Source organism: Panicum virgatum, chromosome 1N (genome assembly GCF_016808335.1).
Source record: "Panicum virgatum strain AP13 chromosome 1N, P.virgatum_v5, whole genome shotgun sequence".
Classification (NCBI taxonomy): Eukaryota; Viridiplantae; Streptophyta; class Magnoliopsida; order Poales; family Poaceae; genus Panicum; species Panicum virgatum.
The window spans coordinates 53,221,972-53,329,331 of record NC_053145.1 but is presented as its reverse complement, the minus strand read 5'-3'; the positions used below and the strand labels follow the sequence as shown (position 1 = coordinate 53,329,331).

Below are 107,360 nucleotides of genomic sequence, written 5' to 3'. Positions count from 1 at the left end.
TCGAGCTCGGCTCCGCCTCCATGGCGCGCACGCTGCCGTGGACCGGATCGGAGCACCGCCGGACCTAGGAAAAGCTAGCTGGCCGGGCCTATTCAAGGCGAAATGGAACGTGCCTACTTGAGGATCTTGCATCGCTGCATTATCAGCAGGACAGCAGCAGCAGCAGCGCCCGCCTAATGCAAACACAAGGAGACCAGGCAAAAGGGCTGGCGATTAGAGTCAGGTGAGAGAGATGATCAGGCGGCCGCGCCGCGCCGGCCGTTGATCAGGTCACCACGCCGCGACCTGGTCACAGCTCAGGCGGCTGCGCCGCGCGCGCGGGTCGCGTCAAGTCGGTTGTCCTGGTTCGTTCCCAGGCTGTGTTTATATCATGAAAAAGTGGTAGAAAAAGTCACATCAGATACTGTAGCACAGTAGTATTTTTTTGTTTGTAGTAAATATTATCCTACAATGATCTAACTATGCTCAAAAGATTCGTCTCGCAACATACATAAAAATTATGCAATTAGTTTTTTTATTTACCTACATTTAGTACTCCATACATGAATCATTTGCTATATTTAATATTTTGATGCGATGGAAATATGATGGAAAATTTGGATTTTGGGAGGGTTTTTGGGCATCTAAACACACCCCAGTGGCGCGCCGCGCCGCGCCGCTCACATGGCTGGTGGCTCTCTGCCGCTCGGGGTGGAGGGGCGCGAACAAGTGGAGGAGACGTGACGAGGTCAGGGCCTGTCCCGCGCAGGGCCGGCAAGGGCGCCCAGGCTCTGCTACCCCCGCGGCCCCGCCCACTCCTCCCGCCGCTCCACGCCGTCCCCACCTGCCCACCCCGCGGCTCGCCGGCCGCGCGGTTCTTCTCCGGCTCTCCGCCATCACACCAGTGACCAGTCACGCGTCCCCTCCTCCCTCCTGCCGCGCGCTCTCCCGGCGAGCGCTGGGACTGGGAACGCACGGCGGGGGACGTGGAGGCCACAGGAACGAAGGGGCAGCGACGGTGCGTCCGTGCCCCCGGCCGCAGAAGAGCATCTCGGTCGCCATCGCGGCGGCGGGCTCCACCGCCTCCCCTTCGTCAACGCGGGGCGGCCGGCCAAAGCGGCAGCACGTAAACGTCGCGTCGCCCAAACTGTTTCTCATGGTTGTGCGGGCCTTAAAGTAATCCAAGCCCAGACTCGCTTCCATTTCACCCAGGGCCCAGTGGGTGGTACGAAGGGACCTTTGTTTTTTACTAGCATGAACAAAAACTCAGGAGTCAGGAGGGATGCTCCTCAAATCTACAGTGCGTGTGTGCCCAAAAAAAAACTACAGTGCGTGTGTGCGGCCTAACTCGTCTGGGTAGAACCAGTACTAGAAGGGGATGACGTGCCCAAATAATCGACGCCATGATCAGATTAAAAGGAAGAGCTCAACCGTGCAACCACTTGACTTCCCAATGGCAGCAAGCACACGTCCAAGCAGCTGCATCAGCCGGACTAACCACTTCAAATTGTCAGCTTCTGCCTACCCAGCATCCACTCTGAGAGCAAAGTTCCTGCCTTTCGTTTTCGCTTGCTGCAGTTCTTCTGAAACAATGTTTTCGACCTTTTTCTGTTGCCTGCTGCAATTCTGCAAACAATAGAAAAGCTAGTACTACTCATACTACAGTGAAGTAGGGATCGGACAAGTTTCTGAAGGTTTGGCGTGTGGCACTTGCGAAAGGAAATGGAAAAGGCAGAGGCGAGCTTCAGAGCGGCTGGAAAGGTACAGTGCAAGCTATACGTAGCTTGCAGCATCCGTCAATCAAATGCTGGCAGGTTTTGAAAAGGGAGCTAAGGCTGACCACAGCGGAGGGAGCAAGAGCAAATTTGCTCCCTCCTTATTTCCCACGCATTCTCTATCTACAGTGCCAAATAGTGCATCCACAGTGTCAAACAGTGTATTTGCTCCTTCATTTGCTCCCTCCACTGTGGACGGTCTAACACCGAGAAACACGGAAGGGGGGCCAATGCGGCAGACTGACTGACTGACTGCTTTGAGAGAATGAGACCTGGGGTGTGTTTTAGATCCCCAAACTCCTCCAGGGCGTGGTTAGTTGGCTCCCGTAATTTTTTTGAAAATACATCTTTCTATATTTGAAGTACTAAACATAAACTAATCACAAAAATAATTACAAAACTCGTCTGTAAATCCCGAGACAAATCTAATGAGACTAATTAATCCGTCATTAGAGGTCATTTACTGTAGCAATTTAGCATCTAATTACAGCCTAATTAGGTTCATTAGATTCGTCTCGCCATTTACAGACAGCAGTCGCAATGCGTTTTTTATTTCGTCTAGATTTAAGTCTCCATGCAGGTGCCGGAATTTTTTTTTGGAATTTTGGTTTTCGCAACCAAACACGGCCCAAAATTTCCAAACTTTCCATCCCATCGAAACATTAAATATAGCAAATGATCCATGTATGGAGTACTAAATGTAGGTAAATAAAACAACTAATTGCATAGTTTTGATGTACGTTGCGAGACGAATCTTTTGAGCCTAGTTAGGTCATGATAGGATAATATTTACAACAAACAAACGAAAAAGTGTTACAGTGTGCTACATTGTCAGATGTGACCTTTTATACCTGTTTTCCAAAGATCTAAACACAGCCCTGAACTTTTTTAGGCTCTGTTTAGGTCCGTAAAATGATGGTAAAAAAGGTCACATCGGATACTGTAGCACACTGTAGTATTTTTTATTTATTTGTGGTAATTGTTGTCCTGCCATGATCTAACTAGGCTCAAAAGATTCGTCTCGTCGTGTACATCAAAACTATACAATTAGTTTTTTTTATTTACCTACATTTAATGCTACATGCATGAGGTAAGAGATTTGATGTGATAGGTGAATAGTGAAGTTTGGAGAGAGAAATTTTAGAACTAAACACAGCCTTAGTTGCCTTTTGTACTTTATACTTTAGTTGACCTACACCGTAAGCTACAACCGGCCTCATCGAGGTTAATTTCCAGTGCTACAAGTCTTGGTCAAACAGTTCCTGCAAACACTGTGAAGAGTTTTCGGCTGTAATTTGCACCTTCATTTCGTAGTTCCTTTTACTTTCTCACGTGGCATGGATTAAGGTGCACATACAGGCCACATTGCAACTTCTTAGTAGTTTCTTTTATTAGTTACTAATAAAATTGCTTAAGTAGAAAGAGATCTTATGATGGTCGCTAGACTAAAATACCCTCTCTTCTCTCTACAAAGCAAGAGTATCTTGTAAATGATTTTTTATTTATTGGCGTTGTACATGGCTTGATAGGTTGAATAAAAATATGCTAAAAGATCCTCAAACATATATGCTAAAAGGCCAATCTCAATAGGAGTGTCATGAGCATTAAATTTACTGGCATGACTGAAGCGAGAGAAGACGAAGTGTCATAAGATGTGAGAGGAGTATCATCACCATAACACTCTTCCGGTTCGGTTACCTAGTTCACAGTTTTGGTAACCGTGCAATGGAACTCCCCATTGAGACTGACCTAATAGTCTTCACTTACAGAAGGTAGCCAAATGATTTGGTGGGTCAAACATGAAGCAACCACTACTACAGTCATACTTCACAGTAAATAACAAAAAGGAAATGAGAATGCTTTACCTCATACGTCCGATGGCAACAAAAAATCAGACGGACACGTGGCTCTTCCAGCACAACATATCCTTTGTTGCCTCGAGCACCACATATCGTTTGTTGTCTCCCATGTTATTTTTTTAGACAAAAGGATAAGCATCTGTCAGCTTCTCTCCTCCCTTTCTCACGAGCTTCCATCCTCCATAATCATGACATGGCTGATACTTCTCTCTTCTCCATTCCCCTCGAGCCAGTGGAGATGATGCTGAGCCAACGGTCCTGGAGAAGCTCCCGGCCTAATGCCTCGTGGCAGCTCGGCTGTGATGCGGAGGCCCGGTCGGCGGGTACATTGGGGCCAACAGGGGACGGTGCGGCATGCTCTCCCTGGTCCCTCCTCTGAAGCCTGTCGCCGCCATGCCCCTGAAGCCTGTCGCCGCCCAGCCTTCCTCCACTCGGGAAGCCCGTCGCCTTATCTAGATGTTGCAAACATGATTTTACCATGTTGCGGTCATGATTTGACTTTTAGGCCCCGTTTAGATTGCGAAAATTTTCAACCTGGCCCGAAAATTTTCGCACACGCCTGTTTGGGAACTAAACGGTGGCCAAAAAATCTCGGCCTTCTACTGTTCATTCACGGGACATACAGGCAGCCGGCCCACCCATCGGCGATTTTCCCCCTCCCCCCACCCTATCCATTCGATCGTGTCAGATCGCGAACTAAACGCCACCCAAAATCCTGATCGCGAACAGACTTTCCATGGCATCTTGACAGTGTCAGATTCTTTGCTTTGGCCAAAAATTTTCGCAATCTAAACGCGGCCTTAATTGATTTTGAGATGTTGCAACATGAATTTTTTGTGATGTTCTAACAATGATTTTGTGATGATTCACCTGTGATATAGCAACTTGATAACTTTACACTCAAAAATAAATTTTTGTGATGTTGCATGTCTTTTTTGATGTTGCATCAGTTTTTTTTTATGTTGCATATGTTGTGGTGGGAGTTTTGTGTGGCAGACTCGGATGTTAGCAACGGAAGCTGCTCAAAAGGAAATGCAGATCATTAGCTAGGGAGGTAAAAACTGGAATGAAAAATGCTAAGCACAACAAGTGGTGTACTTTCATTCAGAATTCATCGGAATCAGAAACCATTAACAAATTTGATACTGCTAACCACGCCTGCCACGAGGTGCCCGTCTGCATCACCGATGTGGTACTGTACCGAAAGCCTTTCCTGTATTATGATGAGTTGCCTCGGCATTGCCGATGGCCCAACCATGCCGAAATCAGGGGCCCAAACTCCTCCTTTCCCTTCTCTTCGGCCCATAGATTTGCTGGACAAAATTACAAAGCACAGCAACGACTTTGAAAAAGTGAGCTGCTGCTGCTGCTGCTAGATGCGCACTGTGCTGTGCTGCCCGGCCCTAGCCCTAGCACAACGCACATCCTACTGCAGCAGCCAGCAATGAGCAATCCGCTCCAAGATTGTAAATCGGCTTGCAGGTGGGGCGGGTTGCGGCTGTCCACTTGCCCACTACGCTTGCGCAAAGTAATTAAGCGGGTTTGTGGCTGTCCGCAAAATAATTAAGCCGCTTGCTTCCATCCGGTGGGCTTAGTGGCATGTACGCGGCAACCCGCAAGGTACGGTGCCACCATCGCATCGCATACAAGTAGCATTCAAAAATGAATATGAGAAAGCAAGACTTGAATTGACAGACAAGACAAAGAAGACATCATGAGCCGAGACAGATAAGGCAAACGACTTCATATTTAAAGATTAAAGGTAAGGACGACCAATGATACATACCAAAAACAAGCGATCCACGAACACAAGAGCCAAACAAAAAAAACCTCGAAATGGCACAGAGAATGCTATCCACGAACCACACTCCGCAACAAGTATCAAGGGTGTTTGACTAAAGCCACACAAGCTTCTCTCTTCTCTAGCTAACAACCAGCACAGAGTTAACTAGGTTGCCAAAGTTGAATGACCCAGCTTACTAATAAAGCTACTAACTGATAAACTGTGGTATGCACCACAACTCAACATGCATTACATCATTTTGATGCTGTCCACGCTACTTGATGCTGAAAGATCTTAGAAAATAGATGCTATCTTAGAAAATTAATCAAGATCAATTGGAAACAACAAAAATACTCTATAGCCATCCTACCGAACAGCAGTACCTCAGTCTTTCACAAGTGGCTGAAACGGCAAAGAACAGGGCACTGCTTGCTATCTGAATATTTTTTTTACCAAGCATATATACTTTCCATAATACCTCTCAATACCAACTACCCTTGTGCTGCTAAATATGGTCTATATGGTGCAAGCATATGATGTTTGTGCCAACCAAACTACACATCTTTTCTGGTTGTAGGGGCACCAGCAGAATAAAAATGGTATAGTTGCTTACAGCCATGTTTAAAAGGAACCTGGCAGTAGGTGAGGTCAATTCGGCCCCATATAAGATTGAAATGGACCTCCCAAAAATTAAAGAACAGGGCACTGCTTGCTATCTGAATTTTTTTTACCAAGCATACTTTCCAGATTAATTAAACATTCGAGTGACCACAAGCATTGACAAGTGCTCTATGACTGGAATTGACAGGTGCTAGTTGCATACATGAGGCAACTGATTTTCAGTATAAACAAATTACAGAAAAGCTAACTAACAGCTACAAGGTTTCTCTCATGTCCAAAACAGGACAGCAGAGAAGGAACTCTGCTGCATAACAGATTCAAGAAGAAAAAAATACCTGTTATTCTAACTGACCCTCATCATCGCTAATATCACCTTCTGCAATCTTGAAGTTAGTATGGCCTGAAATAAAATGAAGAGGTGAGCATATACTATAGAATTACAATCTTGAACAAGCATATTATTTAAACAATTAGCAAAAGGTTACCTTCTGCTCTCAACCAGTCCTGGAGGCAAATTAATGCTTCTACATTCTTGCTTGTCAACCGGCTTCTATAGTCACTAATAACTCTCCCACTAGTAGAGAATGCAGACTCAGAAGCTACAGTTGATGCAGGTGCTGCAAATAGATCCCTTGCCATACGCGAAAGCACAGGGTATTTAGCAGAGTGCATCCACCACCATTGTAGAATGTCGAAATCCTTTTGTCGAGGAAAAAGGTCATCTTGCAAATATACTTGAAGCTCATTTTTCACTGCGTTCTTTTTTTGTGCAGTAAGGTGTTGTTCTCGGTCTGCCCAGGGGTCATCTTCATGGATGGTCTCATCATTGGATTGTGGCTGATAGTTGTTGTTTGCATCAGGTGTTTCTGAAGAACTAGAAAGACCACGCGGCCTTGTCGCGTGGACCAATATTTAAGCCGTGTGTAACCTTGAGGGAAAATAAAGAGCGAATTTACGGAGGGCAGTTCCTGAAACCAAACTTTCATTTGTATAGCAGAGCACGATACAATAGATATAGCTGATACAACCAAGTCATAGAGAAACCAAATATGAAGGCTCAAGTTTGAGATTCTTAAGTGAGTTTCATGCATATTCAGTAGTCATATTTGTTCAAACAACAGCTATGTTACTAACAACATCTTGTTGACCACCAATACTGTATGAAACTGAAGAGTCCAACAGAGAACTAAATTCATTACTACGAAATGTGCATACAGTTGTCATATATAAACCTCTTTTATCCATATCGACAAATATCTTCCTGGCATGGCTCGCGCAGGGGAAATTGTCATTGAACCTGAGCCTCCTCGCTGGTGGCGAGCATAGCCCCTTTCCTTGACGTGCTGCACCACAGCATTGCCTTGTCCCTGCGCACGGCAAAGAAGTGGAGCAGTCCCCTGTCACGCAAAAGATCATTGTTTTAGATAGAGGGCATCAGCAAGCTTATGGAGAAGAGGAAATCTTTTTAGCTGAAGGCATTTGGTTGAACATATTGCCTACATAAACTGCTATGCATTGTAGTTGCTACGTCCTATCTGCTATTCCCAAATTAACCAACATATACATAGGAATTGAGTTTAAGAAAGATAGATTCACTCTATACAGGCAGTAGAGACAGAGTATATTTACGGAAGCTGATTGTATTTAGTTGTGTAGTTGAGGCCTTGCCCCCATGATATAAAAAGTCCTACTGAATGTGTCTCACAAAGTTTAATAAACAAATAAAAAGGACATTTCAACAGACAAGGATGTTATTAACATCTGATCTTCTTTATGGAGGTCAGTATTATGAATGGCTATTTACCATGCTTGTTCACTAACATCCACTTGATCGAAAGAATTATAATAATGACAACGAATTATCGAGAGTTGTGTATTCTGTAGTGGATGATCCAATAATTAGATTGCCGGAAAGAATAAACCAAACATATATAATATTAGCTAAGTACTCTAGATGTTTCTCGTAGGAGACCCCATACTTATTTGTATTGTAAGCAAATAATACACAGACGTTGCAGTCGACCGACTAACCGTGTTGTCCACGCCCTCTCTCACCTTGGGGCTTTAGCTTGGGCAAGTGGATGTCGATGTTGCTGGCATCCTGGTGATCGGTGGCTCCCGTCAAGCTCGGAAAAGCTTCCCGGCACTTCTGAGAACCACATGGCTGCCGCTACAAGCGAACTTCTCAGAAATGCCAAGTAGCATGATGCTTTAACCCTTCCAACTTTACCATGAAATCAAAAGCTTTGCAGGAATGTTGGCAGATGCAGCTACAGACTGAATTTGCAAAAATCAGCAACTTGTAATTCGGTTGATGCTCCATATCACAGTTGGTCACATTTTTCATATCTTTTTTTCGCGAACGTGCCGAAGCACGTTATTTCATTAAGCGGAAAGAGAGCGACCAAGTACTAAGATCACCTAAGTGATCCTGGCACTTAAGAGTATTACATGGCGCCGAGCGCCGCCCCCTATCTTTAAGGTTTAATTACACAACAACGCTGAGCGACCTAAGGGACACAAAACCAGCTAAGACCCACACCGAGATCTCGCTCGCTACCTTGGAGCAAACCACAGACGGCTGCTCCGATCTACCCTCAAAGACACAACTATTACGCTCCTTCCAAAGCGACCAGCAGACGAGGGTGACAAGGGAGTCAAACCCTTTCCGATGCGCCTTTGGGACCTGCTTCCGAGCTGCAAGCTACCAATCTGCAAGTGAATCTACCGGCAAGGGAGCTAGAGCGGCCAAACCCAGCGGGTTTAGAGTCCTGAATCAAACCTCCCTGCTAAAGACACAACCAAGCAGGAGGTGGTCGATGGACTCGTCCTCCTGCGCGCAGAGGGCGCACTCCGCTGACTGCTGAAGGTTGTGGCGTCGCCGACGCTCCCCAGTCCAGCACCGATCTTGCAGTGCTAACCTCTCAAGAGGAGTAAATTATGCTCATGTAAGATTCCAAATAAAGATTACCTACTCAATGCTGCCTAATCTCCGGCAAAATTGAGTTACCCGGCCTACTCGGACAATTCTTTTCTGGAATAGAAGCTGCATGATTGCATCAGAGGTTAGCAAACTGAAAAAAAAGGTTACCAGTTTTTTTCTTTAACCAGTCAGCAGTTACAGATCATGCTTTACAGGTTCAAGTAGGAAATATGACAGCAACAATGATATATTGTGGTATGTCAAATGTGAACCAATATCAGGCAGGACCAACAAGCCTGACTTATTCCCTAAAAATAATACCTGAACTTAAATACTCGTTAGATTAGGATAAGAAAAGTTGCTAACCTCACAGACTGTGGTGCCAACAAAATAACCTTTTTCATCATCTAGCATTCCAGTTGGAGGTTCCAAACAAAATTTCCAATAACTCTAACCTAGAAATTTAGGAGCTGTGTCAATGGAAGAATTTACTAACTGAACATCATCTATGTGCCCTAAATCATGATATTATACCTGCTCAGTAGAATCAACACAGCAATGCAGGTCCTCTTGCAAAGACAATTCCAGGAACCTAAATATATTGTCAAAAGACTTGTCTTCTTAGTGCCAGATACTACTACGCAAACATTTCATTGCTGGATATAGGAAAGATATCTTACAAAGATTTTTGATAAGCACATAACTGAACAACATGCTTTAGACAACTTCAATGATCATGGTAGGTGGTGAGCCTCATCCAATAGGGTATGAGCCATTATACCAGAAGCAATGAATCATCTAGAGTTGGTAATGGATGCATCTAACTAAAAGAATAAGTGCTTAAAACTTAAAAGTATGATAAAGATGTTGTTGGCTTGTGAAATTCAGCCTCCTCTTGGTCATAATTTTCAACATAGACTGAAGTCTTAAATTCCTCGATAGCTTTAACTATTCCTAGCCTGAGGTAAGAGTGGCAGGGAACATACAACAGAAGGCACAAGTAAGATAAGATCAAAGTTGACTATTGCATACTACTTCGAGTTCGAGTGTTTGGAAGTTATGTTTCATCTGTCCTGTTTGAGTTGAATGATAGCACCAACACGATTACCGATAGTAATTCAACAGTTTATCTTTTCATGATGCATCAAGAACAAACTTGTTTATGTTACATACCTGTTAACTTTTATTTCTTTTTAATTTGGGATAGGTTGTTCTTTTGGCTTCCTGAAAGTACAAAGCAAATTTGAATTATTATATTGTTACTGTAAGTATAGATAAACACGCATTACAATTAGTGATTGGTTTCCAGTGAAGTGCTACAGGATAGATCAAATCTAACCAAAGATACACAATAGAGATGAGGCCGCAGCACTAAATTCGATTTGCATGTCAGGCTACAAAATTACTACACATTAACTGAATAGTACTAATTTATACAGATTAAACTAAGCGGAGGGCAGCCACAGTGATCTCTAACAGCTAGGCGGCAGAGAGGAAAACAAATTACCTAGACAATTTATGGTGGTTGGGTACCAGGCTCCCAGCGAAGAGCTTGCGACGGTGTTCCTTCGGAGTTCCTTGCGAAGATCTGGGCAAGAGAAAAAGGCAGGGGAGACTGGGTCCCCTCCCCCAACCTTGGGGCCGCTCTGCTGGAGGAGCCGCCGGTGGCGTGGCCGTGGGCCGCCGACGCGAGGAGCCAGCTGCGGGGGGGCCTCCCCTCGCGCTCGCTGCTTTTTTGCTGGAGGAGCCGGCCGCGTGTTCCTCGGCCATCGCCACAAGGAGCCAGCCACAGGGGGGCCTCGGCCAGCCGGTGGGGGAGAAGCGGCGGCCGTGGAGGGGATAGGCCGGCCTCGGAGCGGGTCCGCGAAGGTTCCCGAGTCCCCGGGTGAGTGGAATAACGGGCGACAGACCCAGCCCGAGCCGCATCGGACGGTCGAGGCAGCGAGTTAGGTGGATCGGACGGTTAACGGGTTACAGGCGACGTGGCCCCGCTCCACGGCCCGGGAATCGCGGCGTTTTCGTAAGTTAGAGATATGCAGAAAATAAATCCTCCAATGGTGACTTCACTTTTGCAGATCTGCTTGCAGGAGCAGAAAATTAATTAGCTAGGTGGTCGTGCGCTCGCGTGTTAATTTGATCGATCGATCGCTTACCCGGCAGTGCCGAACTCGTAGAGCTTGCCGCGGCTGGGGAAGATGATGAGCACGACCTCGGCGTCGCAGAGCATGGAGAGTTCGTAGGCCTTCTTGACCAGGCCGTTGCGGCGCGACCTACTGGATGTAGTCCGCGCGGGTTGGAGATGCGGCGCTGGCGGGCGGGCGGAGATGCGGGCGAGCTCGCGCCGGCCCTGGCCACGCGCGCGGCTGCGATGGGGACTGCGGCGCTAGGGTTGTTGCAGCTCTTGCGGGTTTCATCTATTGTTCACGGGCTTCAGCGAGCTGTTCAATGTTGGGACACAAAAATATTGCAGCTGGGCCGCATTGACCACAAAACCTATTTTTGCGGGGCGGATTTGCGGGTTCATTTTAAAACCTGCCCCACCTGCAAGCCGAATTGCAAAGCAGTACCTTCAGGGACTTGCGAACAGTAAGTAACACACGCTATGCTCCGTGCCTTTCCGTGCACCGCGCCAGGATGCGTTTCTGCCAGCTAGCAGGCTGCTGCAACCACTCCCAAGTTCAGCAGTACGTAGTAGCTCAACATTTCGTTTCAAAAAAGGAAAAAGAAAAAAAGAACAGTGTAGCTCTCCAGCGTTCCAAGCCTGCGCTGCAGGCACCTGATGAGAAGCGCCGACGTGTGCCGCTGAGAGGAACCGGCCCGACGCTAGCTGGTGGGACTCGACGGCACGGCCGCACGGGCGCGTAGGGCGGTAGGGGGGCGTGTACGTGTGCAGGGCCGGCCGGCGAGGGGACCGGGTCGATCGGGAGGCGGCCGTTGTATTAGCCTACCACGTGGGGGCTATTCGACCGTTTTTACTACGGGTCGCCGGCATGCAGGGTCTCGATCGTTCACGCCTGGCGTGTGCAGCGATTTACTACGCCGCGAATTAAACTCGCCGTCGTCCGAGAGGATAGATGATGATTGGGTACGGGTCTCTGCGTGCGTGCGCGCATGGTCTCGGAGTCGTCAGAGCTTGCCGATGCCGGACACCCGGAAACGAAGGCAAATGGCGGCTGCCACTACCACTAGAATTCCGTGTGCCATTAATTCCCGTGGGATCTGTTTGAAACATGGTCATTCATTCATCTTTAGACCAGTTTCGTGGAAGTTTCATAGGCACAGTTATCTAGACTGAAAGCTAGGTAACTGTACCGGATGAGTTTCATGGTGATGAAACTCTCCTCATATCCCATGAAATTCTATCCTTCTCTCTCCTTACCATATCAGCAATTGATGATATTTAATGCTATGAAATTCTTTATGAAATTTTCATTAAGACTTGCCTTAAAAAGATGAATGGAACGAATGTGGAGTGAACTCGCACTTCAATTATTTTGTAGCAGGGATTGAGCCGTAGCTCAAGCGGTTAGCGCTCCAGGTGGTGGAGCGGCCGATCGTGGGTTCAAGCATGGCTCGGCCCATGATTCCCAGTGTGAGAGTCTCGTCTATATTGAGTCCGATCAGTGTGTTACATGACTCCCAATGGTCCTGGATGCTTTTAAAAAAAATAGATTTTGTACCGTCCAGGGAATGTTGTTAAGTGTACTACATGCGTTTGCAATTAGTGGGCACGTTTCCCTTCTGACCTTGTCTGAAATTTATACTCCAATCTTCTCGTCTCTGGCATGCTTAAACCAAGCTTCTTGGCATGCAACGCGCGCGGAGCAAGCTCTTTAACCATTAGAATTGATAATGCACGGTTCCTTTCTTGAAACTTTGGAGCCTGGTATTATTCCTGATCGAAAACAAGTGGACACACTCCGACACGGGCACACGGCCTATACAGCCTGCCTCGACACAAATAAAAGGAAAACGAAAATAAATATCAGAGTAGTACGTCTAGGACCAGCAAAGTAGTGTCCAAAAGCATTGGGGGGAAGAAGAACAAGGCAGTGAGTGGTCCTCTGTAATGCAGGGGTGTGACACATTCAAGGATGCGTAGACAGAGACGTTGCAGCACCACATGATGACCACCTCCCGTAGCTCTTTCGTTGGCACCCTACGGATCCCAAAATTTGCAAAACAAACTCTGCACACATAGTTCCGTCAATGTACAAACACAGCACCAACCGCCTCGATCTCGCAGGGAAATGTAAGCAGCTCCAGTATCTGTCTCAACAGGGCCCTTGGCGTTGCAGTGATCCGGCCTGCCTAATTGACTTTCTGGGGAATGTGAGTACTCTATCCTGCCTGTGATGAGTGAATTGTCAACTATACGGTGTGATCGTGCGCTTGGTCTTTGGATTGCAGGTACACGGGTGTCGAGTGTTGACGGGGAGCTGCCGTGGAGGTGTTGTGGCCGATGGACCGTGCGGTGGACGGCGGTGAAGGGCAGCCGGGACCGGAGCTCGGACCGGGCGGCAGCTGTGGCGTCCACTCCTGGATCGAGGGCGCAAGCGGCGACGGAAGGCAGGTTTCTTGGTTTGCGCCACAAAACCAAGGAGGCGGACGGCGGTTGAAGACGCCAAGTCGTGGAGGCACGGGCGTCGGTCTCGGGACTGACGGAGGCGACAGGCGTCGACGACGTCTAGGGCCTCGCTGCGGGCGAGGAGGTGACGGGTGTCGGGCGGCGTCTAGGGCCGTCAGAAGGCCGAGGCGGGAACGCCGTCTAGGGCCACGGCGTAGAGGCGGGAATCTTCCCGCGCGTGAGGTTTTGGCGGTTTTCTCAAAACCGGCCACCTACCCGGGTTTCGCGGACCCTTCAAAACCACGGACCTGATCTTCATCAAGATGGCGGCATCGCGGAGAAGACTTTGTTTCGAAGAAAGAACCTCGGCCGTCGGATGAGATCGTATACAGGGGGTGCTGCAGGCCAACCGGTCTGACCGGTCCCTGGCACCGGTCTGACCGGTCCAGCGTACCGGTCTGACTAGTCCCGCGGGTATAAATACCCCTTTACTTGTGTTAGGTTATGTGTGACTTTTGTAATCTGTTCGTAGACTCCTCTGTTCTCCAGGCCGCCGCCCCTGGTTCTCCCACCCTCTGTTCTTCTCTTTAGAGTAGAATTAGTCCATGGATTTGTGAGAGTTTGTATTGGATTTGATTGGGAAAGGAGGCCCCATCCTCCTTGTGCCCTCTGGGCTTTTGAATCGATCCAATCTCGTCGTTTTTGTGCCCGTTTGTGATGGATTTTGGTTTTGTTTTTGATGCACACGATTGCGACGATTCCATGAGCTCTTTGTAGTGGTTCCTTTGCTTCTAGCCTCGTGCCAAACCTTCTGGAATTACTAGCTCTTCAGAATTGGAGTTCTTGAGTTTTTGAGAAAACCCCAATTCTTCTTGGTCTCCCCTCGAATTCTCAAGATTTGTTGATCTTTAGGACGAGATCTCTTAGGGATATATTCACGGGGTAGGGGCGAAGCTATCCCCCAAGTTTCATCGATTTTCGTGGTCGTTTGGTTGAGATTCATCGTTTAAATCCAAGTTTTTGGGGGTTTTCTGGGTGCCACCGGTCAGACCGGTAGGCAAGACCGGTCAGACCGGTCTGCTAGTTTTCGAACAGCCGCGACCGGTCAGAGTGCACCGGTAAGACCGGTCCTGGCAGATCAGTTCTGCGGTTTCTCTCGATTCGCTTCCGATTTGCTTCGTGGTTTCGCTCGCACGTTCGAGACCTTTTGTGTTGGTTTAGCTTTTCAATAGATACTCCAAACTTTGGTCAGAACGCTTGAGGGTTTGGGTGATTTTGGGACATAGGCCGACGATTCGAATTTCGAAGAAATTTTGATCGGCTCCCATTCACCCCCCCTCTGGTCGCCGGCTTCGGTCCCTCAATTGGTATCAGAGCTCGGTTGATGTTTTCAGTACCTTAATCGATTCGAAAACCACTCGGTGACCAAGGCGAGTCTTAGTAAGATCCCGGTATTTTCCGGCGAGGACTATGCCTACTGGAAGGTTCGCATGAGAGCCTTCCTGCAGAGCATGGGAGCTGATGTCTGGGAAATTACCACGAACCAGCTTTACGAGGTGCTTGCTGTTCGGATCACACCTCCCCAGGTGACCCAGCACGAGGCTAACGCCAAGACCGTCAATGCCTTGTTCGCTGGCGTTTCTCGTGCGGAGTTCTCACGCGTCCATGGTTTTCAGGAAGCCCACAAGATTTGGACGTGCCTTGAGAACTATCACGAGGGTACACCTCAGGTGAAGGCCAGACTGTTCGAGACTCATCGACGTGAGTACGAGAACTTCACACAGGAGCCGGGTGAGAGCATTGATTTGATGTTCAGTCGTTTTCAGTCGATTGTGAACAAAGTCAATGCGAACAGATCTGCTGGTGCCCTTGAGTACACAGAGCACGAGAAGGCTCTCAAGTTGCTCTACGCACTTGACCGCTCTGTGTGGGATCTCAACGTGAACACGATCATTGAATCTGCAGGCTATGAGACTCTGATCGTGAATGAACTTTTCAGCAAGCTCAAGGCCACGGAGGTGGATAACCAGACATGAGCCAAGCTCAATGGTGCCCCTCCTTCCAAGAGCATCGCTCTTGTGACTGGCCCAGGTGGAACGAGCTCTAACGCTAACTCAGCTCTTGGCCTTTTTCTTGCCTCTTTGCCTTCTGTTTCAGATGAGCAGCTGGAGACGCTGGGCGACGACGACTTGTGACTCCTCATCAGCAAGTTCCAGCGCATCTACCACAACAGGTAGAGAAAGAAGAACCCCGGGTGCTACAACTGCGGCGATCTGAACCACTTCATCGCCGATTGCCCCAAGAAGTCCGGCGGTGTCCAGAACAACTCCTTCGACTACTACCGCCACCTTGACCGCGACGAGGGAGGCTCCAACAAGGAGCGTCGGCGCCACAAGCACCGCAGTCGTGACCGGGGAGGACGCTTCAACAAGGAGTCGCTCAAAAAGCGCTTCCAGTACAAGGCCAAGAAGCGGGAGAAGGCCTTCCTGGCGCAGCTCAGCGACCTCGACAAGAGCTCCGACACCGACCGCTCTTCTTCACCGACCTCTGACGACGATGACAAGAAGAAGAAGAAGAAGCGGGACAAGGAAGCCACCGGCTTCATCGGCCTTTGCTTGGCGGCCAGTCGACGCAAGAGCTTCTGCACCATGGCGGGCGAAGCCGATGGTGTTCGTGCGTCTTCGGGTGAACATGCTACACCGACGCACTCCGGCTCTTCTCCTGGATCCGAGAGCGATTCAGAGGTAAACTCCACGATCGACCTGCTTGATATAGAGGTTAGGGAGTTGTACGCCGCTCTCGGCAACCAGAAGAGGCTGCTTAAGGAAGCAGCTAGAGAGCGTAGAAAGCTTAGGGCTGAGCTGGCTTGTGCTAGGGAGAAATCTAGTGAGGATGAGTGCGTTGGCTATATATCTCACATGAATGATCTTGTTGCTCTCCGTGCCAAGCATGATGAGAACGTCGCGAACTTAGATGTTGCTAAGACTTCGCTTTTTGGCGTGTCTCACGAGCTAGCCAAGGCCAAGCATGAGCTTGAACTTGTCAAGGACGCTTCCATTGTTAGTGATGTGCTTGAATGCGATGAGTGTCCTATTTTCAAGTCTGATCTAGCTTCTTTGCAGTCCAAGTTTGCTACTGTTGTTTGTGAACTAGAGGAGCTTAGATCTAGGCCTGCTTTGCTTGGCGCTTGTAAGCTTTGTCCCACGCTTAGGTTGTATGGTAAGATTGGCAAGGCTGCTGGAAACACTGCTAGCACGAGCACGCAGCCTTCGCTTGTTGACCCCGCAGATGGTGTGCTTAAAGAACCACCGAAAGCACCTCCGCAGAAGCAGGTTTGGGTTCCAAAGCCCAATGCACTGAGGAATCCCCTCGACACGCTCCTTGCTGCCACAGCCCAGGTTGCCCAGAAGAAGAGGGCTGCTCCTCCCCGTCCGCAGGCTAGGCCTCCACCTCCCAAGCGTGAGGTGAGGTACCACTGCGAATTCTGTGACAGGGAAGGTCACCTAGAGGAGTTTTGCTTTAGGAGGAAGCGGGCTGTGAGGAGAGAGCAGGAGAGACGGAACGCGGACATGTAGGTGGAGGTCAGGGAGACGGTGGTGGTTACCGTGCTCCAGCGGGTGGTCGCTTTGCCGGTCGTGCTCCTGGTCGTTTTCAGTACGGCTATGGACCACGGGACCGAGGCTTTGAAGGAGGTTTTGAGGCTCCACGCTTTCCTCGCGGTGGTGTTCGTTAGTCATGCGGTAGACGGGACGGGGGATACGCTTTGCCTGATTTTGCTAACCCTTCTGTAGAGCAAATGGCTCGACACTGGTTTGCTTCTCACTTTGCTAACCCCAGTGTTGAGACATTTGCTCACCCTTTGTCTCACTACTGATGTGCAGGTCGGAGGCTTGGAGAACAGGTGGATCATGGACTCCGGTTGTTCGCGCCACATGACCGGAAATGACAAATGGTTCTCCAGCCTCACCCCGATGCGCTCAAAGGAGTACATTGTGTTCAAGGATAATGGAAGAGGAAAGGTACGTGGACTTGGCACTGTTCGAGTTTCTGATCGCTTTACCCTGAGAGAAGTTGCTTTGGTTTCGAATCTTGGCTTTAATTTGCTCTCTGTTTCGCAACTTCTTGATGAGGGGTTTGTGGTTCGCTTCAAGGAGGGCTGTTCGCGTGTTCTTGATTCCAGAGGAGATTTGGTTTGTCGGATTACACCTCGCGATCGGGTTTTCTTGGTTGACTTCTCTGGAACTCCTCTTGGCCCGTCTCGTTGCTTGTTGGCTGGTCCTTCTTCTGATTTGTGGAAGTGGCATAGGAGACTTGGACATTTGAGCTTTGACTTGTTGTCGAGACTGAGCTCACTTGGCCTGATCCGAGGATTGCCCAAATTGAAGTTTGAAAAGGACCTTGTTTGCCATCCGTGTCGCCACGGGAAGATGATTGCCACTTCACATCCGCCTGTTAATCAGGTGATGACCTCTCACCCTGGAGAGTTGCTACACATGGACACTGTCGGTCCTTCTCGGGTGATGTCTGTTGGTGCGAAGTGGTACGTTTTTGTGATTGTGGACGGCTTTTCTCGCTATTCTTGGGTCTTTTTCATGAGAACCAAGGATGAGGCTTTCGAGTTTGTTCGAGACTTGATATTGAGATTGAAAAACGAGTTACCCCAGGCCATGAGAGCGATCCGCAGTGACAATGGCACATAATTCAAAAACGCTCGTTTTGACGCCTTTTGCAGTGATCAAGGGCTTGAACACCAGTATTCTTCTCCCTACACTCCACAGCAGAATGGAGTTGTAGAGCGGAATAATCGGACGCTGGTTGAGATGGCGAGGACGATGCTCGATGAGCATAGGACTCCTCACAAATACTTGGCTGAGGCGGATAACACCACTTGTTACGTGTCCAACCGCATTTTCTTGCGTGCTCTCATGCACAGGACTTCTTATGAGTTGCGGTTTGGACGCCAGCCCCGTGTTGGCCATCTCAGAGTTTTCGGTTGCCGGTGCTTTGTGCTGAAAGATGGAAATCTTGATAAGTTTGAGTCTCGCTCGTCTGACGGTATTTTTCTCGGTTATGCTTCTCACTCTAGAGCGTTCCGTGTGCTAATTATTGATACTAACATCGTCAGAGAGACTTGTGAAGTCACTTTCGACGAGACTGCACCGTGCAATTCTTCTGTCTTTGAAGTTGCAGGAGATGATGAGCTCGGCACTTCCATCTTTGAAGATGAGGAGGAAGAAGCTGCAGATGGCGAGGCTGAGGCTACCACGCGTGCTGTGGACCCTGCCGTCTCTGCCACGAGCTCGGACGATGACGACGGCCCCGATCCGACTACGTCTACTTCCCGGGGGCTGATCGAGGAGGTGACTCAGGCTTCACCAGCTGCACCTGAGGAGGCACCAGCTTTGGTTGAGGAGGAGGCGATTTCGACACGGGAAGCACCGCGACACATTCAGCATCGCCATCCACCTCAACAGATGCTAGGTGATCTCAACGAGCGAGTCACCAGGTCCAAGGTAACAAGTATCGCTGGCTTTGCTCATTCAACATTTGTTGCCTCTTTTGAGTCCAAAGATATTGGACACGCTCTTTCTGATTCTAATTGGGTCAATGCCATGCATGAGGAACTTGAAAATTTTGAAAGAAACCAAGTCTGGGTCTTAGTCGAGCCTCCACCTGCTTGTAATCCCATCGGAACGAAGTGGGTTTTCAAAAACAAGCAGGGTGAGGATGGTTTGGTTGTTCGAAACAAGGCTCGTCTTGTTGCCCAGGGGTTTTGCCAAAAAGAGGGTATTGATTTTGAGGAAACTTTTGCTCCTCTTGCACGTTTGGAAGCTATTCGAATCTTTCTTGCATTTACTGCTTGCAAGGGTTTTAAGGTTTTCTAAATGGATGTGAATTCTGCCTTCTTGAATGGTTTTATCGAAGAAGAAGTTTATGTGAAGCAACCCCCTAGTTTCGAAAATCCCAAGTTTCCGAACCGTGTTTATAAACTTCAGAAAGCTCTTTACGGTTTGAAACAGGCACCTAGAGCTTGGTATGATAGATTGAAAACCTTTTTGCTGGCTCAGGGCTTTAATATGGGATGTGTTGATAAAACTTTGTTCCTCATGCGATCTGACACTGATTTTCTTTCAGTTCAGATATACGTGGATGATATTATCTTTGGTGGCTCTTCTCACGCTCTTGTCTCCAAGTTTTCTGATCAGATGTCCAGGGAGTTCGAGATGAGCATGATGGGTGAGCTGCAGTTCTTCCTCGGGCTGCAGATCAAACAAACTCCTCTGGGCACTTTTGTCCATCAAGCCAAGTACACTAGAGACTTGCTGCGGAAGTTCGACATGAGCGACCTGTCTCCTCAGCCGACTCCGATATGCACATCGACGGCGCTTGATGAGGACTTGGACGGCGAGGCGGTGGACCAGAAGGAGTACAGGAGCATGATCGGCTCTCTCCTGTACCTGACGGCGACGCGGCCAGACATTCAGTTCGGCGTCGGCCTTTGTGCGCGGTACCAGGCTTCACCGCGCACCTCCCACAGGCAGATGGTGAAACGCATCTTCATGTATCTGAAATTCACCCCTAAATTTGGTCTTTGGTATTCTGCGGATTCTTCTCTGATTTTGGTGGGCTTTTCTGATGCCGATTTCAGTGGGTGTCGGTTGGATCGCAAGTCAACATCCGGCACTTGTCAATTTCTCGGTACATCTTTGGTGTCTTGGTCCTCTCGCAAGCAGGATAGTGTAGCGCTTTCTTCTACAGAAGCTGAGTATGTTGCCGCTGCTAGCTGCTGCTCCCAGATACTTTGGATGAAACAAACCTTGCAGGATTATGGCTTGAGTTTCGGTAGGGTTCCCATCTTTGTAGACAACATGTCAGCCAGTAGCATTGCAAAGAACCATGTCCTGCACTCCAGAACCAAGCACATAGACATCCGATTCCATTTCCTACAAGACAACCATGAGAGAGGACACATAGACCTGATCCATGTCCCTTCAGAGAGACAAACATCAGATATCCTCACCAAAACGCTAGAGCAGGACACCTTTGCTCGCTTGCGAGGGGAGCTTGGGGTTTGTTACCCCTTTTGATCGTTGACTTTTATTTCGGTTAGCTTGGTAGGTTTTTGTTTTGCTTCTCTTGGTTTTCTAGGTTTGGTAGTTGCATTGTGCATATGCATTGTACATGTTTGCATTTTGCATTATCTCACTTGCACTAGCATTCTTGTATACATTGCTATGATCTTCTAGTGCCTGCTAGTGTGAGTTGATAAATTTGATCATGTATAGCTTGCTCTATTGTGTATATGACATCATCTGAGTTAAGCTATTTTGATTTGAAAATCTGAAAACATGATCACCTTGTCTTGGCTACTAGCATGTTAGGGCGTGTGGATATGCTTTGCTATCTTATTCATGCTAGTGTAGCTTTTCGTTCAGTAATTCATACTTGAAATGATCTAAATTTGATAAAAAAAATTTGCTTGAACTGTTCTTGAAATGGAATGAAAAGATCCAGGTGGGATTGCTTGTCGCACTGATCGAGCTTTCGGGACGGCTCACTTTGCACTTGTGAGAACCCGGGCAAGGCTGTGCATGACTGAAATGAGTGCTTTAAGCTTCTAATTGTCTTTGACATAGACTTGGCCTCGTTGCTAAGTAAAGCATGACAAGCTTTCAACCCCTGGTATTAAGAATTGATTGCTATAAATTTAATTGAAAAATAGATGTTGGCAACTTGTTTTTGGCTGGTTTGGCTCACCTGTATGAGTTTGATTAGTACTGCTTTCCATTTTCTACTTGTTAGTGCTAGATCATGGGTGATGCTTTTATTTCTCCTAAAACTGAACTTGCCTAGCTCTAGACTGATTTGATATACCCTGTTGAGCTAGATGCAGGTCCTGTTTATGGATGCACACGTGCTTGTGACTAGATATTGCTCATATCCTTGTATCCCTGAATGCTTTCACTTACACCTCCTGCATTGTATTCATTACATAGCATCTGTTCAGGGGGAGTCTCAGTTTCAGGGGGAGTTTTAGGTCTTTTTAGGCTTGATGTGTGCATGTGCCAACAAGTGGGAGAATTTTGGGAGAAGTGATCCAACAAGGGGGAGACTTGTTTGATTTTTGAAAAACCTGTTGTGCACAGGGCTTTGAGAGTGCATCATTTTGGGAGAGTTGCACTTATGAGAGGGAAAAACTTTGCTTGGGGAGTTTCTGCTTTGTTCTTGGCTCCTGGTTTTCCTCGTTTTCCCTTTGCTTCTTGCATGACTGCGTCGAGCGTTACATCTGTCTTTGAGGAGTCATGTTTTGGCTTTTGATCGATTGCGTCGAGCCTTTGTCCTTGTCTTAGGGGATCGATTTTGGTTGAGTAAGTGATTGTTCTTGCCTTTCTGAGCTTTTCGTCACTTGCTTGTGCTTCTTTGTTCTTTTTTTATTTCACTTCTCTTGGTTCGTTTGTGGTGTGTTGACAATACACTCATCAAGGGGGAGATTGAGGAATGTGAGTACTCTATCTTGCCTGTGATGAGTGAATTGTCAACCGTGCGGTGTGATCGTGCGCTTGGTCTTTGGATTGCAGGTACACGGGTGTCGAGTGTCGACGGGGAGCTGCCGTGGAGGTGCTGTGGCCGATGGACCATGCGGTGGACGGCGGTGAAGGGCAGCCAGGACCGGAGCTCGGACCGGGCGGCAGCTGTGGCGTCCACTCCTGGATCGAGGGTGCAAGCGGCGACGGAAGGCGGGTTTCTTGGTTTGCGCCACAAAACCAAGGAGGCGGACGACGGTTGAAGACGCCAAGTCGTGGAGGCACGGGCGTCGGTCTCGGGACTGACGGAGGCGACGGGCGTCGACGGCGTCTAGGGCCTCGCTGCGGGCGAGGATGTGACGGGCGTCGGGCGGCGTCTAGGGCCGTCAGAAGGCCGAGGCGGGAACGGCGTCTAGGGCCACGGCGTGGAGGCGGGAATCTTCCCGCGCGTAAGGTTTTGGCGGTCTTCTCAAAACCGGCCACCTACCCGGGTTTCGCGGACCCTTCAAAACCGCGGACCTGATCTTCATCAAGATTGCGGCATCGCGGAGAAGACTTCGTTTCGAAGTAAAAACCTCGGCCGTCAGATGAGATTGTGTACAGGGGGTGCTGCAGGCCAACCGGTCTGACCGGTCTAACCAACCGGTCTGACCGGTCCAGCGTACCGGTCTAACCAGTCCCGCGGGTATAAATACCCCTTCACTTGTGTTAGGTTATGTATGGCTTTTATAATCTGTTCGTGGACTCCTCTGTTCTCCAGGCCGCCGCCCCTGGTTCTCCCACTCTCTGTTCTTCTCTTTAGAGTAGAATTAGTCCATGGATTTGTGAGAGTTTGTATTGGATTTGATTGGGAAAGGAGGCCCCATCCTCCTTGTGCCCTCTGGGCTTTTGAATCGATCCAATCTCGTCGTTTTTGTGCCCGTTTGTGATGGATTTTGGTTTCGTTTTTGATGCACACGATTGCGACGATTCCATAAGCTCTTTGTAGTGGTTCCTCTGCTTCTAGCCTCGTGCCAAACCTTCTGGAATCACTAGCTCTTCAAAATTGGAGTTCTTGAGTTTTTGAGAAAACCCCAATCCTTCTTGGTCTCCCCTCGAATTCTCAAGATTTGTTGATCTTTAGGACGAGATCTCTTAGGGATATATTCACGGGGTAGGGGCGAAGCTATCCCCCAAGTTTCATCGATTTTCGTGGTCGTTTGGTTGAGATTCATCATTTGAATCCAAGTTTTCGGGGGGTTTTTTGGTGCCCACCGGTCAAACCGGTAGGCAAGACCGGTCAGACCGGTCCTGGCAGATCAGTTCTGCGGTTTCTCTCGATTCGCTTCTGATTTGCTTCGTGGTTTCGCTCGCACGTTCGAGACCTTTTGTGTTGGTTTAGCTTTTCAATAGCTACTCCAAATTTTGGTCAGAACGGTTGAGGGTTTGGGTGATTTTTGGACATAGGCCGACGATTCGAATTTCGAAAAAAATTTGATCGGCTCTCATTCACCCCCTCTGGTCGGCTTCGGTCCCTCACTTCCAAATTCTTATCGCCTCGGAGACCGGAGAGGAGCAGGCCCTGCCCCGGCTGGCCGGGTCCCGGCACGGCGGCGAGGCCACACGCCAGGCAAAGGAAGGGAAAGGGAGCCAGCGCTGGCGGGCCGCTCCCGGCGCCGGTGCCCGTCCATTGATGGCGCCCTGCGCCCTCCCCTCCCCTGTTCCTTTGCCCCCCACCGGTGTCGCGAGCGATGGCTGGGGGTGCCTGCGGCCGGGCCGGCCGGCCGGGCATGCATTTCTGACCTCCCCCAGGCCTGCCGGCTCGCGCGCACCGCCTGCGCCTGCAGCGGGGCGTTTCCTTCATTCCTTGGATCACGCATCTGTCTGACAGGATCACATCTGGCCATCTATCCACTCGCTCGCTGCTCTATGATTGCGTTAATTTGGCTCATTAAACATGTGGGTTGTGCAGCGCAGCTTTGCAGCATCTATCGTACTAAGTGTAGCCATGTTTTTCGAACATTTGGTTTTGCCTTTGGCAGTCTCTTTTTTTTTTTGAAAATAACATGAAGAGGACTTTAGCTTGGTAGCAGCTGACAAGTGCGGGAACGTGGAAATAACATCCAATGCCAAAATGAGACGTAGGACACACCAGACGCACCAGATGTCACAGATACTAATGATATTTTTTTTTTAACTCTATCCACTTTCCGCAGTTACCATGGATGGTTGTGCAATGTAGTCATGTGACATGGATCTACAAATGTGCATCCAATTTTTTTAAAAAAAATCATAATTAGGATGATATACTAACTAGGATGATTAGATCTAGTTATGAGTCTGAACTCACAAAGTGTTTTTATGCTCCCACCAATAAGAGCAAATATTATAGTAGGCTGAATGATGTGTGTGTGAGAGAGAGGAAGCGGCCTCTAAACTTACAGCTAGCTTCGACACAAGCACCAAAAAAATTTGTTTGAAAGAGACACGTGGACCATATATTAATGATGAACAAACTAATCACTATACGAGTGGGCTGAGATGGAGGCTGCAAGTATCATTGCAGCCTGCAGCCGGCTAAATTATTATCATTGCTCTAAGCTAAGCTAGCAGAATATATTGTCCTACCTCTCCCGTTGGCCCATATTCACAATCGGATGTCTAATGCCCAATCTCCAAAGATGAGTATGCATTTGAGAGTTTGAGGGCTCTAAGCAAGCAAACAAAATTCTTTACTCTCGAATTTTGCACTTCCTTATGTAGATCGGACGGACCCATCCACCTCCAAACATTTTGCTTGAGTCCCCTTTAATTTTCTCCACCGTTAGGGTCCGCCCATGTCCACTTCCACATTGCCACATGCACTGCTCACAACCGCTACACTGTACTTATCAAGGAGCTAATGTGTGGGCAACCCTGATGAGGATGCTTCTTGCTATGTTAGAGAGGCTGCAAGAAAATAGTTTGTGCTACTAGACGGGCCTAAGGAGGGCATGTTTGTCTTTTTTTTGTAAAATTTGGGAGCAACTCTTAGTACTTGTGTACTATAATATTTTTTACTAGACTATTTTCTTAGAGTAATTTTTGGGAGATGTTGTAAACTCTAAAAACCTGTGTCTAGCAATGGTTGTCATTGGGCCCCTTCCTCTCTAAATAGAAATAAATATAAACATTGGTCACATCGGGTTGTAGTCTACATAAACTTTCATGCACTACATAAAGAAGTCGATAGTGATGAGGTTATGATGTGTTTGAGAGAATTGAAGGCTCAATAAGATCATTAATATGCTAATTTTTATTAAAACTTAGAATTGAATAGTGCTTCCGAATGCAAAATCATGATTTTTTATCATTTCAAAAATATGAGGAAAAATGAATTATGTCTTATGTCCTAGAAAATTATGAATTGCCAAAACAGATCAGATTAAACAATGATTAATGGGAATTTGGTTCATGCTCAAGTCTACTTACCTTGGCCAATATATATGCATACATCGATACTGCTACACTGTCATGTTGAAATAATTAAAAACAAAACACATTGTCAAATGAGTAATAAATCAAATTTGAGGACATTGCAATGATTTCACACATTTAAACTGTATATGGGTGTATTACCATGAATTTAGTTCAAATTCATGCCCTTGGGTGTTGTGTTTACAATTTTTAAAAGAAATATCTTTCTGTAATTCCATCCAACACCCACCTATGATACACAACTGTCGAATTCAGGACATTATTTGTAGGTATATATTCATTATTCAATCTAGCATATGAATCTAAACTTTTGAATGGGTTGAACCAATAGTTGTGAAGTCTAAAATTCTATAATTTACATATTAAATTATAACTAACATTCTTTCTCAATAAAATTGTATCTAAAGATAGATATAGGCGTATATAGCACACATTATCTATATATATCTAACATATATGAAATGAATTAGACAGATAAAAAAAAATCTATGTCCTTTTGTTCTTGGAACTTGGATATCTTTTATAGGAGGTACCTATACTTACTCTTGAAGATGGAATGACCCATCCTATCCCTAACATTTATTGAATGAATGGTTGACTAAAATGAAGATATTTTACAAAGTTGTGTATCTCATGTGGAGACATATATATAATCTCCCAACAGAGGCATACCCATATCTAACATTTATGAAAGGAATCCAATTGACACAAAAAATGCTGATATTTCTATGTCCTAGAGCTTGAATAATCTAATTGATATGCACATATAATTACTCCAGGGAAGCGAGGCCATATTTGGTATCTCTAATATTTATAAAAAGCACATATATCTTGCTTGCATAGTCTATAAATAAATCTTGTGAGGGAGATACATACATACATACAAGAAATCTTAAAGGCATTAGTATCTAGTGGAGTTTACACATGTACCATACCCCAGCCTCCCCTTTGTAGAGGCTCTTGGCTTTCTCTGCCTGCCCTCCACCCTCCTTTGCCTCTTTCCAGTTGTCCATGACCCCATCCCATCCCTTTCACCACCGTCCCTCTTCCTCCTCCCCTAGCTGCACTGCCCCTCGCGGCCACTTCCCCTCATCATAACCCGCCATCCAGGGTAAGTCCCTAATCTTCCTTGCGGCACTCACTCTCCCTGTGCCGAGAGAGAGAGACGGGAGGGAAACGGGGGCTGAGAGAGATGGGTGCAGAAGCAAGAATTTTCCCCAATTCAGAGCCCGGAATTGCTCTCCTGACTAATTGTAGTTGGTAGGACGTACTTGTAGGCCGGAGGCGAGAGAGTCACTGCTGGGTAGTCGCTGCACCGGTCAAGTGATGCTGCTGCAATTTTCTATTGCCTAGGCCCCTGCGAGGTGGTAGATCAACGGAATTTCGTGTCTTGGGCAGGGGAAGGAAAGGTGGCGGCGGCCATGCTGCACCACCATGGTGGCGCCGGGTCCCCGTACATGGCCCCGACGACGGCCGGCACGGACCCGTTCTCGCCGACGCCGACGGGGCCCGCGTCCGTCGCCGCCATCATCCCTCCGCCGCCGATGGTGTTGCAGGCTGCGGCTGCGGGGACGACGAGGGGTAATTTCGAGGAGCTGCCAGCGGGCGGCCCCAGCGCAGCCGCCGCGGCCGGCCTGCAGGACGACGACTTGCCAGCCGACGTCGTCGGCGCCGGCGGCGCGGGAGCTTCGGGTTCCGGCGGCGGCCACCGGTGGCCGCGCGAGGAGACGCTGGCGCTCATCGGGATCCGGACGGAGATGGACGCCGACTTCCGGAACGCCCCCCTCAAGGCGCCGCTCTGGGAGGACGTCGCCAGGTGAGAATCAAGCACGCCGCAATTCCTCCCCTTCTCTCTCTTTTCCCTCCTGCGGAATGCGGCTAGGCTAACGGTTCCCCGGAATTCACCTCCCCGTCCGGCGTCGCTGGTGAAATGATGGCGAAGCTATCCTGTCATCTCTTTACCACCCCCTGACTTTCCTTTTCCGGCGCTTTTGGCGTAATGCTCCCCGTTTTCTGTGAGACACTGGTGCGTAGTAGTGAAGTGGTAGGATAAGGATCTGGGCGCCGCGGCGTGATTGTGCGTCGTGCAGCGGCAGGCCGCACAGAAATGGCAGCAGCTGCAGCCTGCAGGCTAGCTGCACTGCTTTTTTTTTTCTATTCCTCTCGTCCTCTTAAAGCACTACGGTAGATGCGCTCAGGTTTTTCATCAAGGAAGAAGATGAAAGGAGCCATTTTGCTGCCGTCACCGCCTCACTTAGTTTAAGTTCCTCGGACAGGATGCCATCAACTTGACATCATCAGTTCATCACCACATCTCCGCTTCTGGTTGCTAGCACCAGCGCTGCTGATCGGTGATCGGTGATCGCTGATGCTTTCTTTTCCTTTTCCTCGTCGTCGCTTTACCTGTCTGGGATCCGCTTCCAAATTCCAATTCCTCCTTCCGCGTACGTCCGGTCCCTTTCACAGCGGAGGAGGACGGGATGATGATGGTGAGCTCTGACTCGCCCCCTGCACTCTCTTTGATGAAAGATACTTGTCCGCACTGCGCGTACAACCAAGTCATCACCACTTCATGACCCGCTTGGCTGAGACGTGAACGCGAGAAAGAGCTAACGGGTGCGCGCGCGCGCGTTTTGCAGGAAGCTTGCGGGGCTGGGATACCGCCGGAGCGCCAAGAAGTGCAAGGAGAAGTTCGAGAACGTGGACAAGTACTACCGGCGCACCAAGGACGCCCGAGCCGGGCGCCAGGACGGCAGGAGCTACCGCTTCTTCGCGCAGCTCGAGGCGCTCCACGCCGCGGCGCAGCGGCAGGCCACGGGCATGGCGGCCGCGGCGCGAGGCGACCATCAGCCGTCGGCAACAATGGCGTGGACGGCTGCCCCTGCGGAGGTAGCAGGCCCTCCCGCCGGCGCCGGCCTGCCGGACCTCAGCTTCTCGTCCATGTCGGGGTCCGGATCCGAGTCCGAGTCGGACGACGACCTCGACGCAGGGGTGGCGGGCCCCGACAAGGGCGAGAGCGGCGGAGGCGGCGGCGACGACGGGGAGATGATGGCCATCTTCGAGGGGATGATGAGGCAGGTCACGGAGAAGCAGGACGCGATGCAGCGCGTGTTCCTGGACACGCTCGAGCGGTGGGAGGCGGAGCGCACGGCGCGGGAGGAGGCGTGGCGGCGGCAGGAGGTCGCCCGCATGAACCGCGAGCGGGAGCAGCTCGCCAGGGAGCGCGCCGCCGCGGCCTCCCGCGACGCCGCGCTGATGGCGTTCCTCCAGCGCGTCGGCGGGGGGCAGCAGGGGGAGCCCGTGCGGCTCCCTCCCCCGGTCGCCGTCGCCCTGCCCATGCCCGACCGCACCCCTCCGTCGCCTCGCCATGACGCGGCGGTCCAGGCCACTTCGCTTCAGCCGGTGCCCGCGGCCGCGCCTTCCAAGCCGGAGGAGGCCCGGGCGTGGGCTGGAGGCGAGGGTAGCGGCAGGTCGATGCCGTCGCGGTGGCCCAAGGAGGAGGTGCAGGCGCTGATCCAGCTGCGGACCGAGAAGGACGAGCAGTACCACGACGCGGGGGGCAAAGGGCCGCTCTGGGAGGACATCGCCGCCGGGATGCGTAGGATCGGGTATAACCGGAGCGCCAAGCGCTGCAAGGAGAAGTGGGAGAATATCAACAAGTACTACAAGAAGGTGAAGGAGAGCAACAAGAGGCGCCCCGAGGACTCCAAGACTTGTCCCTACTTCCACCAGCTCGACGCCATGCACCGCAAGAAACGCTTCGCCGGCGGAGGCAGCAGCGCCGCACCGGGAGCGTATAAGGCCGCCGGCGCCGGCGCCGGTGCCGTCACACTGCAGGAGAAACCGAACCTGCGCGAGCTCGAGGGGAAGAGCAGCAACGATGCTGACCGGTTGAGGAACGATGGGCAGGGAAACGTGCATGCTCCTCCCCGTCCCGGCAACGGCGAGACGGCACCAACGACCACCGAAAACAAGGTAGTACTCCATGAAGCACTCCCCGTACCGTGAAGGTTTCCATACTTGGAAATCAACTAATTGCTCTCTGGCTAATCAAAATTCAGAATTGACGTTGCACAGACGGCAGACGAGACGGAGAGCGACGACAACGACATGGGAGGCGACTACACTGAAGAAAGCAACGATGAAGACCAAATGAAGTACAAGATGGCCTTCCAGAAGCCTAATGTGATCGGGAGCAGTGGCAACAATGCTGCACCTGCACCACCAGCGACGGCTGCGGCACCGACGAGTTCAGCTGCCCCCACGAGCAGCACCTTCCTTGCCGTTCAGTAGACGGCAATGCTGCCGGACCCGAAGCCAGCTGATCAGCACCTGCGCATCACCACCTTTTCCGGCTCATAATCACCAATTATACTTGTTCTGCCTGTGATACTGGCACCATCCGCATACCATTTATTTGATTTGTTTCTGCAATAACCAATAAGCATCCAATCATGAAAGACAAAAAACAAGGAGAGTGAGACTGAAGAACAGAGGAGGTAGCAGAGGCGCCTAAACAAAAAGTTTCTTTTTTCCCCTTACCATAGTTCATGTTATACTTAGCTTATTTCCAACAATTGTACATTCATGTGACAGTCTTAACTTCTGTAGTAATTTCCAATACAATTTGGTCAGGAATTTGGAGCATCCAATTTCAGCTATTTCTGGATGTTTCAGATTACATTTTGCCGGTTTCTGGCCTTGTTGTCAGGCTTAGGTCCCGTTTCAGGTACTGGACATGGAGTTGCGAATTCGAATTGAGTTCCATTCATTAGGGTGTTTGGTTACATGCAGTCCTTTCTTACTCATGTGCATCAGGGACATTGGTCCTAATGAATGGTAACTAAAACATGAGGCGTGATAACAGACAGACATGCCAAACAGTTGACGACAGGAGCCACCACATCACCACAGATTTAACTCAAGATGGGCATAAATCATATCCAAGTATATACATTATAGATTATAACAGGGAGTGAAACATCAATTCATCATAACTTCATCTGAGAGAGTTCATCGGTTCATGCACACGGTAACTGTACGAATCTCAATAAGTCTGCCATTGCAAAACCAATTACACAGTAACTGCACATCGACCATTACACATGGGGAAAATTGTCCATGACTCCATGTAAGACTGCAGTCGAGCTTTCTGTAGATTTCTTTAACATCTTCGTTTCCTATTCAAACAGAGCTTTCTGTAGATTTAATTTGATTTAAGATCTGGACGCAATTGCCTAGAAACCAAGTTTTCAATGTGTTACAATCTAAGAAATAAAAGTATATTCTTATTTGTACTCCTACCAAATCATTATCATTAGACTGCACAGATGAGCTATGAATTATGAAGGTGAAAAGAAAATATAAGTTCAGAATTGAACCAATGTTACTATAATAAAACCAGTTACGTTCAAAAAAAATTACATTAAAAAACTATAACAAAACCAGTCTTAAGTTGTACATTTAGAAACGTTGTATTTCATGATCAATATCCTTGCACTCAACTTGGACTTGCTGAAGCAATCGAGCTGTCGCCATCTATGCATAGCCCTGAAGATCAAAGCTTCAAATCCAGAGGTTAATTGATGACCAAATCCAATCGTATCGCAAGAGCATAGGTATGTGTAGCTCAAATATGGATGCAATCTATGTTGGATTTGACTCTTCTGCTATAGTCTTCTCCCCATGTCTCCAATCACACATGGATTTGGCTTATCAAACTGAGTAATTCATATTGAAATCCCTGTGTCATAAACTTTGTAGGCCATACCAAATTAGCACAGAGTTACCTGAAGCACTTTAGAAATCCAACACTAATCAATGATGAATCAAGCACAACTTTGATCGGGCACAGGGCGAGCAGAAAAATATTGCTTACAACATGCATTGCAGATAAATGTATAGCTCCAACAAAATAAACAGATAATCCAGCAAGCATTGCAGCATGCTCATGATTTCAGAAACACTGATATGCCATAAAGATTTTTTTTTCCATGGCGTCGAAGTTCAGGTCTCAAACTCTCAATTCTTGGTGTTTAAACAATAATAAGAATATTCTGGCACTACATGAAACATGTCAAGAGACCTTTGCTCTCCTTTGCTAAATTAGTGGCCACCATCCTTAGCTCTCCTTGATATATGGCTTCATAAAGGTTATTGTAGCCATCATTTTAGATTTAGTTTGGTTAAATTCCGTCCCCATCTTGCGGCGAGAAGACTATGCTCTCGATCAACAACTAGACCATCAGTTTGACATTATCCTCTCCCTTATACCTTTAGGTGTTGTTCAACTACTAATTCTTATGGATAATTTCACCTTCCTTTTTATTGGGTGGCAACTTTTGGCCACCGTGGACGGAGCATGATCGAGTACATTGCAGACGATTTGTTAAGCCTAAATAAAAAAAATTGGACACTGTAAAAAGCAAAAGGAAACTATCCGCTGAAGAGTGTATTGTACGACAAATAAGTACAGCCCGTTTTGTGAACCACATAATAATCACCGTTTCAGATGACCGACATTAGAGCATCTCCACCAGTCTCCCAATAATCTTTTTTTAATAACTAGTATTGGGAGATGTCCCAATAGCAGTTTTAGGATTATTGGGGGAGTTGCTTTTGCAGTCTCCCAATAACCTTTTCCCAATCCAACTATCTTATTGGGAGAGTCACAATTTTCCCTTTATTTAGGGAGAGATGAGGTGAATTATTGGGATGTCCCAATAACTATTGGGGAAAGGGGAAGGTTTTAGGAGACTGCTGGAGCACTAGTTTCATATCTACTCTCCTAATACGGTAGTTGGATTGGGGATTGGAAGACTGGTGGAGATGCTCTTAGGCGGCCCTAATGTCGCAGACTCATAGTAACTAACAAATCTCTAAGCGCCAGTTTCGCGATCGGCATAAGATACTAAGATCTACGCTTCATTCTGTTGGGATTTTTTCTCTTCTAGTAAATCAAATGGCACCGGAGCGGCGGAAGACAAGAAAACAAAGAGAATTTTAACAATGATTGAAAAAATAAGAGCCGTCAATTTAATAGAATCGTACTGTGGTCAAGGTAGGAACTACCGGAAGTAATTAGACTAAAGTATCCAGTGGTAAAAAATATAAACCAAATACTAAAAAATAGGATCAAATACTAATTTAATTTATTTTTTGTAAATACCTTCTATTGATCAATGGTTGGAAAAAATTTCAAGGCAAAAGTAAATGAAAGTAGCCATTGGTATTTTACAATCATCATGGTAACAAAGCTCAAAAACAAAACAGAAACCTGCAGGAACCAACGAAATCGTAATCAAGGACACGAAATGACGAAAAGATCAATGTAAATTAGCCGCATGCCACATGTCCCAATCAGATTAGTTGCATTGCAGTCCCCCGATCTGCTCTACAGCTTCCGTCTGGCCGGCAAGCAATGCAAATTTGCGAGTTCGGGTTTTCTTCAGAACCAACAGCCACGTTTTCTGCGAACGGTAGACGCGTTTAATCTTCCCAAAGCATGTTCAAGTGCCGTGGGGGCTCCCGGTTAGTCAAACTGCACCGCCTGCAGCTCCCGTTTCATGGAGCTGCACGGGCAGTCAGCACCACAAGCGCGTGCACGCGGGTGGGGTGGGGCTCGCATGTGGCGGTGGCGTCCTCCCCGTTGTTTCTGAACCCTGCACAGCAAATTCTTCACCGGCAGTCCGGCGTGTGAACGTGATCTCCACTTCCGTATTTACCCCGGAAAAACATGTGCGTTCCGTACTCTAGCAAACCGTTATCTCCCATACTCCCAGGCTCCCAGCAAGACCCGGTGACGAGACGACTGGTAGTGGCCGGGCGCCGAGATCTGGCGGGCTACAGGAATCTCAGTGGGGGCATGTGATGTGCCCGCGCGGCAGTGGGTTTCACTCCCTGGCCGCCGCGGTAAGCGAGCGGAGCAGAGCACGCCGTTGAAAAAGCGGGACGCCTGTCGCCGGACATTTCCGCTTGGGACGTTCCGCTCGCCATCGGATTCCATGCAGTCAATCGTCGACTGTCCACCGCTCACCGGAGGCGATGGGCGGGCGCTCTGCTCTGACAGACGGCAGCCGGGGAGAGAAAAAATAGCCCTCAACTTGGTGCCGGTAGCACGTCGCCCTCCACGTTACCCCATCGTCGCGTCCCCACTGCTGACACGGGAAAAATACGGGCAAGATCAACATTCCGGACACTGTGTCAGAGCGCATTTTGTCCGTAGTTTACCGGCGCGGAACACATGCCGAGAGTGAGCATGAGACATGCAGATGCAGGCGTGACGCTCCGGCGGAAGAAGAATTATATTGGGGGGGTTGTGGGCGTGAGACCGTGACGATCGCGCGCGGAAGCATCACGCATCTCGACGGGGAGGAGGACGGAGGACCTGAGCTCAGCCCGGCGCCCTTTTGTTTATGCGCGGCGCCCGCCCGCGCACTGATTAGTGGAGGTCCACCCCCGGCGTCGTATATAACGCGGCGGCGGGTGCCGGTAGCCGTTCCGTGATCTGGCCTCCCGAGCGCGGCCAAAAAGGCGCCCCAACGCCGCGCGGCAGATCGAGCCCAGCTCAGCATCAGCCTCCCCCGGCGAGCCAGCGGAGCCGGGAGCGGTCGTGCCTGGTGCTACGCGCCGCGAGAATGCTGCACCGGTGCGGGCTGCTCCCGTGCCTCCGCGGCGACAGCGGCGAGGCGGGCCGGCTGGACCCCCGCGTCGCGGACGAGCCGGGCGCCGGCGCGTCGTCCGCCGCGCCGGCCAGCAAGGGAGGCGGCGGGGATGCCAGGCGGTTCGCGTGGGCCGAGATCGAGTCCGTCACGGCGGGCTTCTCGTCCCGCGTCATCGGCCAAGGAGGCTTCAGCACCGTGTACCTCGCCTGCCTCTCCTCCTCCCGCCTCGGCGCCGTCAAGGTGCAGCGCAGCAGCGAGCGCCTCCACCGCGCCTTCCGCCAGGAGCTCGGCGTGCTCCTCTCGCTCCGCCACCCGCACGTCGTGCGCCTGCTCGGCTACTGCGACGAACGAGGTAAACTTCCTCGGTCACCATCGACAACTGATCAGCTCTACTGAGCTAGGTGCCGGCGGGTGCTTCAAAGTGAGACAAGGACCTAACAGAATTCCCAACGCGCGCAGAGGAAGGCGTCTTGGTGTTCGAGTACGCCCCGAACGGCGACCTCCACGGGAGGCTCCAAGGCCGCGGCAAGCCAGCGCTCCCGTGGGCGCGCCGCATGGCGATCGCGTTCCAGGTCGCCATGGCGCTGGAGCATCTCCACGAGGCCCGCGACCCGCCCGTGATCCACGGCGACATCAAGGCCTCCAACGTGCTTCTCGACGCCAACCTCGACGCCAAGCTCTGCGACTTCGGCTTCGCACACGTCGGCTTCTCCGCCGCGCTCCAGCCGCCGCCGGAGGCTGCGGCGTCCAGGGCGTCCGCGCGCCCCGTCATGGGCTCCCCGGGCTACGTCGACCCGCACTTCCTCCGCTCCGGCGTCGCCACCAAGAAGAGCGACGTCTACAGCTACGGCGTCCTGCTGCTCGAGCTCCTGACCGGGCGGGAGGCCATCTGCGCCGACACGGGGTGCCGGCTCACCGCCGCCGTGGGGCCCACGCTCAGAGAAGGGAAAGTGGCCGACGTGGTGGACCGGAGGCTAGGAGACGAGTACGACGCCCACGAGACCTCGACCGCGGCGGCGCTCGCGCTGCGGTGCGTCAGCGACGGCCCCGGGCTCCGGCCGTCCATGGCGGAGGTGGTGCGCGAGCTCCAGGAGAAGACGACGGCGCTGATCTCCGCCGCCGGGAGCAAACCGGCCGGCAAGGCGGCTTCGTGAGCTGTACGATGCAGAGAATGTAAATACCAGTAACGTTGTTTAGGGATGGTAGATGGTAACGATAAGGTTTTCTACTCAGTTTGTTAGTAACTTGTCAATAATGTAGCGGTGGATTAGTAGTTGTTGAAGCATTTGGATCGCGTAGAAAAGGTTTTCGTGACGTCAGGGTTGGCTGTAGTTGTAGAGGTTTTGCAGTGTCTCGTTAATCAAATCGCCAAGTTGATCTTGTCCGTTTTGCTGAAGATTGATGGGATTTAGTTTATTCTAGGACATGTGACGTGATCCTGCGCGTACTTTCAGACGGGGTTTGTTGATTGCAAGTCAAGTTGATCTTCAGTAACAATAAGGAATTGAGTAGATCTCGATCGGTCTGCATGTAACATGCAAGTAGGTCTCCACTAAGCAACAACATGCAACATGTAACATGCCATTAGTTTCAGAAGTTTTTTCAGCTGATGGTTGACAGAAGCTACAATCCAACGTCGTCCGGAGAGTTGAACTTCTTCTACATTCGCTGTGTTCGTTTGGCTGTGGCTGATGGCTGGTGCTGATTTGTTATGAGAGAACAGTACTGCTGACTGGCTGGTAGCTGGTGGTTGGTGCTGATTTAGTACGAGAAACAGTACTGCTGACTGGTTGGCTGACAAGCCAAGCGAACACAACGAATGTTGCCTTCGTCATGCAATGGATCGACACCAGTAAAACGCCAAATTGTTATACATCAAGCTGATGTGTGCAACAAGTGTGTTGTACTGGAGGCTTTTTGGTCTTATGCTTGATGTCCTTTTTCTTTCCATTTCGTCATCAGACTGATAGCAGAGTCGTCGTTCAAAGCTGTTCAAAAAAAAAAAAACTAAATGTGCACCATCTCCTACTCCTAAATAAAATAGCTTAACTGCCTTAACATGAATTTGAGCAGTAGTATAAATCATGTTCCGTCTTGGTCGCCGACTCACCTTACGACTTGCACATTCCTTGAAAAAGAATTTATGCATGCTGCAGCCTGCAGGCCGTGTTCTTGTTGTCCACGAATCCACTCCGCACACATGTCGACTGGATCATTTGAACCTTTAAAAAGGGAGCCATGCGACGGGTGAGGCACGGAAACTGACCGGGTCAAGAAGAGCGCGCGGAAATGCCGCGGCACGCAGCCGCAGTGCCAGCCCGGTGCCCCGGTTGCTGTTGCTGCTTGCTGGTGACACCCCAACCAACAGAACAGCCTAGACGAGACGACGATCTGCAAAGCCACCACCAGATTAACAACTGCACTAATCCTTCGCGGCTTCGGCCTTCGAGAACGAGGCGCCATATACGGCCAACGCGAAACGGATGCGCCGTGCAATCGTAACAGTTAAGAGACCCGCCGGGCGCTGAAGAAGTTAGTTCGGCAGCGTCTGGTCGATCGAAGCAACTTGGAGCAGATTAAAAAGGGGATCGGGTGCTTTAAGTTGCTGTTGGTCGCGGACTGCAAGTTGCAAGATTGTGCATTGCTGCGCGATGCAGCGGTCGCTGCAACTAATGTGCAAGTTGGTGCTAGCAGCTAGCTCAAGCTTAGCCACTACTAAGCTTGGTTTAGTAGATGTGCAAGTTGGTGCCTGGTTTACAGGTTCCCTGAGGGGAAAAAAATGGGGTGCGCCCCTCGCGCACGGACGCTCCCGTGCGCACCCAGCCCCGATGCCGTTCCTTTAGGATCTGACGGATGGCGCAGTGAACGGCTCGGCTTCCTCGCAGGGATCGACTTCTGCGTGACCTCGGCTCGTTGAATCGAATAGCCGCCCGGCTTCGCTTCATTGCTCCCGTCTTCTCCAATCGAGCCATGACGCTCCAATCATCGGCAACGGCGGCTGCGGCGACGGTGGGAGGCTTTGCGGTGGTGCGGCGAGCGAAGAGCTGGTGGAGCGGGAGAAGAGCGGCCTCGACGCTGCCCACTCCGCTTTCTAACACTGAAGCCAACAAGTCCAGCATAGGTATTGTACATCTCATAAGCTTTTTTCTCACAGTCAAAAGTCATTCCAACTTTATGTGCCATCTCAGCATATTTATCAACCACATCATGTACAAATAATTATCAATTAAAGGTCTAACATAACAAAAAATATTAGATATCGTTTGTGAAGTTTGTTACTTTTATTTTACCTCATTTGGTACTTCAATCTCCACTGCTCCAACATGTGGTATTTGTTGTTCCTCTTCTCCACGATCACAAGCAACATCATGATTCGCAGAAGGAGCATTTAATCTACATTTGGAAAATTGATAGTGAGGTGTAATAATAAACCCTAACGATCATGAGGGATCGCAGGAGCTTCCTCATGGAGTAACAACATGGATCAATAACCAAGACATGGATGGGGATCATGATGAAGCGAGGAGCAGCCACACAAGTTACAAGTTACCTGAGGATCGACGACGACAGAATAGCTTGCTCGCGATCGCCCAGGGACGTCGCGGGCACGCCGCCTTCTGCCCCGTCGGTGGCGTGGCCGTCGCCGCCTGCTGTTCCGTCGACAGCGTGGCCGTCACTGCCTTCTGCTCCGTCCGCGACGTGGCCGTCGCCAGGGTTAAAATATCCGACCAGTCGCCCCTAACCGCCGCCCTCCGGTTCCGGCTAACCGGACCGGTTAGTCCGGTTACCGGTCGGAACCGGCCAAACACAAATTTGAATTCAAATTCCCCCGTTGAAACGGTTCGTACCGGTATACCGGCCGGTTAGACCGGTATACCGGCCGGTTTGACCGGTTTGCCGGCCGGTTTGACTGGTAACCGGTCAAATTCAAATTTTTTTCTTTTTTTATTTAAATTCAAATACCCGCAAAGTATACTAAATAAATGTTTGTATAATATATTTTAGTCTAAATGAACCCTCCAACTTTTTTTACTACTTTTACATTATATTTGTATACTTTTGTATGCACGTTTTTTTGTTTAACTTCAAATCCCCGCAAACTATACTAAATGAACGAATTTTTGAGAAAATTTGACACCATTAGATTCGTCGCATCTTAAAGTGTTTTTAGGAATTTTTTTGAGAATTTTTTATTTTTTTTGAATTTAAATTTAAATTTTGAATTTGGACCGGTTTCATACCGGACCAAACCGGAACCGGTCCGGTCCGGTTTGACCGGTAACCGGTCAAACCGGACCGGTTACCGACGGTTAGGTAAACCCTGGCCGTCGCCGGGTAGGGCTTCGCAGCGCAGCCCTTCTTCCATAGTTGAGATGGCACCTATTCTGGCGCCACTGTTCCGCCGTGGGCAGTAGTGCTGTGCTGCCACACGATCACCGGCCGGTAGGGCTTCGCGGCAACACCCTTCCGCCCCGACCGCGGCGACGTCAACCTTCCTGGATGGCTGCTGTACGTTGCTGACGGCCGCCGCAGCCTTGCGTCCTCCTCCTCCTGCCGTCCGCTTCTGGGCGCGCCTGCACTACGGCGGCCTGCGCGGCAGCTAGGGCTGCGCTGCACTACTGGGCCGATGATTGGAGCGTCATGGCTAGATTGGAGAAGCCGGGAGCAATGAAGCGGAGCCGGGCGGCTATTCGATTCAACGAGCCGAGGTCACGCGGAAGTCGATCCCTGCTAGGAAGCCGAGCCGTTCACTGCGCCATCCGTCAGATCCTAAAGAAACGGCATGGGGGCTGGGTGCGCACGGGAGCGTCCGTGCGCGAGGGGCGCACCCCATTTTTTTCCCCCTGAGGTTAACTGTCTTGCCTCCAAGTCCAACGAATGATTGGACATGGCAAAGGACCCAAGCCCCTTTCGCAAAAAAAAAAAAGGACCAAAGCCCAAAGGTCACCACTCGCCGTCTTCTTTCCCTGCCTGGGCAGCTGAGCTGCTGGTGTGTGGTGTGCCACAGGGATTTTTGTAGGCACATCAAAGTCCGAAACACTGCAGTACAGCGCGGCGGTTGGGTAGAGTGAAGCACGGAAAGATGCGTACTGAAGGGTACTTGCCTGTCGCCGTCGCCCTTCCTGGAACGGCACCGCGAGGCTGGCGGGGACGAAGACCTCTGCGGTTGAACACCGCAGCGACAGGTGTGGGGTTTCTCGTTTCAATTCAGAGCGGCGAAGCTGGTGGAGGGCTTTTCTCCTCGCTCGCTCGATCACCAATCACATGCGACTACGCGAGCCAGATCTCGTCGGCGCGAGGAAGCCTCGCGATCGGTCTCGAAGTAGAGGTGGCAATGGGCTATAGCTCTAATGCTTTTTTTACAATCATATTTAACTTTTGATTTTTTAGTTTAAAATTATATAAGATTAGAGTCTGATTCTCTTAAGATTCAATCCTTAGATTATTTAGGTAAAAAATTAAAAACCTTTACCACCCCTATCTTGAAGCTTGTTTGCTCCAAACGCGATTTGGGAAGAACAGGCGTTGGCGGTGTCTCCAGGGTGATAGTTTGCTCGACCGGCGGCGCTCGCACCAGGCTGGTTCAGCGCGGAAGCGCCATTAGTTTAAGCTCCGGCGCTGTTGGTGCCACATGGGGAATTTGTTAGATCTCCGCTGTGCTCGCGGGCAAGCCTCGTACTAGTTTATGATGAGTGAGGCCACGGATTGCGTGTTGCATTATTGGGTTCTTTTTGTTTCTTTATTTATTTATTTCGGAAAGAGAATTGTGGTACAGTTTGAAGAATGTTAAAAAAAAAGGGTTTGCAAGTCCAGGAAAGCTGGACCCTGATATGTTTATTCCTCTAGCAACAATGATTTGGAACCACGGTTATAATGAAAAAACAGAGAAAGAAAGAAAATACTGAATTTACAGGGCACGTACATTTTCCTTTCTTTTTTTTTGTCAAAGGGTACGTACATTTTGCTGGCGTCCTCGTCCCCTGGTGCTTGGTTTCCATTTCCATGGGCTGAAATAAGCAACAGTAAAATGTTGTTGGGCCAGAAAAGAGGACCAAAATATGATGGGCTAAAAAATGGAAAGGAAGCTGTACGTACGCGCGATGGAACAAAACGTTCTACAGGCCCAAAACGTGATCACTTGCTTCAATTTTGTGGAATACATCTGCCATTTCAGTGAATGAAGTTTCTTAAGATTGTATTCGTACGTGTCTTTGTACAGCTTCCTTAACTTGGAATACAGGTATGTTTGCTCAAAAAAAAAAAGACGACACGGTTGGTGACTTGTGACGGCGTGTTCAACTGTTCATCACTCTAGGCTGGCTTCATCTTCTTTCTTGTACAGGCTAAGATTCTAGAAATTCGTAAGAATCTTTTTGACAGCCATAAGTAGCAATTAAGCCGTGGTTAACTGGCCAGTTGTCTGTGCAATTTTGGGTTGCTTGCTCTGAAAGTGTCTGGTTCATGGCTGGTGACTTTTTTTTATGGGCGTGGCTGGTGTCGCTGGTGACTTGAGGATGAAACTGTTGTTAGAAGCGTAGACGAATAAACGATGAAGAACAAATAAGATCAATTACAAAATATACGAAGATTTAATGTGGAAAACCCTCCCAATATGGAAATGAAAAAACTACGGCATCAGCCAGCAAATTGAAGGACCGAAGCCGGCGACCAGAGCGGGGTGAATGAGAGCCGATCTAAATTTCTTCCGAAATTCAAACCGTCGGCCTATATCCCGAAAATCACCCAAACCCTCAAGCGTTCTGGCCAAAGTTTGGAATAGCTATAGAAAAGCTAAACTCGGCTTCTGTGGAAGAAAGCGCTACGCTAGCCTGATTGCGAGAGGACCAAGACACCAAAGATGTACCAAGAAATTGACAAGTGCCGGATGTCGACTTGCGATCCAACCGACACCCATCGAAATCGGCATCAGAAAAACCCACCAAAACCAGAGAAGAATCCGCAGAATACCAAAGACCAAATTCAGGGGTGAATTTCAGATACCTGAAGATGCGTTTCACCACCTGCCTGTGGGAGGTGCACGGAGAAGCCTGGTAGCATGCACAAAGGCAGACGCCGAATTGGATGTCCGGTCGCGTCGCCGTCAGGTACAGGAGAGAGCCGATCATGCTCCTGTACTCCTTCTGGTCCATTGCCTCGCCGTCCAAGTCCTCATCAAGCGCCGTCGATGTGCTGATCGGAGTCGGTTAAGGAGACAAGTCGCTCATGTCGAACTTCCGCAGCAAGTCTCTAGTGTACTTGGCTTGATGGACAAAAGTGCACTGAGGAGTTTGCTTGATCTTTAGCCCGAGGAAGAACTGCAGCTCACCCATCAAGCTCATCTCGAACTCCCTGAACATATGCTCAGAAAATTTGGAGACAAGAGCGTGAGAAGAGCCACCAAAGATAATATCATCCACGTATATCTGAACCAAAAGGAAATCAGTGCCAGATCGCATGAGGAACAAAGTTTTATCAACACATCCCATTTTAAAGCCCTGAGCCAGCAAAAAGGTTTTCAATCTATCATACCAAGCTCTAGGTGCCTGTTTCAAACCGTAAAGAGCTTTCTGAAGTTTATAAACACGGTTTGGAAACTTGGAATTTTCGAAACCAGGGGGTTGCTTCACATAAACCTCTTCTTCGATAAAACCATTCAGGAAGGCAGATTTAACATCCATTTGGAAAACCTTAAAACCCTTGGAAGCAGCAAATGCAAGAAAGATTCGAATAGCTTCCAAACGAGCAACAGGGGCAAATGTTTCCTCAAAATCAATACCCTCTTTTTGACAAAACCCCTGGGTAACAAGACGAGCCTTGTTTCGAACAACCAAACCATCCTCGCCCTGCTTGTTTTTGAAAACCCACTTCGTTCCGATGGGATTACAAGCAGGTGAAGGCTCGACTAAGACCCAAACTTGATTTCTTTCAAAATTTTCAAGTTCCTCATGCATGGCATTGACCCAATTAGAATCAGAAAGAGCGTGTCCAATATCTTTGGGCTCAAAAGAGGCAACAAATGCTGAATGAGCAAAGCCAGTGATACTTGTTACCTTGGACCTGGTGATTCGCTCGTTGAGATCACCTAATATCTGTTGAGGTGGATGGCGACGCTGAATGTGTCACGGTGCTTCCCATGTCGAAGTCGCCTCCTCCTTAACCAAAGCTGGTGTCTCCTCAAGATCAGCTGGTGTAGCCTGAGTCACCTCCTCGAACAGCCCCCGAGAAGTAGACGTAGTCGGGTCGGGGCCGTCGTCATCGTCCGAGCTCGTAGCAGAGATAGCAGGGTCCACAGCACGCGTGGTAGCCACAGCCTCGCCATCTGCAGCTTCTTCCTCCTCATCTTCAAAGATGGAGGTGCCGAGCTCATCATCTCCTGCAACTTCAAAGACAGAAGAATTGCACGGTGCAGTCTCGTCGAAAGTGACTTCACAAGTCTCTCTGACTATGTTAGTATCAAAAATCAGTACACGGTACGCTCTAGAGTGAGAAGCATAACCGAGAAAGATACCGTCAGACGAGCGAGACTCAAACCTATCAAGATTTCCATCTTTCAGCATAAAGCACCGGCAACCGAAAACTCTGAGATGGTCAACACGGGGCTGGCGTCCAAACCACAACTCATAAGAAGTCCTGTGCATGAAAGCACGCAAGAAAATGCAGTTGGACACGTAACAAGCGGTGTTAACCGCCTCAGCCCAGTATTTGCGAGGAGTCCTATGCTCATCGAGCATCGTCCTCGCCATCTCAACCAGCATCCGATTCTTCCGCTCTACAACTCCATGCTGCTGCGGAGTGTAGGGAGAAGAATACTAGTGTTCAAGCCCTTGATCACTGCAAAAGGCGTCAATACGAGTGTTTTTGAATTCTGTGCCATTGTCACTGCGGATCGCTCTCATGGCCTGGGGTAACTTGTTTTTCAACCTCAAGATCAAGTCTCGAACAAACTCGAAAGCCTCATCCTTGGTTCTCATGAAAAAGACTCAAGAATAGCGAGAAAAGTCGTCCACAATCACAAGCACGTACCACTTCCCACCAATAGACATCACCCTAGAAGGACCAACTGTGTCCATGTGTAGCAACTCTCCAGGGTGAGCGGTCATCACCTGATTAACAGGTGGATGAGAAGCGGCAATCATCTTCCCGTGGCGACACGGATGGCAAACAAGGTCCTTTTCAAACTTTAATTTGGGCAATCCTCGGATCAGGCCAAGTGAGCTTAGTCTCGACAACAAATCGAAGCTCAAATGTCCAAGTCTTCTATGCCACTTCCACAAATCAGAAAAAGGACCAGCCATCAAGCAATGAGAAGGGCCAAAATGAGTTCCAGAGAAGTCAACCAAGAAAACCCAATCGCGAGGTGTAATCCGGCAAACCAAATCTCCCCTAGAATCCAAAACACGCGAACAACCCTCCTTGAAGCGAACCTCAAACCCCTCATCAAGAAGTTGCGAGACAGAGAGCAAATTAAAATCAAGATTCGAAACCAAAGCAACTTATTTTAGGGTAAAGCGATCAGAAACTCGAACAGCGCCAAGTCCACATACCTTTCCTCTTCCATTATCCCCGAACACAATGTACTCCTTTGAGCGCATCGGGGTGAGGCTGGAGAATCATTTGTCATTTCCGGTCATGTGGTGTGAACAACCGGAGTCCATGATCCACCTGTTCTCCAAGCCTCCGACCTGCACATCAGTAGTGAGACAAAGGGTGAGCAAATGTCTCAACACTAGGGTTAGCAAAGTGAGAAGCAAACCAGTGTCGAGCCATTTGCTCTACAGAAGGGTTATCAAAACCAGACAAAGCGTATCCCCCGTCCCGTCTACCGCGTGACTGACGAACACCACCGTGAGGAAAGCGTGGAGCCTTAAAACCTCCTCCAAAGCCTCGGTCCCGTGGTCCATAGCCATACTGAAAACGACCAGGAGCACGACCGGCAAAGCGACCACCCGCTGGAGCACGGTAACCACCACCGTCTCCCTGACCTCCACCTACACGGCGCGCCCTAGCATCTCGCCTATCACCACGCCGAGAAGGACCATGCACCCGAGCAGAGTACATGTCCGCGTTCCGTCTCTCCTGCTCTCTCCTCACAGCCCGCTTCCTCCTGAAGCAAAACTCCTCCAGGTGACCTTCCTTGTCACAGAACTCGCAGTGGTACCTCACCTCACGCTTGGGAGGTGGAGGCCTAGCCTGCGGACGGGGAGGAGCAGCCCTCTTCTTCTGGGCAACCTGGGCTGTGGCAGCAGGGAGCGTGTCGAGGGAGTTCCTCAGCTCATTGGGCTTTGGAACCCAAACCTGCTTCTGCGGAGGTGCTTTCGGTGTTTCTTTAAGCACACCATCCGCGGGGTCAACAAGCGAAGGCTGCGTGCTCGTGCTAGTAGTGTTTCCAGCAGCCTTGCCAATCTTACCATACAACCTGTCAAAATCTGACTTCGTGTACGTGTAACCGACCCCAAACCCGTCACCACGCTTGAACTGGTTGATCATCATGCCCAACTGCGGCTCACTAGCAGAAACCCAACTAAGAATCGCCCTAAGATAGGTATTCTCATTCTCCAGGTTGGCTTTCTCTACCACAAGATTATCCAAATCAGAAATCAAACCAGGGTAAACAGAGCAGTAAATAGGTGGGCTAGACTCTACGACCTTAGTCTTTCCAAAAGACTTGATCAAAGTGTTCTTCTCCTCTAGCTCTGACCTAAGCGTGGGACAAAGCTTACAAGTGCCAAGCAAAGCAGGCCTAGATCTAAGCTCCTCTAGTTCACAAACAACAGTAGCAAACTTGGACTGCAAAGAAGCTAGATCAGACTTGAAGATAGGACACGGATCGCATTCAAGCACATCACTAACAATGGGAACGTCCTTGACAAGTTCAAGCTCATGCTTGGTCTTGGCTAGCTCGTGAGACACGTCAGAAAGCAAAGTCTTAGCAACATCTAAGTTCGCGACGTTCTCATTATGCTTGGCACGGAGAGCAACAAGATCATTCATGTGAGATATGTAGCCAGCGCACTCATCCTCACTAGATTTCTCCCTAGCACAAGCTAGCTCAGCCCTAAGCTTTCTACGCTCTCTAGCTACTTCCTTAAGCAGCCTCTTTTGGTTGTCGAGAGCGGCGTACAACTCCCTAACCTCTGTATCAAGCAGGTCGATCGTGGAGTTTACCTCTGAATCGCTCTCGGATCCAGGAGAAGAGCCGGAGTGCGTCGATGAAGCATGTCCACCTGAAGACGCACTAGCACCATCAGCTTTGCCCGCCATGGTGCAGAAGCTCTTGCGCCGACCGGCCGCCAAGCAAAGGCCGATGAAGCCGGTGGCTTCCCTGTCCTGCTGCTTCTTCTTCTTGTCGTCGTCGTCGGAGGTCAGTGAAGAAGAGCGGTCGGTGTCAAAGCTCTTGTCGAGGTCTCTGAGCTGCGCCAGGAAGGCCTTCTCCCGCTTCTTGGCCTTGTACTGGAAGCGCTTCTTGAGCGACTCCTTGTCGAAGCGTCCTCCCCGGTCATGACTGCGGTACTTGTGGCACCGACGCTCCTTGTTGGAGCCTCCCTCGTTGCGTTCACGGTGGCGGTAGTAGTCGAAGGAGTTGTCCTGGCCACCGCCGGACTTCTTGGGGCAATCGGCGATGAAGTGGTTCAGATCGCCACAGTTGTAGCACCCGGGGTTCTTCTTCCTCTGCCTGTTGTGGTAGACGCGTTGGAACTTGCTGATGAGGAGGCACAAGTCGTCGTCGCCCAGCGTCTCTAGCTTCTCATCTGAAACAGAAGGCAAAGAGGCAAGAGAAAAGCCAATAGCAGAGTTAGCGTTAGAGCTCGATCCACCTGGGCTAGTCACAAGAGCGACGCTCTTGGAAGGAGGGGCACCATTGAGCTTGGCTCGTGTCTGGTTATCCACCTCCGTGGCCTTGAGCTTGCTGAAAAGCTCGTTCATGGTCAGAGTCTCATAGTCTGCAGACTCAATGATCGTGTTCACCTTGAGATCCCACACAGAGCGGTTAAGTGCGTAGAGCAAATTGAGAGCCTTCTCGTGCTCTGTGTACTCAAGGGCACCAGTAGATCTGTTCGCATTGACCTTGTTCACAATCGACTGAAAACGACTGAACATCAGGTTAATGCTCTCACCCGGCTCCTGTGTGAAGTTCTCGTACTCACGCCGGTGAGTCTCGAACAGTCTGACCTTCACCTGAGGTGTACCCTCGTGGTAGTTCTCAAGGCACGTCCAAATCTTGTAGGCTTCCTGAAAACCCTGGACGCGTGAGAACTCCGCACGAGAAACGCCAGCGAACAAGGCATTGACAGCCTTGGCGTTAGCCTCGTGCTGGGTCACCTGAAGAGGCGTGGTCCGAACAGCCAGCACCTCGTAAAGCTGGTTCGTGGTAATCTCCCAGACATCGGCTCCCATGCACTGCAGGAAGGCTCTCATGCGAACCTTCCAGTAGACATAGTTCTCGCCGGAAAACACCGGGATCTTACCAAGACTCGTCATGGTCGCAAAGTGGTTTTCGAACCGGTTAAGGTACTGAAAACCTCAACCAAGCTCTGATACTAATTGAAATACCGAAGCCGGCGACCAGAAGGGGGGTGAATGGGAGCCGATCTAAATTTCTTTCCGAAATTCAAACCGTCGGCCTATATCCCGAAAATCACCTAAGCCCTCAAACGTTCTGGCCAAAGTTTGGAATAGCTATGGAAAAGCTAAACCAACACAAAAGGCCTCGAACGAGCGAGCTAAACCACGAAGCAAATTGGAAGCGAATCGAGAAAACTGCAGAACTGATTTGCCTGGACCGGTCTGACCGGTGCGCTGGACCGGTCTGACCGGTCTTGCATACTGGTCTGACCGGTGGCACCCAGAAAACCCCCGAAAACTTAGATTCAAACGGTGAATCTCGACCAAACGACCACGAAAATCGATGAAACTTGGGGGATTGCTTCGCCCCTACCCCGTGAACATATCCCCAAAAGATCTTGTCCTAAAGATCAACGAATCGTGAGAATTATGGGGGAGATCAAAAGGGATTGGGGTTTTCTCAAGAACTCAAGAAATCGAATTCGAACACGTCAGTGATTCCAGAGGGTTTAGGACGGGGTTAGAAGCATGGGAATCACAGCAAAGAACTCATGGACTCCTCGCAATCAAGTGCACCAAAAACGAAATCGAAATTTCATCAAACAAGGCACAAAACGAGGAGATGGATTGATTCAAACCGCCCAGAGGGCATGAGGAGGTTAGGGCCTCCTTTCCCAATCAAATCCACAAGAGTTCTCACACAAACAACATTCAAATGTACCCTAAAGAGATGAACAGAGGAAGAGGAACACAGGGGCGGCGGCCTGGGGAAACAGAGAATTCACGGACACAATACAAAAGCCGCCCTAGACCTAACACAAGTGAAGGGGTATTTATATCCGCGGGACCGGTCAGACCGGTTGGTTAGACCGGTCAGACCGGTGCCAGGGACCGGTCAGACCGGTTGGCCTGCAGCACCCAAGGAAAACATTTTCGGCGAAATTTCGCCGATACACCCGATATATCGTGTATATCGGTGGGCCCCGATAAAAAACAAACCGGCCAAAAAATTTCATGCGAATTCGGACTCCCGCCCCAGAACCGCGCCAATCCGGCCCGAAATGTCTTTCCCTGCCGGCCCACGCGCCTAAAGACCCCCCAAACCCTAAAATCGCCCCCAAATTTCATATTCCCCATCTGCATCTCTTGCGGCGGCGGCTCGCACGTCCGCACTCCGCAGGCGCTGGGCGGCGGCGGCCGTGTGCCGACTGCCGAGCGCCCACGCAACTAGGTCTCCTCCTTCTCGCCTTCATCCCGGGAACCTCCTCCCTCCCTTGGTGTTGGCTGGCCCACAGTGCTTGCGGCTCGCAAGGCTCACCGCTCGGACGCAGGCGCCGGGCGGCGGCGGCCGGCCGCCCATGCTGCAGCTGGGTCTTCTTCAGTCTCGTTCCAGCATTAGCAGGAGCAAGGGCCGCGACTGTGCCAGCCGGAGGAGCAAGTAGCGACTGTGCCAGCAACAGGAGCAAGTAGCGACTGTGCCGTTCTTCACCCAGGCAAGTGTATCTCTAAGATTTGATTTGTTCTTGTGTTCGCTAGAAGCTAACGCCTGCATCTATGAGCTATATGCTAATTTGAGAGATCGATTCTTGTGCCAACTAATTTTTATATGCTAAATTGAGAGATCGATTCATGTGCCAACTAATTTTGATTCACTGTAGTGCTTCCTTTCCATGTAGTGCCCTGCTAATTTAACTGAGCAACTTTTATCCATAGATATATTTTTCTTGTTAGGAATATGATAAAAAAATTGCTGCCAATGCTAATCTTATTCTTATATGTGGCCGGCTGTGCCAGTGAACCATCACTACCATGGATAGGGAGAGGGTGCAGCGCCAAGACAATGGGACGGGGAGGGAGGTACCTTTCAGCGATGGTGATGTCGGCTCAGCCAGTGGTGCTGATGACATTGTGACTGCTAAAAATGGTAAGCTTCTGTACGTTCTCTAGTGGAAAATATTTTCATTGTTGTGAAGAATGCTTATTATTATGCATGATGAATCTATGGTTAAAGGTTGCTCAGTTAAATTTCTTTCATGTCTATTTCTTTCTTAGATTATTATTATTAGCATATAGCCCTGAAATGATGATGATTATTATTAGCATATAGCCCTGAAATGATAATGATTATTATTATGCATGATGAATCTATGGATAAAGGTTGCTCAGTTAACATTTTTCCATGTAGGCCTTGGCACATTTTGTAGGCCTTGCCCTGAAATGGATGGATCTGTGAACATAAATTTCTTTCTTTTGAATTTCAGGAGCTCGGGTAAAGCTGCGAGGACCTATTGAGAATCCATGGAGCCATGGTGAGAAGTGGAAACAAACTGGATGGAGTTGTAGTTACTGTATAGCTAGAAAGGGAAGTGGAGGTGCAACTCGTCTCAGAAATCATCTAGCTGGTTTACAAGGGGATGTTGTGCCTTGCCCTAATGTACCAAGGTTTGTGAGGAGGATAATGTTGGATAATGATGCACAAGGGAGAAAAAGGAGGGCTGATACAAAAGAACATCGTCTCTATGTGGAAAAAGCAATTCAGGATAAAGCATATGAGGAATATAGAAATGCCAACATTCCTCGTGATGAAGCGGGGCAGATTGATTGGGCATTAAAAGAATCATTGAGGGAAACTTGGGGAAGTGGTAGCAGCCCTCCTTTTGGTAGGGTAGGTAGCAGTACCCCTCCTTTAGGTAGGGCAAGTAGCAGCACCCCGCCTTTGGGTAGAGCAAGTTGCTCGGGTACTCAGACAAGAATGGATAGGTTTTATCGGAGTCCAAGTGTTTCACAAGCTCCATTTGATATAGATTTGGCACGTAGCATTGCACCCAACAGCTTAGAGTGGACACTATGCTGCAAGGGGGGGATGCCAAAGCAAGACTTGGAAAAGCTTTGGCCAAGTGGTTCCATTCTGATGATATTCCTGGTAGGAAAGCAGATAACCCATATTTTATAGCAGCCAGTAAATTAGCTCAACAGCTTGGTGAGGGTGTGTCTATTCCGACAGGAAGAGATATAAATGGCCCATTACTAGACATGAACTACAATGACCTAAAGGCTCGCATGGAAGATTATAAGGAAAATTGGAGTCATTTTGGGGTTACTGTCATGTGTGATTCATGGACAGGACCTACCAAGATCTGTATTATTAACTTCATGATATTTTGCAATGGCCAAATGTTCTTCCATAAGACTGTCAATGCAACTGGCTATATTCAAAATGCTGAATTTGTTTATGATTGTATCAAAACAGTAGTTGTTGAAGAGATTGGAGTAGAGTTTGTGGTTCAGATTGTGACTGACAATGGTTCCAACTACAAGAAATCATGCAAGCAACTCACAGCTGAGTATAAACATATCACTTGGCAGCCATGTGCAGCCCACACTATAAACTTGATGTTGAAGGAGATAGCACATTTTATTGAGGTTGAGACAGTAGTGGATAGTGCAAAAAGGATTTGCAGGTTCTTGTACAACCATAACAGGTGACTCTTCTATCTTTACAAGTGGTCTTACATATGCTTTTTACAAGTGCACTCACCTCTTTCTATCTTTTCAGGCTTCATGCTATGATGAGAGAGAAGATTGCAGGGGAGTTGATTCGATGGAATGCCACCAGGTTTGGCACTATTTTCTTGTTCCTGCAAAGTTTCATGGATAAGCCAGATAAGTTTGAAGCATGGATGATATCTAGTGACTGGAAAAATAATGATTGGAGACATGAGGAAGACCACAAATTCACATATGATTGCTTGACAAGTAGGCTTTGGTGGGATAATGTCGAATTGGTTTTGAAAGTTGTCACACCACTTTATTCAGTGCTTCGCTTTGCTGACCAGCAGAAGAATGGGACCATTTCTGGGTTCATCCCAAAGATGTTGAAGGCACAAAGTGATATATTTGCTACCTTAAAGCATGATGAACGTGTGACAAGAAGTCTCCTAGATAGGATAAACGAAGTAATCAATAGGAGGACAAGATATCTTCTCAATGAGACTCTAATGCTTGCAGGTAAAAATTTAAATGACAATTATTCCATGGATTTTACCTATCACTTGTATCCTTTTATGAACTGCTGCTGCTATTTGCTTTCTTTTTCAATAGCTGAACTAATGTTGTTTTTTCTGATACTTATGTTCTTTTTTTCCCATCGTAGCGGCTGCCCTTGATCCTCAATCACTCTGTCAACAAAATTTTGCAAAGCATCACAGTGCTCAGTTTGCAGTAACAATGGCACTTAAGAAGGTAGCAAGCTCACCTACAGAGGCATCAATCGCGATTGACCAATATGCAAATATCTTTTGTGAAAAGAAACTGTTGTTTGGATCAATTGAGGCTCGGAGTTCGGCACTTCGTGGTCAAACAAAAGCAGGTAGTGTATTATTTCTTGGACAGATCAGATTGCATATTTTTATTGTGCAATCGCTAATTTTCTTAGTTCGTTGCAGCTCAATGGTGGACTCAATATGGAGGACAGTGCAAAGAATTACAAAAACTTGCAAAACTCATCGTCTCACAATGCATGTCATCCAGTGGGTGTGAAAGGAATTGGAGCACATTTGCTTTAGTTCATACTAAATTGAGAAACCGATTAGGTTATGAGAAGCTGCATAAGCTAGTATATATGCATTATAACTTAAAGTTGTCTATCCAACAGTTTGAAATAGATTTCCAGAACCTTCAACAACACAAGGAGGTAGATCCATGTAGCATGATGATGGATGTTGCCTTATTCGATGAAGAAAATCCAATTATGGATTGGCTGTCCAACTCCATGACTGAATCTGCACCAATTCTGGATGAATATGATGACTATGATGATGATTGGACCACACCTGGTGGCTTCCTCATTGATGAGCTACAGATGCAACCAGAAGAAGTGGCTGCATTCAAGAGGAAGCTTTATTTTGGTAGAAATGGTGGTCAGAAGAAAGGGAATGTGGGATTGGATGATGAGGAAGAATTCGTAGATGACTATGAGTCAGATTCTGCACATGGTAGCCCTGTGTATGCTGAGACAGGGGACAGCAGCTCCGCCTCTGAAGAGGATGGTGATGGTGAGTTTCTATTAGCTTGAGTAATTCTGATAAATGGTCAACAACATAATTTTTTTTCCTTATTTGCTGCATAGGTGCTGATGATGTGGGGGGAGATCAATCTGGTGGTGGTATAGCCTTTGGTGAGGTAGCAAAAAAGCATGGTGAGTTACTGAGTTTCAATCAAATTCAAGAACTGATTATTGTTATCTTTCTTGTTTCTTTATTTTTTGAAAAATATGATCTGGGATAGGCGCTGGAAGTAGTGGACGTAGAGTCCGTGGTGGTGGTGCAGCCTGCCGTTCAGGAGTTACAATTGGAAGGCCAAGCTGCTTTATCCGTCCAAGATCAACTAGGAAGAAGAAGTCAACTCTCAAGGCTGTCTTCGAACTCTAAAAGGTTACTTTACAATGCTTTTAACACTTGCTCAGTTTTCATTTGATGCACAGTTGTGACATCCCGAAAATTCACTAAAATAAATCATGCGCTAAAGTTATTTTTCGTTGAGCTCGACTCCCCTTAAGCTCTGAACCTAAGCCCCAGAATTTCTCCTGAACAACCCGACACACGAATTCAATTCGCATCCCATCCATTTTTTTCATCCAACGCGACGCGTCGCGTCCGACCGCCGCGAATCTCGCCCCTCCTTTTCCCTCTCTACTTTTTCCTCTCTCTCCCCTCCGGCCGCGTGCCCCATCTCCCACGGCGCGCACCGCCCCCTCCTTTTCCTTTCTCTCCTTCCCTTTTTCCCCATTTTCTTTTTATTCATTTCTTTTTTTTCCTATTTTCTTTTCCTTTTCCCTTCACCCTTTTTCCTTTTTCTTTCTTTTCCTCCCTTTCTTCTCTCTTTCCTCTTTTCCTTCCCCGTCGCGCCTGCCCCGGGCCGCTTCCCGCTCCGAGCACCCCGCTCCCGACCGCCCCCTCCCGCGCACGCCTCCCCGGCCGTGCCGAGCCGTCCCTGGGCCAAGCGCTCGCCGCGCCCGAGCCGCGCCAAACCCGCCGCTGACACTCTGCTCAGACCACGGCTCCACCCGCGTGCGTGCCCACGTGCACCGCCACGCCGCTCGCTGCTCAGCCCGCCACCGCCCGCACCTCGGCCCAGTTCGCTTGCCCCGCCGCGCGAGCACTGCCAGACTTGCTCGCGCGTACCGAGCCCCGGCGCGCCGAGCCACGCTGCCGCCCGCGCGCGCCGCGACACGCCCCGCTCGGCCGCTCTCCGTTCACGCGTGCGCCCGTACCACGCGTGCTCCACGCGGCCGGGCCAGCCGCCGCGCCGCTCGCCGCTTGCGCCACCGCCAGGCCGCCGCCTCGCCGCTCACGCCGCTTGGCGACGCGCACAGGTGCCCGGCCCACCCCACGTGTCACAGTGGCCGGCGTGCCGCTCACCGCTGCCGAGCGATCTTGTCGCCACTGTACGCCGCGAATCAAGCCGCCAATCGCCATTAATGGAGCCCGCGGAGCTCGCCGGGTGACCACGCCGCGGCCACCGGCCACGGCCCCCCCAGCCGACCTACATCGGCTATAAAAGGGCCCCCGCGCTCCGCAGCCATCCCCACCGCCGCTCCCAGCTCCTCCCTCGGTCCTGCAGCACCGCCGCCACACACACACCCCCACCGCCGCCGTCGATCTTCGCGGAGCCGCCCCCTCGCTCCACCCCAGTCCGAGCCGAGGTGGGGAATCAAACCCCCTCACTCTCCTCTCCCTTTTCCCTCCTCCTAGACCACTCCCGCGCCCCGGGCCGCCGGCGCAAGGAGTGCCGCCCCCCACCCCGGCCCTCCTCTGTTTCTGGCGAGAGGAGGAAGAAAGGGGGCGACTTTGTCCCCAGCCCCCTCCTTTTCTGTCTATTTAGTTAAGAGCACCCCCCTCTTTGATCTTTTTGCAAAGAAAACCTTCCCTTTTGTTCTATTAAAGGAATAGTCCCTCCACCCTATAAATTAATCCCAGAAAGACCCCTATCTCTTCCCAGAATAACCTAGATGTTTCCAAAAATTACAATCAGGCCCCTGCCTTCCCGAGAATAATTACAACTAAGCCCCTGACCCCTTAACCGACCCACGAACCTTTATAAAACCTATCATTTCATGTAACAAACGACCTCTGATCAACCCGAAACTTTTCCACGCCCCTCATAACTAAAGTCTTGGCCATGCCATTAGGAAACCATTTGAAAATATTACTCCGTACCCCATATTTCATGTGTTCCCGTTTCGAGCTCAACGATGGGCCCTTGCTTTCTGGGTATTGATTGGATGCTTGTTTGTGTGCGCTGTAGATCACGGAGTGAACAAAGAAGAGCCCACCAACGAGCAGTACTGTGAGCAGGAGAACGAGGACCAGTTCCCCGACCCCGAGCCCGAAGGACAGGACTTCCCCGAAGGCTACGAAGTCGGCAAGTTCAATCCCATCATTTGATGCATATTTCTGTCCTAGTTTTTATAAACGCAACCCAATGGCCTGCTTTCTAAAATTGCATATGTTTTACTTGCATGAAAACACGGTTGGATAGCCACCCCTTGATTTGTGATAACCATTCCTTGACCACCTAGATTAATGTCTGATTTTGCTTGGACGTTAATCGTTATTAGAACGCTTAGGACTTTATTCATAATTACCATTTGTTTTATAAAGAAAACGTGTGCGTATGTGGGAAGGGCAAAATCTGGTGTTTTTGAAAAGTGTGTTCAGACGGGATGGATGGTATTTCTGCGTGATTTACCATTTGGTGTGCTCGTGCCTGTGTGGCAGGGCAAAGAAGGGAGATATCCATCTTGTCGTGTCTAAGGACCGAGTTGGTGTGTCATCTCACCTAACTCTACTATCGTGCAAGCCACTCGACCGTTGAATAGGCAACAGCGTAGCATAAATCCCACTAGTTGGTATAATAGCCATCAGAAGGGCTGAGAGCAACGGGTGACCAAGGAGAAGGGATATGTTCAGTGTGACTTATACCCCGGTTATACCTCAGAGTTGGGTCGATGACCCCTTGGTGAATCCCGTGATGGCTCGTCAGGCTTAGCTAAGGTGGGTAATGGCTATGTTGGGATCTACACCGACACGACGGTGTTCGAGTTGTGGTATCCTACTTGTGGGTAAAGTTGCACACCTCTACAGAGTTAAGAATCTATTCGAATAGTCCGTGCCCACGGTATTGGGCGAGTTACGGTGTGGTCACATAACTAGTGTTTCTTTGGGATGGGCTGGTGTGAGTTGTTTTGGAATTGTGTCCGGCAGTTGTGCCGTGTGCTACGACGGACGGGGAGTCCGGTAGCAGTTTTAAAACTTGAACTCCATGTTACTACGAAAACTGTTTTCTAAAAGGTTTTCTGTAAAATAAACCCCTGCATAAAATATCGTTTTTTTGCAAATTAAACCGTAACCTTATCCTTGATTTACCTATGCATATTATTCTGATATAACCCCTCCGTGGGTGTGATTGGACTTGCTGAGTACGTTTGTACTCACCCCACTCTTACTTTTTACAAAGGAAGACCCAGACTTCGTGCCAGACGACGCTGAGTAGGGTTATCGTTCTACACCCAACCTTGCCTGTGGAATCGGCCCTGTCGAGATGCCTCCGCTGTCGCAGTACTCTGAGCCCGTGTTAGACCCTATGTGGTTCGCTGTCTGGTGTTACGTTGTAACTTGGTTAATTATTATTATTATATGTATCGAGTGTCCTCCAAGGTTTGTACGGTTTTGAACCATCTGATGTAATAAATGTGGCATCAGCCTCCTGGGACTGATGTTTTGTATCACATTTAAGTCTTCTCTTATGAGGGGACGCTTCAAGAGTAAAAGATTTTTTATGTGAGCCTCTTACATGTTCAAGATGAGAAATTCCTCTTTCATATATGCTATGATCATTAGAAGTAAATAGAAAGTTTGTCGAACTTATACCAAACAAGGCCTACAAATGCAAAGTATTGTTTTAACAACAGCAAGAGCATGCTTAGGCCATTTTTTGTTTCAGATTTTGAAAATTTTCATGTCTATTTTGTAGGCTTCCTGGTTCAGATGCGGCAGGAACACTCCTAGTTGGTGCATGTTCTTTGTCCAAGTCTATTTTTTGGTTTTGATGTGCGCTCCTGTATTTTGCAATGGAAATGATGTTCATTTGGGATCTACATTGGTGCTCTGTGCTTCAAGCATGTACTAGGGACTGTAATATGGACTGTATTTTGTGGGGACAGTTTAGTCTGGTACTGCATTTAGAATTGATGAGTCATTGACATATTGAGATGCTTGAAGCTATCTAATCTGGCTATAACATGTGAAATGGTCTTATTTGTTTGTTTTTATATACAATTATGATATAGGGTGGACTAGACGTAGTTTCTAGTGAAATTCTGCAAAAAAAATTTAAAAAATTTAAATTTATTTGAATTTGTCCCAATATTCCCGATATTTCACATTTTTCGGTGGTCACCGATTTTTTTTAAATTCCGGAAAGGAAAACCTTGGCAGCACCCTATGTACACGATCTCATCCGACGGCCGAGGTTCTTTCTTCGAAACGAAGTCTTCTCCGCGATGCCGCCGTCTTGATGAAGATCCAGTCCGCGGTTTTGAAGGGTCCGCGAAACCCGGGTAGGTGGCCGGTTTTGAGAAAACCGCCAAAACCTCACGCGCGGGAAGATTCCCGCCTCCGCGCCGTGGCCCTAGACGCCGTTCCCGCCTCGGCCTTCTGATGGCCCTAGACGCCGCCCGACGCCCGTCACCTCCTCGCCCGTAGCGAGGCCCTAGACGCCGTCGACGCCCGTCGCCTCCGTCAGTCCCGAGACCGACGCCCGTGCCTCCACAACTTGGCGTCTTCAACCGCCGTCCGCCTCCTTGGTTTTGTGGCGCAAACCAAGAACCCCGCCTTCCGTCGCCGCTTGCGCCCTCGATCCAGGAGTGGACGCCACAGCTGCCGCCCGGTCCGAGCTCCGGTCCCGGCTGCCCTTCACCGCCGTCCACCACACGGTCCATCGGCCACAGCACCCCCACGGCAGCTCCCCGTCGACACTCGACGCCCGTGTACCTGCAATCCAAAGACCAAGCGCACGATCACACCGCACAGTTGACAATTCACTCATCACAAGCAGGATAGAGTACTCAATATTCCTCACAAATCTTCACTATATCGGGTGTATGTTTTACAACGCCTAACAACAGACCTCCGCTTCGCTCCGTCGGAAGTCGGTCTTTTTCTTGTGCAATGAATTTGGATCATAACATAATAACTGTGTGCAAGCTGGTAGAAGAGAGAGACGTTTAGTTTGGATTTTTGGGGTGATTGTTTAGAGCTTCGTAGACAACGCGGTTGGTGAGCTGTGACGGTGTATTCATCATTGTGGATTTTATCGTGGTTCTTCTCATACAGGTCTACGAATTGCATCGGGGTGCTCTGGTCGGGGTAATATTCTCAATTTCTCATGCAGCTATTTCGGTTTTTTTTAATGGATGCAAAGCAGACCACTTCTTTTCAGGAACCTATTTTATTTTACAGGACCCTGGTCCAAAGGGACAAAAATGCCGGACGGGGCAAGTTGCTAGTTGGGCCTCCCGTGCGCGGAAGTGGCTCGTTCAAGTTGTTGGGCCTGAATTTCCACCAATTTGGTGTAATTAGAGCTTGTTGTTGTATATGGGCGGGCTCTTCCAGCCCATGACTATTGATTCATGTGTGCGCCGGGTGCCGAGCTTTTAAATTTTTTTATTTTCGTGTTTCGCAGAAATAATTGCTGAGTGAGTGAGTGGCCGGGCCGGCCACGCTACAGTTGCCATGGCTCACAGTGGACTTCCAACGTGTCACATTCCCAGCCAGACAAAATAGACGATCGTCGGCAGATAAGTGAGCTCTCGCTGCCACGTCGCCTATTCTCCTTTTTTTTTTCAAAACGTGCCTGGTCACGTCGCCTATTCCTCAGCGCAGGCTGTACAGTTACATAGCAAATGTTAACATCAAATTTTTTAAGTCTAATTAGTTCGTGGTTGGATATTAATTGCCAAATAACAACGAACGTGTTACAATACTCAAATTCAAAAAAAAATCGCGAACTAAACATGGCCTAAGAGTAGCGCACGAGTGGGATGCGATTGGTCGCAGAAGGCCCACACGCCGCACCTCCAGTCCAGCAAGCTCCCATCACGGTCATGCCGCAGAGGTTAGGGTTCCAGGGGAAGTAGTCACTGGCCGGGGGTGGTAGATTGAGGTGGCGAGATTAGGGTTTTGGGTTTCCAATGTTGGGGCGGCTTCCATTTGCGAGGCAGCGTGGGAGCGCCGTCGATCGGACGGGGCTTGACCTCCGGTTGGGTGGTGGTCGGCGGCAGAGGCAAAAGCAAGATTAGGGTAGAAGGCTGACGGCGTGGCGGCAGCACTCGTCACCCGAGTGGAAGGCCGGCGCCGCAGGGGCAGGGAAGATGGGAGGAAGACAACGAAGTGAGGGAGATGCTTCTGCGATGGGTCCTATCTCAGACGCACTGGTGACTGGAAATAGCCTCCAATTACATCACCCTCACCCCCAAACCTCCAAATTGAGTGATTTTACATGGCCGTCGCCGTCCCAAGCTCTATCCGCATGCACTTCTGTTACTGCCAGCAATTAACCACTCCCAAGATAAAACCACCGCTGTCAGCCATGTTATAAAAGAAGTCAAAAGAAGATAGCTCCTCTAATACATGGTGACTCTACTGATGAAGATATCTGGGACTGTGACACCACCTCATCATTTTGCAAAAGTAAGGATTAAGGAGCATAGGAAGGAACAGTGACCCTAGCAGCTCTGTTTGACCATCCAAGTTTAAGACAAAACAGAAGGCACACATGATCTGAAGACAGTGCGTGGTGCATCCATCCTCTGATAGTCTGATCCACCCAGCAAAGATTCACTCGGCCCGTCCATGCGGCCAGCTGCGCAAAAAATCCAAAAGAAACAGGAAGGACACCCAAGAGAGAGAGAGAAAAAAGAGGCATCGGCGAGGAACACATGGAAGATCATCACAAGAAGGAAGGCGTATCATGTAGAAGCCCAAAGTACAACGGCGCACCGTCGCATCTATCCGCCGCGCCGATGGATGATGTGGACGGAGACAGGACTGGTAACCCCCGCCCCCCCCCCCCCCCCCCCCCAAGATGAACGACTTACACTACTAGAAAAAGTATCATTAGTCCATGGCAGTTAGTACTGGGCATGATTTAGTCCGGTACAAACATTGCCACGGGGCAATTTTAGTACCGGGCTCAAATTTGAAAGCGCCCGGAGTCATTTTAATACCGGGCCAAGACACCAGCCAGTACTAAATGTCGTATTTTAGTACCGGCCGGTGTTTTGGTCCGGTATTAAAATGGCGCGGCCATTTAGTACTGGGCCAAAGCACCGGCCGGTACTAAAATGCGACATTTAGTACCGGCCGGTGTCTTGGCCCGGTATTAAAATGGTCATCCACGGGTTACTTCAAAAGGAATGCATCTCCTCTCTAGTCACATGTGATGTGTAGGTGAGATGGTAGGGAAGTAACACGCGAGGCTGGAGGTTATGAGTTCGAATCCTCGCAACCGCGTATGCGCATTTACGCGTGACTTGTGACTTATTAAAAAAAATGAAACGACAGCTCAACCACGGCTTAAAATTCTCATTTCGGCACTTCCATTCTTAATACTTGTTTTGATTGGCTTGTCAAACTCCGGATACGCGACGATAGGCATGTGCGGGCCTCCCGGGTGTTCGTCAATTTTTTTCCTTTATTTTTGGGTAGAAAACCATTTAGTACCGGTCCGTAATACCGACCGGTACTAAATGAGTCGTTTAGTACCGGGCATATTGACCGATACTAAATGACTGTAACATCCCAAAAATCTAACAAAAATAAATCACGCGCTAATCCTTGTTTTGTCGTTGAGCTCGATCCCTTCTTGTTTCATCTTCCGCCTGACTTCCCGATACCCCGAGGAACCGAGCCGGCACCCAATCTTCCGCTGTCCCATCCCTGTTTGGCCCTCGGCCTGCGCGTCGCACGCGGCCGACACACGCGTGGCCGACCGCGGCCGCGATCAGCGCCGACGCGCTCGCCCCCTCTCTCTTTTTTTCTTTCCCTTCCTTTTCTTTTTCTTTTTCTTTTTCCCATTTTCTTCTTTTCTTTTTCCTCTCCTTCCCTCTCCCTCTCTCTCCTACCCGCGCGCTCGGCTCCCTCCCTCTCTACTCTGCCCGCTCCCGAGCACCGCCCGCTCGCCCGCTCCCCTCTGCCGCGCGACCCCACCGCGTCGCCCTCCCTGCTCGGCCGCCCCGCTCCGCGCCTTCTGCTCGGCCCGCTCGACCGTGTGCACGCGCGCCGCCCCTGACCGGCCGCGCGCTCGCACACCCGGCGCCCGTCGCGCCGCGCCGCGACGTCGCCCGGCCGCCTTCCCGCGCGCGCACTCGGCCTTTGCCCGCTCGACCGCGCGCCAAGCCCCACCTCGGCCCCGCACCACCGGCGTGAGCTCGCCCGCCCAGACCGCCTCTGCACGCCCGCGCGGTCACGCCGTGACCTACGCGCCCGCGCACGCCACATCGCCGGTCCCGCTCGCCCTGCCGCCCTCGCACACCGCCGTTGACGGCCGCACACCGCCGCCGCCTGCCACACGCAAACGCCCGGCACGCCGCCGTGCCGCCCTCGCCAAACTCCCGCCTCGCCGCAGCCCTTCCGCCGGCCGAACCTGCCCCGCTGCTGCCTTTTCAACGCCGCCGTCGCCTCAGCAACAGGCCGCCGCTGTTCGGGTTGACGCCGGGCCACCACGCGCTCGACGCAGCACCGCCACGGCGACAAGACCGCTCCGGCAGCGCCCGCCCCACACCATTAACGCCGCCGAGGTGTCGCGTCGCGAGCCCCGCCGGCCACCCCGTTCTCACCCCTCTCCACCGCCTTGGCCGCCTATAAAAAGGGCCGCGGAGCGTCCCCGAGTGCCACATCCACTACCAAGAGCCGCAGCCGCCGCCCTAGCCACTCCTTGCTCCCCTAGCGCCGCCGCCGCCTACCTTGTAGCTCCGCCGCCGCTGGCCGCAGTGGCCAGGCCGCCACGCCCCACCCCGGCACAAGGTGAGGCCAGGAATCAACCCCGCAGGGCCCCCACCTCCTTTCCCCTCTACCCCGGGCCGCCGTCGAGGCCCAGGGCGGCCGAATCGGCCGCCGCCGGCGCGCCCATACCCCTCCCCTGTTCTGCGTCGGGGGGAGGAGGAAGAAAGGGCGTTTTTGCCCATAACCCCCTCCACTTTTCTTTAATCAGTAAAGAGAACCCCGCCCTTTTAAGCCCTTTTGCAATTAAACCCTTACCCTTTGTTATATTTCCAAAACAAACCCCCCACCTTATAAACTTAATTACAAATAAAACCCTGATCCTTTTTAATTAACCCAAGAAACTTCTAAAAATATAAACCAAGCCCCTGCCTACTTAATCTTAATTACAATTAGGTCCCTGGACCCCTGTTTAGGGCCTAAACGCTCCCCTGACCTATCATTTTATGTGCCTAACGACCCCGGTTTAACCTAAAATTTTACCCCGCCTCTCCTAGCTCAGTTGTGTCCATACCATCCAGAAACCATTCAAAAATAACAATCTATGCTCTATATTTCATGTGTTCCCGTTTCGAGCTCGACGACAAATCCTTGTTTTGATTGTGTGCTTGTTTGTGTGCGCTGTAGACCACGGAGTGAACGAAGGAGAGCCCGTTGACGAGCAGTGCTGTGAGCAGGTGGACGAGGACCCGTTCCGCGACCCCGAGCCCGAAGGACAGGACCTCCCCGAAGGCTACGAAGACGGCAAGTTCAATCCCATCCTTTGACGCATGTTTCTGTCCTAGTTTTTATAAACACAACCCAATGGCCTGTTTTATAAATTGCATATGTTATACTTGCATGAAAACACGGTTGGATAGCCACCCCTTGATTTGTGATGACCATTCCTTGACCACCTAGATTAATGTCTGATTTTGCTTGGACGTTAATCGATATTAGAACGCTTAGGACTTTACTCATACCATAATTTGTTTGATAAAGAAAATGTGTGCGTGTGGGAAGGGATAAAACGTGGATTTTTGAAAGATGAGTATGGACGGGATGGACGGCATTTCTGTGTGAATTGCCGACTGGTGTGCTTATGCCTGTGTGGCAGGGCAAAGAAGGGAGATATCCATCTTGTCGTGTCTAAGGACCGAGTTGGTGTGTCATCTCACCTAACTCCACTATCGTGCAAACCACTCGACCGTTGAGTGGGCAACGGCGTAGCATAAATCCCACTAGTTGGTGTGGTAGCCATCAGGAGAGCTGAGAGCAACGGGTAACTAAGGAAAAGGGATAAGCCCCGAGTGGCTTATGCCCAGTTATACCTAAGTGAATGGTCAATGACCCCTTGGTGCATCCCGTGATGGCTAGTCAGGCTTAGCTATGGTGGGTAATGGCTATGTTGGGATCTACACCGACACGACGGTGTTCAAGTTGTGGTATCCTACTTGTGGGTAAAGTTGCACACCTCTGCAGAGTTAAGAATCTATTCGAATAGTCCGTGCCCACGGTATTGGGCGAGTTATGGTGTGGTCACATAACTAGTGTTTCTTTGGGATGGGCTGGTGTGAGTTGTTTTGGAACTGGTTCCGGCAGTTGTGCCGTGTGCTACGACGGACGGGGAGTCCGGTAGCAGTTTTAAAACCTGAACTCTGTGTTACTGCAAAAACTGATTTCTAAAAGGTTTTTCATAAAATAAACCCCTGCATAAAATGTCGTTTTTCTGCAAATTAAACCGTAACCTTATCCTTGATTTACCTATGCATATTATTCTGTTATAACCCCCTCCGTGGGTGTGGTTGGACTTGCTGAGTACGTTTGTACTCACCCCACTCTTACTTTTTACAGAAGAAGACCCAGACTTCGTACCAGACGACGCCGAGTAGGGTTATCGTTCTACACCCAACCTTGCCTGTGGAACCGGCCCTGTTGAGATGCCTCCGCTGTCGCAGTACTCTGAGCCCGTAGTAGACCCTATGTGGTTCGCGGTCTGGTGTTATGTCGTAGCCTGGTTAATTATTATTATTATCTGTATCGAGTGTCCGCCAAGGTTTGTAAGGTTTTGAACCATCTGATGTAATAAATGTGGCATCAGCCTCCTGGGACTGATGTTTTGTATCACATTTAAGTCTTCTCTTATGAGGGGACGCTTCAGGTGGTATCAGAGCCGTAGGTTGGCCGTAGGACAAGACCCTAGGAGCGAAACCCGTTTTCAGGACCTATCACCTTAGGACTTTTCTATCCTTAATCCTTTCCTCACACAAACACTTACCTTTGGTTCTTGCCCTGTTCCAGATGGCTGACGATGGATGGATCGGCGGAATCTGTTTCGCAGAGCCCGGCCTTCCTAAGTTGTTAATACTCAGCCTGGAACGCATTGGAGTTGTGGATCCGCCAGAGTTTCTTTACCGGGAGTACGACTCCAAGGGCACTCTTCGGTGTGACCTGATGATCTTCATAGCAAGGAGCACCCACTATCCTGATGTGGACCCTTGGTTCATCTCCACCACTGGATTCCGTTTCCCGGATACCTATCGGAAAGCCGCCCGCAAAGCCCTACGACGTCTGCGTGTGATCTACAGGCATCACCTCCAGCGGACTCCTATGGGATTTTTCCCGCCGACTGAAGGAAGAGGACGCACATGGATTGCCAGGATGAGAGGACTCGAAAGAGAAGAAGAAGACCTAGAAGACACAGTCTCTCACCTATCCATCTATCTCACCGGCCTGGATGAACTCTATCGCGAGCAAGCAGCACAACTGAAACAGCAGGTCCACAGAGCAGAAAAAGCAACCCAGGAGATGGAGGAACAACGGTCGAGGACTTTCCATGCCGAGTATTCCCTAGCCGCCCTCCAAGTCCAAATGGTTGAAAAAGAGGAAGAACTGGAAGAACAGCGGGCAAGAGCCACACGCGCCGAGGACTCGCTAGCCGCTCTCCAAGCTCGTATGCGGAGGTACGAGGCTCGCTGGGGAATAGGAGGATGGATAGAAGAAGACGCAGAAGAAGAACCCGAAGAGGAAGAGCCCATGGAAACCCATTGGGATGTTGGAACTCAAACTGAAGAAGAAGAACCTGAAGAGACCCACTGGGATAAAGGAACTCAGACCGAGGATGACATGATGGATCAGTATCTCCCACTGAAGAAGCGCCCTCTTAGGATCGAGGAAGAGTCTCCATGATAGGAGTTGTCTCCAAGCTAGAACCTTTGCTCTAATAATAATCATGTACCCATGGAGTTGTACCCCCATGACGCCATAAATAAAAATCATCTACCCCTTTGTGTACTTCAAATGATTGTGCAAGTTTTTCACCATATCTTTGTTTTCAGATGGCTGAGGAAGGATGGACCCAGGGCGTCTGCCAAGCTGCGCCTGGCTTCCCCAGCCTCTTGATCAACGCCCTGGAAAGCCTTGGAGTCACGGAACGCCCAAGGTACTACAGCAGAGAGTACGAGCATCATGGCACTCTCCGCTGCAGGGTGATCCTAGTCGTCGCAAGAAGTGACCGCCACCCCGACATCCTGTCATGGCGAGTGACTGCTACAGGGTTTAGGCACCAGGACACCTATCCCCTAGCCGTCAGGAAAGCACTTCGTTACCTGTGCCGGATTTTTGAAGGACACCTCACCCCCACACCAATAAGGTTCTTCCCACCAGCCATCAGAACTCCAGTTTGGGAAGCTCGAATGAGAAGCCTGGAACGGCGCCGCCATGAAGAAGTCCTCCTGTATCAAGTAGCTACCTACCTAGCCTCCTTGGATCAGCTCTTTGACGAGCAAGCCAACTTACTGAGGGAACAGACCCATCGAGCCGAGCAAGCAGAGCTCGCGCTAAGACTGCAGCAGATCCGAGCAGTCCAAGCTGAGGCAAGAGCCGCAGCCGCGGTCAGCAGTGAAGCAGTTGCTCAGGAAAGCCTCAGGCAAGCCCGGGACCAGCGTATGCAAGAATGGACTAACAGTGGAACCCCAGTCCCGGCAATAGGAGAAGACCATGTTCTGCTCGGAACGCCCGTCATAGGATGGGGACCACTCGTTGGAAACCCACTAGCCCCACCCGAGAATCCTGGAAGGTCTACGGCCGCCGCCGCAAGGGAAGCCGCAACGCAACCCCGGGAAAACGGAGGTCTAGAGGATGGCGAACCGGGACCACTCGTTTCCCCGGAGGTCGTGTGTTCCTTTTCGAGGGAGGAACCCACTCAAGCCGATGAGTCAGCCTAAAGTGCTAGCGACCGTCAAGGGATGAAGCCGTGTGGTCCGACGAAGATCTGTGCCCCTTTTCTTTTGTAGTTGTGTACCCGGTCGTGTAGTACGCGTTTGGCCTTGCCCCTTGTTGTACCACCCTTGCTGTAATAAAGTTGCTTGTGCTGGTTGTTTGTGATGATTGCTTGTTGATTGTGTGCTTGCCGGCAGTAAATAGATACTGCCTTTTCTAAAATATGACTTAACCAACTTAAACATCACCTAATCTTAGTTCCAATCCACTCGTTCTGCAGATGGTTTCCCGGAGCATCACAAGGGCCTCCCGAGTCAGGGACCCTTCAGCCGCTGATGCAGGAGTACACCCTGACGGGCAAAACCATCCTCAGGAGGAACAAGAAGTGAGTCAGGGCAGAGGAGAAAATCATGGTGCACAGCTGCCACCACCACCACCACCTTTCGTGGACCTGGCACAAGTAATCCATAACCAGACTCTCATACTGGAGACACTGGCCAATGCTCTAGTGAACAGGCAGCCACGAGAGCAGACCTTTAATGACAAGCTGACAGCTTTTCTGAGGGCCAAGCCACCCACTTTTGCCGGATCCAGCAACCCCTTGGATGCAGATGACTGGCTTCGCGTGATCCAGAGGAAGCTCGAGCCATTTGGGTGCCAGGATCGAGATAAAGTTCTTCTGGCTGCACATCAACTCACCGGGACTGCCTTAGCCTGGTGGGAGAATTACTGCGCTGCTGCCAGAGATGCCTCCACCATCACCTGGAATGAATTCGTGAGGGAGTTCCGCCGTTATCACATCCCCTCGGCCACCATGTAGCGCAAGGCAGATGAGTTCTGCGCACTTCAGCAGGGGAGTATGTCGGTGGAAGAATATACTCACCAGTTTATGGAGCTGTCTCGATACGCGCCAGATGAAGTGAACGACGACGAGAAGAAGTAGGACATGTTCAAGAAGGGGCTAAACCCAGAACTTAGGACCCTGCTCACCCCTCAGATCTATCCTGATTTCAACACCTTGATGAACAAGGCAATCCTCACCGAGAAGGCTAAGATTGATGAAAGGAAAGAGAACAAACGCAAGTTTCTGGAGAGTAAGTCTCGCCAGCAGGATCGTTTTCAGAAGACCAGAAGTCTCAGCTACAACGCACCAAGGTCCCAAGCCCCAATGCAGTACAAAACTCAGTCTCAAGTGACAGGACCACGGGCCCCTAACACACAGCCAGAAGCCAGAACACCATGAGGGCCTCACAGAATAATGCGAGCCAGGTCACCAACAACAACAGCAACGTGAGAGCCTGCTTCAACTGCCGTGAGACGGGTCACTTCATCGCCGACTGCCCCTATGCCAAGAACAAGCCTGCTACTTCGGCTTTCTCCAACACAGTGAACGGACCCAAGCCAGTTCTGACCGGTGCCAACCGAGTGCCCCTCCGTGGCAACAGCAACAACAACAACAACCAGCATAGGCAATCCCAGCAGTCTTTTGGACGAGCCCGTGTCAACCACATCGACGCACAGGAAGCTCAAGGAGCCCAGGGCGTAGTACTCGGTGAGTACCTAGTCAGCTCAACTCTTGCAACAGTACTGTTTGATTCTGGAGCATCACACTCATTCATATCCTCGAGTTTTGTGGAGAAACATAAAATACCTACAGTACTACTAAAAACACCCCTATTAACCCGGACGCCCGGAGGAGACATCAGGTGTCAACTGGGTTGTCTACGGGTAAGGATCAATTTAAGTGGGGTAGAGTTCTTAGCAGACCTAGTAGTACTTAAGTCAGAGGGGATAGATGTGATCCTCGGAATGGACTGGCTAAGCAAACACAATGGCCTCATAGGTTGTTCGGACAAGGTAGTGCATCTAACAAACCCAGAGGGAGTCCGAGTGACCTGTCATACCCGGGAATGTGGAGCAAACCCGATGGTATTCAGCATGGAAGCCAAGTCCTTGGAAGAAGTCCCAGTAGTGAATGAGTACCCCGATGTCTTTCCCGAAGAGCTTCCCGGTATGCCACCAGATAGGGACGTAGAATTTGTCATTGATCTTGTCCCTGGAACCGCCCCCATAGCCAAGAGACCGTATAGGATGGCAGCCTCCGAGTTGGCAGAATTAAAGAAACAACTAGAGGAACTACAACGGATTGGCTTTATCAGGCCAAGTTCGTCACCTTGGGGAGCCCCGGTTCTATTCGTCAAGAAGAAGGACAGAAGTATGAGGTTGTGTGTAGACTACCGGGCACTAAACGAAGTAACTATCAAAAATAAGTACCCCCCTTCCCAGGATCGATGATCTCTTTGATCAGTTAAAAGGAGCCAAGTACTTTTCCAAGATTGACCTAAGGTCCGGATATTTTCAGCTCAAGATTAGGGAAAGCGACATTCCGAAGACAGCCTTTGTCACCCGATACGGACAGTTTGAGTTCACAGTGATGTCTTTCGGACTGACAAATGCACCGGCCTATTTCATGAACCTCATGAATAAAGTTTTTATGGACGAGCTAGATAAGTTTGTCGTAGTCTTCATTGACGACATACTTATTTACTCGAAGAGCATTCAGGAGCACGAGCAGCACCTGAGGGTAGTTTTGGAAAAACTGAGAGTGCATAGGCTATACGCCAAATTCAGCAAGTGTGAATTTTGGCTGTAGAAAGTAGCCTTCCTTGGTCATATTTTGACCGCAGAAGGAGTGGCAGTAGACCCCGAGAAGGTCGAAGCAGTATCCAACTGGCAGCCGCCGACCAATGTGAGTGAGATCAGGAGTTTTCTTGGATTAGCTGGGTATTATCGGAGATTCATTGAAGGGTTTTCTAAAATAGCCCGGCCCATGACAGAGCTGCTCAAGAAAGAAAAGAAGTTCACCTGGACGGAGTCGTGCGAAAGGAGCTTCCAGGAGTTGAAGCGAAGATTGACGACAGCCCCAGTGCTAACCCTGCCGGATATTCATCGGGATTTCGTCATCTATTGTGATGCGTCCCGATAAGGATTGGGTTGTGTATTGATGCAAGATGGAAAAGTCGTTGCATATGCGTCCCGTCAGCTCAGGACTCATGAGCAAAATTACCCGACTCATGATCTGGAGCTTGCAGCCGTAGTGCACGCACTTAAGATCTGGAGGCATTATTTGATTGGAAATAAGTGTGAAATCTTCACCGACCATAAAAGTCTGAAGTATATCTTCACCCAGCCGGACTTGAACTTGAGGCAAAGAAGATGGCTAGAATTAGTCAAAGATTATAATTTGGAAATTCATTATCACCCAGGTAAAGCCAATGTAGTAGCCGATGCCCTAAGTCGGAAATCCTACGGGCCCAAGAATGACCATTTACGAGAGGAAATGGCACGATTAAATGTGCACATTGTCCCTCGAGGTTCCAGCCAATTGCTGAACGTTCAATCCACTCTGGAGGAAAGAATCAGGAAAGCCTAAAGATCGGACAAAGGACTGATGGAAATCCGGAGGCAAACCGGAGAAAATAAGGCCCCAGACTTTCGAGTTGATAATAAGGGAACGTTGTGGTATAAAGACAGAATTTGTGTGCCCCAGAAAGGAGATTTCAGGCAGATGATCATGGATGAAGCCCATAACTCGGCCTACTCAATTCACCCAGGATCCACCAAAATGTACATGGACATAAAACAGAAGTATTGGTGGAATGGGATGAAGGCAGATATTGCACGATTTGTCGCCCGTTGTGATACTTGCCAGAGAATCAAAGCTGAACACCAGAAGCCGGCAGGATTACTGCAACCCCTACCCATCCCGGTGTGGAAATGGGATGAAGTAGGAATGGACTTTGTGGTGGGCTTGCCCAGAACCCAGAAAGGACATGACTCCATATGGGTAATAGTGGATCGCCTTACTAAATCAGCTCACTTCATACCCGTACGGACCAACTATGACGGGGAGAAGCTAGCTAAGCTCTATATAGAGAACATAGTGAAATTGCATGGTGTGCCCAGCCGAATCGTCTCAGACAGAGGAACCCAGTTCACCTCTAGATTTTGGAAAAGTTTGCATAAAGCTATGGGCACCAAGCTAGACTTTAGCTCCGCTTATCACCCACAGACAGATGGTTAGACAGAAAGGGTGAATCAGATCATGGAGGATATGCTGAGAGCATGTGTCCTCACTTATGGCAATGATTGGGAGCAGAGTCTACCCTACGCCGAGTTCTCATACAACAACGGGTACCAAGCAAGCTTGGGCATGTCACCGTTTGAAGCTCTCTATGGAAGAAAATGCAGAACCCCTCTGATGTGGTCAGAAGTTGGAGAACGTGCCCTAGTCGGCCCCGCACTCATAAAAGAAGCCGAAGAAAGAGTCGCCGAGATTCGAGAAAAGCTAAAAGCAGCCCAGTCCCGACAAAAGAGCTATGCGGACAAGAAAAGACGGGAAATAAGTTTCAACCCAGGAGATTTCGTGTATCTCAAGGTATCGCCTATTCGAGGAACCCGAAGATTCCAAGTACAAGGAAAATTGGCCCCTCGGTATATTGGACCATACCGAGTTTTGAAGAAAGTTGGAGCGGTAGCATACCGTTTGGAGCTACCAGAAGAAATGTCGGATATCCACCCAGTATTCCATGTCTCGCAGTTGAGAAGGTGTTTGAGGATACCCGAAGTAGAGCATGTGCTGGTTGAAACGATAGATCTGCAGCAAGACCTGCGATATCAGGAAATACCGGTGAAGATCCTAGACACCGTCACCAGGAGGACCAGAAACTCCGAAGTACGAATTTGCAGAGTTCAGTGGAGCAGACACGGAGTAAAAGAAGCTACGTGGGAACGCGAAGATGCTCTGAAGAAGGAATTTCCCCACCTATTTAAGGATCAGTCGAATCTCGAGGACGAGATTCATTTTAAGTGGGGTAGGTTTGTAACATCCCAAAAATCTAACAAAAATAAATCACGCGCTAATCCTTGTTTTGTCGTTGAGCTCGATCCCTTCTTGTTTCATCTTCCGCCTGACTTCCCGATACCCCGAGGAACCGAGCCGGCACCCAATCTTCCGCTGTCCCATCCCTGTTTGGCCCTCGGCCTGCGCGTCGCACGCGGCCGACACACGCGTGGCCGACCGCGGCCGCGATCAGCGCCGACGCGCTCGCCCCCTCTCTCTCTTTATTTCTTTCCCTTCCTTTTCTTTTTCTTTTTCTTTTTCCCATTTTCTTCTTTTCTTTTTCCTCTCCTTCCCTCTCCCTCTCTCTCCTACCCGCGCGCTCGGCTCCCTCCCTCTCTACTCTGCCCGCTCCCGAGCACCGCCCGCTCGCCCGCTCCCCTCTGCCGCGCGACCCCACCGCGTCGCCCTCCCTGCTCGGCCGCCCCGCTCCGCGCCTTCTGCTCGGCCCGCTCGACCGTGTGCACGCGCGCCGCCCCTGACCGGCCGCGCGCTCGCACACCCGGCGCCCGTCGCGCCGCGCCGCGACGTCGCCCGGCCGCCTTCCCGCGCGCGCACTCGGCCTTTGCCCGCTCGACCGCGCGCCAAGCCCCACCTCGGCCCCGCACCACCGGCGTGAGCTCGCCCGCCCAGACCGCCTCTGCACGCCCGCGCGGTCACGCCGTGACCTACGCGCCCGCGCACGCCACATCGCCGGTCCCGCTCGCCCTGCCGCCCGCGCACACCGCCGTTGACGGCCGCACACCGCCGCCGCCTGCCACACGCAAACGCCCAGCACGCCGCCGTGCCGCCCTCGCCAAACTCCCGCCTCGCCGCAGCCCTTCCGCCGGCCGAACCTGCCCCGCTGCTGCCTTTTCAACGCCGCCGTCGCCTCAGCAACAGGCCGCCGCTGTTCGGGTTGACGCCGGGCCACCACGCGCTCGACGCAGCACCGCCACGGCGACAAGACCGCTCCGGCAGCGCCCGCCCCACACCATTAACGCCGCCGAGGTGTCACGTCGCGAGCCCCGCCGGCCACCCCGTTCTCACCCCTCTCCACCGCCTTGGCCGCCTATAAAAAGGGCCGCGGAGCGTCCCCGAGTGCCACATCCACTACCAAGAGCCGCAGCCGCCGCCCTAGCCACTCCTTGCTCCCCTAGCGCCGCCGCCGCCTACCTTGTAGCTCCGCCGCCGCTGGCCGCAGTGGCCAGGCCGCCACGCCCCACCCCGGCACAAGGTGAGGCCAGGAATCAACCCCGCAGGGCCCCCACCTCCTTTCCCCTCTACCCCGGGCCGCCGTCGAGGCCCAGGGCGGCCGAATCGGCCGCCGCCGGCGCGCCCATACCCCTCCCCTGTTCTGCGTCGGGGGGGAGGAGGAAGAAAGGGCGTTTTTGCCCATAACCCCCTCCACTTTTCTTTAATCAGTAAAGAGAACCCCGCCCTTTTAAGCCCTTTTGCAATTAAACCATTACCCTTTGTTATATTTCCAAAACAAACCCCCCACCTTATAAACTTAATTACAAATAAAACCCTGACCCTTTTTAATTAACCCAAGAAACTTCTAAAAATATAAACCAAGCCCCTGCCTACTTAATCTTAATTACAACCTAGATTAATGTCTGATTTTGCTTGGACGTTAATCGATATTAGAACGCTTAGGACTTTACTCATACCATAATTTGTTTGATAAAGAAAATGTGTGCGTGTGGGAAGGGATAAAACGTGGATTTTTGAAAGATGAGTATGGACGGGATGGACGGCATTTCTGTGTGAATTGCCGACTGGTGTGCTTATGCCTGTGTGGCAGGGCAAAGAAGGGAGATATCCATCTTGTCGTGTCTAAGGACCGAGTTGGTGTGTCATCTCACCTAACTCCACTATCGTGCAAACCACTCGACCGTTGAATGGGCAACGGCGTAGCATAAATCCCACTAGTTGGTGTGGTAGCCATCAGGAGAGCTGAGAGCAACGGGTAACTAAGGAAAAGGGATAAGCCCCGAGTGGCTTATGCCCGGTTATACCTAAGTGAATGGTCAATGACCCCTTGGTGCATCCCGTGATGGCTAGTCAGGCTTAGCTATGGTGGGTAATGGCTATGTTGGGATCTACACCGACACGACGGTGTTCGAGTTGTGGTATCCTACTTGTGGGTAAAGTTGCACACCTCTGCAGAGTTAAGAATCTATTCGAATAGTCCGTGCCCACGGTATTGGGCGAGTTATGGTGTGGTCACATAACTAGTGTTTCTTTGGGATGGGCTGGTGTGAGTTGTTTTGGAACTGGTTCCGGCAGTTGTGCCGTGTGCTACGACGGACGGGGAGTCCGGTAGCAGTTTTAAAACCTGAACTCTGTGTTACTGCAAAAACTGATTTCTAAAAGGTTTTTCATAAAATAAACCCCTGCATAAAATGTCGTTTTTCTGCAAATTAAACCGTAACCTTATCCTTGATTTACCTATGCATATTATTCTGTTATAACCCCCTCCGTGGGTGTGGTTGGACTTGCTGAGTACGTTTGTACTCACCCCACTCTTACTTTTTACAGAAGAAGACCCAGACTTCGTACCAGACGACGCCGAGTAGGGTTATCGTTCTACACCCAACCTTGCCTGTGGAACCGGCCCTGTTGAGATGCCTCCGTTGTCGCAGTACTCTGAGCCCGTAGTAGACCCTATGTGGTTCGCGGTCTGGTGTTATGTCGTAGCCTGGTTAATTATTATTATTATCTGTATCGAGTGTCCGCCAAGGTTTGTAAGGTTTTGAACCATCTGATGTAATAAATGTGGCATCAGCCTTCTGGGACTGATGTTTTGTATCACATTTAAGTCTTTTCTTATGAGGGGACGCTTCAATGACGTCTCATTTAGTACCGGACAACTAGTACGGGCGGGCGCCCGGTATTAAACCACGTTCCCAACTGGTACAATTGTCGATTTTTCTAACAGTATTATTGCGACGGATGCTGATGCGATGCTCCAAGTCAGCTTCCATTCCATCCGCCGGAGAGGGACCTGCAAATTGATGCCCCAACTGAACATACCGGTGTACCTGCCGGCACCACCGATCCGGGACACGAGGCTCGACAGGCCGGCGTCGCCGTACGTGTCGCCTCGAGGCGGACGGGGTCTGCTCGTGGCGTTCGTTCGCGTCGTCGTCCCACGGGAGGCAGGAGTGGGCGCACACGGCTCTGCCCCTCCGGCGGTTCTTGCATCGCATGGTTCGTCTACAGTCTCCTAGAAACACAAGTGGATGTACAGGAAATGGTCAATGGTATGCATGCGGCAGCCGTGCTGAAGCAGAATCTGAATTTATATTTTCCTTTTGGGTCAGCCAGAAACACAGTTGGATGTACAGGGAATTGTTAATGCATGATATGCCGTGCTCAAGCAGAATCTGAATTTCTATTTTCCTTTTGGGTCAGCCAGCACAACAGTGCGTCTCCAGGTCTTGTCACCCAGGCTCTGCAGACCCAGCGGTCACAACCGCATCCATGTCGGGCCCCCAATAACGTAGCCACCACTCGAGCGAGCCCTGGTAACCCGCCCGGCTCCATTGATGAGCCACGGCTGCACCAGTCCAGGTCCAGCCCAACCACGCGGCCGGCCACGGGCCAGCACACTATTTAACACATGCTCGCGTGCACCGGAGGCAACGCAGCCCAGGCTACTACGCTTTGCATGCGTCGAGAGGGCACCCAGAGAAGCTGCCACTGCCAGCACTCGAGCAGCGAGCGAGAGCGAGAGCTATCGGCGATGGGGAGCGTGCCGGAGGAGGTCGCCCTGGGCTTCGGCGGCCTGGTGGGGGACCTGAGGGAGGTGTACGAGAGCGGCAGGACCCGGGGTCTGGAGTGGCGCCGCTCGCAGCTCCGGGGCCTCGTCAGGCTGCTCGAGGACAAGGAGGAGAACATCTTCGACGCGCTCCGCGAGGACCTCGGCAAGCACCGCGCCGAGTCCTTCCGAGACGAGGTTGCCTTTCCTTTCCTTCCTCGGTGTTCCAATTTTCATACGCAAAGCTTCGTGTTCCGTCCATTTGGGTTTGCGAAACCCCCCTCTCTGATTACGCTCGCCCCTTGGTTCAATCGCAGGTTGGGGTTCTGAAGAAGTCGGTCGTCGACAAGCTGCGGAACCTCAAGAACTGGGCGGCACCCGAGAAGGCAAGCTCTTGCTAATAATACTCACTCTCCACTCTCCAGCGCCTTGTACCAGCATGAAAGCATTCAGTTTCAGTCAGTTCGTCGTGGCTCTCTGCATGAGGTTGTCATGGATTTAACACCTGTGGTTTATTTTGAGGATGCAGGCTCACACGCCGCTGGTTGCCTTCCCGGCGACCGCGCTGCTGGTGCCGGAGCCGCTCGGGGTCGTGCTCATCTTCTCCTGCTGGAACCTCCCAATAGGTGAGAACGAGACCGATAGATCTTTGCTCCACTCTATTAGGCAGAGGCGTTTGCGATGAACATAGGACCGACCCAACGGTCCTTAAACTTACGAGGGTGTGTTATTTACCCCGTCAACTCTGAAAATGCATTTCTAGATCCGCAAACTTATTAAGTTGATCACTACTTATGCATACATATATATCCACGTGTACATGTAATACTGACAAAGCATGCTGATTTTACATTCTTATCTTATCTCACTATTCTTTCACTCTCTCCGATCAAACCTCGCTCGGGCCATCGCGCGCCCTAACAAGTGGCGGATCCACAAACGACCTGCTAGCCTCAGAGGAAGATTAGACTCATTAGAGGAAGGAGATGACATGGTGGAGAAGAAAGCCAAGGGCAAATGCGTTAATTCTCATTAAATCCACGTTAGCAGACTCGGGAACATATAGTTGGGAACGTATGGACCTGCGATGAATACCTTCAAAAATTTATGAATCTAAAAATACTTTTTCGAAGACTATGAATCTAAGTGACACATCCATCCGGAACTACCGGTGTATTTTACTCTAAAATTAAACCTCAGCCTAAGAAATAGCAGACACGCCAAAAGCAGTATTGGAGAGTAATTGCGTAGGTTAGACATCACATCGATCGTGGCATCAGCTGCGTAATTCGGAGCTGTCGATTGGAGCTTGAGGCCCATCGGTCACCAGCACCACACGTATCCTAGAGACCAAGACACTTCAGAAACACAGTAGGTGTGTGGGGGCAGATTTGACAGGTACAGCTCCATAATCTTTGCAAAGATCCCCGGTTAGGTTAGATCCAAGTTGGATCCTGATAGTAGATACAATTTTTCACATCCAGTCTATTCACCGTATTTAAAAATGTAAAAGGCAGGAAAATAGGCTTTAAACTGGTAGATATTTTGCCAAAGGTCCGGCGGCCAGTTGGCTAGCCCAGACCCGGTAGCGTCGCGCTCTCAGCAGGTCCTGAGTTCGATTCTCATCAGAAGCGAATTTCAGACTGCTGAGAGAGAAAAACCCCTCTCGCTGTGCTCGCCGCAAGACTTGGCACTCATGGGCATGAGCCAGGGTAGGGGGGTTTCTTTACCCGAGTAAACCGGTTAGACTTCCTCTTAATGAAAAAACGGTAGTGCCGTTTCACACTCCCGGTAGAGTTTTTTTTAACTGGTAGATATTTTTTGCTTCTCCTTTTTTTTTTTGCTGAAGTACACTCAGAGATGTAGGAAATGGAGGCACGTTCATAGGGCATAGCATAACTAGCCAAAGACTTTTATGTTGTACTAGTTGTTACGGCCCACTTCATTAGGCCTCCTCCAGCGGTACCGGCGACCTCGCTAGCAAACGTGGAAGAGAGAGGAGGCCAACACAGTAAAAGATGGAGCTCGGGGTGCGTGCGGGTGAGGCGGGAGCAGGGTTTTATTTTCCAACCGGAAACCGGTTACCGCCGCCCTCCGGTACCGGTTTACCGGACCGGTTAGGTCGGTAACCGGTGGAAACCGGTTGAATTCAAATCCAAATTCAAATAAATTCAAATTTTCCCGTGCAACCGGTTCCGACCGGTTTACCGGCCGGTTTTACCGGTTTACCGGTCGGTTTGACCGGTTTGAAATTCAAACGCTCCCGTGCAATCGGTTTACCGGCCGGTTTTACCGGTTTACCGACCGGTTTACCGGCCGGTTTGACCGGTTTGATCGGTGGGCCTTCATGGGCCGGCCCATTTTTTTCTTTTTCTTTTTTGATTTAACTTTAAATTCCCACAAACTATACTAAATGAATGAATTTTTTAGAAAATTTGACACCATTAGATTCATCACACCTTGAAGTATTTTTAGGAATTTTTCATTTTTTGAATTTAAATTTAAAATTTGAATTTTGGCCGGTTGGGTACCGGCCGGAACCGGAACCGGACCGGACCGGTTTGACCGGTAACCGGTCAAACCGGACCGGTTCCCACCGGTTAGGTTAACTCGCGGGAGGTGCTTCGCGCTAGGCGGGGAGCAGAGCGCTAGCGAGATGGTCTGGGCACTGTTCATCAATTAAAAAAATGAATTTCGTTGGCGACAGCGACAGCCTTTGGAGGAGGCCTTAATATGGTCCGGTCTAGACGTCTTTTATTAAAGGTCCTTCCAAAGTGCAACTGCAGAGATGTTTACTGTTTACAAGTCCCCTGCCCACCGCAACTAACTGCAATTGCTCCCCGTTATCCTTGCGGCTCGCAACAAAACTGCGTATGTGGCCACGCTCTACTCCTACTCTCTAGCTGCACTTGTACTTCGACAACGACAAAGCTAGTGTCATGATGGCGAAAAGCCAGCGTAATGGTGTGGCTCGTGACTGGACCAGCCTGTCTGACGTCGACGCTGTTTGAGCTAGATCACCGGTGTGGTTGCCTGGTTGGTCGGTTAAGAGTCACCTTTGTGACAGGTAGATCTCGCACGTGTTCTTCTTGTCCTTGGGAGGATTGGGTGGACGCACGGTGCAGTTAAAAAGGAAACTAAACCTGCAGTAACCAACTGTTTCCTGTCAACGACCGGGACCGTGCTCTGTGAACGATTGCGCAACGGCATCAGGAGCAGGAGGGTGAAACCAGCTGCGAATTCAGAAGCTACTGTCAGTGTTTTTGTGATCGGAAAAGAGACGTGATCGGCAACCATATCATCTCTGCGCGTGTTACTGAACACAGTTTTTGTGATCAGAACTCACCGTTTGTTTCGGCATGCTTGCGCGCACGCAGGCCTGGCTCTGGAGCCGCTCTCCGGAGCCTTGGCGGCCGGCAACGCCGTGGTGGTGAAGCCGTCCGAGCTCGCGCCGTCCACCTCCGCGTTCCTGGCGGCCAACATCCCAAGGTACCTGGACGCCAAGGCCGTGAAGGTCGTCGAGGGCGGGCCGGAGGTCGGGGAGAAGCTCATGGAGCACAGATGGGACAAGGTCCTCTTCACCGGTAATACAATCCGACCACACACAAGCTCTCTGAACAGAGATGAGCTAGCCACTGACAGTCATCGCCTGAACGTATCGTCTGACGATGCCCGTTTTCCTGGTGTCTCTCAGGCGGCAGCCGTGTCGGGCGCCTCATCATGACCAAGGCCGCCAAGCACCTGACCCCGGTGGCGCTCGAGCTCGGCTCCAAGTGCCCGTGCATCGTCGACTGGCTCGATAGCAGCAGGGACAGCCAGGTACGCCCCCCTTGTGCTCTTCTTGTTCTTCAGTTCCGCGACAGGACACCAGCTTGTGTTCCACGGCAGAACGACATTGACGCTGATTATACTCAGGTAGCTGTGAACCGCATAATTGGGGCCAAATGGTCCACCTGTTCCGGCCAAGCTTGCATCGCCATCGACTACATGCTGGTCGAGGAGAAATTCGCGCCCACTCTGGTCAGTTTCAGTTTTCTCCGATGGGCATAGTATTTCAGTTCAGTCCGTGTACCATCCGATGGGCATACACGTTTTCTGACTTGATGTGACGCCTATTCTTCCTGAAGATCGAGCTGCTCAAGTCGACCCTGAAGAGGTTCTTCACCAAGCCGGAGTACATGGCTCGCATCCTGAACGAGAAGCACTTCAACAGGCTGAGCAACCTCCTGGCGGACCGCAGGGTGGCGGCCTCCGTGGTGCACGGCGGGCACTGCAACCCCAAGGCGCTGTAAGAAATCGCCATGGCAGTGCAGTGCCACCACAGAAAACCGGCGCCGATGCCTGACGCGATGTTCCCCCAATTGTGCAGGAGCATCGAGCCCACGCTGCTGCTGAACCCTCCGCTCGACTCCGACATCATGACGGAGGAGATCTTCGGCCCGCTGCTCCCGATCATCACGGTGCGCGTGAACGTTCGCTGACGCGTTGCTCGCTGAATCTGAGTGGATGCCGCTAGCTGCTGAGCAGGCACCTGCATCTGTTTTCGCCAGGTCAAGAAGATCGAAGACAGCATCATGTTCCTGAAATCGAAGCCGAAGCCGCTGGCGATCTACGCCTTCACCCGGAACGAGAAGCTGAAGCGCCGGATCATCGAGGAGACGTCGTCCGGGAGCGTCACGTTCAACGATGCCATCGTGCAGGTATGCATCATTCCTGCAGTGTCTGAGGCTCTGAGCTTCATTTTTTTTTCTGTTCCCCACTGAATAGATGCGCGCTGTTTCTGAATTCTGAACCTTCTGCAAAAAAAAAACATTTGGTTGCAGTACGGCCTGGACACCATCCCGTTCGGCGGCATCGGGCACAGCGGGTTCGGGCAGTACCACGGCAAGTACTCGTTCGAGATGTTCAGCCACAAGAAGGCGGTGCTCAAGAGGAGCTTCCTCATCGAGTTCCTGTTCCGGTACCCGCCGTGGGACGAGAGCAAGGTCGGCATGCTCAGGCACGTCTACCGCTTCGACTACGTCTCGCTCTTCCTCGCGCTGATCGGCCTCAGGAGGTGAAGAAACACAGCCGGGGGAGGAGGCCGGTGGAGACTGATGAATAACAGAGCAAACACAAAGCTGTCCCTACCGTTGCTGATGTTCTAGTGCGTGAGCAGCAACTGTTACTTACTATGGATCTGTGTATACTGGTTGATTATTGTGTCAATGTACCCTGCATACGCCAAAGCCTCTATATTATCAGTTTATATACGTTCCCGTCAGTTATTGCACCAACAGATTTCATAATGGATTGCGCTTTCAGTTGTGCTTTTCTCATTGACAGCCACCACGTTTTGCCACATTTACCACCTTTTTTAAAGAAAAAAGGGGAACAACTCTTGATGTTCCAAACATGTTAAGAAGATAGCCATAGTCAATGGAAGTTTAGAAATTTTCATTCGCTGTGTTCGCTTGGCTGTGGCTGATTTGTTATGAGAGAATAGTACTGCTGACTGACTGGTAGCTAGTGGCTGGTGCTGATTTAATATGAGAGAACAGTACTACTGGCTGGTTGGCTGACAAGCCAAGCGAACACAGCGAATTGTCCTCCCAGTGCTACTTAAAATTTCCATAATGAAGGTAAACCAACGAAATTCCATTCATATACAAGAGAAGGGGAACTAGAAAAGATTGTACAATGTATATGTAATTGAGCAGATCACACATATAAGTACATACAGATTTTTGTCACAACTACCATACCCCAAAAAAAACATTAGACATATGATATGAGATACAACATTCTGTGCGGTCCTAAACACAGAAGAAAACCCCTCCCGTACATATTCCTTCCGTACATATATATGAGTCACTAATGTGTTCTTGACAGTGCGAGCCTGTCCGGGAGATCCATCACTGTGACTGACTCTTACCAAGGAGTTTCTCAAGCTGTCCATTTGAAAGAGCATTTACTGTATCTGCAAATATATATGAAAAATGTTGATAGATGATATCGACCAAGGTAGCTGTATGCTCACATGTAAAAGACAGTGCAGCTAGAAGGTTTAATGGTGCCCAAGGTTCAAACACTAACCATCTGAGCCACCAACATGCTGGCCATTCACAAACACCTGTGGCACAGTATGGCGCCCAACTAGGTCCAGAAGAACACTTTGAATGTCACGCCCATCCTCTGAACGGCATGTGTATACTAGGTTTGTAATTCTTGCAGGCAAATTCCTGTAAGTATGTGACTTGATCGAAATTGCATATGAATCAAAGATAATTACCTCGGAGATCTAGTTCAACAACATATGGATCTTCCTTGAGATCTCGAAATATGCGCTTAGCACGGATAGAGTACCTACGAGAAAGAAAGTAAGGAGATATTTAGTAACAAAAGTGAGCAACTAGTATTTAATATTGCAAAAGTAACTAGGCCATAGAAAAAGTGTTGTGTTTTCTTTTCGAACATTATATTCATGTACAAGGGCAGGACTTCAGTTTATCCAGCAGCAATACCATCACATCAACTGATAGCCTTACTTGACCTTAAAATTGGAGTAATAGTCCAGTCTATGCTTCTAGAACAGTAGCCCAAGTGCCAAAGACGAATATCCATACCCAAGCAAGGAACAAGATAGGGGAAACCGATAAAGCAACAGCAGCCACTATGGGTTTTTATGCTGACACACTACATTTGAGCAATGGGATGAAAGAATAATCAGCATCTTGCCCATAAGCAGAAAGGGCACAGTAGAAATCATGCCACCATTGGAGAGAAGGATGGATAAGCTAAAAGAGGCAATTAAACAGATAAATACCAAAAAGAAGAATACCCCTTTCCCCATGAATCGCTAGTGAGAATAAGTGAGGATTCTGACTGTTTTCCGATTCACCAGGGGATGAGTTAGTTTTGAGAGGTACTTCAGTTGGGTTAGGATTCTCACAAAAAAGTGTTTAGAATTATAACTGCAAGGTACCCTAGGTCAATATACACAATCGGCATAGCAAGCACATTTACCTAAACCAAAAGTTGCGCTCTCTGTATTTACCTTTCATGTTCTGACAAGTAAATTGCAGAGGAAAAAACTGAACACCTAGGTTTCACATAATGCAAGAAAAACATGAAAATAATATATGAATATTACCATGTAGATTATGGTGTATGGTGACGCCTGAAATTCTGATTACAATCGGAATTCAGGCTCATCCATATTCTTTGTCATGAAAAGTTGAAAACTAAGATGGAAACAACCCATGGTGAAATCAGGCCCCGTTTAGTTCCCAAAAATTTTCCTACAGTACCCGTCACATCAAATCTTTCGACACATGCATGAAGTATTAAATGTAGTTGAAAAAAATAACTAATTACACAGTCTAACTGATTAGCACGAGATGAATCTTTTAAGCCTAATTAGTTCATGATTGGACATTATTTGTCAAGTAACAACGAAACATGCTACAGTAACTTTTCACCCTACTTTTTGCAAACTAAACGCGGCCTCACTTCACCACGTTACAACATACATGTCTGGGTATAAACATACAGCAAGTCAGTTCAATCTAAATCCCCAGTCCCCACTCTGCAAGTAACAGGCCAACTGGCATCTGGTCAGCTAAAGACAGTTGAGTGTTGAGTCTGTGAACACAACAGTTCACCCACATGGTACAATAGTACACTGCATAATTCACATAGCAGCCGATTCATAAACAGTAGTATGATCTGAACCTATAGGCTATAGACTATTTTACTTGTAATAGAGTCTAGACCAGCATTTTAGGCCATAAACTAGAGCCGCATAATCTGCAGAATGAAGCATGTCCCGTGGTGACAGTACAGATTCACCGAACCTAACCCCAAGTTCCACCAACATGAAACAGTTTCTGGCTTCCATTTTTCAGGATTTGCACCCATTCCGCCACACCAATGAGCAAACCCTAAACCAATATCGGCTTCCTGCGGCTCAATTGAAAAGGGGAATGTCCAATTCCCCACCCCTAATCACCCGTTATATCCACCCAATTCACGATACACCAAAGCCTTCGCCAAGCATAACAGCAACAGCGGCTAGACCCGAAACTTCCTGGGATCTGAACTCTGCGCACGGTGACGCTCGGCTGCCCGTGCGCACCAAACCCTCGCACGAGTCCTTCCGCCAGATTTCCGGACCGAGAGCAAGCAAGCAAAAGAGAGCGGCATGAAGTCGTCGGTGTCTGCGAGGGAGGACTTACGGGCAGTAGGTTTTCGAGAAGATGGTGATGCGGTTGGAGTAGATGGCGTTCTGCACGAAGGCCGACGGCGACCGCGTCGCCGCCGCGACCCCCGCCGCGGCGAGGAGGATGAAGAGGGGGAACGCCAATCTGGTCACAGCCATCCCCACTTCGACTTGGGAGCTTGCGGCGCGCGCGGACGTGGGCGGGAGGCGGCCGGCCCGGAGCTCGCGGCCGGCGGCGCACGGCGGGCGAGAGACGGGCCGCCGGGCGCGCGTGTAGGTGGGCGGCAGCCGGCTGGGGGTCTGCGGCAGAACGCCGGGGGCGGCGGAGGCGGTAGGAGGAAACAGAAGGGAAGGAAGGGAAAAATAAGAAGAAAAGGAAATACATAAAAAAGAGGGAAAATACAAAAAAGACGTGATCCCTGTATTTCAAATTAAAACTGTTTCAGAAATCTAGCTAGCAAAAAAATCTATTAGATAAATTTAATCAAATTTGAAAAAAATTGACTTTCCAAGATTCTTAAAATAACTTATAATTTGGAAGAAAAAGAGTATCATGAATAAGTATTTGATATTTCCTCTGTATTTTTTCCAGTCAGATAAGCCAAAGCTAGGAAAGACAAACCACCAGAAAGGAGTTGTTTCGGCCAGCGTATGGGTCGATCGACCGTGCGCGACTCCACTCGGCCTATTCTATCTACTCTCTGCGTCTTAAAATAAATACAATTTTAGAACCAGGCACAGAAATCAATACTAAATGTAAAATTACAAATATACCATTTGTTTTTTGTGATAAGTGAATGTCGTGTTAGTTATCTTTTCTTAGAATTTTTTTAAAAAATATTTTTTGTGATAAGTGGGTTAAAGTTAGCAATTTTTATACGATAAGTTTTGAATTCTAGTTGTAATTATTTTAGGACTGAGGGAGTAATATTTGAAGGGGGGGGGGGGGCTGCAAGCACCCTGCTTTTCTTTTCTGCTTTTTATTGTTTAAGTGGAATCGTGGAATGTTCTATTTTTCAATCTAAAACAGTTTAGGCCTGTTGGGCTTTCACGTTTTGGGCTAAATTAGCTTGCGGCGCATAAGATGTACAGTAAACTCTCAACTTTTTAAAATAAAAAACTATAACGGACCACCACTCGCGCAAACCCCATGTGTGCCAGATCCTTTAATCTGTCTTGCACCCATGGTCCAACAACCTCACACGCCCCTACGCGCTGCTGTTATTGCATTTGCATGCTCAGACACCCGTGATGAGAAAATGGATCTCTTTTATTGTATGAAGCTATCTAAAAATATTTTATTTACTTTATATTACCTTTGTTTCAAGAACTAATGCATCAATGTGTTCTACGTGATGAGAAGAATAAAACTAGACTCCACTTGCATATGCTTTAATGATTTTTTTATACTAGTAGCAACTTATGTGATGACTTGCTCTCTTTTTAGCAACTATTCATATTAATGTAGTAACAACTTATGTGTATATCAATTATTGTTTTGTATCAACTTATGTATATCAGTATATGATCGAATTTATTTGTAGTAACTCGCAGTGGCAGACCCAGCTTTTGGTTAAGACTAGGGCCAAAATTCAGCGGTAAAAAATCAGCATCTAAAAATACCGCATATAAGACATGATAACGAACTATAAAGTAAAAGCAAGTCTACTCCTCTTCATCTTTCAAGCTAATATTCCAATTAACAAAATTGAATAGAAATTAGAAAGGGCGAAGAACTGAAGATAAACACTTAAAAAAATCAGAAATCAACCTGATGGGTGATGGCAGGCGGACGACGGGCGAGCAGCGAGTCGGCGAGAGCTCCACGGCCGGCGGTGGCTTGCGCTCTTGTGCAGTCCGCGGCGGCGGCCTGGGCGGTGGGCCGCCGCGAGCAGATGCGCCGGCAACCGGCCGCCAGCAGCCTGGCGCCTTGGCCGACTGCCCCCTCGCCCCCTCTGGCCGGTCGTCCCTCAGCCCCTCACGCCAGGACTGCCTCACGCAGTGGTTCTGAGCGCCTGAGCACGAAGCGCTCGCGAGTCGCGACTGGCGAGTCGCTGAGCCGCGTCGCGCCGCCGGTCGCTAGTGCGCCGCCCGGCCGCCGCCGTGAGTAGCTGCAGATGCGCTCGCGAGCTGCTGGGGCCTGTCGGCCTGGAATTGGCTTGCGGTTTGTCCTAGTGGGCCACTTGCTCCTCATTTGGGCCTATAATTCAAGATGCTGGTGGGTTTTTTGCTGGGCCACGACTAGGGTCACGGCCCGGGTGGCCTGGGTCGCAGGTCCGCCCCTGGTAATTTGTAACTTATATGTGGACAATAAATATAGGGCAACTCATGTTTATAATACATGCTGTTTTGTGGTAACTTTTATTTTACATATATGAAAAAAATTATTTTTGTAGTTTGTATATGAATTTACGAGTACGACGACTTACTCCTTTTCGTAGCAACATATGTTATAACATATTATACTTTTGTGGTAATTTATTTTTGTGATAATTTATAAATATTTTTATGATAATTTTTATCCTATATGTGTCACAACTTATATCTTATATGTGTGACAACTCATGTGTATGAAACCTTCTATTTTATGGCAATTTAATGTATAACATATAGCGACCTTGTTATTAGTGCAAAACATCTTCAAAATATATGTAAGTGGGAATTAGTTTTGACCATCTCATCACATAGAATATAATGATATAATTGGTATTCAAAATGAAGCTCATACAGAGGAGATAACATTTTTTAGAAAGTTATTCTATACTAAAAAGGTTACTGCAGTTTTATAATATATTATATATGGAAGGTAAAAGAGGACGAGAAGATGCCGCACACGCACCTCCCACACGACCGGTCGCGCCTTAATCTCGTCTTTTTTAAAATGTTTGGTTTTGACAATCGCTGTATTTGCTTGGCTTGTCAGCCAACCAGCCAGCAGTACTGTTCCCTCATACTAAATCAGCATCAGCCACCAGCTACCAGCCAGTCAATAGTATTATTCTCTCATAACAAATCAGCACCAGCCACCAGCCACAGCCAAATGAACACAGTGAATGAAATCCAACTTAGAATTTTCAAAAAAGAGGACAAATAGTCTAGTAGGCGTACTGCTTTGTCAGTGTTGTGAAGAAACCAAATGCTCTGCTTGGACGAAAGGTTTGTCTTGAAATAATTTGCTGGACGGTTTTATATGATTCTAATTTAGGGAAACCTAAATATTTAGGGAACCTAAATATGACCCGCAAAATAAATAAATAAATATGACCCTATGCTATGCACCTTCATATTTACCTATTAGATGATTGGATTCACTTTTTTTTATTCAACCTGATTTCATTTTTTTCTGTGAAATACCAAAGGTGCGCACGGTACAGTACTTGACATTTTCAGACCTTGTATATGATGTCCACGGTGTGAACATATCGCCCCTAATTTCCAGGACGTGACCGTACTCTGTTCTGACTAGGTCGCGGCACCGAACGCCCCCATCAATCCGACACATCGGAATTCAACGGCACGTTGAGCAACTCCAGGGATCGCGGCTTCCACACGTGGGCGTGCTCCAACAGTGCCCCGTATGCCTCCCCCCACCCCATATCGGGGGAGGTAATGGGGAAATCCGATGCAACGGTTTCCCCTATAACTCCTTTTATATATGGGGGAGTTAAAACTCTCCCCCACATATAGTGTAAGTTCTAACTCCCACTATATTTCTAATCACATTGTTTCTTTGCGATATTAATTCTGTTTGAGCCCCGTAACATGATGATAATGCTAATGCGTATTATGACAGTACAAATACTGTATGATTTTTTAAATTCAAAAACGTTAAATAAATAGTTAGTTAATGAGTGATAGTATATAGGGGGAATAGATATGAGGGGAATGGTTGGAGAGAAGGAGTTATAAGAGGAGGAATTTTTTAGAAAGAGGTAGTAAAATATAGTAAATAGTACGTTTGGAGGGGTTGGACGAGGAATGATTGGAGATAGCCTTGAGAGCCCTGCGCGGAGGGAGAAAGGGAGCGAAGAACACTGTTGCTGCAGATCTAGGAGAACGTGGACAGCGATAGGCTCCGATTGAAGTTGCACCGAGCAAAAAAGAGGACAGATACAGAGGTGCAGGAGGAGGCTTCCCTCCGGCACCCCGCCAAAAAGGCACGAACGCTCCCGGGCATCCATCCGATCGACGACGCCCGGAAGAGCGTAAAAAAAGGTTGCGGCGGTAAAATGAGCCCGGAAACAACTTCAGTTACAGTTAAACAGCGAGTACGCTAGTGCACCAGCCGGTGCTTAATACGGACGGCGGCACGGCGACGGCGAGTCGGTCGCTGCGGGTCTTCCGCCGCCGGTCGATGGGATCACCAGTACGAGTACGCCGCCGGGGACGCGGCGGTTCTGGAGCGCTTGCTGCCGGCCACGGCCACCTCCGGGCCGCCGTACATCATCTGCGGCACCCACCGCTCCCGGCTGGCCCGCGCGCCGCCGCCGGCGGCCGTGCTGTCGCCGAAGAGCTGCTCCTGCGCCATCCAGGCCGCGTAGCCGCCGTCCGGCACGCCGCCGACCCGAGCTACCCCTCCCTGCTCGATCGGAACAGAAACCAGGTTAATTAATCAGAGTCCAGTAGTCTTTAAAACTGCTAGTCAATCTAGTGATGCAGAGCAATAATATACTCGTATTGTAGCCTGAGGGCGCCGTGGCTAAACGGGCCCGCGAGATAAAATAGAGTTCGCTCCTGGAGACATTACGCTCACGCACACCCTGGACCAGCGAGGGTTTGCGAGCGTTGCTCCAAACCGTACAGCGCGCCCATAATGGGTGGGGCACTGGTTGGATTGGAAGCGATGGCACTAACGCCGATGCCGACGTGATCGGGCGCTTTCGGCGGCGGTGCTCGCTGCTACCGCTAGCTCAGGAACGTGTCGAGCTTCGTCGAGAATGGCGGTACGACTAGCTATTGCTGCGATAGGTTACTCGTCGTCACGGCAACCAACCTGATAGGAGGCGTCCGCGGAGACGGCGATGTTGGCGGCGGCGGCGGCGGCGGCGGTGGCCTCGTCCACCAGGAAGTCCTCGACGTGCCAGCCGGGGAGTGTCTTGGTGAGGTACTCGGAGATGCTGCTGCTGTCGCTGCCGTGGCTGGTGGCGGGCGCGGGCGGCGGGGCCGCGCCGCCGGCGCTGCAGCAGAGGCTGTCGCTGCTGTTCTCGTCCGACGGCGGGGACGGGCAGGTGGCCGGCTCGGCGGAGAGGCGCACGCCGGTGAGGAGGAACCGGGTGTGGCGCATGGCCAGCTCGCTGGCCATGTGCACCGACACGTCGCAGTCCCGGCACAGGATCGCCCGGTCCTCCTTGCAGAACAGGAGGCCCCTCTTCTCCTGCAACGAGAGATCACAGCCATGGAGCGCGATCCGATCAGAACACGCATCGAGCTTGGGCAGCCGTCGCGATCGGAGCAGCGGCGCTCCAGCATACAGCAGCGACCGGATGACTGTGATGCGCGCACGGGCCGAACCTGGCAGATGTCGCAGAGCGGCGGCGGCTGCTGCTGCTGACCCGGCGACGAGGACGGCGGCGCCGGGCCGAGCAGCGAGAAGCGGCGGTGCTTGCCGGCGAGCTTGTTGGCGCGGTGCACGCGGCGGTCGCACGCGGCGCACAGCGCGGCCTCGTCGGCGCAGCAGAACACCGACGCCGCCTCCGCCGCGCACACGTCGCACTGCACCTTCATCCTCGGCTCCTTCTCCTCCCCTGCCGCAGCTACCGATCGACGATCGATCGCTCTCTCCACGGGGGCCGCGGCGCGCGGGTCAGCTCCGAGCTCGCTGATCCGGTCAATGGTGTTGCGGAGGAAAAGTGTTAAAAGTCGCTACTACTCCTCCTAGCAGGCCGGCCCGGTCTTAGCGTGGAACGGTATGTGGGGGCGGTGCGCTCTTATACCCCCCGCGACGAGATCGCACGGGGCAATTTGCGCGCTAACCGCGAGCGATCAGGTGGGTGCTGCTGCTTGCTAAGCGAGGTTGCGGGTGGGGGATCCGCCCGGCATTGAAAGGTCGCGAGGTCAAGGGCCGCCCGGCCGGGAGATGATCAGACGAGATCACAGGCCGTCGGCGACCGTGCCGACCTGACGTGGTAGGCGCCGCGTCCCCCTCGCAGCGTCCATGTGGTGCGGCAACGTCCGTTACGGGGGCCGTCGCAGGGCTCATCTTGTCATCCGCCCCATGCCTTTTGCGTGTGCCGGGCTTGGCTCTCGCGACGGTTTTCCGGCGGTATCCGCGCACCGCGTTTGCCCGGCTGCGGCATGGGCGACGCGGTGGCGGGCGCTGGCAGCGCGTGGGCACGTCTCCCATCTCATCGCATCCAGTCCAGGCACCACCCCAGCCACTTGCGCTTGCGCGTGACGTGCGCCCCAGCTCGGCTCGGCTCCGCCGGCCGCGGCCCCTTCTCTGCTGCACTGCAGGCAGCCAGTGGCCAACCCTCGATTAGCAGGCCGTTCGAGCAGGTAGAGACTTGACCCCGATCGACGCCCGCGTTGGGGCTGGAAGCCTGGAGCCTTCTTCTACCTCGTACTTCGTACTGTAGTAGCCCAAAGACGAACTCTGCTGCTGTTCTCTTCTCTAGTACTACTCCCTCCGTCCCCAAAAAGACCGTAATTCTTTGACTCTTAAAAACTGCATTTGACTGCTTGTCTTATTCAACTTTCTTTTACAAATATTATCACTTTTATTATGACTTATTACATCACTAATAATATTTTAATAATATTTTATTTGTCTTATAATATATATAAAAAATTTAAATAAGATGAATGATCAAACGCAGTTTCTAAGAATCAAAGAATTACAGTCTTTTTTTGGTCGGAGGGAGTACGTTGGAGACTTGGAGTGCCCTTGCCAGGCAAAAGGGAGCACAGACAGAACAGAACCACACTCTACGATTGCTAGAGAGGCCGCACTTGTTGCGCGAGTACTTGCGTACGTGAATTCCCTCGTTTTTTTCAAAAGAGAAGAAGAAACTGCTCATGCAAGTACCGGTGTCCGCGTCTTTGGAAATGTCACAGCCACCGCCTCGGGGAGAAAAGGAATTCATGCAAGTACTGGCGGCGCCGACGCATTCCTCCGGTACCGCCCACTCCATTTCGATCTTCCTTGGAGAATTCCATTCTGTTTCTATTTTTCTATCTGTGGTTTCATGTTTGAGCTGCGTAGTCATAGTCCGGGGCGAAGCTACGTTGTGATTAGCGGGTGCTAATGCACCCCTAGAAAAGAAAAACAGTGATCAGATCATGCTCAAATTTTCACCATATTTGCACCCACATAACTCAACCTTATGCACCCACGAGACAAGTGCACTCCCCTCCGATTTGCTCTAGCTTCGGCATTGGTCATAGTGGAATGCTGCTGCCATCCAGAAACAAGGCTTTCAAGGCTTACACACTGGTACTAATTTCTTCAAGCGTACAGTAGGGAATTGATGCATAGTACAACGCCTCCCTTTTTCTTCGGGTGGAAGGAGGAAAAGGACTACAAATGATTCCGAGAAACTTGGGGACATGCATGCTGCTCTCCATGACTCCATCGACTACCTGAGAACGCAACAATTCTCCTAGCTCGATCGGGAAAAGAGAGTTCTGTGTCCTAGCAAACACACCCGTGTTTTACCCACCTTTATTCTTCTTCTTTCAGAAATGGCCAAGTCCGAGTGATATCATCACAACTTCGTTTTAGTTTTATAAGCACAGCATGCTGGCTGTCGATCTTTGTTGATTTACCAACCATGCTAGTTTCGCAGAAGAAGGCAAAGAATATTTAATTTCGACGTAACAGCGTGGCACTTAGTCTAGGATTATCCCACAAGTGTATCATGGATGCTTAGCGTTTATCCACAAGCAACTTGCCTGGGCAGCGAACGAACAGTGCCGTCCCCTTCCGGATGTGACGCACAAGCCTGTCCGCAACTGTTCATGGAATCGCTGTCCGGAGTCCGGACGATAGGTACCCGGAGAACACGCCCGGCCACACACGGCGCGCCGGCCGGCCGGGTATGAACAGCATTGAAAGGCGAAAGCCACCGATCGATCAGGTCAAAGGCGAAGCTTTTAGGCCTTTAAATTAATTAGTGCATTATATATAGATCTTTGGTTGCTTTTCCTGTGCGCTTTTCTGCCCCAGGGCATGGGCTCGCGCTGCGCTTTACCATTATCAATTGCGGCTGTGTTTAGTTCGGAAAAGTTTGCGAAAAAGTTACTATAGCATATTTCGGTTTTATTTAGTAATTATTGTCTAACCATGGAGTAACTAGTCTCAAAATATTCGTCTCGTTATTTACAACGAAACTGTGCAATTAGTTATATTTTTAACTACATTTAATATTTCATATATGTATCGTAAGATTCGATGTGATGTGCGTCAGTGAAAAATTTTGAAAACTTTTTGCGAAACTAAACACAGCTTGGATGGTCGAGAGGCAGCAGGGCGAGGTGGTGCGCACGGCCCGGCCGGCCGTACTTTTTGCAAATTAGCTCTTTTTTCGAAAGATTTTCACATTTAGACTTTTTTTAAACTATTTGCATTTCTGGAATCTGGACCTCGGCACCGAGGTCTGGGCAGGCATCCAGCGTGGCGCCAGCGTGGCTCCAGCGTGGCAGGAGGCTCGGCACCACATATCTTGGCGCCGAGCTCCGCCACAGATCTTGGCGTCGAGCTCGGCGCCATCGATCTTGGCGCCGAGGCTAATTCATAAAGGGCCTATTCGTTTTGACTTGTCACGCCCACCGCCCTTGACATCTGCCCGCTCGGTTCGTCGCCGCCGTCGCCGTCCGACCGCGGCCCCGTCCCCGTTGGTCCTCGCCGCCGCAGGGCCCTCGCCGGGCGCCCGCCCAGCCGGCGACGCCACCAGCGCGCGGGGCTCCCCTGGCCGGCCCCGGCGCTCGTGCCCGCCGCCGGGTCTTGGGGGCGGCGGCGGCGCTCGGCCCGACCGCGGTTCTCGGCCCCGCCGTCGTCGTTTGGGGCGGCCGCGCCACCCGGGCCGGCCGCCAACGCCCCTGTCTTCCTCCCCGCTCCAAATCTGAAGGTACAATGTTAGATAAGATTTGTTACTCAATTTCGATTAGATAAGATTGGTTAGACAATGTTTCTTTGACTTCCCCTGCCTTGGCATCCTAGTTGCATAATACATGTTACAACAATTAAACCCTAAACCCTAAGTTCCTAAATTTCGAAAATGCACGTACAATAGACCAAATGAAAACGCACGAATTCACAAGGTGAGAGAGAATACCTTGCTCTTGACGATCTACGGATAAAATCGAAGTTTTTACGGTCAAATAGGACGAATCAGATGGTTGGGCGAGTTGAGGGAGAGAGAAAAACTGAGAAGAGAGGATGAACAATGGAGCCACGCTCGGGAAAGGGAAGAGGGCGCGATTTAATGGTAGGGAGGTCGGCGCCACAGATCTTGGCGCCGACCTCCCTGCCACGTCACGCCAGCGTGGATGCTTAGTTGGATCGGTGCCGACAGCTCGGCGCCACAGGCTGTGGCGCCGAGATGTGTTAACTCGGCGCCACGATCCGTGGCGCTGAGGTCCAGGGTCCAGAAACGCAAATCGTTTAAAAAAGGCCTAAATATGAAAATCTTTCGAAAAAAGCTAAATTGCAAAAAGTACGGCCCGGCCGGCCATGCTGGCTCCAGAAGCCTGCCTCTAGAAAGAAGCTCTCCTGAGGTGTTAGCGGCGCCGAAGAAGTTACGGGCTCTGCGAATCGTCTTTGTTGAACCTGAAGATAGCTAACTCTACGAAGCAGGTCCTCATTTTCTTGGCCTTAGACTCTGTTTGGTTTGAGCCCTAGCACACGTAGCATAAATTTTGACCAATAATTAAGGTCATTTTCTTGACCTTAGGTCCTTTTTGGTTATTGTAGTATTACTGTAGCCAATCATTGATTAATTATCATTATTAGATTCGTCGCGAAAAAATACACCCACTCGTGAAAAAAGTTTTGCAAATAAATTTTGTTTTATACTCCATACATAAAACGGAAAGTGCGCCAGAAAGTAACACAAACTAACCAAACAAGACCCTGAGGAAGAGTTGCCCCCTAAACTCAAGATCCATGGTAGCCTAACCTAGAATAACACTCTAGGTATCCTGTTAGCGCAGGTTCCCGGCACAGTACAACAACAATTGTTCTTGCCGTCTCGTCAGGTTTCGCTTCCCAATCGGGACCTCTATTTCCCCCCTACTCGATCGGGAGCAATTTGCAAAGGAATCCGTGTGGCTAATAGTTGTTTTGGCCATGTTTAGATCACAATTCGTAAACCTTGTAAACACAAAAAAAATATCACTTCGAATGTTTGAACACGTGCATGGAGTACTAAATGAAGTCTATTTACAAAACTTTTTGCATGGATGGGCTGTAAATTACGAGACGAATCTATTGAGCCTACTTAATACATGATTTGCAACAGTGATGCTACAGTTACCATCCGCTAATTATGGATTAATCATAGATTAATTATCATCATTAGATTCGTTCCGCGATTTACAACCCATCTGTGCAAAAAATTTAGTAAATAGAGTTCATTTAGTACTTCAAATAAATAAGATTTCTTTGCAAAATTTTTACACGTAAACAACTAAACACGGTCTTAATTGTGCAGGAACATTGAACCCCCAATATTTTAGAAGGGGGAAATCGTGGCATGTGCTCCATTTCCCGGCACCGGGCTCCAAAAGCTAACTTTTGTCCTGTTCCTCTGATTAGCGTGATTTTAGTAAGATATTGAGGAATGTTGAGTACTCTATCCTGCCTGTGATGAGTGAATTGTCAACCATGCGGTGTAATCGTGCGCTTGGTCTTTGGATTGCAGGTACACGGGCGTCGAGCGTTGACGGAGAGTTGCCGTGGAGGAGCTCAGGCCGGGCGGCAGCTGTGGCGTCCACTTCTGGATCGAGGGCGCAAGCGGCGACGGAAGGCGGGTTTCTTGGTTTGCGCCACAAAATCAAGGAGGCGGACGGCGGTTGAAGACGCCAAGTCGTGGAGGCACGGGCATCGGTCTCGGGACTGACGGAGGCGACGGGCGTCGACGGCGTCTAGGGCCTCGCTGCGGGCGAGGAGGTGACGGGCGTCGGACGGCGTCTAGGGCCGTCAGAAGGTCGAGGCAGGAACGACGTCTAGGGCCACGGCGTGGAGGCGGGAATCTTCCCGCGCGTGAAGTTTTTGCGGTTTTCTCAAAACCGGCCACCTACCCGGGTTTCGCGGACCCTCCAAAACCGCGGACCGGAACTTCGTCGACGTGGCGGCATCGCAGCAAAAACTTCGAGTCGAAGAAAGAAACTCCGCCGTCGATTGAGTCTGTACAGCGGGCTGCTGCAGACCCGACCGGTCTGACCGGTCCCTTGGACCGGTCTGACCGGGCTGGCCGCAGCAGCTGGGTATAAATACCCCCACCAGCCCGTGGCTGGTTGAGTCTGTTGAGTCTTTTGTATTCTCTTCGTTTTTCCTTTTCCCTGCCCCTGCTCCAGGTTAGGGCCATGGACTCCAATGCAAAAGAGGGTTAGGATTTAACTAATCTCTCAATTTTAGTGGGTAGGATGATGGGCGGATGGCTCTAGCTTTGTATAGGTGAATTCCTCTAGAATTTATGAATGAAATCTTGTTGAGATTCACCTTTGTGCACTGAGTATTTGTCCTCCCCTTCCTCTTTTGTGTTTTGGACTTGATTTCTCCTCTCTTGAGTTGTTTCGTGTTTAGAGGAATCAAGACCATGGATTCGTGTTTTGCCGAACTCTTTGTGACGATTCCTATGCACCTAACCTAGTGCCAAACCCCCTGGAATCGCGAGTTCACACGAATTGGAGGTTTTGTGTTCTTGAGAAAACCCCAATCCACTTTGATCTTTCCCCGAATTCTCGAGATTCTTTAATCTTTTGGGTGAGATCTCTTGGGGATATGTTCATGGGTCAGGTGTGAAGGTATCCTCCAAGTTTCGTTGGATTTAGACTTCGTTTTCTCGAGATTTGCCGTTTGGATCTTTGGTTGCGGCCTGTCTGGAACCGACCGGTCTGACCGGTCTGGAAATTCAAATTCCAGCCCCAACCGGTCTGACCGGTCTGAGCTAGCGGTCAGACCGGTCTGACTCAGCAAGGCTGCTGTTTGAGGAGTTTTTCCCGTTTTGCTTCCGCGAAGTTTCCTAGGGTGTGCTGCTGTGAGATAGCTAGTCCATAGCTATTCTCTCATACCCTAGGTTGAGGGCTCGCGGTGAATTTTGGGATATATGCCGACTGATCAATTTCGAGAGAAATTTTGATCGGCTCCCATTCACCCCCCCCCTCTGGTCGCTAGTTTCGGTCCCTCAATTGGTATCAGAGTTTGGTTGAGGTTTTCAGTACCTTAACCGGTTCAAAAACCACTTGTCGACCATGACGAGTCTTGGTAAGATCCCAGTGTTTTCCGGCGAGGACTATGCCTACTGGAAAGTTCTCATGAGAGCCTTCTTGCAGAGCATGGGAGCCGAGGTCTGGGATATTACCAGGAACCAGGCTTACGAGGTGCTTGCCGTTCGGACCACACCTCTTCAGGTGTCCGAGCACGAGGCTAACGCCAAGGTTGTCAATGGCTTGTTCGCTGGCGTTTCTCGTGCGGAGTTCTCACGCATCCAGGATTTTCAGGAAGCCCACAAAGTTTGGACGTGCCTTGAGAACTACCACGAGGGCACACCTCAGGTGAAGGCCAGACTGTTCGAGACTCATCGGCGTGAATACGAGAACTTTACACAGGGGCCGGGTGAGAGCATTGACGACATGTTCAGTCGGTTTCAATCGATTGTGAACAAAGTCAATGCGAACAGATCTGCTGATGCCCTTGAGTATACAGAGCACGAGAAGGCCCTCAAGCTGCTCTACGCACTTGATCGCTCTGTGTGGGATCTCAAGGTGAACATGATCATTGAGTCTGCTGGCTATGAGACTCTGACCGTGAACGAGCTCAAGGCCACAGAGGTGGATAACCAGACACGAGCCAAGCTCAATGGTGCCCCTCCTTCCAAGAGCATCGCTCTTGTGACTGGCCCAGGTGGATCGAGCTCTAACGCTAACTCTGCTCTTGGCTTTTCTCTTGCCTCTTTGCCTTCTGTTACAGATGAGCAGCTGGAGACGCTGGGCGACGACGACTTGTGCCTCCTCATCAGCAAGTTCCAGCACGTCTACCACAACCGGCAGAGGAAGAAGAACCCCGGGTGCTACAACTGCTGCGACTTGAACCACTTCATTGCCGATTGCCCCAAGAAGTCCAGCGGTGGCTAGAACAACCACTTCGATTACTACCGCCACCGCCACCGCGACCGCGACGACGGAGGCTCCAACAAGGAGCGTCGGTGCCACAAGCACCGCAGTCGTGACCGGGGAGGACACTTCGACAAGGAGTCGCTCAAGAAGCGCTTCCAGTACAAGGTCAAGAAGCGGGAGAAGGCCTTCCTGGCGCAGCTCAGCGACCTCGACAAGAGCTCCGACACCGACCGCTCTTCTTCACCGACCTCCGACGACGACGACAAGAAGAAGAAGAAGCGGGACAAGGAAGCCACCGGCTTCATCGGCCTTTGCTTGGCAACCGGTCGGCGTAAGGGCTTCTGCACCATGGCGGGTGAAGCCGATGGTGCTCATGCATCTTTAGTTGGACATGCTACACCGACGCACGCCGACTCTTCTCCTGGATCCGAGAGTGATTCAGAGGTAAACTCCACTATCGACCTGCTAGATACAGAGGTTAGGGAGTTGTACGCCGCTCTCGACAACCAGAAAAGGCTGCTTAAGGAAGTAGCTAGAGAGCGTAGAAAGCTTAGGGCTGAGCTGGCTTGTGCTAGGGAGAAATCTAGTGAGGATGAGTGCGCTGGCTGCATATCTCACATGAACAATCTTGTTGCTCTCCGTGCCAAGCATGATGAGAATGTTGCGAACTTAGATGTTGCTAAGACTTCGCTTTCTGACATGTCTCATAAGCTTGCTAAGGCCAAGCATGAACTAGAACTGGTTAAGGATGCTCCAATTGTTAGCGATGTACTTGAATGTGATGAGTGTCCTATCTTTAAGTCCGATCTAGCTTCGTTGCAGTCTAAGTTTGCTACTGTTGTGTGCGAGCTAGAGGAGATGAAGTCTAGGCCAGTCTTGCTTGGTGCTTGTAAGTTTTGCCCCACGCTTACGTCGGAGCTAGATGAGAAGAACGCCTTGATTAAGTCTTTTGGGAAGACTAAGGTCGTGGAGTCTAGCCCACCTATTGACTGCTCTGTTTGCCCTGGTTTGATCCCTGATTTGGATAATCTTGCGGTAGAGAAAGCCAACCTGGAGAATGAGAATACCTATCTTAGGGCGATTCTTAGTTGGGTTTCTGCTAGTGAGCCGTAGTTGGGCATGATGATCAAGCAGTTCAAGCGTGGTGATGGGTTTGGGGTCGGTTACACATACACGAAATCAGATTTTGACAAGTTGTATGGTAAGATCGGCAAGGCTACTGGAAACACTGCTAGTACGAGCACGCAGCCTTCGCTTGTTGACCCCGCGAGGTGGTATGCTTAAAGAACCACCGAAAACACCTCCGCAGAAGCAGGTTTGGGTTCCAAAGCCCAATGAGCTGAAGAACCCTCTAGATACGCTCCTTGCTGCCGCAGCCCAGGTTGCCCAGAAGAAGGGGGCTGCTCCTCCCCGTCCGCAGGCTAGGCCTCCACCTCCCAAGCGTGAGGTGAGGTACCACTGCGAGTACTATGACAGGGAAGGTCACCTGGAGGAGTTTTGCTTCAGAAGGAAGCGGGCAGTGAGGCGTGAGCAGGAGAGACGGAACGCGGACATGTACTCTCCTCGGGTACATGGTCCTCCTCGGCGTGATGGTAGGCAAGTTGCTAGGGCGCGCCGTGTAGGTGGAGGTCAGGGAGACGGTGGTGGTTACCGTGCACCAGCGGGTGGTCGCTTTGCCGGTCGTGCTCCTGGTCGTTTTCAGTACGGCTATGGACCACGGGACCGAGGCTTTGGAGGAGGTTTCGAGGCACCACGCTTTCCTCGCGGTGGTGTTCGTCAGTCACGCGGTAGACGGGAAGAGGGATACGCTTTGACTGGTCTTGCTAACCCTTCTGTAGAGCAAATGGCTCGACACTGGTTTGCTTCTCACTTTGCTAACCCTAGTGTTGAGACATTTGCTCACCCTTTGTCTCACTACTGATGTGCAGGTCGGAGGCTTGGTGAACAGGTGGATCATGGATTCCGGTTGTTCGCGCCACATGACCTGAAATGACAAATGGTTCTCCAGCCTCACCCCGATGCGCTCAAAGGAGTACATTGTGTTCGGGGATAATGGAAGAGGAAAGGTACGTGGACTTGGCACTGTTCGAGTTTCTGATCGCTTTACCCTGAGAGAGGTTGCTTTGGTTTCGAACCTTGGGTTCAATTTGCTCTCTGTTTCGCAACTTCTTGATGAGGGGTTTGAGGTTCGCTTCAAGGAGGGTTGTTCGCGTGTTTTGGATTCCAGAGGAGATTTGATTTACCGGATTACACCTCGCGATCGGGTTTTCTTGGTTGACTTCTCTGGAACTCCTCTTGGCCCTTCTCGTTGCTTGTTGGCTGGTCCTTCTTCTGATTTGTGGAAGTGGCATAGGAGACTTTGACATTTGAGCTTCGATTTGTTGTCGAGACTTAGCTCACTTGGACTGATCCGAGGATTGCCCAAATTGAAATTTTAAAAGGACCTTCTTTTCCATCCGTGTTGCCACGGGAAGTTGATTGCTACTTCACATCCACCTGTTAATCAGGTGATGACCACTCATCCTGGAGAGTTGCTACACATGGACACAGTTGGTCCTTCTAGGGTGATGTCTGTTGGTGGGAAGTGGTACGTTCTTGTGATCGTGGACGATTTTTCTCGCTATTCTTGGGTCTTTTCATGAGAACCAAGGATGAGGCCTTCGAGTTTGTTCGAGACTTGATCTTGAGGTTGAAAAACGAGCTACCCCAGGCCATGCGAGCGATTCGCAATGATAATGGCACAGAATTCAAAAATGCTCGTTTTGACGTCTTTTGCAGTGATCAAGGGCTTGAACACCAGTATTCTTCTCCCTACACTCCACAGCAGAATGGAGTTGTAGAGAGGAAGAATCGGATGCTGGTTGAGATGGCGAGGACGATGCTCGATGAGCATAGGACTCCTCGCAAATACTGGACTGAAGCGGTTAACACCGCTTGTTACGTGTCCAACCGCATTTTCTTGCATGCTTTCATGCACAGGACTTCTTATGAGTTGCGATTTGGACGCCAACCCCGTGTTGACCATCTAAGAGTTTTCGGTTGCCGATGTTTTGTGCTGAAAGATGGAAATCTTGATAAGTTTGAGTCTTGCTCGTCTGATGGCATTTTTCTCGGTTATGCTTCTCACTCCAGAGCGTACCGTGTGCTGATTATCGATACTAACATCATCAGAGAGACTTGTGAAGTCACTTTCAACGAGACTGCACCGTGCAATTCTTCTGTCTTTGAAGTTGCAGGAGATGATGAGCTCGGCACCTCCATCTTTGAAGATGAGGAGGAAGAACCTGCGGAGGGCGAGGTTGAGGCTACCACGCGTGCTGAGGACCCAGTTGCCTCCGCCACGAGCTCGGACGATGATGACGGCCCCGATCCGACTACGTCTACTTCACGGGGGCCGATCGAGGAGGTGACTCAGGCATCACCAGCTGCACCTGAGGAGACACCAGACTTGGTTGAGGAGGAGGCGACTTCGACAAGGGAAGCACCGCGACACATTCAGCGTCGTCATCCACCTCAACAGATGCTAGGTGACCTCAATGAGCGAGTCACCAGGTCCAAGGTAACAAGTATCGCTGGCTTTGCTCATTCAGCGTTTGTTGCCTCTTTTGAGCCCAAAGATATTGGACACGCTCTTTCTGATTCTAATTGGGTCAATGCCATGCATGAGGAACTTGAAAATTTTGAAAGAAACCAAGTTTGGGTTTTAGTCGAGCCTCCACCTGCTTGTAATCCCATCGGAACGAAGTGGGTTTTCAAAAACAAGCAGGGTGAGGATGGGTTGGTTGTTCGAAACAAGGCTTGTCTTGTTGCCCAGAGGTTTTGCCAAAAAGAGGGTATTGATTTTGAGGAGACTTTTGCCCCTGTTGCTCGTTTGGAAGCTATTCGAATCTTTCTTGCATTTGCTGCTTCCAAGGGTTTTAAAGTTTTCCAAATGGATGTGAAATCTGCCTTCTTAAATGGTTTTATCGAAGAAGAAGTTTATGTGAAACAACCCCCTGGTTTTGAAAATCCCAAGTTTCCAAACCGTGTTTATAAACTTCAGAAAGCACTTACGGTTTGAAACAGGCACCTAGAGCTTGGTATGATAGACTGAAAACATTTGTGCTGGCTCAGGGTTTTAAAATGGGATGTGTGGATAAAACTTTGTTCCTCATACGGTCTGGCACTGATTTTCTATTAGTTCCGATATACGTGGATGATATTATCTTTGGTGGCTCTTCTCACGCTCTTGTATCCAAGTTTTCTGAGCAGATGTACAGGGAGTTCGAGATGAGCATGATGGGTGAGCTGCAGTTCTTCCTCGGGCTGCAGATCAAGCAAACTTCCCAGGGCATGTTCGTCCATAAAGCCAAGTACACCAGAGACTTGCTGCGGAAGTTCGACATGAGCGACTTGTCTCCTCAGCCGACTCCGATCAGCACATCGACGACGCTTGATGAGAACTTGGATGGTGAGGCGGTGGACCAGAAGGAGTACAGGAGCATGATCGGCTCTCTCCTGTACCGGACGGCGACGCGGCCGGACATTCAGTTCGGCGTCGGCCTTTGTGCGCGGTACCAGGCTTCTCTGCACACCTCCCACAGGCAGGTGGTGAAACGCATCTTCAGGTATCTGAAATTCACCCCTGAATTTGGTCTTTGGTACTCTGCGGATTCTTCTCTGGTTTTGGTTGGATTTTCTGATGTCGACTTTGGTGGGTGTCGGTTGGTGTCTTGGTCCTCTCGCAAGCAGGCTATCATAGCGCTTTCTTCCACAGAAGCTGAGTATGTTGCCGCTGCTAGCTGTTGCTCCCAGATCCTATGGATGAAACAAACCTTGCAGGATTATGGATTGAGTTTTGGTAGGGTTCCCATCTTTGTAGACAACATGTCCGCTATTAGCATTGCAAAGAACCTTGTCCTACACTCCAGAACCAAACACATAGATGTCCGGTTCCATTTCCTGCGAGATAACCATGAGAGAGAGGCCACATAGACTTGAACCATGTCCCTTCGGAGAGGCAAACCGCAGATATCCTAACCAAACCGCTTGAGCAGGACACCTTTGCTCGCTTGCGAGGGGAGCTTGGAGTTTGTTACCCCTTTTGATCGTTGACTTTTCTTTGGTTAGCTTCGTAGGTCTTGTTTGCTCTTCTTTTTGTTTTCTAGGTTTGGTAGTTGCATTGTGCATATGCATTGTACATGTTTGCATTTTGCATGGCCTCACTTGCACTAGCATTCTTGTATACATTGCTATAATCTTCTAGTGCCTGTTAGTGTGAATTGATAAATTTGATCATGTATAGCTTGCTCCACTGTGTATATGACATCATCTGAGTTAAACTATTTTGATTTGAAAATCTGAAAACATGATCACCCTGTCTTGGCTACTAGCATGTTAGGGCGTGTTGATATGCTTTGCTATCTTATTCATGCTAGTGTAGCCTTTCGTTCAGCAATTCTACTTGAAATGATCTAAATTTGATAAAATTGCTTGAACTGTTTTTGAAATGGATTGAAAAGATCCAGGTGGGATTGCTTGTCGCACTGATCGAGCTTTCGGGACGGCTCACTTTGCACTTGTGAGAACCCGGACAAGACTGTGAATGACTGAAACGAGTGCCTTAAGCTTCTGATTGTCTTTGGCATAGGCTTGGCCTCGTTGCTAAGTAAAGCATGACAAACTTTCAACCCCTGGCATTAAGAATTGATTGATATAATTTGATTGAAAAATAAATGTTTTGCAACATGCTTTTGGCTGGTTTGGCTCACATGTATGAGTATGATTAGCACTGCTTTCCATTCCCTACTTGTTATTGCTAGATCATGGGTGATGCTTTTATTACTCCTAAACTGAACTTGCCTAGCTCTAGACTGATTTGATATACCCTGTTGAGCTAGATACAGGTCTTGTCTATGGATGCACACGTGATTGTGACTAGATGTTGCTCATATCTTTGTATCCCTGAATGCTTTCACTTACACCTCCTGCATTGCATTCATTGCATAGCATCTGTTCAGGGGGAGTCTCAGTTTCAGGGGGAGCTTGATGTGTGCATGTGCCAACAAGGGGGAGAATTTTTGGGAGAAGTGATCGAATAAGGGGGAGACTTGTTTGATTTTTTTTGAAAAACCTATTGTGCACAGGGCTTTGAGAGTGCATCATTTTGGGAGAGTTGCACTTAAGAGAGGGAAAAGCTTTGGTTTGGGAGTGTCTGCTTTGTTTCTGGCTCCTGGTTTCCTCGTTTTCCTTCTGCTTCTTGCATGACTGCGTCGAGCGTTACCTCTGTCTTTGAGGAGTCATGTTTTGGCTTTTGATCGATTGCGTCGAACCGTTGCCCTTGTCTTAGAGAATCGATCTGTGCTTGAGTAAGTGACTGTTCTTGCCTTTCTGAGCTTTTTGTCACTTGCTTGAGTTCTTCACTTTCTTGTTTGTATTTTATCACTTCTCTGTTTTTAGGTGGTGTGTTGACAATGCACTCATCAAGGGGGAGATTGAGGAATGTTGAGTACTCTATCCTGCCTGTGATGAGTGAATTGTCAACCGTGCGGTGTGATCGTGCGCTTGGTCTTTGGATTGTAGGTACACGGGCGCCTAGCGTCGACGGAGAGTTGCCGTGGAGGAGCTCAGGCCAGGCGGCAGCTGTGGCGTCCACTCCTGGATCGAGGGCGCAAGCGGCGACGGAAGGCGGGTTTCTTGGTTTGCTCCACAAAACCAAGGAGGCGGACGGCGGTTGAAGACGCCAAGTCGTGGAGGCACGGGCGTCGGTCTCGGGACTGACGGAGGCGACGGGCGTCTAGGGCCTCGCTGCGGGCGAGGAGGTGACGGGCGTCGGACGGCGTCTAGGGCCGTCAGAAGGCCGAGGCAGGAACATCGTCTAGGGCCACGGCGTGGAGGAGGGGATCTTCCCGCGCGTGAAGTTTTGGCGGTTTTCTCAAAACCGGCCACCTGCCCGGGTTTCGCGGACCCTCCAAAATCGCGGACCGGAACTTCGTCGACGTGGCGGCATCGCAGCAAAGACTTCGAGTCGAAGAAAGAAACTCCGCCGTCGATTGAGTCTGTACAGCGGGCTGCTGCAGAACCGACCGGTCTGACCGGTCCCTTGGACCGGTCTGACCGGGCTGGCCGCAGCAGCTGGGTATAAATACCCCCACCTAGCCCGTGGCTGGTTGAGTCTGTTGAGTCTTTTGTATTCTCTTCGTTTTTCCTTTTCCCTGCCCCTGCTCCAGGTTAGGGCCATGGACTCCAACGCAAAAGAGGGTTAGGATTTAGCTAATATCTCAATTTTAGTGGGTAGGATGATGGGCGGATGACTCTAGCTTTGTATGGTAAATTCCTCTGGAATTTATGAATGAAATCTTGTTGAGATTCACCTTTGTGCACTGAGTATTCGTCCTCCCCTTCATCTTTTGTGTTTTGGACTTGATTTCTCCTCTCTTGAGATGTTTCGTGTTTAGAGGAATCAAGACCATGGATTCGTGTTTTGCCGAACTCTTTGTGACGATTTCTATCCACCTAGCCTAGTGCCAAATCCCTTGGAATCGCGAGTTCACACGAATTGGAGGTTTTGTGTTCTTGAGAAAACCCCAATCCACTTTGATCTTTCCCCGAATTCTCGAGATTCTTTAATCTTTTGGGTGAGATCTCTTGGGGATATGTTCACGGGTTAGGTGTGAAGGTATCCTCCAAGTTTCGTTAGATTTAGACTTCGTTTGTTCGAGATTTGCCGTTTGGAGTTTTGGTTGCGGCCTGTCTGGAACCGACCGGTCTGTCTAACCGGTCTGGAAATTCAAATTCCAGCCCCAACCGGTCTGACCGGTCTGACTCAATAGTGCTGCTGTTTGAGGAGTTTTTCCCGTTTTGCTTCCGCGAAGTTTCCAAGGATGTGCTGCTGTGAGATAGGTAGTCCATAGCTATTCTCTCATACCCTAGGTTGAGGGCTTTCAGTGAATTTTGGGATATAGACCGACTGATTAATTTCGAGAGAAATTTTGATCGGCTCTCATTCACCCTCTCTGGTCGCCATTTTCGATCCCTCGCATATCTTGCTATCGCATCGCACACTGGAAGATATTGTTCCGAGCCATGTGCCGATGTGCATGCCGCATTCTCAGATTGCGAATCGTGTTGACGGCCAAACGAGCGGTTTACTTGTGCATTAAAAACGTTTCATCTGGCACTGGCAGGACGCATTATTAGTAGGGTTTGTTTAGTTGTTTACATCTAAAAATTTTGTAAAGGAATCTTGCTGATTTGAAGTACTAAATAAAATCTATTTATAAAATTTTTTGCACAGATAGATTGTAAATCGCGAGACGAATCTAATGATACTAATTAATTCATGATTAATTCATAATTAGAGAATAATTACTGTAGAATCACTGTTGCAAATCATGGATTAAGTAGGCTCATTAGATTCGTCTCGTGATTTACAGCTCATTCATGCAAAAAGTTTTATAAATAAATTTATTTAGTACTCCATGCATATATCAATACATTCGGTGTGACATTTTTTTGTGTTTACGAGATTTACAGATAAAAATCTAAACAGGGCCTTGCTCATGGACTCATGGGTGCCTGGCGCGTTGCAGGCTTGCATCGTGCACGGATCAGCAAGCGAACCATTCGCGAGAAATTAAGCCTAAGGTTAGACCGGTTAGGCCCATTTGAAGGTACAGTGCAATGTACAGATTCAGCCCAAGGTGCGATGATGTTGCTGCCCAGAAGGCAGTTTCCTCACCGCTGACCTTATGTTTGGAGGAAGGCAATTTTGCAGTAATCTCGAAAGATGGAGAACACTGTGGCTGACACTTTCTTTGACAGGGAACTAAACAGTTTGGTTCCAAAAATATTTAAATGAGGGACATGACCATCCTCGTAAAAGAAATATTCCTATGATATGCGGAACAAGCTCGTCTCCGGAAATCGAGCGGACGGACTTGTCCCAGTTTCAATGACGTTCTTCTCGCGTGAGCACGTGAGCACGGCGGAGGGGAGGAGGATCTCCTGTGTGGTGGTCGTGGAGCGTGAAATGACGGAGATAACGAGAGCGACCTCAAGACCACGTGAATTCTGGCAGCGACGCGTGCAAGCAAGCTCGGGTGCCGTGTGCAGGCTGCAGAGACAGGTTCAACAAAATCAATAGTAGAGCATGAAAATTGGGTAAATGAGAACTGTTGAAGATATTCCTTACTAACGGTTGTTAGTAAAGGGGATATATAGCACTACTGACAACCGGCAGTGAAGGGTATATATCATCACTAATATAATGGTGGTCATAGTTTATTTTTGAGATGAATATTCATGTGACCTATTTGGGAATTGAGTGCGTGCTTGATCTGTACATAAATATTCGTTTAATGTTTGATGCTTGAGCAAAAGCCAAGATCGGTTCGATACGTGACTTTTTGAGCTTTGGAAAGAGTTGGAGCAGCTCCTCCAGTCATGGCTATAGTAAGAGCTCTTCTTCCCGACCATGCCGCTTGATGGTTAGAGGCGGCATTGAACTGATGGGCTTCATTTCCATAGACCCAGTGACCAATTCAGAAAAATCAATAGTAGCGCATGAAAAGAGGGGACCATCCACCTAAATTTATTACACCAGTTCCAGTAGTAATATATATTTGGCTGCAGTTCTGGTGAATCACACTTGCTAGGTAGCTCACCTTTTGTTACATATGGAGGGATTTTTCGATCTAGGTTTAGAACAAAGCGGTATGTGTTTTTCATATTCTCACATCATTACATCTTACCATGAAGTAATGACTCGGTCTACAATAGTCATGATGATACAGTCGACTTATTACAACCTTTTATATTTTTTAACCCTCTGCCATGCCGCCCGACCCCCGCCCAACACCCCCCCCCCCCTCCCCTGACCCGGCGCCGCCCATCGCCGGCGGACGCCCCACCCAAGATCCTGCACCGCGAATCCCCTCCCACAAATCCAAGCCCGCAGATCCAGAAGCCAGCTGCTGCTGCGGCGCTCTTTGATTCCCCACCTCCGCCTCCGCGCCATGGGCGCCCGCTAGTCGACGAGGTCGACTGGGTTCCTCCCACACCGGATCAGAGCGTCACTTCACCAGATCGAGCCCCAGCGGCCTCACTCCCGCCCATCTCCTACGCGGATGCGGTCCGTCTCGGCAAGTCAACGCAGGCCCAACGGCCGGCATCTCCTGCAATTACTCCGCTGCGTTGCCAGAGTCATCACTCCGCCAGATTCGCTCGTCAGTCGTCACCCATCTGCACCGGTCAGGCCTGCACGACACCCAGGACGCCACCATGCGCCGGCCTTTACTCCGCCGCAACGCCCCCTGCGGGGGAGGCACATTCATGGCAACGATGGCGGTGGACGTGCCACTGAGCTAGAGCCCGGTTGGACAAAGGTAAAGGGCCGTGGGAGAAGCACCTTGCGCCGCGCGCCGCCCAGGACTCCTCGACGGGATGGCCGACATTACCAGCCTTCACGGCCACCTTCAAGGCTTCAAGGCAATCACCTACCCCAGCACTTCAGGCTTTCATCCAAGCCACCGCGGGGCGCTGCTTCAACTGCTTGGCAAGGGACCATCGCGCGGCTGCCTGCAGGGACCCGGTCAAGTGCTTCCGCTGTCGCCGTTCGGGGCACCGAGAGCGAGCCTATCCTTCCCTTCTGCCTCGCCGCCTCCATAAGTGACATCAGCCCTGCCCCCAGCTCCGGCCACTGCGGACGCCGCCACCACCTCCACCGCCGCCTCCTTCACCGCCGCCACCACCTCCGCCTCTTCGACAGGACGTGGTGCCCATGGCTCTGGGCGGCCCCAACACAGCCCGAAGGAGTAGACGGTCTTCGTCCCCAACTCCTTCGACATGGAGCGCGACAACTGCGACTGGGAGAGCTGCGCTTTGGTCCCGTGGGCGATGCACCTCCCACGGGGCGCGGGGGCCCAGGACATCGAAGACCTCCTCATGGACAAGCTGCACCTAAGCCGTGGTGAGGTCACTGTCTTCGTCAACTAACCGGAGCCTTACCTCATCCGGTTCGAGAACGCCACACATTGCGACGAGGCGCGACGTCGCGGCCGCTTCACGGGCAACGACATCGACATCTGTGTGCGGCGCTGGCGCAGCCTCACGCATGCATTGGGGAAGCGCATCTTCTTCAGGGTGCGGCTCTACCTCGACGGCATCCCCGACCATGCCTGGACGTCGGACATCGTCGAGCGCGTCATCGGCAGCAGATGTGCCCTGCAGTGCATCAACACCGATCTAGTCCAGCCCACAGACATGAGGCACATCGACCTGTGGGCGTGGACTGTCAACCCGTGCGACATTCCTAAATGGGTGTGGCTGGTGTTCACGCACAGGCCGTCCGACAGGTCCTCGGCCTCGCCATCGGTGTTCGTCGTCACGCGGGAACGTGAACTGCAGGAGCGCTGGCAACAGGGGGTCCGATATGAGGTGTTCCTCCACATCAGCCTCGTGGAGGATTACTCTACCGCGGCTACGGATCTTCCTGGTGCTGTGGCCAACCCAGCGGCCTTCACCGCAATCCGGCGTTCGTATGTGTGGCTTTATTGCCTCATCGATGGGGCGCCGTCGGATGCAAGGTCTCGCTTCCCGGTATGCCATCCTCAGCCTCCCCAAGTGTCGGCACACAAGCGCGATGGCCGTCGGCGAGAGACGGGAGGCAAAGGACAAGGAGGGGTAACACGCGTGGCGAGTCTCGGCACCACGCTGGTGGCCGAAGCTGCAAGGAGGACGGCTTCAGCTGGCCTAGGCGCCGCAACGACGACGACGACGGCAACGACGACGACGACGACTATGCCCATCCTGGCCGCGGTGGGCGCGGCGACCATCAAAGCCGAGCGCACAAGAACACCGAGGAAGTACGGCGCGAGCGGAAGCGCTCGCCGCGGCGCCGCGACGTCGAGTTCCGGGGAGGGCGTCACCGGGCGGAGCAAGAAGGGCCACAATGCACAATATCACCACCACGCACGCACGCGTGTGTTAACCTAGGCGCCTTCTACCCTCCTCTACCTAGGGTGGAAGAGCTGCGATCCAAATCGCAGGCTCAGGTCCAGGCGCTGTTCAGTGCGATGGCCGACGGTCTGAAGCATGGCATGGCGGCACTTCTCGGCGACAAGCAGGATGCGCTGCTTCATGGGGCCCTGGACTACATCAACAAAGCGGGTCTCCTGGCAGAGCGTCTGGGCATCGTGGGCTCGCCTGCTCCATTGCCGCGCCTGCACGCTAATGCCAGGAATGCAGCCTGGTCCGTGCATTTAGAGTCACTAATTCCTTCGCAGCG

At 50.1% G+C, this 107,360-nt stretch overlaps 7 protein-coding genes and 2 long non-coding RNA genes across 16 annotated transcripts; 6 read left to right on the top strand and 3 right to left on the bottom strand.

Moving 5' to 3' along the window:
• Nucleotides 1-6,102: 6,102 nt before the first annotated feature.
• Nucleotides 6,103-11,406, bottom strand: LOC120656631. 5 transcript variants are annotated; one of them, XR_005667957.1, is made up of 7 exons: nt 11,094-11,406; nt 10,448-11,017; nt 10,114-10,164; nt 9,475-9,532; nt 8,049-9,395; nt 6,503-7,414; nt 6,103-6,417 (listed from the first exon to the last, which is right to left on the bottom strand). It is a non-coding gene; the product is annotated as an uncharacterized LOC120656631 (long non-coding RNA). The 5 variants fall into 5 exon arrangements; XR_005667959.1 differs by having other exon boundaries at nt 8,049-9,063; nt 9,307-9,395; nt 9,475-10,164; nt 11,094-11,358; XR_005667958.1 differs by lacking the exon at nt 10,114-10,164 and having other exon boundaries at nt 11,094-11,362.
• A 14,986-nt stretch (nt 11,407-26,392) lies between these two features.
• LOC120656630 (trihelix transcription factor GTL1-like) lies at nt 26,393-30,149 on the top strand. Of its 4 annotated transcripts, none has more exons than XM_039934794.1 (4): nt 26,393-26,599; nt 26,887-27,304; nt 28,128-29,463; nt 29,550-30,149. In XM_039934794.1, exons 2-4 carry the CDS (start codon nt 26,910-26,912, stop codon nt 29,553-29,555), a joined length of 1,737 nt encoding a protein of 578 aa, XP_039790728.1. In that variant the 5' UTR covers nt 26,393-26,599; nt 26,887-26,909; the 3' UTR covers nt 29,556-30,149. The 4 variants fall into 4 exon arrangements, with proteins under 4 accessions (XP_039790728.1, XP_039790727.1, XP_039790726.1 ...); XM_039934792.1 differs by having other exon boundaries at nt 26,396-26,599; nt 29,566-30,149; XM_039934791.1 differs by having other exon boundaries at nt 26,396-26,811; nt 29,566-30,149.
• A 3,702-nt stretch (nt 30,150-33,851) lies between these two features.
• LOC120656629 (salt tolerance receptor-like cytoplasmic kinase 1) lies at nt 33,852-35,547 on the top strand. The gene is made up of 2 exons (XM_039934790.1): nt 33,852-34,503; nt 34,611-35,547. Exons 1-2 carry the CDS (start codon nt 34,125-34,127, stop codon nt 35,303-35,305), a joined length of 1,074 nt encoding a protein of 357 aa, XP_039790724.1. The 5' UTR covers nt 33,852-34,124; the 3' UTR covers nt 35,306-35,547.
• Nucleotides 35,548-48,056: 12,509 nt separating this feature from the next.
• On the top strand, nt 48,057-49,723 carry LOC120656627. Its single transcript, XM_039934789.1, has 3 exons — nt 48,057-48,208; nt 48,510-48,639; nt 48,977-49,723. Exons 2-3 carry the CDS (start codon nt 48,525-48,527, stop codon nt 49,666-49,668), a joined length of 807 nt encoding a protein of 268 aa, XP_039790723.1. The 5' UTR covers nt 48,057-48,208; nt 48,510-48,524; the 3' UTR covers nt 49,669-49,723.
• Nucleotides 49,724-49,842: 119 nt separating this feature from the next.
• Nucleotides 49,843-50,412, top strand: LOC120656628. Its single transcript, XR_005667955.1, has 2 exons — nt 49,843-50,197; nt 50,272-50,412. It is a non-coding gene; the product is annotated as an uncharacterized LOC120656628 (long non-coding RNA).
• Nucleotides 50,413-50,854: 442 nt separating this feature from the next.
• Nucleotides 50,855-52,144, top strand: LOC120653665. The gene is made up of 4 exons (XM_039931358.1): nt 50,855-51,084; nt 51,380-51,769; nt 51,844-51,912; nt 52,002-52,144. The coding sequence occupies exons 1-4, from the start codon at nt 50,943-50,945 to the stop codon at nt 52,142-52,144; spliced, it is 744 nt and encodes a 247-aa protein (XP_039787292.1). The 5' UTR covers nt 50,855-50,942.
• A 21,347-nt stretch (nt 52,145-73,491) lies between these two features.
• On the top strand, nt 73,492-78,938 carry LOC120656625 (aldehyde dehydrogenase family 3 member F1-like). Its single transcript, XM_039934786.1, has 10 exons — nt 73,492-73,818; nt 73,938-74,006; nt 74,150-74,246; nt 76,998-77,204; nt 77,315-77,439; nt 77,536-77,640; nt 77,748-77,908; nt 77,990-78,080; nt 78,171-78,320; nt 78,444-78,938. Exons 1-10 carry the CDS (start codon nt 73,531-73,533, stop codon nt 78,678-78,680), a joined length of 1,530 nt encoding a protein of 509 aa, XP_039790720.1. The 5' UTR covers nt 73,492-73,530; the 3' UTR covers nt 78,681-78,938.
• Nucleotides 78,939-79,236: 298 nt separating this feature from the next.
• LOC120656626 (monothiol glutaredoxin-S6-like) lies at nt 79,237-82,159 on the bottom strand. Its single transcript, XM_039934787.1, has 4 exons — nt 81,837-82,159; nt 79,892-79,965; nt 79,696-79,794; nt 79,237-79,579 (listed from the first exon to the last, which is right to left on the bottom strand). The coding sequence occupies exons 1-4, from the start codon at nt 81,977-81,979 to the stop codon at nt 79,515-79,517; spliced, it is 381 nt and encodes a 126-aa protein (XP_039790721.1). The 5' UTR covers nt 81,980-82,159; the 3' UTR covers nt 79,237-79,514.
• Nucleotides 82,160-85,867: 3,708 nt separating this feature from the next.
• On the bottom strand, nt 85,868-87,849 carry LOC120656624 (B-box zinc finger protein 21-like). Its single transcript, XM_039934785.1, has 3 exons — nt 87,332-87,849; nt 86,814-87,194; nt 85,868-86,399 (listed from the first exon to the last, which is right to left on the bottom strand). Exons 1-3 carry the CDS (start codon nt 87,542-87,544, stop codon nt 86,181-86,183), a joined length of 813 nt encoding a protein of 270 aa, XP_039790719.1. The 5' UTR covers nt 87,545-87,849; the 3' UTR covers nt 85,868-86,180.
• Between the last annotated feature and the right edge of the window lie 19,511 nt (nt 87,850-107,360).

Coding starts and splice junctions, on each gene's coding strand:
- LOC120656630 (XM_039934792.1), top strand. CDS start 26,910: ATGCTGCACCACCATGGTGGCGCCGGGTCCCCGTACATGGCCCCGACG. Junction 27,305..28,127: donor CTCTGGGAGGACGTCGCCAG/GTGAGAATCAAG, acceptor CGCGTTTTGCAG/GAAGCTTGCGGGGCTGGGAT. Junction 29,464..29,565: donor CAACGACCACCGAAAACAAG/GTAGTACTCCAT, acceptor GACGTTGCACAG/ACGGCAGACGAGACGGAGAG.
- LOC120656629 (XM_039934790.1), top strand. CDS start 34,125: ATGCTGCACCGGTGCGGGCTGCTCCCGTGCCTCCGCGGCGACAGCGGC. Junction 34,504..34,610: donor CGGCTACTGCGACGAACGAG/GTAAACTTCCTC, acceptor CAACGCGCGCAG/AGGAAGGCGTCTTGGTGTTC.
- LOC120656627 (XM_039934789.1), top strand. CDS start 48,525: ATGGATAGGGAGAGGGTGCAGCGCCAAGACAATGGGACGGGGAGGGAG. Junction 48,640..48,976: donor CATTGTGACTGCTAAAAATG/GTAAGCTTCTGT, acceptor TTTGAATTTCAG/GAGCTCGGGTAAAGCTGCGA.
- LOC120653665 (XM_039931358.1), top strand. CDS start 50,943: ATGGCACTTAAGAAGGTAGCAAGCTCACCTACAGAGGCATCAATCGCG. Junction 51,085..51,379: donor TCGTGGTCAAACAAAAGCAG/GTAGTGTATTAT, acceptor AGTTTGAAATAG/ATTTCCAGAACCTTCAACAA. Junction 51,913..52,001: donor TGAGGTAGCAAAAAAGCATG/GTGAGTTACTGA, acceptor GATCTGGGATAG/GCGCTGGAAGTAGTGGACGT.
- LOC120656625 (XM_039934786.1), top strand. CDS start 73,531: ATGCGTCGAGAGGGCACCCAGAGAAGCTGCCACTGCCAGCACTCGAGC. Junction 77,641..77,747: donor AGAAATTCGCGCCCACTCTG/GTCAGTTTCAGT, acceptor TTCTTCCTGAAG/ATCGAGCTGCTCAAGTCGAC. Junction 78,081..78,170: donor CGCTGCTCCCGATCATCACG/GTGCGCGTGAAC, acceptor TGTTTTCGCCAG/GTCAAGAAGATCGAAGACAG.
- LOC120656626 (XM_039934787.1), bottom strand. CDS start 81,979: ATGGCTGTGACCAGATTGGCGTTCCCCCTCTTCATCCTCCTCGCCGCG. Junction 79,795..79,891: donor TGTTGAACTAGATCTCCGAG/GTAATTATCTTT, acceptor CATGCCGTTCAG/AGGATGGGCGTGACATTCAA. Junction 79,580..79,695: donor GCATGTTGGTGGCTCAGATG/GTTAGTGTTTGA, acceptor ATATATTTGCAG/ATACAGTAAATGCTCTTTCA.
- LOC120656624 (XM_039934785.1), bottom strand. CDS start 87,544: ATGAAGGTGCAGTGCGACGTGTGCGCGGCGGAGGCGGCGTCGGTGTTC. Junction 87,195..87,331: donor CGCTCTGCGACATCTGCCAG/GTTCGGCCCGTG, acceptor CTCTCGTTGCAG/GAGAAGAGGGGCCTCCTGTT. Junction 86,400..86,813: donor CCGCGGACGCCTCCTATCAG/GTTGGTTGCCGT, acceptor CCGATCGAGCAG/GGAGGGGTAGCTCGGGTCGG.